At 36.7% G+C, this 141,015-nt stretch overlaps 14 protein-coding genes and 4 long non-coding RNA genes across 39 annotated transcripts; 11 read left to right on the top strand and 7 right to left on the bottom strand.

Annotated features, from left to right (window-relative positions):
• Positions 1-15,936: 15,936 nt before the first annotated feature.
• On the bottom strand, positions 15,937-17,666 carry LOC112292720 (thioredoxin H-type). Its single transcript, XM_024541493.3, has 4 exons — positions 17,551-17,666; positions 16,570-16,664; positions 16,329-16,451; positions 15,937-16,205 (listed from the first exon to the last, which is right to left on the bottom strand). The coding sequence occupies exons 2-4, from the start codon at positions 16,651-16,653 to the stop codon at positions 16,059-16,061; spliced, it is 354 nt and encodes a 117-aa protein (XP_024397261.1). The 5' UTR covers positions 16,654-16,664; positions 17,551-17,666; the 3' UTR covers positions 15,937-16,058.
• Positions 17,667-51,491: 33,825 nt separating this feature from the next.
• LOC112294872 (scarecrow-like protein 30) lies at positions 51,492-56,317 on the top strand. Of its 4 annotated transcripts, none has more exons than XM_090245176.1 (6): positions 51,492-51,705; positions 52,367-53,906; positions 54,287-54,413; positions 54,631-54,910; positions 55,091-55,368; positions 55,637-56,317. In XM_090245176.1, exons 2-6 carry the CDS (start codon positions 52,696-52,698, stop codon positions 56,063-56,065), a joined length of 2,325 nt encoding a protein of 774 aa, XP_090101302.1. In that variant the 5' UTR covers positions 51,492-51,705; positions 52,367-52,695; the 3' UTR covers positions 56,066-56,317. The 4 variants fall into 4 exon arrangements, with proteins under 4 accessions (XP_090101302.1, XP_090101312.1, XP_090101304.1 ...); XM_090245186.1 differs by having other exon boundaries at positions 51,495-51,705; positions 52,448-53,906; XM_090245178.1 differs by having other exon boundaries at positions 51,496-51,967.
• Positions 56,318-56,429: 112 nt separating this feature from the next.
• LOC112294885 (peroxisomal membrane protein 11A) lies at positions 56,430-58,059 on the bottom strand. Its single transcript, XM_024545862.3, has 3 exons — positions 57,769-58,059; positions 57,252-57,578; positions 56,430-56,976 (listed from the first exon to the last, which is right to left on the bottom strand). Exons 1-3 carry the CDS (start codon positions 58,036-58,038, stop codon positions 56,590-56,592), a joined length of 984 nt encoding a protein of 327 aa, XP_024401630.3. The 5' UTR covers positions 58,039-58,059; the 3' UTR covers positions 56,430-56,589.
• A 2,769-nt stretch (positions 58,060-60,828) lies between these two features.
• LOC112278916 (zinc finger CCCH domain-containing protein 40) lies at positions 60,829-63,670 on the top strand. Its single transcript, XM_024512830.3, has 4 exons — positions 60,829-61,107; positions 61,429-61,698; positions 61,933-62,156; positions 62,460-63,670. Exons 1-4 carry the CDS (start codon positions 61,003-61,005, stop codon positions 63,283-63,285), a joined length of 1,425 nt encoding a protein of 474 aa, XP_024368598.1. The 5' UTR covers positions 60,829-61,002; the 3' UTR covers positions 63,286-63,670.
• Positions 63,671-65,881: 2,211 nt separating this feature from the next.
• Positions 65,882-68,179, top strand: LOC149989718 (uncharacterized). Its single transcript, XR_016498931.1, has 2 exons — positions 65,882-66,342; positions 66,544-68,179. It is a non-coding gene; the product is annotated as an uncharacterized LOC149989718 (long non-coding RNA).
• On the bottom strand, positions 66,385-70,666 carry LOC112278758 (hexokinase-8). Of its 3 annotated transcripts, XR_016498928.1 has the most exons (10): positions 70,085-70,666; positions 69,385-69,532; positions 69,070-69,252; positions 68,709-68,783; positions 68,285-68,443; positions 67,919-68,017; positions 67,698-67,828; positions 67,438-67,519; positions 66,770-67,334; positions 66,385-66,555 (listed from the first exon to the last, which is right to left on the bottom strand). XR_016498928.1 is itself a non-coding variant. In XM_024512482.3 (9 exons), exons 1-9 carry the CDS (start codon positions 70,414-70,416, stop codon positions 66,975-66,977), a joined length of 1,518 nt encoding a protein of 505 aa, XP_024368250.1. In that variant the 5' UTR covers positions 70,417-70,666; the 3' UTR covers positions 66,385-66,974. The 3 variants fall into 3 exon arrangements, 2 of the variants coding, with proteins under 2 accessions (XP_024368250.1, XP_024368249.1); XM_024512482.3 differs by having other exon boundaries at positions 66,385-67,334; positions 68,285-68,361; positions 68,678-68,783; XM_024512481.3 differs by having other exon boundaries at positions 66,385-67,334.
• Positions 70,667-71,085: 419 nt separating this feature from the next.
• LOC112278759 (uncharacterized) lies at positions 71,086-75,018 on the top strand. Of its 7 annotated transcripts, none has more exons than XM_073532353.2 (9): positions 71,086-71,283; positions 71,884-71,933; positions 72,366-72,622; positions 72,770-72,935; positions 73,176-73,464; positions 73,543-73,763; positions 73,857-74,017; positions 74,252-74,452; positions 74,689-75,018. In XM_073532353.2, coding segments are annotated over exons 3-9 (1,146 nt in total). In that variant the 5' UTR covers positions 71,086-71,283; positions 71,884-71,933; positions 72,366-72,515; the 3' UTR covers positions 74,690-75,018. The 7 variants fall into 7 exon arrangements, 6 of the variants coding, with proteins under 6 accessions (XP_073388454.1, XP_090101284.1, XP_024368255.1 ...); XM_090245158.1 differs by having other exon boundaries at positions 72,714-72,935; positions 73,034-73,464; XR_016498930.1 differs by lacking the exon at positions 71,884-71,933 and having other exon boundaries at positions 71,111-71,283; positions 72,714-72,935; positions 73,034-73,464; positions 73,857-74,051.
• A 6,979-nt stretch (positions 75,019-81,997) lies between these two features.
• On the top strand, positions 81,998-83,232 carry LOC112279023 (uncharacterized). Its single transcript, XR_002968865.3, has 2 exons — positions 81,998-82,341; positions 82,647-83,232. It is a non-coding gene; the product is annotated as an uncharacterized LOC112279023 (long non-coding RNA).
• Positions 82,980-83,463, bottom strand: LOC149989717 (uncharacterized). Its single transcript, XR_016498943.1, has 2 exons — positions 83,326-83,463; positions 82,980-83,136 (listed from the first exon to the last, which is right to left on the bottom strand). It is a non-coding gene; the product is annotated as an uncharacterized LOC149989717 (long non-coding RNA).
• A 58-nt stretch (positions 83,464-83,521) lies between these two features.
• On the bottom strand, positions 83,522-88,814 carry LOC112279022 (NEDD8-activating enzyme E1 regulatory subunit AXR1). 4 transcript variants are annotated; one of them, XM_024513054.3, is made up of 15 exons: positions 88,693-88,814; positions 88,371-88,523; positions 87,861-88,033; positions 87,485-87,648; positions 87,055-87,165; positions 86,732-86,811; positions 86,252-86,393; positions 85,955-86,051; positions 85,692-85,780; positions 85,339-85,412; positions 85,017-85,179; positions 84,791-84,876; positions 84,527-84,607; positions 84,083-84,263; positions 83,522-83,951 (listed from the first exon to the last, which is right to left on the bottom strand). In XM_024513054.3, the coding sequence occupies exons 2-15, from the start codon at positions 88,406-88,408 to the stop codon at positions 83,868-83,870; spliced, it is 1,563 nt and encodes a 520-aa protein (XP_024368822.1). In that variant the 5' UTR covers positions 88,409-88,523; positions 88,693-88,814; the 3' UTR covers positions 83,522-83,867. The 4 variants fall into 4 exon arrangements, with proteins under 4 accessions (XP_024368822.1, XP_024368825.1, XP_024368826.1 ...); XM_024513057.2 differs by having other exon boundaries at positions 88,371-88,435; positions 88,693-88,801; XM_024513058.3 differs by having other exon boundaries at positions 88,371-88,483; positions 88,693-88,800.
• A 3,355-nt stretch (positions 88,815-92,169) lies between these two features.
• LOC112279032 (la-related protein 6A) lies at positions 92,170-97,136 on the bottom strand. Its single transcript, XM_024513073.3, has 10 exons — positions 96,785-97,136; positions 95,279-95,743; positions 94,680-94,761; positions 94,425-94,519; positions 94,116-94,187; positions 93,654-93,830; positions 93,396-93,443; positions 93,104-93,172; positions 92,693-92,884; positions 92,170-92,510 (listed from the first exon to the last, which is right to left on the bottom strand). Exons 1-10 carry the CDS (start codon positions 97,064-97,066, stop codon positions 92,244-92,246), a joined length of 1,749 nt encoding a protein of 582 aa, XP_024368841.1. The 5' UTR covers positions 97,067-97,136; the 3' UTR covers positions 92,170-92,243.
• Positions 97,137-97,328: 192 nt separating this feature from the next.
• On the top strand, positions 97,329-98,180 carry LOC149989716 (uncharacterized). Of its 2 annotated transcripts, none has more exons than XR_016498939.1 (3): positions 97,329-97,423; positions 97,803-97,884; positions 97,969-98,180. It is a non-coding gene; the product is annotated as an uncharacterized LOC149989716 (long non-coding RNA). The 2 variants fall into 2 exon arrangements; XR_016498941.1 differs by lacking the exon at positions 97,329-97,423 and adding an exon at positions 97,504-97,644.
• A 3,881-nt stretch (positions 98,181-102,061) lies between these two features.
• LOC112276483 (ubiquinol oxidase 4, chloroplastic/chromoplastic) lies at positions 102,062-103,889 on the bottom strand. Its single transcript, XM_090245154.1, has 2 exons — positions 103,728-103,889; positions 102,062-103,322 (listed from the first exon to the last, which is right to left on the bottom strand). The coding sequence occupies exon 2, from the start codon at positions 102,925-102,927 to the stop codon at positions 102,367-102,369; it is 561 nt and encodes a 186-aa protein (XP_090101280.1). The 5' UTR covers positions 102,928-103,322; positions 103,728-103,889; the 3' UTR covers positions 102,062-102,366.
• A 2,028-nt stretch (positions 103,890-105,917) lies between these two features.
• LOC112278868 (la-related protein 6A) lies at positions 105,918-110,914 on the top strand. The gene is made up of 10 exons (XM_024512729.3): positions 105,918-106,476; positions 107,416-107,874; positions 108,436-108,517; positions 108,678-108,772; positions 108,889-108,960; positions 109,182-109,358; positions 109,572-109,619; positions 109,909-109,977; positions 110,200-110,391; positions 110,574-110,914. Exons 1-10 carry the CDS (start codon positions 105,934-105,936, stop codon positions 110,838-110,840), a joined length of 2,004 nt encoding a protein of 667 aa, XP_024368497.2. The 5' UTR covers positions 105,918-105,933; the 3' UTR covers positions 110,841-110,914.
• A 7,832-nt stretch (positions 110,915-118,746) lies between these two features.
• Positions 118,747-119,868, top strand: LOC112279029 (uncharacterized). The gene is made up of 2 exons (XM_024513069.3): positions 118,747-118,869; positions 119,057-119,868. Exon 2 carries the CDS (start codon positions 119,061-119,063, stop codon positions 119,412-119,414), a length of 354 nt encoding a protein of 117 aa, XP_024368837.1. The 5' UTR covers positions 118,747-118,869; positions 119,057-119,060; the 3' UTR covers positions 119,415-119,868.
• A 205-nt stretch (positions 119,869-120,073) lies between these two features.
• Positions 120,074-121,212, top strand: LOC112279030 (uncharacterized). Of its 4 annotated transcripts, none has more exons than XM_024513072.3 (3): positions 120,074-120,303; positions 120,523-120,639; positions 120,927-121,212. In XM_024513072.3, the coding sequence occupies exons 1-3, from the start codon at positions 120,211-120,213 to the stop codon at positions 121,023-121,025; spliced, it is 309 nt and encodes a 102-aa protein (XP_024368840.1). In that variant the 5' UTR covers positions 120,074-120,210; the 3' UTR covers positions 121,026-121,212. The 4 variants fall into 4 exon arrangements, with proteins under 4 accessions (XP_024368840.1, XP_024368839.1, XP_024368838.1 ...); XM_024513071.3 differs by having other exon boundaries at positions 120,523-120,666; XM_024513070.3 differs by having other exon boundaries at positions 120,417-120,639; positions 120,927-121,119.
• A 1,851-nt stretch (positions 121,213-123,063) lies between these two features.
• Positions 123,064-126,253, top strand: LOC112278982 (uncharacterized). 3 transcript variants are annotated; one of them, XM_024512965.3, is made up of 4 exons: positions 123,064-123,205; positions 123,510-123,879; positions 124,748-125,677; positions 125,840-126,253. In XM_024512965.3, exons 2-3 carry the CDS (start codon positions 123,758-123,760, stop codon positions 125,526-125,528), a joined length of 903 nt encoding a protein of 300 aa, XP_024368733.1. In that variant the 5' UTR covers positions 123,064-123,205; positions 123,510-123,757; the 3' UTR covers positions 125,529-125,677; positions 125,840-126,253. The 3 variants fall into 3 exon arrangements, with proteins under 3 accessions (XP_024368733.1, XP_090101272.1, XP_024368734.1); XM_090245146.1 differs by having other exon boundaries at positions 123,065-123,205; positions 123,515-123,879; XM_024512966.3 differs by lacking the exon at positions 123,064-123,205 and adding an exon at positions 123,212-123,327.
• A 4,910-nt stretch (positions 126,254-131,163) lies between these two features.
• On the top strand, positions 131,164-135,969 carry LOC112278747 (threonine--tRNA ligase, chloroplastic/mitochondrial 2). Of its 2 annotated transcripts, XM_024512461.3 has the most exons (9): positions 131,164-131,494; positions 132,183-132,483; positions 132,829-132,978; positions 133,122-133,269; positions 133,476-133,729; positions 133,951-134,328; positions 134,541-134,849; positions 135,145-135,345; positions 135,489-135,969. In XM_024512461.3, exons 1-9 carry the CDS (start codon positions 131,385-131,387, stop codon positions 135,747-135,749), a joined length of 2,112 nt encoding a protein of 703 aa, XP_024368229.1. In that variant the 5' UTR covers positions 131,164-131,384; the 3' UTR covers positions 135,750-135,969. The 2 variants fall into 2 exon arrangements, with proteins under 2 accessions (XP_024368229.1, XP_090101261.1); XM_090245135.1 differs by lacking the exon at positions 132,183-132,483.
• Positions 135,970-141,015: the final 5,046 nt, after the last annotated feature.

Raw genomic sequence — 141,015 nt, 5'->3', positions numbered from 1 at the left:
AATAACTTGATATGGCCCATGCCATCGAATTTGAAATTTTCTTAACAATTTTTTAAATTGACTATTATAAAGAAGTACCAAATCATTTGGCATAAAAGCCTTTGGTCTAAGCTTACTATCATAATAAGTCTTCCTTCATTTTTGTGTAGTTTCCATGATCATTAATGCATTGGCTCTAGTTTCATCCAATTTTTTCAATTCTTCTAAATGGTGTCGTAATGAATCTTGATCTCCCAATCTATTATCTATAGAAATTTGTAAACTTTGGACTTCCAATTCAATACGTGATATTGTTTCTTGGCCATAAACCAATTGGAAAGGTGTAGCATTGGTAGTAATTTTATATGCAGTACGATATGCCCATAATGCTACGAACAACTTAGTATCCCAATCTGTTCCCGCTCTTGAAATTATTTTTGTTAAGATTTTACATAAAATTCTATTAGTCTTTTCTATTTCTCCATTGGCTCTAGGATGATACGATGTAGGCTTTCCATATTTTATCTCGTATTTAGTCATAAGTGCTTTGATTGTACTATTTATAAAATGAATTTCTCAATCACTAACCAATTCTCGTGGACAATCGAACCGTGTAATAATATTTTCATACAAAAAGGTTGCTACTGTACTTGCACTTTCGATTTTTGTAGCTATGGCTTCAGCCCATTTTGTTACGTAATCCATTGCTACCAGTATATATCATTTTTGTCCATTTCTCGAGGCTGGTGTAATTATTCCTACAAAATCAATTCTCTATTTTTCAAAAGGCACTTAAGCCAGAATTGGTACCAATGACATTGCTGAAGTTCTAGTAGGTCGACTTGTTCTCTGACATGGATCACAATGACAGATGAATTGGTGAGAATCTGCAAACATTGTTGGCCACCAATAACCAGCTTGTAAAGCTTTGCGAGCTATGCTATCCTCCGTAAAAAGTCCACCACAACTGTCCAAGTGGCAACCTTCCAATATATTACGCACTTCAATCTAATAAATATAGCATCGCAAAACTCTATCCTTATCTTGTTTATATAAAGCTTCACCAATCATCGTATAAGATGCACATTTTAATATTAAACATTATTTAAGCTTTTCATTAAAATTGGGTAACAAGGTTTGAAATATCAAGTATTTAATTATTTCACTATACTCCAGAGTAATTACATCTACCTCAAATAGTTTTGCATTGAATAGTGCATCGTTAATGGATTCATTACCGTATAGATTGGATAACCGAGATAAATGGTCTATACTAAAATATGATTTTCCTGATCTTACCTGAATAGTAAAGTCAAATTCCTGTGATAGTAAAATCCATCGTGTAATATGACCACTCAATTGAGGCTTATTAATCATATATTTTAAAGCATCATGGTCAACGTCAAAAATAAACTTATAACCAAGAAGATAATGTCAAAACTTTTGTACGGAATAAATCATCGTCAATGCTTCTCTTTTGGTTGTTGTATAATTTCTTTCAGCCGCTATCAATTAACGACTTGTATAATAAATAGGATGATCAAAATCTCGGTCATTTTTTTGACTTAGCATAGAACTAATCGTGACATTAGATGCATCCACATAAACTTGGAATGGTTTTGTCCAACAAGGTGCCACTAATCATGGTGCTGAAACTAATTTTTGTTTCAATGTTTTGAATGCAATTGTACATTCCTTTGTCCAAAATGGACAGGTCCCATCGGTTGGTGGTTTCTTCAAGAAATTTATCAAGGACAGACATATAACTATGAATAGATAGATAAATCACCGATAATAACTAACATGGCCGACAAATGCTCGAACACCCATAAAATTATCTGGTTGCTTTAATTCTACTATAATCTTTATTTCATCCGGATCTATAGCAATGCCTGCCATCGAAACTATATGACTCAATAGTTTACCAGAAGATACATCAAATTGATAATTTGATTCTTTTGTAATTTTAACTTGATTATAACCGAAGAATCCATCAAGAAATAAATAACATTCATGTCCAGCGACAACATCTAATATACTATCCGTGAATGGTAAAAGAAAATAATCCTTCTTCATAGCCGCATTTAATTTTTGAAAATCTTGAAAGATATAAACTTTTTTATTTTTTTTCGGTACCATAATAATTGGTGAAACCCATTCACTAAAAGGAACTAGATAGAAAAATCCAACCTCCAAGAGTTTATCTAGCTCTTCTTTTACTATAAGTGAGTATTTGGGATTAAGTCGATGTTGTCTTTTATGTATTAGTGTAGCGTTCTCCTCCAATATAATTTGATGCTCACCAACTTGAGCTGAAATTCCTTTCAAATCCACATACAATCATGCAAAAGCTATTTTATGCATTAAAAAGTAATCCACCCAAATTTCTTTCTCATTATCTTTTATACTATTATAAATCTGAATGATTTGGGGAGCCTCCCTTGTACCTAAATTAATTGATTGACATCGTGGAATTTTAGGAGTGTCTAGAATAATGTTCTATTCAATTCCAAAATCTTTCATAAAATCTGATAAATTAGAACTTTCCAACTTCAGTTCCATAGCACTAATGTGATTAACATCCTGTCTATTCATCCAATATGCAATCATATGATCAGAATCGTCAATAACATCTGGAGGAACTAAGTACTCTTCCAGTCCTTTGTACTGGTATTTTATTCTAGTGTGTTCAACAACTTGCCTTGTATCAGCATAAATTGGGTCAAGTGTACCAATTTCTTCTTCTGTAGACTGATCTTTATAATCCGATGTGAATTCTGAAATGGCAACTTGAATTTCTCCGTGATATTGGACAAGATACATTTGAAGCACAATTTTATTATTACCTATTCTAATTGTCAATGTACCACGGCCACGGTCATTTTGAACTTTAGCTTGATACAACCATGGTCGTCCCAATAAAATTGAATATGATAATATAGAGCTTTGTCATCAAAAAATAATATAATCAATTTTGTAAGCAATCCCCGTAATTACTGTATCAATACTTCGTAAAATATCCATAGGTTTAACTTGACTTGAGTCAGCCATTCTCAAAACGACTGTAATAGGCAATAGGTGATCCAAATCCAACTCCTCTATTGTAGCGACATTCATAAGATTTATACTAGATCTTCCATCTACTGGCACTCTTGATAATAACACTTCATGAATTGACACATGAATCGTTGGTGCACTCAGATCAGGATTCAAACTTACTTCTTGGTTTTCTTATTTTGAGATTTGCAACGAATTAATAAGGAATTCAAGATAGTTCGGCACTTAGGTGCTACCACCAATAGTTGCTTCATAGAAATCGTAGACTTTATGGTGTCCAAATCTTTTAGAATATTATATGATTCTGTATTAGTGGTAATTTTGAATGTCCATTTCTTCTTCCCAGTCCTAGATACCGACACAGATAAATTGGTTTTCTCTATATTAAAAATTGGTAAAGCTACTAGAATTGAATTTGATGGAGTTTGTAGAATCGGTTCTTTCAACGGATAAGATTGTTCTCTCAATTGGGTTGATATTAGTTCCTTAGAATTCACGCCTCTAAGAGGAACTTTCAATAGAAAGGACGTTTTCTGAAACTGTGTAGAGAATGAAACAGCTTCACATGGAACCGAAGCCTCTGTAATTGGTACCTCATTAGGGTGCACAACTGATTTAGGTCTTATACTAAGTAAGGGGCCTATTTCAGAGCCTAGATTGGATGTCCCTGTAATTGGGTCCAATTGGCCCTTTGCTTCAAGATCACCCAAATGTTCAATTAGTCCTTTCTTCTTTTGCTAACTTCTTGTATGGACAACTTGGACTACTTCTACCAAATGAACTGGTGATTCTTGTATCTCGTAATTTTTTTCTTCTACAATTTGCACAATTGATTGTATCTTCTGATCATGATTATTAGAGTTAAATGGAACATTGCATTGATAATGAAAATAACTCGATTGCTTACAATTTCCACATAATAGAGCATATTCATCTATAAACCTTAGATTAGTGCATTCACTAGCATAATGACCAATTTACTGGCACTGGTAGCAACGTAGTGGTTTTTGACCCATACTGTTAAATACACTTAAAGTCTCCACTCGAGTATATCTACTAGGCCGATTCCAGGTAGCCATAGTAAATGATCCTAGCTGACCAGTTGCTACTGGTCGAGAATTGGACTGCTCAATTAGTATAGTTTGGAGATTACCCCCTTGATTATTTCCATTGTCCTACATCTCTGTTCCATAAACCAAATTATAATTAATATTTTAAAAATTTTTAAAGCCATGATTAGATTAATTTGAGCGATTACTATTCTAACTACCCATATTTCAAGTCTGTAATTGATTAACATCCCATTGAGTTGGCTGTATCGTCTAGTTATTGAACTGTTGTTGCCTTTGTAAATGCTAGCAGTTTTGGGTAGGGTACTACCCTCTACAAAATATACATTGAACACCCATTTATCTGGGTGATGGACATTCCATATCAAAATGACCTTGTTCCTTATAATTATTATACCATAGATTAGGTCTCGTATTAGAAGGCTTATGTCATTTCTCCTTGTCTTTAGCCAAATTCACGGCCAATTCTTCCATCTTCTTTCTTAGATTTAATAACAAGGCTTCATTTAGATCTTTAACAGTCGCATTTTTGAATAACTCGAGTTGTTGATAGGTTGGCAATGTAGAATAAGGTGTCATTATTATTGGTGCTATTGCTTAGAGTGGTGTAGCATTAATTGATTTTTACAACATAACATTCTTCATGTTGGAGTCAGCCATTTGTGGATAATTACCTATCGACACATTTTCCGATTGTATTTGTTGGCTTCTTGAACTTGGAATCATCGTGATCTCCACTGTTAACAATTGGTCATAATGATATTCTTTCCACACCTTTGCTCGTGCTAATGATGCCTCTACCATAGGTGGTCGAGCCTCTTTTATAAACATTTTTAATTCTGGTGGATGTAAACCATTTATTAATATCGACAATATAAATGTATCTAGCATTTGATTATTTATCCATTTACAAAGTATATCCGTGACCCGGCCATAATAGGATTCCATTGATTCCTCCATAAACATCTTGCTATTCATAAAACTTTCTCTAAGCCGATCTTCAAATCCAATTGGTCTAAAATGGGTTATGAAGGCATTCCTCAAGGCCTCCCAATTGGGAAATCTATCCATTGGTTGCCAAATATACTATTCAAAAGCTGTATCTTTTAAAGTTGCTGGCAACCATCTCAACCAAATGTCTTTAGTTCTACCATTATTAGCGACGCAGGCTGTCAAGAATTGAGATATATGGTGATTGGGATCAGAGCCCGACCAACCACTAAAAGTAGGTAATAGTGCCATACTTGTAGTTCGGTCTCCTATTACTCCTATTTGTACTACAATTGGTACTTTTGGCACTCCTGCGGCCATTGGTATTATCACTGATTTCTTTGCTATTTGAATTTAAATTTTTCTTCTTTTGATTTTACTTGGACCTACAATTCTTTTTTGTCGTTCTCGTAGGAGATTTCTTATGCATAATTGCTCTTGTCTTGCTTTCGCTTGTCGATTAATTCTTTGATAATCCTCTCATTCATGATTACCATTCATAATATTTTATTTTTCTTTACAAAATCAATACTGCCTTGAATTATAACTCACATATTTGTAATCCTAAAACTGGTTCTTCTCATATTGTCATTCAACATATAATTCCATCTTCCATACAATCAATTTCTAACATTTTATATTGTTATCATTTCCCTGGCAACGGTGCCAAAATGTTGTTCTTATTGTGTTCAAGCTTCAATATACCAAAGCAATTGAACTAATAGAAGTAGATTTGAACACGAAAAAAGACTAGTTATATGAATTGGATCTGTTAGTGTCACAATTGATTGTACTTTGGCTATCTGAAATCAATTATCAAACTACAAAACACCAAGGCTTACTACTTCCATCTTAATTCAACCCATAATCCATTCTTCGACTATCAATTCAATAATATTTTCATATTCTTATTTGTTCATCTCCCACTTACTTTCTTTGTGGTTTATATATATTCAATTACTGATCTCCAACTTATCTATTGTATTCAATTTCTCAATTCATCACATAGAATTCAATATCTTGACTTACGACTCTCATAGTTTGGCACTTCAGACTAACTTCTCAGTATTCAAAAACTATCTATTACTCGTCAACAATAAAGAAACAAAAAGAAGTAGCACCAAGCTTGCCCTGGCTTATGACTATCACAATCTGGCCCCAATCTCCCTTTTCTCAACCTCTTTATGCAACCAAAAAGATGATCCATCAGTCAGCAGATTCCAAAGGTTATGACCCTTTGAATTCTTAACCATTTATTCCACTAATAACCTACTTTTATCAACTAAACTGCCTAACCATCAGTCTAATTCTCAAGGTTATCAATAACCAACCAATAACTTACCACAAAGTTTATTTGCCTATTCTACTGTAAGCTTTAATCAATTCAAAGAAACCTTAAAATAATTACAAAAAAAATATTAAAAAATCTTAAAGAAATATTAGAATGGTCACAAATATATCTCAAATAAATCTTAATCTAATCTTAATTTAATCTTATTTAAAATCCTATTGGATTGCAATCAAACTTTAGGCCAAAAACTAACTATAACTTAAATTCTAAATCAAATCCTAACCAAATCATAAATCCTAAATCAAACCTTAATCAAATCCTAATCCTAAATCAAATCCTAACCAAATTCTAAGTCCTAAATCAAATCCTAGTAATTCCTATAATAAATTTAAACCTCAATAACTAATAAATGAACCATTGATTTTAGTTCAAAATTTATACACTTCTTAATAATTAAGTTAAAACAAATAAAAAAATTAAAAAATATTAAAATTACCAAATAGATGATAACCTCAAAAACGTGCTCAAATATTAGCTAGACTCCTTCTCCGACCTTCATGCCAATCTCCCAGAGCCAATATCTCTTTTTTTCATTATTCAATTGATTTTAAAATTTTCATATATATATATATATATATATATATATATATATGAAAATAAGTCTACTATCTTCACTCATAAATTTCACTCCAATCCAATTAGTAGATTGCAAGAAATCTTAAAAACCCTCACTCAACCTAAAATTCTACTTTCTGATACCTTGACCCACTTAAACCTCAATAACCCTCAATTCAACAATTAGATAAAGCTAAAATTCACAATACATATTAAACACAACTATAACCATTAATTCACAAAATTTTACTTGTAGATCTATTACAAAACTCTTGAAATCGTCCAAAACGTCAATTCTATTTTATTTTATAAAATTCAAGTCATCCAGAAATAAACTTGATTTTATAAAGCTCTTACAAAGTCATTACAAATCCAAATCATCCAAAATCAATGCTCATAAAAACCCTATCTACTTTGTTATTAAATTCTACTCTCTAATCTACAAAAGAATCCTAAAATTATCGTCAAGGCTTGGTTTTGTGCCTTGGGGTCTGATATTGATCCTTGTTCATAACTGGCCCTCTTTGAGCATCAATATCTAGTTTTTTTAAGTAATTTTTGCTATAACTTACTCTTAACTTCCTTCTAAAGATGCCTATATTATTTATTTTTCTAATCTACTTTGATTTGCCTTATTTATGGTCCTACAAAGTAAATAGAAGTTACTTTTTGAAAAAGGCAATATTATAACTAAAAGTTTTATTACCTTCCTATCTTTTATCCATATTTTTTTAATTTATCTTTTATTTTTTTTCTTCTATAAAAAGATCCATATTATCATCTTTCACCATATAATCGTGTTATAACATAACAACATATCCTTCAAGCATGTCATGATTTTCCAGCAGCAAGACATTTTAGATACAACAAGACTTTAGAGCTTATGTCTAGAGATTTTTAGTGGCTGCAAATGTGGATGGTGATAAAAGACTTTATACAATCATGTGATACTTGTTCAAGATCCAAAACTTCTTGCCATAATTCTTATGGACTGCTTCAATGATTATCTATTCCAAAACAACCATGGTCTTTAGTTTCTATGGATTTTATTATAGATCTTCCAGTCTCAAGTTCACATAATCCACATTCGTAATTATAGATCACTTCACCAAAATGGCACATTTTGTATCATGTATAAAATCTATTTTAGGTAAAGAAATGGCTAAGTATTTTATTGACAATATCTATTGCTATCATAGATTGCTAAAGGATATTATATTGAATAGGGGGATTCAATTTGTTTCAAGATTTTAGAGAACCTTATTCAAGATTCTAAAAGTAGATATAAAGCTTTTTTCAACTTTTCATCTTCAAATTGATGGACAAATGGAATGGATGAATTAAATTTTGAAACAATATTTGAAGTGTACTATCAACTATCATCAAGATGATTGAACAACTCTTTTGCCATTGGTAAAGTTTGCATATAATAATTCAGTACATTCTTCTATTCAACAAATACTTTTTTTTGCTAATTATGGTAATCATCTATAACTTGAAAGTTTTGACTTTTTAAAAGTGGATAATCATGTGATAGAAGATTTAACAAATCATTTGTCAAAGCTACATGCAACAATGAAGATACAATTAAAAGAAGCTCAAGGGCAACAAAAGACCAACACGGATGCCTATTGCAAAAAGCAACCACAATTCAACATAGGTGACAAGGTATGGTTACTTCATCACAATAAAAAGACTACTTCTCCTTGTGATAAGTTAGACTATTGTAGGTTGGAATATTTTTCTATTTATAAATAAATTAATCTTATTGCTTATCGATTACATCTACCGAAGCATATGAAGATCCACCGTGTATTTCACATGTCCTTTCCTGAACCATGTAAGATAGTGAATATTTTGAAAAGAAGACAAATGCCACCTCTTCATATAGAAGTAGAAAATAATCAAAAGTTTGAGGTGGAAGAAGTCTTAGATTCAAGGCAGCGCCGATAAAGGTTGGAATATCTTATTCATTGGCGCAGATATGATATTAGTGAATGCATGTAGGAGCCATCAAAGAATCTTGCAAATACAAGAAAGAAAGTTGAAACTTTTCATTAACCAAATCCATCAAAATCAAGATAAAGAATAGCAAATCTTTGATATAAAAAAAATAAGATGAAAGAAAAATAACATTCAATCTTCTAGCTTTCTTTGTAGCATCTGTGTATTTGTGATGCAAAGGAGATGGAGAACCAACAACCAGCAGATTCAACTCAAGATCTTTCATTTGCTGATTTATTAGATAAGACATTGTAATTGTGACAACCTGAAGATGATGGAATCGAGATGAAGATCCTCAAGAATGACATGTCCTTCTTTGAATAGATGGTGAGATACAATGTATTTGGTATCATAACCTTAGGAGAGACTCTTGGTATTTGGTGATTTTATTAGAGGTAAAAACAACTCTTGACAATGTTTCAAATATTTTATTTGAAAGAAGTTATAAAGGCCTCAACAATGACAAAATAATAGGGCGGTCTTTTTGCTCTAATATAGGACACTATTGATGGCTTAAAGGGCCTATCAACCATCTTCAAAGAGAGCAAAGATTGGAGTATGTGGCAAATACAATTTGCAACATCTTGGACTTCCTCGACATATGAAGACTGCTCCTTGTGGAACTTGTCCTTAGAAGAAAGGGTAATGCCATGGCGATATATATTTACTTCAATAATTTCTTATATGATTAGGTAGAAGTATATAAATATAGATTAATTTCATAAAGACTTTAGGCTTTATTCTTATTTCCATATATACTTTTAAATCCTAATCCTAAATCAAATCCTAATCCTAGTTAAACCTTAATCAAAGGACTTTTAGGCTTCATTCTTACCTCCATATATACTTACCGCCATGTAGCTCTTAGTTAAGAGTATATTTGGAGGTAAGAATGAAGCCTTCTTCACTCTTCTCAATGTTGTTCTAGTCTTTAGTCTCATTTTAAGACTTTCTAGTCTTCTTGTTTTTGACAATAGCCATTCTAGTTAATATTACATTACCTTTTGAGTGACTTTCTAGTTCTTTTTAATGACACAAGAGTGTATTGAGGATTCTCTTTCTTTTAGATTCATATTCCTAAGACAGGGTCTTTGTTAAGAGCCATTATTATATATATAATATTATGGATGATTTCATAGAGTCACTGTGCATCTTTAAGCTTGCATTTAAATTTGCTAGTAAAACTATTATTCTAATTTTTTTTTAAATACATGTTTATTGAATCAAGATTATAAATAAAAACTAATAGATTAAATTTTTAAATACAAAGAATTTATTTAGCATGTGGCTCATCTAATAGTACATAGTTTTTTTTTAAGTATTTTTTTTAAGGCTTAAATTCTAACAATAGATGTATCTTGAGTATTCAAAAAAATATAAATTTCAATCACATTGTTATATCAAGATTCAAGATCATATTTTTATCATCTCATATTTTGATATTAAAATTCATCATTATGTATTTGTATATGTATCTCCTTGTTATATTTTTTTAATAAAATATGCTATTTTATAATGCATTTATATTCAAAACTTTTCAATGGTTGTAATTACTTCCATAATTTTTTATTTCTTTTATATATGTTTTTTAATTAGATTTTAATTATTTCTAATTTTAATATATATCTACTATCAATCATCTTTTTATTTTAATAAATACTTTTTAGAGCCATATTTGCACATAGAATCTACAAAAAGAAACTACATTGTTGTAGCAACTTTATATTCTAGTAAATGGTAACATCTCCAACTTCTACTTGTTATAAATAATTTTTTCGTAAAATGTTTTAAAACCTTCAAACATTGAAGTCTATAAGGTGTAGCCTAGATTATTTATTTATCTATTTTCCACCCCTCTTACACTTCTAAAAGAGAGCCTTAAGTGCAACATATAGAGTTGCCTCCATACTCATAATTGTTAAGTTAGAGGGGTGGATATAGACTAATCAAACTCACAACATTTTAGGGCATGATGACCCAACTATATTGCATCAATCTATATTCATGAGCACAATGTAAGGAATTGAGTGAAGTTGGACTAAATTAATCATGAGAAGTCAAGCAAAATGTGGCATTAATAATATAGTAGTCTTGGTCAAGTTTTAAAATTATTGATTATCTATAAATACTTGTAAAATTATATCTATATTTTTAAAGTTTTTAAAATATTTCTCAAGAAGATATCATCAAATTACCTACTTGTACTTATTCTATATAGTTTTATTTTATTTCAATAATTTTTAGTATTAATATATATGTCCATAATATTATTTCTTCTTTTTAGAGATAAATTCCACAAAGAGCAATGATCACATGTTAAGAAATTTTTAGATGCGGCAAATTATATTTGCTACATAATTTGATATTTGTTCTTTTTAGAGATGATTAATAGGCCATTTTAAATGTTATTAGTATCTATACTAAGGCAAAAGACCATCCTATTATTTTATCATTGTTAAGGCTATCACAACTTCTTCCATATAAATAATTTAAAATATCATTAAGAATGGTTTTTACTTCCAATAATATCACCAAATATCAAAAATTTCTTCTAAAGTCATGATACCAATAAAATTATATCTTGCCATTTATATAAAGAAGAATATGTTTTTTTTAAGAATCTTTATTTCTATTAAATTATCTTTCTCGTTTTGAAAATTTTAATGGCTTATGTAATAACTTAACAAACACTATTTCTTAAATTAAATTTTTTGATTATTGATTGTCTATCTTTTTATACCACAAACACAAAGAAACCAAAAATAAGGATAGAAGAGAACATGCAATCTTTAGTGAACATGTTTTGTTCATCATTAAAAAAAATTAAATATTTATTTTAATTTTAAAAGATATTGTTAATAATAAGCATCTACATTATTTATAATATTTACAAAGATCTTAGATGGCTACCATGTATATTCATTAATATCATATCTATACTAATGTACAAGATCTTTGAACTTTTTTAGCACTACTATGAATCTAAGACATCTTCCACTTCAAATTCTTGATTATTATCTACTTCTATATTGAAAGATAATATTTGTCTTTTTTTCAATATATTCACTACCTTGTATGGTTAAAAAAGATATACATGGAATATATAATGGATCTTTATAGATTCATATAGGTATAATCTATATATAGTTGGATTAATTTGTTCACAAATTAAAAAATGATAGAAGTCTATAGTAATCAAATTTGTCACAAGGACAAATAGTCTTAATATTATAAAATAATTAAACATTGTTACTAATATAGAATTGATAATTTTTCTTATAATAGATATTTCTATTGAAAATATATATATTTTTTAGCTATATTTAATTGTGTCTTTATTATCACATGTGGATCTAATAAACTATTTGTCAAATCTTTAATTATAGGATTGTAAGTTTTTAAAAAGTTAAAAACATCAAATTATGGATAATAACCATAATTAACATATAAAGGTGATTGTTGAATAGAAGAATATACTTTGCTGTTATATAAAAAAATTACAAAAATAAAAAAAATTATCTAATGATCTTGATGATAATTAATTATATATCTCAAATATTACTCTAATACTTAATTCACTTATTTCCTTTGTCTATTAGTTTGAAGATAGAAGGCCAATGATAATTTTATATCTATCTTAAATTTTTTTTAAATAATTCTTTAAAATCTAGACACACATTCAATTGATTTTATCTAATATAATATCTTTTAGCAATCTATGGTAGCAATAAATATTATCAAAAAAAACCAAATTATTTTTTTAATTTTAGTAATTTTTTAACATAAAAAAATATGTCATCTTAGTGAAGCAATCCACTATCAAAAATATAAAATCGTAAGAACTTAAAATTAGAACCTCTATAATAAAATTCATAAAAATACATGACCATGGTTGTTTTAATATATGTAGTGGTTAAAAAAGTATATAAAGTCAATAACAAGGAATTTTTTATCTTCAAAAAATATTATATGATTGTACAAAGTCTTTAATTGCCTTCTATATTTAAGTGTAAAAAAAATCTTTTAGTATTAACTCCACGGTCTTGTTGTATCTAAAATATTCTATAATTGAAAAATTGTGGCAAGCTTGAAGAACACATAGTAATGCTTTATATTTTAGAACATAAAAATATTTCTCAAAATGAAGAAGATTTTGCTTGAATTCAAACTTCAAAATATTGTGAGATTTAAAAGAATTATTCTTAATATTATGTATAAGTAGATCTAATGATATGTTCAATTGGACTTTACTAAGAGATGTTAAATTAACAATTAATATTGATTTGAAGATAAAAATTGGTTTAGTTTCAAAAAAAAATATTATTATTGATTAAAAGTTGCATTACCTTATTTTGGTACAAAAAAAGAATGTCTGGAAAGTAGACATTTTTTATTTATATTTTTTTGTATGCTTGGAATAAATTAAAATATTATTTAAATTAAAAAAAATAACAAAATAATCTAAATATTCTTATAGAATATTATTTATTATATCTTAAAAAAAACTAATCCATTTGTGATTCCAAAAGGCTTAAAGTTGGAATAATATAGAATTAAATAAAAACAACTAATCCATTTGTAATTCCAAAAGGCTTGAAGTTGGAATAATATAGAATTAAGTAAAAGATATAAATAGAAGATATAAATTAATCATAATAATTATAGTCAAAAATAAAAAAAAATAGAGATTCTTTAATTAATATTTAATTAGAAAAAAAAAGAATTTAATAATAAAAATGATTTTTGTATATATTAACTAACAAGATTATATAGAATTTTTCTAAGAGTAACAAACCTTATAGGTTAAGTGCCTAATTTTTCAAATACTTCTATATTAGCTTTCTAGAAGTATAAAATTTTTAAAAAACTTTTTTAAAGTCACATTCCATATTTAGAAGAATTCATAGATTTAATATAGATATAAAAAAAATATTTAATTTTTCTACAAAAACATGTTATCTACCTAGTATATTGTAATTTCTTCTACTTACTTATATTTTTTTTAGTAATATATGCATTAGCTACATCATGTATAATGTTTTATAATTATTGTAATATTAATTTTAAGATATCAAATATTACATACTTTTAGTATATAATAATTTTTGACTTAATAAAATTTACCAACAATATATTTATATAATAATATTAATTGATATGTTACAAAAATCAAAGATAAATTCACATTAAAAATGAAATTATAACAAACATAATTTTTTATCAAAACCCTCATAACATCATACTACTTTTAACAAGTAAAAGAATAAAATTAAATTAAAAGGCTTTTCAAAACAATACAACCAAAGAGTTAGCATCATGCTGTATATTTTACTTCAAAAATGTTCTTACAATATGTATCATAGCATGCAAAAACAAACTCAAATTTCTAAAATATAATAGATGGAAAATATAAAGGTAGCCAAATAATCGTTTTGATAATACCAAATAATCGTTGTGACTCAAATCCCAACTATACTGTCCCAACTGCACTTTATTAAAAAAAACAAATCAAAACAAAAAATCAAAACAAACAGTAATAAAAAAAACAGAAAAGAATAATGATCCTGCTTTGTATTCATCATCCAGATGCCTTTGTCTTCTTCATACAGATGCATTTGCCTTTCCATGTTGATATCGAGGTTGCCTTGTGCACTTCTCAGCCCCACTAGCACTGCTGCCCTTCTCTTCCTTCTTCATCCCCTGCCTCGCCCACACCATGCTGACCCACATTGCACCTGACTCTCAACCTGGGCTGTAGGTATTAAAAAAAACAAAACAAAACAAATACAAAAACAAACAAACAAACATGGCTTGACATGGCTGTGGTGGATCAAAGCCTTGCTTGTTCTCGACTCGGGACTGCCACCCCCCTCTCGCTCCACCATCAGCAGCAGCAGATATTTCTTTTCGGTTGAAGATTCTTCCGAGAGGTGCCCAGTTCGACGCAACCGCATCCACGCACTCCGTGTGTGGACTAGAATATTCCACTCATGGTGCTGACCCCCAAAAGGCACACATCCGTCGCTCGATCCCTCTACTCCCTGTCGGGCTGTCAGTGCTTACAAAAGCAGAAACCTGATTCCTGATTAACCGCAAGTGGCCAACTGTCTGCACGTCTGCAGTTCAAAGTGTGAGAAGCGGAGAGATTGTGTTAGAGATGAGTAATGCTGTGGCATCTGCGACGTTTCCCGCGCAAGCGCGTGACCACGCTCAAGAAGGCGCGGATCAGGCAAGGAGAGTGAACTTCCGTGTTGAACGTTCCTCTCTGTTGCAGAAGTCAATTCCCATTTCACCCACAGATAGTTTTACTGCGCTGTATCCGTTGGAGCTTCGACAAGAGGTATGTATTTCCTCATTGATAATGTGACATCACAGAAATTACAGATGGCACTTGCTTAAAATTCAGTTACGATGTTATGAGACACGTAGTTGACGGTTGTGAATTTAACCATTCACACTGCGGTCCTAATCTGTTGTGGGAAAAGGAGACTATGAGAACTTAGTAAGTGACAGAGGTAGCTGTAATTGTATTATTACACTGGTAAATAAGGTTACAGATGAATAAAGAGTACACCAATCTTTTTTAAATTTAAAATTGTTGATCAAGTCTGTACTACATTACGCAAAAATAATGGCAGTAGCGCATGATGACAGGTGATTAACAATTAGGCAGACGTTCGTAAATTTATAACCATGCATAAAATGAACCCTTCGCAAGGTTATTGTCCTGAACAAACAATTCTGAACGGTCTCTGATCAATCTAGAAGATATTCATGAAGCATCTCCACACGGGCATTTCCAGAGAGCGCCATTGCCCCAGCGGCTGGAGGTAGTACCCATCATACGGAAGTTCAAAACACCCACGAAACACGAGGAAGCAGATTGGGAGAAGTAAGAAGACGTGCACTTTGCTTCCGAAACCAGTCATATATACAAACTTGGCCAAATAGTGAGTATTTGATAAGAGACCCAATTGAAATCTCAAGCGCACATCAACGGCCTATTCATGTTCACAGGACATTGTATACAGCAACTCGCACTACCGCTATCCTCAGACTGTGCTGGGGAGGCTAGCGAATTGTTGACACTTCTTCTCGAGCTCATCCTTGTTTGCACCAACTACCTTGTGAATACTCTTTCCGTCTTTGATAAATATGAATGTGGGCATAGCGCGCACTTCCCACTGAGATGTCACGTCCTGCACAATCAAGAAATATGGACCTGTAAACTCCAAAATACAAAACATTCTCAGCCGGAAAGGACTGAAAGATTTAGATAGACCTATGATTACAATATCTAAGGTTGTTAAGTAAATATTTACCTTAACTTCGTCGACGTCCACCTTCAAAAATATGATGTTTTCATACTTCTTGCTAAGTTCAACGAAAATAGGTGCCATCAGCCGGCAAGGTCCGCACCAAGTGGCGGTAAAATCGACGAGAACCTGGAAAATAATGACAATGATATCCGTCAGTCAACTTGAGATGAATCGCCTAACCAATAGAAGAGAGTTGAGAGTTAGGAACAAAACTGATACAAAAGTGAACAAACAGAATACTCACTATCTTTCCAGTGCTCGTGGCCTCTGCCAACTTGGCGTCCCAGGCTGCCGAGTTGTTAATAACATGAACCTTTCCATGATCCATACTGAAAGAATCTGCAAACGGTGAAGAACTGTCAGAATCTAATCCGGAGAATGACACGATGCAGAAACTTCGTCCGAGACACCTCCCAAAACAGATGCGGAAAACTGCGTGGCAATATCATCAGAATAGATTGCAAAGCTAACGGATACAGTGAATCTGCTTTGGATTCTTGGAATGCAGCAACCTTCATCCAACAGAGTAGTCTTTTCAAGTATACTGCGCATCGAAACCTAGTCTTCCCGCATGGAACACAAAAAAAACTGGTTCTGATCAAATCCCACTGAACCGACCAGACGAAAAGTAGACAACTCGGACAACATGTGTCTCAAATCTACAACAAAAATCCAAAGCGTCGGTCGCCATCAAGGTGGCATTACCAACTGAAGAAGTCATCTCGCTCAAGTTTGAAATTCAAAAAACGGCAGATTCACATCTCCTACACTGACAATCCTTACAAGCGAACGGACGATGAATCCGCCGGCAGCACCGCGTTGCAGTCATCAACAAATACAGAAACAAGAACGCGACGAACCAAGGTACTGCTCAACGTCTCCGAAAGCTCCTAGATTATTCGAATACATCCAAACCTCAAATAAAAATCGACACATGCTGCACCACCTGAACGCTCCCAGAGCATGTACCGACAACTTGTACTCTAAATCCTCTCCAGTGGAGAAAAAGAAAGATCCAACAAGACAGCCACTACATCGACCTAATTCACTTCATTACCTAGGTCACACCACAGTTAAAGCTCAACAATGTATCTCACCATACTCGTCCGAGAAACTAGAGTAAAACATATATAGATATATATATATATATATATATATACATATATATGTGTGTGTGTGGGTGTGTGTGTCAGTACAGCACCACAACGGCAATGCATGTGATTACCTTAGGTACAGAGTTGGAGCGAGAAACGAAGCCGCGGAGGGAGAAGACAAGATTGAGAAAGAGCGAGAGAGGGCGATGCGACTCTAGAGCGAGGGAAGAGGAGGGTGACGATGAGCACGAGCACATATAAAACGCAAGCTGAAGAGCAAGGAGCTTATATGGGGTTCGGGTGGTGACCGTGTGACCGACATCACGCGGTCGAAGGCTGCCAAATAAAAACGGAGTGTAGATCGTTTGTCTCCAGGATCTACGAATCCTTGAATCAGGTACCGTCTGTGTCCGGTTTCCCAGAAGCTCTGTTCACACGGGGTGCGAGGTTGACGCGATTCGGTGATGTGGGCTTCCGTGGAGCTTTCGTTAGGCACGGCTGCACGTTCCCAGAATGTTCCCAGGATGTTCCCCTCCGACAACTTGTGCTCTGGCCTTTTTTAAGGGATATTCTAAGCAAGGGGGGTGTGAGTCAAGGAATTCCCCCAATAAAAATTTATTTGATTGGTCATGTCGGCTTGGAACAAGGAAGTCAAAAATGAATGGAAAGTCTTAAATAGGATACTATACAAAAATAATAAAAATAAAAATAAAACAAAGTGATTGTAAGATTGGCTTGTTATCATTACAATCCCCAAAAACAAATTGAGCATGGAATGGGTGAATTTATTCAAGAATGTATTTTTTAAGTTGATGAAAATAAGGTTTCTGATGGATTTCCCTTCCCATCTGTTCATTTTTCATGTTTTTGTGCTGGCACGTCTTCAATTCAGACACATGATATGATTAACTAAAATATGTGTAATATGTTTTGTTCCACTTCAAATACGTATATATATATATATATATATATATATAAGTCTCTGTTTGTTGAAGGCTAGTGTAATTCACATAATAAAAGTGTAATTAATATGATATCAACCAGTATTTTAAAGTTACTTGTGATTGATAATCAATACCTTAGTTAAAACTGGAAAGATACACTCACCAATAGTAACTTATTTCAATAAGATAAAAAAAACGACCTCAATCAAATTTTTAAAAATATTTCATTGTAGTTGATGAAATCATATTCAATGCTGTGTTTTCTAAAAACTTGAATTTGATAAGAACATTAGTGTTTGTTTATTCAATTTATGTTTCTAAAGGTCACTACTAGACATTTAGTTTAGTTAGTAGTGGACTAGCCTTCAATTACCTTCTGTGTACAAATTTTGTATGTTTCAGTCAACTATGTTTTTGTGTTTTGCAAAACTAGGAAAAATGAAAAAGAAAAATATTGTAATGCAGAAGGTCTACAATGATATTAATAGTATTATTATATAGTTATTTGATATATAAATTAACTCTACATTGTTTATGCTAAATCTACCAAATCAAAACACAATATAGAATTCCATTTTATATAGTACAATATAATATAATATTTTTCCCGAAATTTTTGAAAGTACCTTTGAGTAAATACACATTTTTCAAGTATTTACATATACACACCTACTTGAAGTGATCACAATGCAAATCTATATTTATTGCAATTAAATGTTTAAAATACCTTCTTTAATTTTCCCATGAACACTTTTTTGTTTTAAATTTAACTGGAAATTTAGATGTCATAATAAATTTAATAAATACTTGAAAAATCACAACTCACCCCTCAAGTGATGCACCAATACTGAGTTGATACGTGCATTCAAATACATGAGAAAATTAACTACCCACTACATAAATTGAAGTGCTTTAAAATACTATACCAAATTCTTTTTGACACATTACAATTATTAATATTCAAGAATTATAATGGGTACAATCATGATTGTTGTAGTTCCATACAATTCCCAGATTATTTTTATTTTATTTTTTAAAACTTGTTTCTTCTAAATTTTAAATATAGATATTCTATATTCTGTTGATATTCAGTCTTCCTCAAGAAGCATAAAAGTTTGTGAACGATGATTGTATTTGTGTAATAAAAGTGTTTTTTTATATTCACATCAATAAGATTTGGTTGGTCTATTCCTTAGATTTATTCATACAAGTAAATTGAGAAAGCAATGCAATATTGCAAATCTCAGTAATGTCACTATTAAAAAAATGATAATCACCCATTGATACTGTTTTTACACATATCACATAGATATGAAATTAGTATCCATTTAACATCCCAGTTTTGTAGGTCATCATTCACCAAATTGCAGGATTTTCATAACACAATAAGGTAGCCTGCACAACCTTAAATACCAGATTTCATTTATGTTTTAGTTTTGGATATATTTATTTATCCATTTGCAATACTTATTTTTGACTTGATTATTCTTTTTACGTGCCAGTGTTTTAGCTGTATTTTAACATATCGGTATTTCAATATATTGTTAACGGATTAATTGATTTAAATGACAAAAATCTAGTGTACAACTCAGTACAACAAGGAGAAAGGTCTTTTCATATTTGAAGAAAAAAAATGTTTTTTGAAAATAATCATAAGTAGATTGGCATTCAATCCAAATCTGCATTACACACCTCAGTAATACCCCTCTGGATAAGTGCAAATGAACTTTTAGTTCTATTCCAACCCTAGATCACCAAGTTAGAAGAAGATTCATCATCACCCTGCCTGAAATACAAAGCCACCATGTGATTTCACTATGAATGAAGCTTACTTCCACCATGATCCATGATTCATCAAATCTGCTCATAGTGCAAGTGTTACCAGAGCAGTACTAATCCCCAACTCATAAACAAGAAGATTGCAGTTTTCAACAAGGGTTTCACCACACCTTAGAAGCAGCAGTGCATCAAATATAAACCCAGTGGGAGAACTTCATTAACCACATCACTGATGCAGCTCCATGAGTTGAAAGTGTTTCAGCTTGAGCCAGAAAACAAAGAGTTGGGTATAATCATGTGAAGATTAAAATCTCTGTGACAGAGCTGGTAGTGTTTAAAGTGAGTTTTCAGTAGTGTTCCAAGCCAACATGAACAGAATGAGCGAATGAAGGTTGCGCATATATATATATATATATGCACAAGAGCTCAGCTTTCGTGGTCCTTCGAATTTGTATTTAGCATAATAGTGTAACCAACAGTGTCCATCGTAATTGCTAAGCTTCGTAATATCGTCAAACTCTCACACAAGCCTGTGGGGTGTTCCATGCCACTGGTGTTGCAAGCAAATTCTTCTTTGCCATCTCATTGAAAAGTTTTAAAGCTGCTTCACATCGACCGGCGTCAGCTCTCACCTTCCTCATCGGCGTTTAAGTTTTCTCGTGAGAAAGATGACCTACCTGTTATCTCTTTTGAAGATCTTCTCAGCCATTTCATATGAGCCTGCCTTCTCATACACGTCGATGATATGGCAATGCACTGCTTCTTGTAGGACAATGTATCTCACGGTCCTCACAGGTGGAAATTGAAATGATAAATTGAGGCAGCGACAAAGTGAACAAAAAAAATAAATTCGCGCATTGGAATCTGCACAAATGAGGTGGAGGTACTAGGCCTCGCCATTGTGTAGCTCGTAAAACCCCATGCAGAGTCTCTGGCTCTTCCCAACTTGCATACCCTTCAAGCATGCAATCAGCTCTCACCTCATCAGGCTCCACGTCTGCGTTGAGCATCTCCCAAACCCATACATTCTCGAAAGGATGGTGCACGCGATCGTACAAAGGCTGTACAAATCTGGAGCTTCATCCATTAAAAAAGACTGCCAAACCCGACGCCATTCGCGCTGCTCTTTAAGAATTACACACTTATATCACGGCATTCGAGCTCCTTGACAGACGGTTTTATAACTTGCATCGCAATCGAACATAGCATTAGTTTCAAATGAGAGCACGTAGCATCTGACATGGACAGGAGAATACTATGCCAGTTTTAATGGTAGTAGCTGTGAATCAACATAAAAATTGCAGCTTCCTTCAACATGTGCTCCCTCGCTCCTGGTGTTGTTTTCGAGAGTCCATCCACCAGGTGCATATCGACGGCATCTGATTCAATGCAGTATGACAACTGGCACACATAGCTCCTTTCGCATTATGACGATTTTGTTGCCGCTTTCATCGCTATTATTATTTCAACCTTTCTGCAAACTCTGCTTTGTCTGAAGTTTACTCAAGTTCTAAGAGATCCTCCTTCAATTTCGGCGTGCTTTGCAACAGCAAATCTAGATGCGATCAGTCTCCGAAACAGCCTGTCTTTCAACAAGCCAAAATCCCTGGCACCCAGTGACGAACGGGCGAAGGCTGGGAATGGCAAGGCGTGCTCCGGAGTGAGAGCAGCACCCCTGCATAGAGGAACTCCAGCACCTACGGCACCAGAATGCAGAAACAAAACAAAGTTAAAACACTATCTTAATCCGGAATACTGTATTCTAAGTATTAGCCCTAACCCAAATCCAGTAGCAAGTAACTACTGCACCTCCACGTCACAATCTCCCCAAATTGATGTTTCAGTCACAACCCCACTAGAAATAGCCAACACCCACATGCAAACACTACCAATCTCACAACATTGATGTTATTGATATTATTGTTATTATTATTATTATTCTTACCATTTGATACCTACAGCATTTACTTGTTGCTTAAATATGTGATATAATATAATATAATATAAATAATAATATGATGCCACTTTTGTGCAATTGGTCTCAAATCCAAAAGCAATGTTAAATAAAAATAATGTTACTATATTTTTAATACAGCTTTTCTTTTTTGTTTAATAATTATTCTAAATTTATTATATTGATTGATTATTACTTCCTTCATGACTTATTCTTTACATGCAATCCTAATGACTAGTTGTATGAAATGGTGCATGCATTAATAAAATATTGATAAAAAAAATATAAATGATAATAACAATAACAATAATAAAATAATATATTAATATAGTAAAAAAGATCTTAAATAGTTATTGTTAAAAAATATAAATAATAGAGCTTATAATTTTTATATAAAATTTTAAACATAGCATAATATTTTATTTTTGAAATAATTTATTTTAATTAATTAAATAATTGAGATGACATAATTATTTTGTATTTTTTAATGACATCTTAATTCTTAAAACATTTCTTCCAATTTTGAATTTTTTTTATTTGGTAGTTTATTTTATTCTTTCTTATAATGTACGTTGGAACAAATACCATCAATTGCATTTACTTGCATAAGAAAAAGAATGATAGTTAATAATTCAATATCATTCAAGATCATAAATCACATTTTATTACTTTGATTTAATTATTGTGAGTGTTTTTTTGGTACAAGTGTAGTACAAGCTCATAATAATCTGTCACGGATATATATATATATATATATATATATATATATAATAATAAATACATATATGATTAGATAGAAGTAGGTAAAAGTAGATAAAAATAAATTAATTTCATAATACCTTGTAGAGAAGCTTCTTAAAAGCTGCATAAATATTGCTTTAACTTAACATATGTTTGTAGTTGATTGATAGGTTAGAAACTTGGTCAATAAGTATCAAGGATATGAATTGAAAGATGATGCATAAATCAATGAAATTCATGTCAAAGAAAAAGTAAAAAAAACAGAAATAAATATATATATATATTAAAAAGAAACGAGAACGGCTTATTGCCAAAAGATTAAAAAACTTGAAACTCTTGGAGTTCGACCATAAGCAAGAAAAGAGTTGACAAAAGTGAAGAAGGCTTCACTCTTGCCACTATATATACTATCTAATTAGAGGCTATGTGGCAATGTTCTATAGGACCTCTAATATGTGTTGACTTTGTAGGATACATGCGTTAGCTTATAAGGCAAGTTTTCTACGTGTGGGCCACATAATTAGCTTGTTTTTCAAGCTATCAATATGTGTGGCACATGGTTAACTTGTTGAGTAAGTTTTTAACCTAAAAGTCAACAATGGACACTTATAAAGTCTAAGTAGCGTCTATGAAGCTCCTAAGAAGTTTCTTTAGAAGATATTATAGAATTAACTTATTTTTACCTATTTCTATCTACTTCTACTTGCTTATATAGGTAATTATTGGCTTATTTGTGTATGTCCATGACATTATCTTCCCTTCTAGACGCGAGTTCTATAAGGAGCGGTCATTATATGTTGAAGAAATCTATGGTGCAACAAATTATATTTGCCACATACTTAGATCTTTGTTCTCTTTAAAGATGGTTGATAGGGCCTCTCAACCATCAATAGTGTCTCATACCAAGGCGAGAAGACCACCTTATTATTTGATTATTGTTGAGGCCTTCATAACTTCTTTCAAATAAAACATTTGAAATACCATCAGTAGTTGTTTCTACCTCTAATAAAATTACTAAACATCATGAGTTACTTCCAAAGTCGTGATACCAAACTCGTTGTATTTTACTATCTATTTGAAGAAAAATATGTCGTTCCTGAGGATCTTCATGTCAATTGCGTCATCTTGAAGGTTGTGAAAATTTTAATGTCTCATCTGACAAGTCAACAAATGAAGGTTCTTCAATTGAATCCACTAGTTGTTGGTTTTCCATCTCTATTGCATTACAAATATAAAGAAGCTACAAACAAGGATTGAAAGTAGAATGTTATCTTGTCTAGATCTTGTTTCTTTTTTAGGGAAGATCTTCATCTTGATTTTGATGGATGTCATCAATGAAAAGCCTCCACCTTCTTTGCTGCTTTTACAAGATTCTTTGCTGGCTCCCATGTGCATTCACTAATATTATATCCGCGCTAATGAACAAGATATTCTAACTTATTTTGGCGTCGCCTTGAATCTAAGATTTCTTCTATTTCAAGTTCTTCATTATTATTCACTTCTATAGAAGTAAGTGACACTTGTCTTTTTTTTGGTATGTCCACTATCTTGTATGGTTCAAGAAAAGACACGTGGAATACTGGATGGATTTTCATTGACTTTGGTAGGTATAAATAATATGCAACTGGATTGATTTATACAAAAATAGAAAATAGTCTAAGCCTACAATAGTCCAACTTGTCGCAAAGATGAGTAGTCTTGATATTGTGACAAAATAACCATACCTTGTTATCCACATAGAATGGTGGTTGTTCCTTTTGATAGATATCCGCATTGTTCTTTTATTGTTCTTGAGCTTTTTTTTAATTATGGCTTCATTGTTGCATGTAGCTCTGATAAATAATTTGCGAAATCTTCTATCGTAAAATTATCAACTTTAAAAAGATAAAAGTATAAAGTTGTGGATGTTAACCATAATTCACAAAAAAAGATGTTTGTTTTGTAGAAGAATGTATTGTATTACTATAAGCAAACTCTGCCAATGGAAAAAGAGTTGTTCAATCATCTTATTGGTAGTAGATGGTACAACTTAAATATTGCTCCAAAACTTGATTAACATGCTCTGTTTGTCCATTAGTTTGAGAATGGAATATCGAAGATAGTTTTATATTTATTTTTAGAATCTTAAAAAGAGTTTGCCAAAATCTTGATATAAATTGAGTTTTCATATCCTATATAATATCCTTGGATAATCCATGATAGCGATAGATGTTGTCAAGAAAAAGTTTAGCTGTTTCTTCACTTATAATAGATTTTTTATATGGTATAAAATGTGCCATTTTGGTAAAACAATCTACTATCACGAATATAGAGTCATAAGAACCTAAGATTAGAAGATCCATGATGAAATCTATAGAAACAAAAGACTATGGTTGTTTTGGAATGGATAATGGTTAAAGAAGTCCATAAGGTTGATAACAAGGAGTTTTTGAACTTGAACAAACATTACGTGACTGAGAAAAGTCTTTCACATCCTCCTATATTTGAGGCCACCAAAAATCTCTAGATATAAGTTCCAAAGTCTTGTTGTATCCAAAATGTCATGCTGCTAGAAAGTCATGACGTGCTTGAAGAATATATAATCATGCTTCTCTTTTTGGAACATATAATCAACCTTCAAAATAAAGTAGGTTATTTTTGAACTCAAACTTAGAAGTATTTTAGAACTTAGAAGAAGGATTCTTGATATTGTGAACAAGACGATTAGAGGACATACTTGATTGGATTTGTTTCACAAGGCTTGAATCAATAGTCAATGTTGATTTCATTACTCAAAGATGAAAATGGTTTGGCTTCAAGAGCATCATTCTTTGTTGATCAAAAGATGCATCTCTTTCTTTTGATATAAGATAAGAACATTTAGAAAGGACGTTTGACAAACCTTGTCATTTTGTCGATCAATACATGATCTTGAAATCAAATCTTCATAGAGACATGCTCCAACAGACTTGGCAACAATTCAAAATATGTACCGACATGAAGTACTTGAGATTATTATGGCCCATATATATAGTGACTGGATTAGAAGCGCCTTCCAGATGATAGCACCATTCTTAAAATGAATCCATGATTGCAAGAAGCTCTTTGTCATGAATTTCATAATTAATCTTGGCTGCTAAAAAGTTTTTGGAATGAAAAGCTATTGGATGAAGTTTATCATGTGTTCCCATTTGTGATAATACAACATCCAAAGCAAAGTCTGATGGATCTATTTTCATAAAAAATGCCTTAGAAAAATCAACACAATACAAGATTGGTGTAGAAATAAAGGTTGACTTCAAAGCTTCAAAAGATGCTTGAGCTTCTTTGCTCCACTCAAGTTTGTCTTTGCAAGTTAAACGTGTAAGTGAAGTTGTAACTCGAGAGAAGTCTTTAATAAAGATCCAATAATATTTGGCAAAGTCCAAAAAGTATTAGACATCTCTTACCATTTTTGAAATCTTCCAATGCATAATAGTTTGAACTTTCTTAAGATCCATCACAAGTCCATCATTTGAAATGATATATCATAAGAAGTCGACTTGAGTAGTATAGAATACACTCTTTTCTATCTTGGGATAGAGTCCCACATCTCTTAATTTTTGTAACATACAAAGAACTTAAAGTTCACGTTCATCTATGTTCTTAAAATAGATTAAAATGTCATTTAGATAACAAATAATAAAATCGTCTAAAAACTCTTAAAAAACATCATTCATTAGATATTGAAAAGTTGTTGGTACATTTGTAAGTTTAAAAGGCATGATGTTGTATTCAAAATGTCCATATCTAATTCGAAATGTAATCTTTCATTCATCTCTTTCTTTAATACGAACTAGATTGTATGTTCTCCATAGATCTATTTTTATATAGATCTTAGTTTAATTCAATTGATCAAGAAGTCCAAATATCAAAGGTAGAGGATATCTATTCTTGATGGTGATCTTGTTGAGTCCTCAATAATCAACAAACATCTATAATGATCTATCTTTCTTCTTCACAAATAAGATTGGAGTTCTTATTGGCGATTTGGAATGGTGTATGAAATTCTTGGCCAGTTTTTCTTCAATACATTCCTATAATTCAGCCAATTTATTTTATGATAAACTTAAGATTGGTCCAAATAGCAGTTGTTTTCTTTCTTGAAGGTCAATTAAGCAGTCATAGGGATGATGTTCTAGAAGAGTATTCACATTCTTCTTCTCAAATATATCTAAAAACTCTTGATATTGGCTTGGAATGCCACTTGAAGTCTTTGCATTATTAGAAATAGGTGTGGCGTAAATGACATAAGGTGATTCTTTTTTTATAGCATGCAAGAAAGCTCTTGCACCTATAAATATATGTTTTATTAAACTAAATTTATGACTTTCTATTAGATTAATTTTACTCTCAGCTATACTTTTAAAAAAGTTAAGAATACGAGAAATCCAATCTATATAAATATTTTACTTTTTTAACCTTGATAAACCTAAAATGATTAGATTAAATAGAGATTTAATTATATTAAAGATTATACAAGTACTATGACTATTTATTGCTACATCTATAGGAAATGTTTTATGAATAACATCTCTAGAAGACAACGGACGACCATCTATGACTTATATATGAACAAGTATAGTTTTTTGTACTAACAATATTTTATGACTTTTAATAAATTCTACGTCTAAGAAACAAGCTAAGGCTCTTGAATCTATCAGGGCACAGGTTTTATAATTATCAGGTTCTAAGTACACATCTATTATAAAACATGGAAAAGATTCTGAGAAGAAGATAGGACCTTCATTAGAAATTGTACAAGATTCTAATCCCTTAGTTCCTATTGTAGCTGGACAAATTTATTTTCTGATACATTGTCTTCTTTAATAGTTGTGCTCTTCATTTTGTAGTTTTATTGCTTCTTTGGATAATATTGAGCAGTATGTTTAGGTTCTCCATAATATAAGCATAATTCTTCTTGACAATGACGAGTCTTTTCTTGCTTGGTAAGAGGTTTAAAACATACCACATCAATTTGCATATCCTCTACTTTTGAATGTATGTATTGAGGAGATGTTGGTATTGCCATCAAATTATAGTAAAGTTGAGGCCCACTTGTGTGACTCTCAGATCAAAATTCAAAAAGTCAAGTGTCACACTTCACAACAAAGTCAATTGCTTGACTCAATATTTGAGGATCAAGTAAGTTGAATATCAATTTCTTTACTTCATATTATAATCTATAGAGAAATCGGTTAATAAGTGCAACATCATCCCACTTGGTATCAATTACAAGTTATCAAAATTGTGAAGCATGTAATGTTACAAATCAATTGCTTTATCGCAAAATATAAATCTTGTTGGTCATAATACAAGTTGCATCATATTTTCCAAATATAGACCAAAATTCTACCAAAAATATCTCTAGATTATCTAATATTGGATCTCATAGTTCAAGAAAAGATGAAAACCATGATAGTGTTGAACCTGAAAGAAGTGTACTAATGAATTTAACTTATGCCACTAGAGTTGGATAGCTTTAAGGTTGAAGTTCAATCACACTTGATTGATTTGGATCTTACACCATCAAACTTCTCGGGCAGGGCAACTTTTGGTTCTCTAACACTTGAAAGATGTTCTACTATGAGTGGAGGAATATAATTTGGTGCAGATGTTGAAGCAATTCTAATCATCTCCATAACTTCTCTTCTTGCCATTCTTGTTGATCCTTGTGGTCATAAGCTAAGTTGATGCATCACAAGCATCAACTCCCTCAATTATTCTTGCATTCGTGCCATTGTACTCTTCATTTCAACAAGCTCTGCTATAATAACAATTAGAAAAAAAAAATCTAATATCACTCAAGATAAGTAGAAAAAAGGACTTGAAAACAAAGAAAATATTAAGAACAATATAAGCTTAGAAGAGGGTAATCCACAACTTCTAATATGCTTATATCTTATCATGAGAAAGGGATAATCTACTCTTAATCAAGACAAGATAAAGCTCTGATATTATAAGTGTACTTTTGTCAATTTATCAAGGACATGAAATGAAAGATGATGCATAAACCAATAAAATTCGTGTAAAAAAAATAGTAACAAAATAGAAATAAAGAAATATATATATTAAAAAGAAACTAGAATGGCTTATTACCAAAAGACAAGAAAAATTGAGACTCTTGAATCTAAACCAGAAGCAAGAAAAGAGTTGACAAAAGTGAAGAAAACTTCACTCTTGCCTCTATATATACTATCTAACTAGGGGCTATGTGGCAATGTTCTATAGAACCTCTAATATGTGTTGACTTTGTAAGACACATGCGTTAGCTTACAAGTCAAGTTTTTTACATGTGGGCCATATAATTAGCTTGTTCTTTAAGCTATCAACATGTGTGAAACATGGTTAACTTGCTGACCAAGTTTCTAACCTAAAAGTCAACAATAGACATCTTTAAAATAAAAGCAATGTATATAAAGCTTCTAGGAAGCTTTTTTAAAAGATATTATAGAATTAACTTATTTTTACCTACTTCTATCTACTTCTACCTACTTATATTAGTAATTATTGGCTTACATGTGTATGTCCATGAAAACAAGTTAACCACGTGTTTGTAGTTTATGGAACAAGCTTATTATGTTGCACACATATAAAAAACTTGCCTTTCAAATTAAGATATGTGTCTTGTAAAGTCAACACGTTTTAGAGGTCATGTAAGATATTGCTACATAGCCCCTAATTAAGAGTATATATGGAGGCTTAAAAGTTAATTTCTTTACTCTTCTCAATGCCTTTCTAGTCTTCTTAATTTTGGCAATAACCATTCTAATTCAATATCATATCATCTTTGAATAACTTTCTAGTTCTTTTCAGTGACATAAGACTACATTGAGGATTTTTTTCTTCAAGATTCATATCCTTGATAGTTTGACAAGAATATTAACTTACTATTTTTTTCTTGCTTTAGAAGTGAGTAGATTACTCCACTTCTATTGTTGTATTTTGAAGGTTGCGAACTACTCATCTTAAAATAAAAAAATGTATTTTTTAACATTGATTTTTTTTCAAAGAAAGTGGATTATTCTTCTTTATAGAAATTCTCATTTAGTGTTAGAGGTTATAGATTATCATCCTCTAATTCAACTTTTTGAATTTATTTGAATTATATATGGAAGAAAATATTATGTATGTTACTCTCAACAAAAGTAAAAATAGATTTGTAACTATTACAGATCTTCATGAGCTTCTTAAGACTTTAAAAGTAAAAATTTCATATATTTTCAATATGAATCATGGATGTACTATTCCTATGCATACGGAAGAAGTTTAAAGTTTATGAGAAGAAGTTGTATAATTGAAGGAAGTAAGTAGATTGACGTCACAACCAAATTTAAGGTGTTTTATTTATATAAGTTTGATAGGGAGAAAGATTAGTACATGTGAGAAGTTTGATGGAACAAGATCAAAATTTCAAGGATTTTTACAACAAATCAAGTTCTATCTAAGGATTTGGGATTCTTTTATGATTTGAATTCATTTTTAGAAGTGTTTATGGTTACGTTGGAAGAAATTAATTGAGAAAGAGTAACAAAGACGAAGTTCTTATCTTTACAATAAGGATCACAATCAGCTAGTATATATGCTACTAAATTCCAAAACCTTACTTGCGACATGGATTGGCATGACAAAGCACTTATCAATCAATTTTGATATGGATTGAAGGATAATGTCAAAGATTTGTTACTCACAATTTCAAAGACAAAATCTTTGGAAAAATTTATTACTCAAGCCATTGCATGCTACAATCGATTATTTAAAAGACATCAAGAATAAAGATTTGGTTGGAGAAGAGCAAGTCAAATAATGATGGTGTCGTGTTGTAAGACGAGTATACCGAGAAAATATAAAGAAAGGGGACTTTTATTAATGTTTAGTTACCTCAAATATTGGGAGCAATGACCAACTCCAGTGCAAAAAGTGAGTGGCCAGGTTCAGTCACCCCGTTACAATCAGTCGGGGCATACTGAAATGCTCCGTTCGATTCCAATAACGGAAGTCAGCAAGAAGAGAAAGGACCAATTCACACTACGGGTGAACCTGGTTCGAAGAGCCAATTGGATCCAATTTCATGAATCCAATCCGGGTCCTCTTACCTAATATGAGACTTGAATTGGCTGAGCAACCCAATGCAGTCTAATTATGGAAAAATCCAAATCTTACTACGGGCCTCAGCTAATCTGACGTGAAGGACCAATTTGATCCAATTACGGGGACATCCGGGTCTTACTACTAGACTCTTAGCCAATATGAGACCTGAATTGGTCGAGCGACTCAATGTGGTCCCGATTACAGGGTTTCGATTCTGTTTCAGGTTGCCCTATTCTCTGTGCCGTTTCAGGGATCGTTGTTTTTTGTAAAAGGATCTCTTAAAGGTAAAAATGGGAGAGAAAGCTCTGACGGCGAGAGCCAATTTTGGATCTAAGCTCTGACGGTGGGAGCCAATTCCGGATCCAAGACGGAAGATTGAAGAAATTCAGAGGATAAGGTTAGGAGAGAGAATAAGTTTTGGGGGAGTTTTTGAAGAATCAGAGAGCTAGCTTCATGCTTCGGGCAGGGAAAAAAGATAGAGAATTGGGTTTTTTTTCTTCATAGGGTTTTGGGAAGACTGAGGCAATTGTTGCTATAGTCAGTGTTGTAATGGTGAATCGGGATTTTTAATGAAGTGGGTTTGATTACTCTTGACTATTTGTGAAATCGAGTTACGTCTGTCATGAAGAGTTAAAAGGGTGTCTATAGAATTGAGTATGCAGAGTGAATGAAATTTATTGGGTTAATCTAACAAGACAGTCAGTGGATACAAGATCGTGAGTATAAAGCGGTATCAAAGATTAGCAGTTTGGGTTGTTCGGGGTTCTCTGTAACGTCTAAAGACCTACCGACTGGGGCAAAAAGGACTTCGACAAGCAGTCGAAGAGCATCCGTATAGATTTACGGTGTATTCTTGTAGTTGTTTGTATTCCAATAGTCAATAACCGATAAACTGCTTGAATATTGGTGAATCTCCATACTACCTTCTACAGCCAGACGCCCGGCGCGTTCTCGAGCAGGAAAGCACGTAATACGACAAAAGTGGTGAACCTGACGTGAAAGCTTGGGGTGGAAGGTATTGGATTTCGGTTGATTTTATCTTTATTTTATGAAAAACGAAAATAAAAATTTTGAAGGATTTTTGGGAGGAGTTTCTAGTGGGGATTCTTCTTAAGGACAAGGTATGTACATGGATCCGTCTATTGCTAGTATGTTTCAAGCCTTCTCATTATCAATGTAGCAATAGCAAAGCAATGATCAAAAGAAAGCTTTGGCAACCAAAGCATTGCAAGCAGTGGTCAATAAAATTTATGAATTTGATGGAAGGAATATTTCAAGGTATTGAAGATGTTATGTTCGTGAAATGGAATTAAATCAGGTTTTTGAGAAGAAAATGGTTGAATTATTTGGACTTCCACGATACCGGAGATAAGAGACCACATTACATCGATTACGGATCGTTATGGGAATTCATGGGAGGTTTTTTCACATGCATTAAAAGACGAATATTTCTTGGAAGATGTTGATCGCGTTACTAAGAAGCTGTTTCTGGAATGGATTGAACGGCCCAATAAGAATTTGCAAGCAACAGAGCTACTAAGGGAATTTGAGAGGCTATACTCTCAATTATCAAAGGTAGAAAAATTGACATTGGAGCCAAACAAAGTTGATCTATTTCTTCAAGCTGCTAATGGAGAATTGCAAGGGAAATTAGAACCCCTTCTTGAAGACAAAGAAGAAGATGAAGGATTAACAACGAAGTGGAAGAACGTTGAAGATGCGGTGGGGTTGCTTACAAAAGGAGGAAGGATAGGAGCAATATTCCAAAAACAGTACAACCACCCAAAGCTCCAGTACGTACAACACCACCAACAATGCCTACAGTTCAACCTTCGATATCCTTATCAAAGAAAGCAGATATGGGGATGGAAGAAATTATACGAGGAATGCGAGATCTTCAAATCAAATTGGCAAGACTTGAAGAGAATACTTCTATAAACAATTCGAAGAATGTTTTAAAACAAAGATATGTACAAAGATGCATTTGGTGTGATGATGCTTCACACTCTAGAAAAGATTGCAATGAATTTAATAATATGATACGGCAAGGAATTATTTGCTGGAAAGATAGGAAGATAGCATTGAAAGATAGGGATGATTTTCTTCAAACCGATTTTGGCAAGAGAGGAATAAGAGCATTGATTCAAGATTACTTAAAAGAGCATGAAACAGCAGCACCAGAAAGTACAAGTTATGGTGGTAGAGTAGATGATGAAATTGGTGGAAGTACGGAAACTAGTGAGTTTTGGGCTTCTGCCGTTTCTACAATGCAAGAAGGGAAATTACCTCGAGAAGCGTTATTGAGGACTGCAGCTACAATACGAGGTAGAACAGGTTGGGAGGATCTTGTTGAGTCTCATTTAGTTCATGCATATATTGCTAAGAGCCAACATGAAGCTTTGATGGAAGAAAAGAGACGAGGAAATTTTGATGATACTAGAGAAGGAAATTCTTCTAAGAGGCAAACTCGAGGAGACAAGGCTCGGGAGGCAGCTTCACAAGAATTGCCTATAAAGGATAGCTCAGCATCATTAGAAGAAAAAAACAAAGGAGACAAAAGATAAGGGCAAATCAATTGCTTATAAGCTACTTTCTGACATTGAAGCGGCAACAAATTTGAAAGGGGTGTTGGAAGAACGTATATTAAACGCTAAGGTGGAATTCATATTGAAAGTAGTTTTGGAGATTGCAAAGAAGGAGTTTCATGATGTTATCATTGACAGCATTAAGCGAAAGAGGCAATTAATGGGCGAAACTGGAATGAGTCATGCTATTGATGCAAGAATATATAAAGATGAAGAAGAGGTTGATATTGGTTACAAGCAACCAACAAATGAAAAGAATGGGTATAATCAACGAGTACGTTTCGAAGATTCTAGTGACAAGGAAATAGAAACTTTGAGCCATTATACTCGAAAGCATTGGACAAGGGCAACTACTGAGGTATTGGTGAAAGTAGGAGATATAGAAGAACCAATAGTTGCTTTAGTCGACCATGGTTCTGAAATAAATCTCATGTCTAATGATCTTTATAAGAAGCAAAAATGGCCAATTGATATGGAACATGGATGGGCAATTCAAGCAGCTAATAATACACGGGGCGAATTATATGGAGCTTGTACAGATGTCAAAACTTGATTTGGGGATGTTGCGACGGAGCACCGTTTCTTTGTTCAAGATACAACGTTTTATTCGTTGATTTTAGGACAACCTTATATTATGGCAACACGGATGGAAACAACAGTACTTGACGATGGTTCTGCTTATGCAAGGTACGTAGCGAAGATGGGAGGAAAGCTGTACAATTTCTAACAGTACCTCGTAACCATGAACGGAATCGAGATAGGTTGAGGGAAAAACCATTGCCAAAGATTGTTGAAGGATTTAAGTATTTTGAGAGGTACCACTATAAAGCGAGATTATGGAGGTACAAAAGAGGAGATACTCTTGCGAGATGAAGGTGCCTTTGATGCGAGTTTTATTGGTATATTGGAGAATGGAAATATTATGTATAAGAAAGTTGATGATTTTAAAAGAAAAGAAAAAAAAAGATTATATGATATTGAAGGACAATTACACAAGTTAGGTACATTGTAAGATGATGAGAGAATTTTAGGTGTTTATGAAGAAAATGGAGTGGAAGATGCATTGGAATTGATTACATCTATTGGGTTAGGAGATAATGATAAGATTGTTGAGATTCATTCAAGAGAGGTTTTTACCATACTTGAATCGTTTCAAGCACGAGAAGTCATTGTAGAGACGAGATATAAAACGGCAGATAAGAAGGTAAAGCCTGTTGCCGGACCATTACCAGAAGATTTTAAAGAACAAATGGGAGAAGCATCAAAAGAAGCAAGTTTAAGAGATCCAATGAGAATTGGACATCAGTTTACTAAAGAGACTTTTGAAGAATTGAAGATTGGTTCTGATGGTTCTTTATTACCGGAGGAAATTACTTGCTTCAAAAAGATGTTGGCTAAACAAGGTAGATCGTTTGCTTTCGAATCTCATGAAATTGGATGTATGGATTCAAATATTATAACACCTATGGTTATCTTCACTGTACCGCATGTACCTTAGAATCTAAGATCGATTCCAGTACTGAAGGCACATTTATCTAAATTAGTTGAGCTATTAAAAGAAAAGATAAAGATGAAAATATTGGAACCCTCGTTTGCGCCGAATTCTAGTTGATGGTTTATGGTACCTAAGAAGAATAGGTCACTACGGTTTATTCAAGATTTGCAACCAATGAATGCAGTAACTGTCAAGAATGCAGGAATTGGACCTATTGTGGATGAATTTGCTGAGGCGATTGCTGGAAGGGTGATCTATTCAATGGGTGACTTGTATTCAGGTTATGATCAATTTCAACTTGCCAAAGGAAGTAGAGATATGACAACAATGAGGACACCACTTGGATTGGTTAGAATGTGCACTCTTCCTCAAGGCGCGACCAACTCAGTTGCGCATATGATGAATGGGATGAATAAGGTATTGAGAGATTTTATCCCGAAAAAGACTATGCCTTTTCTGGGTGATGTTCCTATAAAAGGGTGCAGATAAGGAGACAAGGATGAAACTTTAGATACGAGGGGATGTCACAAATATGTTGTTGATCATATACAAGATTGTGAAAAGATTTTAACTCGGCTTGGAGAAGTTCACCTTACATAATCAGGTATGATGTCCATATTTGGAATACGAGAGGTTGTAATTGTTGGACATTTATGTGGATCTTACGGAAGAAAACCAGATTCGACTAAAGTTGATGCAATTGGAAGGATGAAAGAGGATTGTGATTCTTCAACAGATGTTCGCAAGTTTTTAGGTGCATGTATATTTTATCGAATCTGGATCCCTCATTATGCTCACAAAGCGGATCCATTATATGAATTGTTATGCAAAGGCTACCGATTTAAATAGAAAGAAAGACATATTCAGGCAATGCAAAGATTGAAGAAATTATTGATGTCACCTCCAATATTGAGGAAGGTTGATTATAAGTGCAATAGACTAGTGATTCTTACTGTGGACACTAGTCCAATTGCCATTGGATGGGTTGTGGATCAAGATGATTCAAATGGGAATAGATTTGCAATTTGATTTGGAGCTAAAGTTTTAAATATTCGTCAGCGTGCATATTCGCAAGTCAAAAGAGAACTTTGGGGAGTCGTTTCCGCTATGAAAGCTGAAAAGGATTATTTGATTGGGGCAGTAGTAGTAATTGAAATAGATTGCTTGCCATTGCTTAGAATGATTACTAACTGTTCGACGCCAGATATTGCAATGTTGAAATGGATTGCTTATATTAAGTCAGTAAATCTAGAATTTAAGCATATTACTGGGAAAGACAATTTAGTAGCAGACATGCTATCTCGAGCAAGATACGAGAGGGAGGACGAAATGGTTGAAGACATTGATGACATCGGATTGAAATTCTATTCAATATCAAATCTCAACAGAGAAGACAAGCTATTTCTTGAAGAATCTTATGAAGGAGAATTATTGGATATTCGTCATTACTTGAATACCTTGACTAAGCAGGGAAATTGGTCTATAGAAAAATTCAAACAAATAAGAAAAAAAGCATATGGATTTTTACTTCGAGATGGATTCATATGGAAGAGACCGAAGAAAAGAATTGGGATGCCACAACGAGTGATAGGCAAAAGGAAAGAAAAACTAAAATTATTAAAGGAGTTTCATGATAGTTTATGGACAGGGCATAGAGGAATCTGGGCTACTTTTGCTAAACTCAAGGAACAATATTGGTGGAAAAATATGTATCGAGATGTGCTCTCATTTGTAGAGTCATGTGAAATCTGTCAATCGTATTCTAATATCCGACATCGAGATGGTCTTCATCCTACGTATCCTTTGGCTATTCATTTTAAATGGGTTATTGATTTGGTTATTATGCCAGTTGGGTTATGGTAGATGAGATATTTGGTTTTAGCTCGTGAAGATTTATCAAATCAAGTAGAAGGAAGAGCATTGAGGACAAAATCTACAGAGGGGATTTGTAGGTTTTTGCTTGAAGATGTCATTTGCCGCTACGGATGCGTAGGAAAAATCACTACAGATCGAGGAGAATTAAATGCACAAGAGGCTCATAAATTCTTTGAAAGATGTGGAGTTAAACTATCACTGACTACTGCTTATAATCTGGAAGGGAATGCAAAAAGCGAACGTGGTCACCCACCGATTGTGAAAGCATTAGTTAAAGCTTGTAATGGGAAAGTTAAAGAGTGGCCACGGCTTTTGTCATTTGCATTATGGGATGATCGAACAACTCATAGTTCGGTGACAAGATATATGCCAGTAGAACTTATGATAAGTCGAAAACCAATTATGCCGATTGAAGAAAAGGTACTTACTTGGAGTATGCTACCATGGGAAGATGGATTGACAAGAGAAGAACTTCTGGCTATTAGGATTCGACAATTGGAGGAAAGAACGGAAGATGTCCAGATAGCATTGGGAAGGTTAAAAAGAGCAAGGTTACAAAACAAGGCGTGATTCGATAAGCAACATCGATTGAGACCAAAAGCGATCGGGGAAGGTGACTGGGTAGTTGTTTATGATAATAGTCTGGATAATCAACATAGTACTTTGCGGAAATTTTCAAAACGTTGGTTTGGACCATATGTAATAACAATTGTTCATGATAATGCGACGTACTCATTACGGGAGTTAGATGGTACAAAATTGAAAATACTAATTGCAAGGAAGCGAATAAAAATATTTAAACAAAGACACGCGGAGATGAATATGGAAGACCTTGATGAAGGTATAGAGATTCCGCAGCAAGAAGATGAAAGTGATTTGGATAATGAAGATGACGAAGATAAACTAGACAAAGACGTAGAGGGTATATTCTGAATCAAATGGCAATTGAATAAATTGGTGCATACCGGAGGATGCACAGGTTCAGAGGGGGTGGATATCGTGTTGTAACACGAGTATACCATGAAAATATAAAGAAAGGGGACTTTTATTAATGTTTAGTTACCTCAAATATTGGGAGGAACGACCAACTCCAGTGCAAATACTGAGTGGCCAGGTTCAGTTACCCCGTTACAGTCAGCCGGGGCATACTGAAATGCTCCGTTCGATTCCAATAACGGAAGTCAGCAAGAAGAGAAAGGACCAATTCACACTTCGGGTGAGCCTGGTTCGAAGAACCAATTGGATCCAATTTCATGAATTCAATCCGGATCCTCTTACCTAATATGAGACCTGAATTGGCCGGGCAACCCAATGCAGTCTAATTACGGAAAAATCCAAGTCTTACTACGGGCCTCAGCCAATCTGACGCGAAGGACCAATTTGATCCAATTACGGGGACATCCGGGTCTTATTACTAGACTCTTAGCCAATATGAGACCTGAATTGGTCGGGCGACTCTATGTGGTCCCGATTACGGGATTTCGATTCTATTTCAGGCTGTCCTGTTCTCTGTGCCGTTTCAGGGATTGTTGTTTTTTGTAAAAGGATCTCTTAAAGGTAAAAATGGGAGAGAAAGCTCTGACGGCGAGAGCCAATTTTGGATCCAAGCTCTGACGGTGGGAGCCAATTCCAGATCCAAGACGAAAGATTGAAGAAATTCAGAGGATAAGGTTAGGAGAGAGAATAAGTTTTGGGGGAGTTTTTGAAGAATCAGAGAGCTAGCTTCTTGCTTCGGGCCGGGAAAAAAGACAAAGAATTGGGTTTTTTTTTTTTCATAGGGTTTTGAGAAGATTGAGGCAATCGTTGCTGAAGTCAGTGTTGTAATGGTGAATCGGGATTTTTAATGAAATGAGTTTGATTACTCTTGACTATTTGTGAAATCGAGTTACGTCTGTCATGAAGAGTTAAAAGGGTGTCTATAGAATTGAGTATGCGGAGTGAATGAAATTTATTGGATTAATCTAACAAGACAGTCAGTGGATACAAGATCGTGAGTATAAAGCGGTATCGAAGATTAGCAGTTTGGGTTGTTCAGGGTTCTCTGTAACGTCTAGAGACCTACCGACTGGGACAAAAAGGACTTCGACAAGCAGGCGAAGGGCATCCGTATAGATTTACGGTGTATTCTTGTAGTTGTTTGTATTCCAATAGTCAATAACCGATAAACTGCTTGAATATTGGTGAATCTTCATACTACCTTCTATAGCCAGACGCCCGACACGTTTTCGAGCAGGAAAGCACGTAATACGACAACGGAAGCTCATAAGTTTTTAGAAACTTATCCATTAAGGCTAGAACCAATGCAAATTGATATAATATGTTTTAAATCTCTCATAGAATAGGAAAAATCTCAACAACATTAAAAGGGTTTATGCTTATATTGTAGAGAAACTAAACACATTATTCAACATTATCCAAAGAAACAATGTACTCACAAAATAAGAAGCATGGTTGCAAAAGAAGATAATGTATTGAAAAACGAGTTTTTTCAACTACAATATGAACTTTGTCGCTAGAATCTTGCATAACTCGTAGTGAAGGTCATATTTTCTCTTCGGATCCCTCATCTTGTTTTACAATAAAAATTTACTTAGATTAGAAAAATCACAAAGTCTTAGCTTTGTTAGATTCAAGAGCCCCACCTTGTTTTATAGACAAGGATTTAATCAAAAAATAAAAAATATAGTTAAATAAAAAAAATTAAACTTGTACATGTAGAAGTCATAGATGATCATTTCTTATTTTTTGAAAATATTATGCATGAGACTATTTTTTTAGATGTGGCAATTAAAGATCATAATAGCATAGTAATATTTAATGTAATAAGCTCTCTGTCAAGTTTGATTATTTAAGATTATTTTGATAAGAAGAGTATAATCCTCAAATAGATTGGATTTTTTATAACCTTATTTTTTCTAGTAGTTTAATCCAAAATCTCCTTAGTCAAGTAGAAATACTTAAGTTTAGTACATCCAAACACTTATCAATAGGCACGAGAGCTTTTATGCATGCTATAAAAGAAGGGTTATCTTTTACTTTATATGTCATGTCCATTTCTGATGGCAATAAGATATTAAGTGGTATTTTTAATCAATGTCAAGATTTTCATGACATTTTTTAAAAGAAAAATACATATATTCTTCTAAAATATTATCTTTATGAAAGAGTCCAACCACCATTTGGACCAATCTATAACCTATTACAAAATGAGTTGGTTGTACTTAAGGAATACATTGATGAGAATTTGGCTAAGAATTTCATACGTCATTCTAAATTCTAATTATAGCTCCTATCTTATTTGTGAAGAAAAAAAACAGATCTCTACAGATGTGAATGGACTATTGAATACTCAACAAGATCACCATTAAGAATATATATCTTCTATATTTGATTTTAAGACTTTTTGATCAATTAAATCAAACAAAGATTTATACAAAAATAGATCTATGAGCATATAATCTGGTATACATTAAAAAAAGAGATAAATAGAAAATTATATTTCAAATTAGATATGGATATTTTGATTATAATATCATACTTTTTGGACTCATGAATGCACCAATTTCTTTTCAATATCTAATAAATGATATCTTTAATGAGTTTTTTGATGATTTTTTTGTTTATTATTTGGACATCTTAATCTACTCTACAAACACAAAAGAGCATGAAGTTCATGTTTGTCATGTATTACAAAAACTTAAAGATGCAAGATTATATGCCGAGTTAGAAAAGGGTATATTCTATATTATTCAAGTTGACTTCCTAAGATACCTTATTTTCAACTTTTGGCTAATGATAGATCCGAAAAAGATCCAAACTATCATGGATTGGAAGATTCTAAGAATAGTAAAAGATGTAAAATGTTTTTTAGGATTTGTTAATTATTATTGGATCTTCATCAAGAATTTTTCTCAAATTGTAGCTCTACTTATACATTTGACTTGTAAAGACAAACTTGAGTGGAATAAAGAAGCCAAAGTATTTTTTGATGCTTTTAAAAAGAAATTTATTTTTATACCAATCTTATATCATGTTGACTTTTTCAAGGCATTTTTTTTATTAAAACAGATGCATCAACTTTTCCTTAGATGCAATATTATCACAAATGGGAGCAAATGACAAACTCCATTCAATAGCTTTTCATTTCAAAAAAAATTCAAAAACCAAGACTAATTATGAGATCTATCAAAAAGAGCTCTTATTAATCTTAGATTCATTTCAAAAATAGTGTCATTATTTAGAAGGGGCATCAAATCTAGTCACCATATATACAGATCACAAGAAACTTAAGTAATTCATATTGGTACATATTTTGAATCATTGTCAAGCTCATTGGAGCATATTTTTATCAAGATTTGATTTGAAGATCATTAATCAATTTAGAAAACAATAAGGTTTGTTAGATGTTTTTTCTAGATGTTCTTATTTTGCACCAAAAAAAAAAAAAGATGTATATTTTAATCAACAAAGAATGATTCTCTTGAAGCTAAAATATTTTCACCTTTAAACAATGAAATCAATGCTAATTATTGATTCAATTTTTTTCAAGTAAATTCAATCAAGTATGTCTTTTGATCCTTTTGTCTATGATATCAAGAATAATTCTTTTAAGTCTCATGATACTTCCAAGTTTGAGTTCAAAAACAACCTATTCTATTTTAAGGGACGATTATATATTTTAGAAGCTGGAGTACAATTACATATTCTTCAAACTTGTTATGACTTCCTAGTAGTCTGACATTTTAAATATAACAAGACTTTGAAATTAATATTGAGAGATTTTTGATGGCCTCAAATGTGAAAGGCAGTAAAAGATTTTGTATAATCATGTGATATTTGTTCAAGATCCAAAACTCCTCGCCATTGACCTTATGGACTTCTTCAGCCATTACCTATTCTAGAACAACCATGGTCTTTTATTTCTATAGATTTTATTATAAACCTTTCAATCTCAAGTTCGTTTGATTTTATATTTATGGTAGTAGATTATTTTACTAAGATGACATATTTTGTACTATATACAAAATTGATCATAACTAAAAAAACAGCTAATTTTTTTCTTAACAATATTTATCACTATCAAGGATTGCCTAAAGATATTATATTGGATAGATGGATTCAATTTATATCAAGATTTTAAAGCTAGATATAAAGCTTTTTTTAGCTTTTAATTCTCAAATTGATGGACAAAAGGCATAGATGAATCAAGTTTTAGAGCAATATTTGAGGTGTACCATCAACTATCATTAAGATGATTACACAACTCTTTTATTATTGGCAAAATTTGAGTACAATAATTTGATACATTCTTCTGTTTAATAAATACCTTTTTTTGCCAATTATGATTATCATCCACAAATTGATACTTTTGACTTTTCAAAAGTTGATAATCCTATAGTGGAAGATTTGACAAATTATTTGTCAAAGCTATATGCAAGAATGAAGGTGCAATTAAAAAAAACTCAAGAACAACAAAAGATTAATGTATATGTCTATTACAAAAAATAACCACAATTCAACATAAGTGACAAGGTAAAATTATTTTGTCATAATATCAAGACTACTCGTCCTTAAGATAAGTTGGACTATTGTAGGTTTGGGCTTTTTTTTTATTAATAAATAAGTCAATCCTGTTGCTTATCAATTATATCTATTGGAGTGTATAAAGATCCTTTTCATATTTCATGTATCTCTTCTTGAGCTACATGAGACACTAAATATCTCAAATAGAAGACAAATACCACCTCCTTCTATAGAAGTTGATAATAATCAAGAGTTCAAGGTGGAAGAAGTCTTAGATTTAAGGCAGTACCCAAATAGGTTGGAATATCTTATTCATTGGCATGGATATGATATTACTGAATGTACATGGGAGACAACAAAGAATATTGTAAATGCAACAAAGAGAGTTGAAGCTTTTCATTGATGACATCGATCAAAATTAAAATAAAAAATAGAAAATCTTTGTTATAAAAGAAACAAGATTAAAGGAAGATAATAGTCTACATTCTATCCTTTTTTTATAGCTTTTATATATTTGTGATATTAAAGAGATGGAAAATCAACAACCAACAGATTCAACTCAAGAACTTTCATTTGTTAACTTATTAGACAAGAAATTATGATTGCTACAACCTTTAAGATGATGTAATCAAGATGAAGATCCTCAAGAATGACATGTCCTTCTTGGAATAGATAACGAGGTACAACGTGTTTGGTATCACGACCTTGGAAGAGACTCTTGATGTTTGATGATTTTATCAGAGGTAGAAACAATTCTTGACAATGTTTCAAATATTTTATTTGAAGGAAGTTATGAAGGCCTCAACAATGATCAAATAATAGGGTCATCTTTTTGCCCTGGTATGGGCCACTATCGATGGATGAAAGGACCTATCAACCATCTTCAAAGAAAACAAAGATCAAAGTATGTGACAAATATAATTTACCACATCTTGGATTTCTTCAACAGATGAAGACCACTCTTCATGGAACTCTACATTAAAAAAGAAGATGATGTCATAGATATACATATATACTCTAATAAATACCTATATGATTAGATAGAAGTAGGTAAAAATAGATAAAAGTAAGTTAATCTTTTAACACCTTTTAGAGAAGCTTCCTAGAAGCTGCATAAATATTGCTTTGACTTAACATGTATTTATAGTTGATTAGTAGGCCAAAAACTTGGTCAATAAGTTAACCACGTCTTAGTAGCTTATGGAACAAGCTAAGTATGTGATACACATAAATAAAAGTTGCTTTATAAGTTAAGATATGTATCTTGTAAAGTCAATATATAAGATATTACCACATAGTATCAAGGACAAGAACTCGATGAAAAAACAATTCAGACAAGTGAGCCTTTACTCAAAGAGAGGTAACAAAATATATATAAACAAGTATATATATTGAAAGAGGAACTTGAATGGCTATTGCCAAAAGACAAGAAAACTAGAGACCCTTGAAACTAGACTAGAAGCAAAAAAGGAGTTGACAAGAGTGAAGAAGCCTTCACTCTTGTCTCTATATATACTCTCTAACTAGGGGCTACGTGGTGATGTTCTATAGGACCTCCAATATGTGTTGACTTTGTAGGGCACATGCCTTGACTTACAAGGCAAGTTTTTCTACGTGAAGGCCACATAGTTAGCTTGATCTTCAAGCTAATAACATGTGTGGCACATGGCCAACTTGTTGATGACGTTTCTAATCCAAAAAGTCAATTAAAAACACCTATGAAGTCAAAGCAGCGTCTAGGAAGTTCCTAGGAAGCTTTCATATTAAATATTATAGAATTAACTTACTTCTACCTATTTCTATATGTAATTATTAGCTTACATGATTATGGCCATGACATTACCCCCCCTTCTAGGAACGAGTTCTACGAGGAGCAGTCATCATATGTTGAGAAAATCTATAATGCGACGAATTATATTCGCCACATACTCTGATCTTTGTTCTCTTCGAAGATGATTGATAGGGCCTCTCAACCATTGGTAGTGTCCCATACCAGGGCGAAAAGACCACCCAGTTATTTGATCATTGTTGAGGCCTTCGTAACTTCTTTCGAATAGAATATTTAGAACACCATCAAGAGTTGTTCCTACCTCTAACAAATCACCAAACATCGAGAGTCCCTTCCCAAATTGTGATACCAAATTCGTTGTATCTCACCATCTATTCGAGGAAGAACATGTAGTTCTTGAAGATCTTCATCTCGATTGCGTCGTCTTGAAGGTTGTGACAATCATAATGTCTCGTCTGACAGGTCAGCAAATAAAGGCTCTTGAGTTAAATCCGCTGGTTGTTGGTTCTCCATCTCCTGAGCACCACTACTACAACGAAGCTACGAACAAGAATTGAAAGTAGAATGTTATCTTGCCTAAATGTTGTTTCTTTTATAAAGAAGGTTTTCATCTTCATTTTGATGGATGTCGTCGATGAAAAGCCTCCACTGCCTTTGCTGTATTTACAAGATTCTTTATTGGCTCCCATGTGCATTCACTAATACCATATCCGCGCCAATGGATAAGATATTCTAATTTATTTCGGCGCCGCCTTGAATCTAAGACTTCTTCTACTTCAAACTCTTCATTATTGTCCACTTCTATAGAATGAGGTGGAGTTTGTCGTCTTCTTGGTATGTCCACTGTCTTGTATGGTTCAAGAAGAGATACATGGAATACTGGATGGATTTTCATTGACTCTGGTAGATCTAAACGATATGCAACTGGATTGATTTGTGCAGAAATAGAAAATGGTCCCAGCCTTCGATAGTCCAACTTGTCACAAGGACGAGTGGTCTTGATATTGCGACGAAGTAGCCATACCTTATCACCCGAGACGAATGATGGTTATTCCTTTCAATAGACATCTGCATTGGCCTTTTGTTGTTCTTAAGCCTCTTTTAACTACACCTTCATCGTTGCATGTAGCTCTGATAAATGAATTGCCAAATCTTTCGCAGTAGGATTATCAACTTTTGAAAAGTCAAAAGTATCAAGTCGTGGATGATAACCATAATTAGCAAAGAAAGGTGTTTGTTTTGTAGAAGAGTGTACCGTATTATTGTAAGCAAACTCTGCCAATGGCAAAAGAGTTGTCCAATCATCTTGTTGGTAATTAATGGTACATCTTAAATATTGCTCCAAAACTTGATTAACACGCTCTGTTTGTCCATCAGTTTGAGGATGGAATACCGAGGATAGTTTTATATCCACTTTAAGAATCTTCAAAAGAGTCCGCCAAAATCTTGATACAAATTGAGTTCCCCTATCTGATATAATATCCTTGGATAATCCATGATAGCGATAGATATTGTCAAGAAAGAGCTTAGCTGTTTCTTCACCTGTGATAGATTTTGTACATGGTACAAAATGTGCCATCTTGGTAAAACGATCTACTATCACGAATATAGAGTCATAAGAACCTGAGATTGGACGATCCGTGATGAAGTCCATAGAAACAGAAGACCATGGTTGTTCTGGAATGGATAATGGCTGAAGAAGTCCAAAAGGTCGATGATGAGGAGTTTTCGATCTTGAGCAAACATCACATGATTGTACAAAATCTTTAACTGCCTTCCACATTTGAGGCCACCAAAAATCTCTAGATATCAGCTCCAAAGACTTATTATATTCGAAATGTCCTGCTGTTGGGAAGTCGTGACGAGCTTGAAGAATACGTAAACGTGCTTCTCCTTCTGGAATATATAGGCGTCCTTCGAAATAGAGTAGGTTGTTCTTGAATTCAAATTTAGATGGATCATGAGATTTAGAAGAATTGTTCTTGAATTCAAATTTAGATGGATCATAAGATTTAGAAGAATTGTTCTTGATATCATGAACAAGAGGGTCTGAAGACATACTTAACTGGACTTGCTTAAGGAAAGTTAAATCAACAGTCAATGTTGATTTTATTGCTCGAAGATGAAATTGCTCCAGCTTCAAGAGAACTGTTCTTTGTTGCTCAAAAGGTGCATCTCCTTCTTTTGATGCAAGATAAGAACGTCTAGACAAGGCATCAGATAAACCTTGTTGTTTTCCTAGCCGATAAGTGATGATGAACTCAAATCTTGATAAAGACATGCTCCAACGAGCTTGGCAACGATTTAATATGCGAGCTGACATAAAATATTCGAGGTTCTTGTGATCCGTATACACGGTGACTGGACTAGAAGCACCTTCTAGATAAGGACACCATTCTTAAAAAGAATCCACAATTGCAAGAAGTTCTTTGTCGTGGATCTCATAATTGATTTCTGCTGCTGAGAATTTTCTTGAATGAAAGGCTACTGGATGAAGTTTGTCATCTGTTCCCATTTCTGATAAAACTGCACCCAGAGCAAAGTCCGATGCATCTATTTCCATAAAGAATGCTTTGGAAAAATCAACACGATACAAGATTGGTGTAGAAACAAACGCTATCTTAAAAGATTCAAAAGCAACTTTCGCTTCTTGATTCCATTGGAGTTTGTCTTTACAAGTCAAACATGGAAGTGGTGTTGCAACTCGAGAGAAGTCTTTGATGAAGATCTAATAGTAGTTGGCAAATCCCAAAAAACATTGGACATCTCTTACCGTTTTAGAGATCTTCCAGTCTATAATTGTTTGAACTTTTTTAGAATCCATCATAAGTCCATCATTTGAAATGATGTAACCTAAGAAATCGACTTGAGTAGTGTGGAACACACACTTTTTAATGTTGGCATAGAGTCTTGCATCTCTTAATTTTTGTAACACACGATGAACATGAAGTTCATATTCTTCTAAATTCTTAGAATAGATCAAGATGTCGTCTAGATAACAGACTATAAAATCGTCCAAAAACTCTTGAAAAACATCATTTATTAGATGTTGAAAAGCTGCTGGTGCATTTGTAAGTCCAAAAGGTATGACGTTGTATTCAAAATGTCCATACCTAGTTCGAAACGTAGTCTCCCATTCATCTCCTTCTTTGATGCGTACTAGATTGTATGCTCCCCGAAGATCTATTTTTGTATAGATCTTAGCTTGATTCAGTTGATCAAGAAGTCCAGATATTAAAGGTGGTCGATACCTATTTTTGATGGTAATCTTGTTGAGTCCTCAATAATCAACACACATCCGCAATGATCCATCTTTTTTCTTCACAAATAGAATTGGAGCTCCTGTTGGAGATTTAAAATGGCGTATGAAATTCTTGGCTAGATTTTCTTCAATATACTCCTTGAGTTCAACCAACTCATTTTGTGATAAATTGTAGATTGGTCCGAATGGCGGTTGTGCTCCTTCTTGAAGGTCAATTGAGCAATCAGAGGGACGATGTTCCAGAGTGTATCCGCATTCTTCTTTTCAAATACATCTTGAAATTCTTGATATTGGCTTGGAATGCCACTTGAAGTCTTTTCACCAGTAGAAACGGGTGTAGCATAAATAATGTATGGTGATTCTTTTATAGCAGCATGCAAGAAAGCTTTTGTACCTATAAATACGGGTTTAATTGAACTAGACTTATGACTCTCTACTTGATTAACTACATTGTTAGTTATACTTTTAGAGAAAGTAAGAGTTCGGGAAATCTAGTCTATTTGAGGGTTGTATTTTTCTAACCACGATAAACCTAAAATAATTGGATTAGAGGGAGATCTAATAATATTAATTACTACAAAACTATTATGACCATTGATTATTACTTCTATAGGAAGGGTTTCGTGAGTAATATCTCCAGAAGACAATGGACGACCATCTATGACTTCTACATGAACAGGTTTGGTTTTCTTTACTAAAGATATGCTATGTCTTTTAGTAAATTCTTCATCTAAGAAGGATTCTGAATCTAAGAAGGCAGAGACTTTGTAATGTTTAGGTCCTAAAATAACATTTAATATAAAACAAGGAGAGGGCTCTGAGGAGAGAATATGACCTTTACTAGAAGTTGTGCAAGGTTCCAGCCGCACGATCCCTATTGTAGCTGGACAAACTCGTTTTCCGACATATTATCTTCTTTCACAGCCATACTCCTCATTTTGTGATTGCATCATTTCTTTGGACAATGTTGAGCAGTGTGCTTTGGTTCTCCACAATATAAACATAATCCTTCTTGACGACGACGAGTCTTTTCTTGCTCAGTAAGAGGTTTGAAACGTACTGCATCAATTTGCATATCCTCTACTTCCGAATGTATGTATTGAAGAGGTGTTGATGTTGCCATTGAATTATAGTAACGTTGAGGTCCACTTGTACGGTTCTCAGATCAAAATTCAAAAAGGTGATTATCGCACTTCACAACAAAGTCAATTGCTTGACTCAATGTTTGAGGATCAGGTAAGTTGAGCATTAATTTTTTTACCTCATATTGTAATCCATAGAGAAATTGGCTAATAAGTGCAGCATCATCCCACTTGATATCAGTTGCAAGTTGTCGAAATTGTGAAGCATATAACGTTACTGATCGATCGCCTTATCGTAAAATACGGATCTTATTGGTTGCAACACGAATTGCATCATGTTCTCCATACATGGATCGAAACTCTGCCAAAAAAGCCTCTAGATTATCCAATATTGGATCTGGTCGTTCAAGAAAAGATGAAAACCATGATAGTGCCGAACCTGAAAGAAGCGTACCAATGAATCTAACTTGTGATCCTGGAGTTGGATAGCTTTGGGGTTGAAGTTCAATCACAAGTTGCACTTGATTGATAAATCCTCGAAACTTGGATCTGGTGCCATCAAACTTCTCGGGTAGGGTAATTCTTGGTTCTCTAATATTTGAAGGGCGTTCTACCATAGGAGAAAGGACATGGTTTGGTGCAGATGTTGAAGCAGCTCCAACCATTTCTATATCTTCACTTTCTGCCAATCTTGTTGCTCCTTGTGGTCATAAATTGAGTTGATGCATCGCAAGCATTAACTCCCTCAATTGCTCTTGCATTTGTGCCATTGCACTCTTCATTTCAAGAAGTTCTGCCATGATAATACTTAGAAGAGAGAAGATGTCTAATATCGCTCAAGACAAATAGAAGAGAGGACTTGCGGACAAAGAAAATACTAAAGACAATATCAATTTAGAAGAGGGTAATCCGCAACTTCTAATACGCTTATACCTTATCAAGAAAAAGGGGTAATCCACTTTTAATCAAGATTAGACAAAACTCTGATATTGTAGGTGTACTCTTGTCAATCTGTCAAGGACAAGAACTCGATGAAAAAACAATTCAGACAAGTGAGCCTTCACTCAAAGAGAGGTAACAAAATATATATAAACAAGTATATATATTGAAAGAGGAACTGGAATGGCTATTGCCAAAAGACAAGAAAACTAGAGACCCTTGAAACTAGACTAGAAGCAAAAAAGGAGTTGACAAGAGTGAAGAAGCCTTCACTCTTGTCTCTATATATACTCTCTAACTAGGGGCTACGTGGCGACGTTCTGTAGGACCTCCAATATGTGTTGACTTTGTAAGGCACATGCCTTGACTTACAAGGCAAGTTTTTCTATGTGTGAGCCACATAGTTAGCTTGATCTTCAAGCTAATAACATGTGTGACACATGGCCAACTTGTTGACCATGTTTCTAATCCAAAAAGTCAATTAAAGACACCTATGAAGTCAAAGCAGCGTCTAGGAAGTTCCTAAGAAGCTTCCATATTAAATATTATAGAATTAACTTACTTTTACCTATTTTTACTTACTTCTACCTATTTTTATATATAATTATTAGCTTACATGATTATGGCCGTGACACATAGCTCCTAGTTAAGAGTATATATGAAGGCAAGAATGAAGTCTTCTTCACTCTTGTCAATGCCTTTCTAGTCTTTAGTCTTCTTTCAAAACTTTCTAGTCTTCTTGTTTTTAGCAATAGTCATTCTAATTCAATATTATATCATCTTTAAATAATTTTCTAGTTCTTTTCAATGATACAAGAGTATATCAAGGATTTCTTTCTTTGAGATTCATGTCCTTGATTTAATCTCACTTTTATAATTATCAAACAAAAAATTTATAGTTAAAAAAAAAAATCTAAAGTAAGATATCAAACCACAATGTACAATTGTTTTTTAACTATCCTTCAATACTCTAGTTTTCATCACATTTTTTAATCTATAATTGAAACAAATATTTCTTTTATCGATAATAATAATAGGCTTCAAAATCAGCAATTAATTCAATAAAGTCATTTTCAAGAATCTTTGAAAATGGAGACAAATGTGCTATGAATGCTATCAATTGTGAAACTTTTGCTTACAAAAATTTATATTTTTCTTCCAATAGATTAATTTGGACAAAAGTACTAGACAAAAGTACTGGACTCTTGGAACTTTTTTTTTTTTTTTTTCCTATTGTACTTAACAAGGTACTTAGGATTAGACATCCATTGCTAAGTCAACAAGTATTCAATTTTGCTTGTCCCAAGTGTGTATATACATATATATATCCACAAGGAAAAAGAGAAAAATAAATAAATAAATAAAACAAAAAACTCGCAACAACTACATGCAAGAGAAGATGATGATTTGTGTGCCTTTATACTAACAAAGGAACGATGCGAGATGAGTCAAAAAAGCCAAGCACCGAGAAGCATATCAATGTGCACAGCGATGCGACGCCGAGTATGGAGAAACTTACACACACACACACACACACACACACAGAATGAGAGAGAATGAGAGAATTCCGACTACTTTCCACCGAATGATTCTACGAGCACACAAAACCGGAGATGGATGAGTCCGGGCATAGGTTTTGAAGAGGGGCGGGGGAATGGAGGGGAGGAGGAACTGGATGTGCACCTGGCACATACCATGAAATACGTGGTACCCACGTACAATACGAGACGAGGAGTATCGGATTTGTTCGAGCTGGCTTCTGGAAAGATCTGCGCATGAATGAATGACCGCGAGGATCTTCGTTTGGGGACTTTTGTATTTTAACAAACCCTGGCTTTCTCCGCTGCAGATCTACCCAGAGTGGCCAATTGAATGGAATGGGCGGTGGTGGGTCCGCGAGGATAGAAGTGTTGCTGCTGCCTTATGGTAGATGTGGAAATCCGTTGATTTGGTGCATACAAGGGATCGAGGTTTGGGCGCGCAAGGGGGATGCATAGTTGCCATTTGTGCCCTCTCTTCTCGTGTCCTGAGCTAGCTCTCAAGCTTCTTCTTTTTGTTTTTGTTTTTCCTGTCTTTTTGCCTTTTAGCGCTGCAGTTGTTGGCAGAGTTGTCGCTGCTGTGCAATGCTGCCAGGGTTTGTGATGGGGTAACGTCATTTGCAGCGGGCATGGAGCAAATCGGACGGGTTGGGAAGGAGCGTGTTTGTCAGGTTGGTGCCGGTTGTGTGTGTGTGGGAGATGGTGCTGACTAGGGGAGAGGAGCAGTCACGAAAAGTGGGAATTGGGTTCTTTCTTGCCTTTGGGGTTCGTAACGAGTGGCTTCTTGAAATTTGGATGAGGAAGAAGAAAGAAGATCAGTGCAGTATTGGACTAGAGGCGCACGTCGGAGTATGGAGATGGGGTGGTCTAGTAGTCTTTGTATACAAGAAGACATTTCTTCTGCGAACTATGGTAGTTTGGACGGGTTTGAAAGTAAGAGCGCTTTTCTAGACTTTCTGTCCAAGGGCGTACAGGCTTAATTGACTTGTAGATTTTGGACGTTTACGTACCAATTTCTGCCTAGATAAGTGAGCCAGGGTTGATGGAATCAGGTGATAGGTGTTAGGTCCTTATATCGAATGATGATTAAATTTGGGCTAAGGTGATGCGAGTGAAAGTGTAGAAGGAGTCTAGAAGCTTCAAAAATCTACTATACCTTGAACGTTGTGCGTATTTCTATCTGGGGGTGAAAATCACGCGCATGTAAACATGCACCATGAAACGCACACAGCTTGACCTGTAATATTGTGAAGGTGACGAGTATATGTCGTAAGTTCTTCTGTTTGGGTTCTCATGTCTAGGGGTTTGTGTCTCTATTGTTAATGGTTGCAGAATGCTGTTTTTGGAAGGAGAGAAATCAAGTTACTTAAAGTCATTCGGTATTGTTCGGTGCTGTGGGTTTGAATATTGAAGAGAACGTATTGGATCAGGGGTTTAAACCAAATCAGAATCATAGAGCACAGGACAAAAGCAGCTGAGGAAGTGGAAGAGATACGGGCTGTTGTAAGGGGGTGTTGGGAGACAAGCTAAGCAAGAAGCAAGAGCTGAATTAGGGAAAAGAAGACCATAAGCTCAATGCAAGAGCGTACCTTTATTTGTAAGCACAGGGAAACGCTAAAGGTCGAGTATATTCCGAACCCTTTCACGTGGTAATTACGGCAATGGCTGGAAGTAAGCATGAGAGATCGGGGGATTCCCCTGTAGGAACAGGAGAGGTGTCTCCACTTGCTGCACAACTTCAGCAAGCATGGCTTCAAACGCAGATGCCCAAAGCTCAGAAGCGGAGTTTTACCTCGGTTGCAAATGCGCAGAACCAACTTCCTCGGTTGTCACCGCCAGGTCCTGGGTCTGAGATGTCCGCATCCTCGAAACCACCATCATCCTCTGTACTGAAGTCCTTGTCGACTCTTTTTCCCGAGCTTGCAAACGTTCAAGAGAAGAAGGAGGCAAAGATCTCTTCTGTTTTTGAAGAAGGAGAGCAACCAATTCCAATTCACCCAGAATTACGCCAGAAGAAAGCTGAATGCTTAGAGGTGATGTTTGGTCAAGACGTTGTTGAGCAGACGCAAGCTCAGGGGCTCAGGGACTACGACCGTCATGCATCTACAGAACGGTCATTGTCTGATAGTCTGATTCAGCAATCTGACGACTCGTTGGATTTCTCTGACCTTGGGCCGCTTTCTGTTTCCAATAGTTTCTCGAGACCTAGTGCACAGCCTGGACGAGGAACTTTTGAGGACGATCTTTCCTACATCTGTAGCGCTTACGGTAGTAGACCTTCGGCATCAGAATATGAGACTTCGGCGGAGGTGGAACAAGAGAAAACGCCACTGTTTGAATATCTTACAGACATACTCATGGATGAAAACGTAGAGGAAAAGAAATGCATGTTCATTGAAATGAGCGCTTATCAGGCCATGGCGAAAGAACTTGGAGACCTTATCTCATACGATCCTCCTCCTATGCCAATACCTGAAACTAGAAGATCGGATCCTCACTTTGAAGAAGATGTCAGATTCGTCGACAGCTGGATTGATGAGATTCTAAGTGGTCCTCTTCCTGCGGATCGTACGGATAGCCCTGGTGCAGAAGCTAAGCTTGACATCAAACACGGAAGCAGTCCTGAAGAACTCTACTCTCACACAGACGCAGATCGTGGCAGCTCTGTCTGGAATGATACGGCGTCTGATACAGCATCATACCTACATCCAGACTCCACCTTATCTCCCGTGGACTTTGGGAACTCCCATGCTCTTGAAAATGGTAGTGGAGGCAGTTTACAAGTTGGTACTCGTCACCTAAGTAGCATATCTTCGTCAAATGGCAATGGGGTTCATGCACCGCCGGTGGACTTGACTGATCTCCTCATCAGGTATGATTCATTGTGTTCCTGTTATGTCGCATTTTGCTCTTGATTTTTTTGGTCTTTCTGCACCAATTATGACCACCTGTGAGGTTTGACAGAGCACTCTATGTGAATTCCTCTCAGGAGCTTTTCATCTATGATGTTAAAAGAGAATTGCACCAACTTTTTATGCTTTGGCGATTGAATTTTCAACTTCTCCAATTGTACTTTTACTGCGCGGGACATTTGGCACTGCATGCATTATAATTGGGAACCTACTTTTCTACATGCGTGTGGAGCTTGAGCAAGCTGCAATTATATAAATGGGTTTTTAGCTCGCCACAGCTTTCCCTCATTCTTGAGTCATGTGATTACTGAAACTTTTTCTGCCAATCTGTTGCTATCAGATGCGCGCAAGCAGTGGAACAAGCGGACTATCGGCATGCCAATGAGTTGATTCACGAACTGCGTCATCACTCGTCCGCGTATGGAAATGGGTCCCAGCGCATGGCCCATTACTTCATGGAAGCTCTGGTTGTTTAACTTGGCTGTCTACTTCTATTGCCGAGAATGTGCTTGGCGTGATCCCAATCTAATGTGACCTCTTAGATATCTGGTGAAGTAATGAATATTTGACGTGGCACCTTGCAGGTCATTCAGAAGCTTTTTTATTTCGTTTGTATTTGTATTTGTGCAAGGTACTCTTCTTATTAAATGCTTACTTCAGGGATGGTGGTCATGTGCCCTTCAGGTTGCTAAAATATCTGGAACTGGCGGACAGCTTTACTCAGCTCTATCCAACTACCGTCCTTCCGAGGCCCAAATGCTGAAGGCGCAAATGTTGTTCTGCGAGCATTGTCCTTTCATTCAAGTGCCACATATTTATGCTAATCATGCAATTATGGTGGCCTTCAAGGGTGCCCCACGAGTTCATATTATTGACTACGGCATCCTTTATGGAATTCAGTGGCCGTGCCTTATTCATCAGCTTTCACAACGTCCTGAGGGACCACCACACCTTCGTATTACAGGTATGGCGTGTTTCTTGTCGGTTTGTAATCTACAGGAATGCAATTTATGAATCCTTTTTGTTGTGCATGCCAAAAACTTTAATGCTTGGTTCCCTCACTACTTCCACTTGATGTTGATGTTGATGTTGATGTTTTATTTTTATTTTTATTTATTTATTTTTGTTTCCTAAAATTATTCAGGCATCGATAGGCCTCAACCAGGATTCAGGCCCTCAGCGAGAATTCAAGATACTGGGCGGCGTCTGGCTAAGCTTGCGAAGCAAATGGGAGTGCCGTTTGAGTTTCATGCAATAGCTGAGAAATGGGAGGCAATTACCCCTGCTCATCTCTTACTGCGAGATGATGAAGTCCTCGCAGTGAATTCTATGTTCAGGTTCCGTCATTTATTGGATGAGTCCGTCACAGCCGCAAGCCCTCGCAATCTTGTGCTGAGCAGAATAAGAAGCTTGAATCCAAAGGTATTTTCCTATACCCAGTCATACTTAGAAATATTACAAATCAAACATTATCGTAGATTTTATATTCCTCTCACATGCAATTATTTTGTTGTAATTCGTTTTATGTTATGTTTCATGCGTCTACCGTTCTGTTTTCCCAAATTGGAGTCTGGAAGAAATATGATAGATCCTTTTATGGATAGTCGGTGAGCTCACCCTCAGTCCTCCTTCAGTTCCTGCATGTCTTTCGAGAACGAAAATCTCACTTGGGTGCAACTTGTTTATGTAGATCTTCGTCCAAGGAGTCCTCAACGCTGGCTACAACGCACCCTTTTTTATGTCCCGCTTCCGAGAGGCACTGGCTTACTTCTCAACAATATTCGACTCTATGGAGTGTTCGTTTCCTGCAGAGCACCCGGACAGGCAAATCATAGATCACGAGATTGTAGGCAGAGAGATTTTGAACGTGGTGGCTTGTGAAGGCCCGGAGAGGGTGGAGCGCTCGGAAACGTACAGACAGTGGCAGGCACGGACCATGCGAGCTGGCTTCCAGCAGAAGCCCAACTCTCCGGACGTCATGGCTAAGATTAGGATGGCAATGAGGTCATATCACAGAGACTACGGTATTGGGGAAGACGGTGCCTGGTTCTTGCTCGGATGGAAGGAGCGCATCACACATGCCATGACTGTCTGGGAGCCTCTCCCCGACAGCCCTTGATTGTCGCCACATATTTCCTTGTGGTCACTTCTCTGCACTAGGAAGTAATCACAGTACCATGTTCCTTCTCATTGGGCAAGTAGAGTGATAATTGTGTTGTGATTAGATAGATGGCCCTGAACAACGCCTTATCTCATTAATCTTGAGCAATGCCTTACAAACTGCTGTGCTCACCTTCGCCTGCAGCTCTGTACTATATCCAGCTAAGAGGCAGGACGTCATTTTCAATAATATGTACAGACCTTGATTTAATGAGTTTTTTTTTGTTTTTTTGTTTCTTTTTTATAAAATCTCCTCATAGTTGCTTGTTAATTTATTCGCATTCCCTCAAATCTTTTTGAAACGCCTTGATGTAGTCATGACATTTCATAAACGGTCACTTTCAAATAGGTTATGTCCGGTTCATCCGGCTAGAGTAATACCATTATCAAACATCCAACACCACGAATAGCCCGTGGTTGATTCGGACACTTGACGCAGTGGTCAAGTGTTGGCACTAACTATTCCAGCTCCACCCTATTTCTTCAGCAATTTTTCCAATTCTTTTGAGCGGAAATGAGAGCTGAAAGCAAACCTGCAAATGCTAGCAGAAACGGGTTGTCTAAGACTCCTTTGGTTTCTCGAATGTCTGTCAACGCTAATAAACTGTCAGCTAGGTCCTGAATGATAGACAGGGTCTTCATCAGACGTTTGCCTTGCAATGCTTGGAGCTCTTTGATCTCAGATACAGGACTTATCCCACCTTCTGCCTTTTTTCGCATGCCCTGCAGCAGCTTTGCTTCCTGTTCGAGATATATCGATACCTGGATACTCTTCAGTGCAACACTGCCAAAGTATCCTATGAACTCCGCCCACGCACTTATTTTGGTGAGTCGCTTTGAGTGACGTTTATCAATCAGCCCTGCTTTAACCTGTCCATAGCATCATCATTGTCATCTATAAAATAAATAAATAAATAACTTGATGAAGCTCGATCTTCAAATTGCGCATTGAAGCTCAAAATGAGTTGATGCGAATATAAACTTCGAATGTGATGCGAATACACACAAGCTTCCATACCGTTCACGAAGTTCCAAAATACTGAAGCCACATGTACTCAAATACATGCGTGTAAATTTATGATTCAATTTAACAATTTACACGTGTGTTTTCCAGTGAGTTAAAAGCAATCTACAGAAACACTCACCAGCCAGACAAATTGCTCCACGAAGTAGTAAAACCCCTCCCCTCCAGTTGCGACGAGCTCCAGAAAACCATCCCTAGTGTTGAAGTTCGTCTTCTTCAGAACATTCACATCCTGTATAAACTTCCCCAACCGAAAGGCCTTCCGGCTACTGCCTACACTAGCATCAAAATCTTTCAACCTTCCATACACCTCCGGATCCTTGGGCGCGATCGGCGACGCCAGCAACAATTTCGTGGAGTACCGAAGGATTTTCAAAGCTTTATCGACACCATCCCTGCGAGCGAGGTAAGCTTCGAGGTGCTCCAAGACAGGCCGCCCGTCCTGAGGCTTCGCCATGGCCGATCAAATTGCAACGATCCCAAATTTACACACGCACGAATTCTCCACTCTTACCAAGAACACAACTCTCACACGTCTCCTCAAAACCTAAAACCTCGAGCCCCAGCGCACTCAACTCCACCATCAGCGAGCACTCACAACACAAATTCCCTGATGACACACGAGAAATTGATCTTACCAGTCGTGAACACATTAAACGTAGCAGGAGAACACAGACTCCTACTCCTCCTGGACCCTCCTCATCTCGCACCGCGATCGGCAGTGATATCAAAATCCCCGACAAAGTGGAGTGAAGATTGAGCAAATGAGTTAGAGGGCAGCAGCATGCGTGCAATGACGCGAATAGTGACACAAGTGATAGGTTGGTTGGCGATGCTAAATTTGAGTTGCGAAACGGTGGCGAGCAGGGCTCGGACCCCGCCGCGGCCCGCTCGTGGCGCCATTCCATGGAGTTGCGGCGTCGCTCGCCAAAGCCTGCCACCTCCTCGGCGTCCCCGCATTGGATGAATAAATGGATGAGTTTATGGATGAATATATTAGTGGACGAATAAGTATCACCATCCATAGAGGCTCATCCACGACGTTGTCATCCATCCACTGGCACTAGGGCTCTACTCCCCAACGCTTTCAGCAAGCATTTTGGGTTCCAACATAAATTGCTTAAATGAAAATTTATTAGAGGATGCTAAAGTAAGGATCAAAAAATAAAATAAAAATAAAAATAAATGCATCTCATCGATGCCAAAAAGTGCATTTCTATTCATTGGGTTTGAAATTAAATCAAAATAAGAAATATAATTTGTCTTTTACATTTCTGTATTAGTATGGCACGCTAGATTTTGTTTCTTTTGTTTTTTGTTTTTTGTTTTTCCTTAAACACCTGAGGTTTGCAAACATCTACTTGTGTGCTTGAAACCTTTTCTTTGGTCTTGGAACACTCAATTATATGAAGTCATTTGTTTGGATGCATAATTTATTTATTTATTCTTTGTGTTTATTCCTACTATTTTATCTATCTATATATATATATATATATATATATAGATATATTTGCTTGAATTCTCTTTTTTCTAAGTGTAGAATAAATACTTTTTATTATAAAATTAAAATTTTATTAATTTTAATATTACATAAATTTGGATAAGACATTATAATACATTGTCAAAATATAAAATTTGATTGATTAGAAATATTTCCTATTATTTTTATCATTTTTTATTTATGGATTTTTCCATACAGATAATTTTTATTTTAAAAAATAAAACATCAAATTATATATATATATATATATATATATATAAAGTAGCAAAAAGTGTTTAATTTAAATTTATTGTTTGATTTTTGTTTTTATTTTATAGATACAATATCTACAAGAAGAGCTTTGTATGGCTTGTCCAATCATTCAAGGGCCCTTTATGTCTGCTTTTCATTGAATTTAAGAGTATCAAAGACATTGTGTTGTTGCTTATAGGCACTGTAGATGTGAAAGTGGCATAGAACTAGTTATTCTCTAATGTTTTAGATTTTTCTAATCACGTTTAAACTATATCAATAGCATAATATAATTATGTATATTTCTTGTATTGGAAGTTCTATTTCTCAAAAGATCTACAAAATATTTGCATTAAATCCTTTCTATTTGAATATTACAAAAGTTTAAAATTGCCTACAAAGTTTACTATTGTTGTAATTATTTTCTATTAAAATAACATAAATTTTCTGTAAAATAATATTGAATGGTTATATATTTAAAACGTATTATAAAGGTTTGGTTCTTCAGGTACGCATCAAAAGAGTAAGTTTGTTTATAATGACCTTATTGTCAAACAAAATAATTCTCTGAAAGTAGATATAGTATTGATATAAATAAATAAATATATATATATATATGTATATATATTATATAATTTTTTTTATAAATATTTGGATGATGAAAAGAATTTAAATTTAAATTGGCGTTGGTTTTTCATTTAATATTCGAAGTAATATTTTATGCTCAATACAAGTTGTACGAAATTGCTCTTGCATAAAAATCAAATATACATATTGATATAGATTAGAATCACACAAAAAAACAAGTATGACATAGAATCACAATGTTTATTTCATATATCTTATATATTTTTTAAGATCTTAATTTAATTTAATAGAATATACCCTAATCAGAATATGATATTTGGTTTTAAAGTTTCAAATGTAATACTTGATGTTTAGTACTTAGCAAATCACTCTGATACACCATGAGATTTTTTAAAACTTGCCTTTAGAAATTGTTGCAACATCTTTGTATGGTTATATTATTCAAAATCAATATGATTAGTCAATTTATTTTAATTTTTAGATTTTAGGATAACTAAATGATTATTTTAGACTATCAATTTTGTATGTATATTTATTAAATAATTAGGTGTATACATAAGAAACATACCTTAAAGATGAGGCAATTTGGGCTCAAAAGTTTTCTATAGTATTTAGATGTAGTTTATTCTAATCAATTATTGATATTTTTGACTTTTGATTATTCATTTGCATTTACCAAAATAAAAAATTCTTACTATCATGGCCTTTGGTGAAGATGAATTTTTAGCATTTATATTTTTAAATTAATAACCTATTTATATATTAGTATGTGTTAATATGTGCATAGAATACTTACACTAAAGATGATATTACTTGTAATTTTGCTTATAATATACTTTTTGAATATTTTTATAATTTGCATGGTTGTATTATAAGCACTTTACAATAGTTTTTGAGTACTTATAATGCAACTATGCACCAGGTTATTATTGAACATTCCTATACTAGGATAAGTCTGACACATATATAAATACTTTGGGGTGTGGTTGTTGATGTAGTATGGTTGGATTTCTTTCATTAGATATTCCAATATTGCAACAAAAAACTACATAAATAAATAAATAAAATAAATAAATATTTTATCTTTCACGCAGTTTTAAGGACACGCAACAATCAAAAGTTTCTTGGTTAAGAACATTCTACCCATGCAAGCATTGAGAATTATAGGTTTGATTTAATCAAAAACGTTAATTCCCTTCTTCCATTGAACGATCGTAAATAAGTGCCGTGACGTCCACGTAGGATTGTGGCTGACGCGGACTTCCACGTAAGAAAGATAGGTTCGTGCGGGGGTTCCCCGCCCTCAGAAACTACGCGCAGACCATCGTCGTCGCTGCAAAAGGGATCCATCGTCGAGGACGCCTTTGAAGGAAGGAAGGCCATGCGCTTTTGGCCACAGCACAGCTGAGCGGAGTTGCGTCGAGTCGAGGCGAGGGTTTGTAGAAGAAGCCTTTCGCAGTTGCCACTATAGTTTTGTTTTCAGCAGGGAGTTGAGGAATACCCGGCGAAGAGCGAGAAGACGAGAGGAGTGGGGGAGCTTCACAGCCGTGCCATGGCGCATAGGTTGCTCCGCGACGTCGAAGCTGATGGATGGGAGCGCTCGGATTTCCCCATCATTTGCGAGTCGTGTTTGGGCGACAACCCTTACGTGCGCATGGTGTGTTTTCTGCCTGCTTTGGTTTTGTGGGTCTGTTTGCTTTTGGAATCAGTAGGGATATTTTTAGGGTTTTTGGTTGTGTAGCGTATTGTCTGGCGTGGTTGTTCGTGATTTTCTGTTAACATATGCACGTGCATATAAAATGAGTGAAGGAGGAGTTTACACCTAGTTGTAATTACATGATAGTTTAGCGGCATGAAGGCTGATGCGGATGCTGGAATACTGGCGAGGTCTTTAGGGTTTATGGCTCAGGGTCCTGTTTTTTTGCGTTTTATGTTTGGGTATTCTTCTATAATAATTGTGTACTTGGTTTTATCGCAGACGAAGGCTAATTTCGACAAGGAGTGCAAAATCTGTACACGCCCGTTCACTGTTTTTCGGTGGAGACCAGGGCGGGACGCACGATACAAGAAGACCGAAGTGTGTCAGACTTGTAGCAAGCTGAAGAATGTATGTCAGGTCTGCTTACTTGATCTTGAGTACGGGCTGCCTGTCCAAGTGAGGGATACTGCTCTTGGTATAAATACAAGCGAATCGATACCCAAAAGTGATGTAAATAGGGAGTTTTTCGCAGAGGAACAGGACCGGAAGGTAATGTTACGACCTGTTATCTACCTACATACTTTTTTTCCTGCTTCTCCATTCATTTTAACGTATGTCCCTTTTTCTTCAATCGTTGTACATTTGTAGTTTTTCTTACGGGGTATGGAAGCCTATAGCATAGTTTCAAAGATCTGATTTGTAGGCTTCACGTAGTGTTAAAGTAGGAATGAATTCTATCGTGATGGCTGTGTATGTTATTTACGCATCTCTTGACTCCTGCAGGCCAAAGCTGGTTTGGATTATGAATCTTCGTTCGGAAAAGCACGTCCGAATGATACCATCTTGAAGTTGCAAAGGACCACACCTTACTACAAGAGAAACCGTGCCCATATCTGTAGTTTTTACGTCAGAGGAGAATGTACACGAGGAGCCGAGTGCCCATACCGACACGAAATGCCCGTCACAGGCGAACTCTCTCAGCAGAATATTAAAGATCGTTACTATGGGTATGTTGCATTCTGCGTTCACATTTGGAAACTGTGTACCTTAAAAATAGCTTTTAAGTAGCTCGAATGCATTTCGTTCTCAGGAATACCTGTTTTTTTGAAGAGAGAATTCGTGTGCTAAGGTTTGAAGGTTTTTACTCCCGTTTGTGAAGAAGTCGGGATGGTTTGTTCAAGGAGTTTTGAATGAAGTAAGCTGTGTTTTGGGATGGTTCAGCATTCAATCGAGAGAACGACATAGTCGTGCTTGAGTTCACTTGTTCATGGTGAAGTGCGTTTGACTTACGGTTTCCATTTGCTGTGCAGTGTGAATGATCCAGTTGCTGCTAAGTTACTCAAGAAGGCTGGGGAAATGCCCTCTTTGATGGCCCCGGAGGATATGAGCATCAAGACACTTTATGTAGGAGGTCTGGTCGACAGAGTCACCGAGGAGGATCTTAAAGATCAGTTTTATGGCTATGGAGAAATTGAATCGATCCGAATGGTTCCTCAACGAGCTTGTGCATTTGTTACCTACACTACCCGTGAGGGAGCTGAGAAAGCAGCTGATCATCTGGCTAACAAACTAGTTATTAATGGCTTAAGGTTGAAGCTCATGTGGGGCAGGCCACAAGTTGCGAAGGCTGATATGGAGGCTGCAGGTGAAAAGGACGATGCTGTGAAGTCTAATCTGGGTGGTGGGGTCCTTTCACATGGTGGCATGCTTCCTCGAGCTCTCATTTCTCAGCAACAGCAAGTCCCGCCACCACCTGGCCACGAGCTTAACTCAAATTACTTTAACCTACCCCCGCCTCCTTTGTCTACAGACCGACCCTTTTATCCATCCATGGATCCGCAGCGAATGGGGGCCGTCATGAAACAAGACACAAGTGGTGCAGAGCAAGGAGAGGGTTCAAGTTCAGAGCAGCGCCCTCAGCCTGGACAATATGGGGGTCAGCCTATGGGTCCTCCTCCCTATGGTTATTCACAACAAGTGCCTCCAAATTTTCAACATCAGCATTTCAGGGGTCCACCTCCCTATCCACAGGGTGGACCACCTCCACATTCCTACCAGGGATATCCGCCCCACTTCCAGGGTGGACCTCTACCCCCTCACTTTCAGGGTGGACCTCCTTTCCGCCCACCTTATTAAGACTCGGAACACGCAAGTAGTTTCTTAGATACTGATTAGTGTGTAGGCTGTTGATCCTTAAAACTCTGTTTCAATTATTTTGTTTTAGGTTATTTTGATTCTTGTGGATTTGAACCTCCTCTCGTAATCGTACTGTGCTCAAGTTTTGAGGCAGTGAAACACAAGGTTTAGGTGAGAATTGTGTTCAGTATAAGCTGAGACTAATGCAGCTGATGTTAGAGTGAGAATTGCATCGGTATCAAATCGCATGTGGTCTTGTAGCCGAAAGCTGAGCACTGGATTGCAACATGTTATGGCTCTTTCAGCCACTTCGAGATGTACAAAAGTCCTTTGAGATTTCGAAAACGCATCCTTCGAAATATGAACTCAAAAAATATCCTTCTTAGCTGTTCTCATACTTCCAAGTTCATGCTCTGTCACTCTATGTCCTTAATTTGTTTGGTTTCTGTTGATTAGAGACATCATGCACGGTTTTACGCAAGCCATGGGGGATTTTGTTACGTCTTGGAGCATTAGCTACTTGATGTTACCAATTGGTGAGACCCTGTCATAATCCTCGATTTCAGAGCTGCAAGGCGAAAGATCTTGTAGAGCCTGGAAGGCTACTGGTGAAGTTTCTGCTAAGTTGTGATTATGTTGTAGATTTATCTACATGATATTATACGTAATCTACTGTTTTCTGCTCTATCTATAAGCATAACTATCTCCCAACGTGATTACACTGTGCTACATCGGCAATTTAGTATCTTCCTGTGGATTATTACGTCTTTAGTTTCTTTTAATCAAGAAAGCTGTCATAGTGTAGCTGTCTTCGTGTTTATTGTTCAAAAATGCAGTTTACAAAGAAATGCAGGATATATGTTTGACTCGTTAACGACATATAATCTCGTTAGACATATAATCTCTTTGGGTTGCACCAATGTTTTGAGGGCAAAAAGATGATGCATCACTCGCATCAGCTTGTTCTACATGCTTCCTTTAACACTGTCCAGAATGCTTTTTAGGACCTCTAATTTATGTAGATGTTACTGAATGTTCTATATAACACGCTCGTGCTCATGTACCGGATGAGATGCGTACACCCAAACTAGGATCGGATGTTGGACAATGTCACTGACTACACTAGTTCGTTTGGTTCCTCTTGTGATGTCATGAAAAGTAAAAATGACTCCTAGATTTGTTTCTCCACTATTGGATCTGCAACCAATAATAACCAACCACATTCATCATGATTACCATATTCTTCATAAATGATGGGTATATTGAATTAAAACATGGGTCTATTTTAACATTTCTCTATACATACATACATAATACATACGTATATAAAGAAATATTAAAATAACTTGTCTAACCCAACACCATTACCCCCCATCCCTGTCCGGACCCCTGCCTCTTCCCAACTCCCGACTTCATAGTTTGGCTTACTGCTGCCTCCCGGTTCGAGAGTTGGGACCCCACACGCGTCCCAAGTAGATGGGTCTACTAGTTGTGATTGTGCAGCCCACGAAGGAGAAGCTTGTACTGGTGTCGCATGTTCTCTTTTAAAAGTCTAGCATATAAAAGCGGCAGCTTGAGGTGTACACGAATTCTGTACAAGTTACTTCAAGATGTGCTGCAGGCGCAGCGAGTTCGAGCTTCTTTCCATGAACAGAATACAATTCATATTTTTTTGGTTTGTTTGTTTGTTTGTTTGTTTGCTTGTGGCGATCATTTTACTGCTAAGGCAAGGTGAAACCTTGTAAAGTGATTGTCCGTCTCCACAGATGAAGTCGATGCTGCCTGTTGCATCCCACAACCATTAAATCGTTGGTTCAAATTTTCATGAGACGAAGCAAAATAAATATTTTCAGTAGTTTGAGACGTCGTAATGATTTGTTTCAATATGCTGAATGAGAGTGATTTCGAACATTCTCAGGTGTGCAGAGTTCAAAGAAAAATGCGAGAAAAAGGTCGCTCACCAATCAGTTTAAATTCTCCATGTGCACACGGTATCAATCTGCACAACAGTACAACATTCAAGAAACGCCTTCACATTCACAAAACAAACAAAAAAAATCGATAAAATTTATTAAAAATATATTCCCATTCCAATCCTCCTCTGCGCTGAGCCCTTTGCACTCTGGACGGAGCAGTGTATCGGGCAGTGTTTCAGGCAGATGAGAAGGTCGGGCACAAAGGACAGACTGCCTCATGGGGGATGATGACGGAGTGTGGGAGTACAATGAGATAGGATTAAATGAATTTAACAAAGTTGGAGTGTGGCATTAACAAATCCCTACATATATATACATATATATATATATATATACATTATCAATTAAATTTCTCTATAGGTAAAATTAGAATGATTATAATTAAGCATATATATATATATATATATATATATTCAAAATGAAAGTGAAGAGTAATGCCATTCCAACTGGACAGAAAAGAGCAAGTCCACCAACGGAACCCACTCCTCGTTTCACCACAATTTGGATGAATAAATGGATGGAGAGAGACAGTTCATTCATCCACAACTATCTTATCAGGACTATCATGAAACGGGTATCGAGCCAATCTGTGCAGCACTGTGCTGTTGTTGTTGTTTCATGTGGCTTTGCTCCGAACCTCGCACTGGAGCCTTCTCGGCCCTCATCGCCACCTCCTCTGTATGTCATCTCTTGCCCTGGACCGGCTTCCTGTTGCTGGTACTACACAAGGTAGGGCCGATTGAGCCTAGATCGACGTAGCAAGGTATTTGTCACCCTCGATCCAAACACACGGGTGTAGGAATTAGATAAGTTTGAGATGCGGCGGAATTTTTGAATTACGACCAGTGCCTGAGATGGTTGATTCTGTGTGGTGATGTGGAAATGCGTCTCCGTACATGATGTTCTTGTTAGAAACGCTTATAGCTAGGAGAGACGGTAGCTCAAGGAGAGGTGTGGAGAGCATCCTCTCTTGCTACTTTGTGTGCGCAAGTAGCTTCCTCAATGACCCTGACGTTTGGTTGTTGAGGCTTCGGCGTGGACTTGCGTCGTTTGTGCCGGGAGATTTCCCGGTAGTTTACTGGTGAGCCATCAGTCTTCTGTGTGTAGTGGATGTGTCGATAGATTTTGTTTTTGTTTTTGACTTTTCCTCCATCGTTTAAAAGTATATTTTACAAATGTTCGCGAACAAATCTAGATAGTAATTATTTGGATTAGGTTGCTAGAAAGAGTTGACGATGCCTTGTTCTACGGGTTTACATGTGTCCATCAATTGTCTATGCAGACCTCTTCTGATCTGTGTAGCACAACCAAGACACGTCTCAGAGAGATACAATTTACTTACCTAGCTGGACAGGTAGAAGCACTCAACGCCCCGTCTACAGCCATGCTACGCCTCCAGTGTAAAGTCCAAACCCCTCTACACGTTACTCTGATCTTATCCAGCAGGTGCGACATATGACTAGTGTAGGTGCTGGAAGATATCAATGCTTGCCGAGGTAGAGGATTACCTCTATCGTCTTCACCGCGATGCAACCGCCACAAGAGCCGATCAAAAAGGAATTCCAAAGGGAAAATTGTTGATTTCCTGGTCAGTTCAGCTCCTTATTCCCAGATATGATGAAGTCTAAGTAGAAATTGCTGGCTTTTCGGGAACACATTCGCGGTATTCACACCACTCTACAGAGGTAGCCAGATGACGAGTCGTCTGCCTCGCTACTCGGTTTGTCTGTGTCGAGAGTGAGATGCGGCAAGCAATGCCGCTCCAATTCCTGAACCGTCATTTTGTAGTCTTAAAAACACCTCGTAGGGTCCGTTTGTGCCGACCAACTCTTGGAGAGCGTCCTCCATGTATTTCCGGTACGGGTGGTGGTGTTCATAAAGACCTCCATCCATTGCCACCACCGTCGTCTTCTTCTGTCGAGATAAGGCGAAGCCATTCTTGTTTGGTCCAGCTCTACCAATTTTTTTCAGTATCCCGTAGAGTCCTGCAGCAGCCAACCTTCCACCCCGCTGGCCAACCATGTCGCATAAGCTGTGCACAATCCTCCGCTGTTCGAGAGTGGTGTCATGGATCTGTAAGAATTGATTACAACTGGTTAGCTCGAGAACTTTTCTTGACATCAATGCGTCTCAATTCAAGAAAAACTAATTGAGAATGGGACGCAAGGTGCCCCACCCTGAGAACTTCGTGAAGAACAGTCGCTACTGTTTGGAGCTCCGATGAAATGTCAGCATGGATTTTAGAAACATGTTTGGTTCTGCAGATAGAGTACGGTATTAAATGAATCTATGCCAATGGAGCATGCAATTGAGTGGTAAAGAGAAAAACAGGTGAATCATTCCACTGAACAATGAAAGGAAATAGCGCTCATGACAAAATTTCGAGTTTCCAATCACGACTGGGACATCGCAACTTGCAGAAATGAGAAGAATTACTCAAGAGACTGTTGTTCTCTGAGTTTTTCGGGGACAGTGTCCCCAAACAACGTTGCCTCTTCAGCAAGCCTCAGCAGCATGTGTCGTACGATTTCGCCAAGGTACATGCCTGACACCATTTTTTCAAACCACTGCACAACCCACATATTTTGAGAGAATTATTGCAGAAGTGAGATCAATTCAGAGGCTTAGATGCAAGGTCCATGCATCAGGATTGTTACCTGGTCTCCGGGGTTTACACTTTCTTTGTCGACCTCATCATCAGCAAATGTGCGCGGCAGCCAAGGTGATCGAAAATTTCCCCACTCTAAGTTGATGACCTGCGGATCATGACTTTATTGTCACCATGATAATAGAACTCAACATTGAGTTTTAATATCTTCAACTCAGTAGGTCTGAGAACGCCTCTTGCATGTAATTACTGTACGCGCCATTCTACAATAATTTATGCTCTGAGATTTCCAGTTTGATTCTTTGAAAAACTTGTTTAAAATGTATACAGATCCTTTTGAAATTATTGCACTTCGAGAGACTCGGAAGGAGGTAGCAAGAACAAGAACAAGAATAATAATGTGCCAAATCAGTACCATCTCCCCTGATTTGGGAAGTGCCTCTTTCCATTTCTTCACAGCATCAGCTCGTTCCACGTAACAAGCATTTGTCCCTGTGCCAAGTATGCAACCGATCATTGTCTCTTCCTGAAAGTTATACCTACCTCCGGCTAATGTACCGACAGTATCGTTCACCTGCATCAATGAACATCGATGAGCTTTCATGTACTGACGAACCTTTTTCAACAAGACAGTGCATGAGGTATATCCTTTTCCAGCACATGTCACTTTGCCCTCATTACATGCAGTCACTGCGTTACCTGAATCCTCCAACTTCTTAGTTTCGTTCTTTCGTCAGGCACACATGACAAAACCTAATTATAGTGTAAGTCACACCCACTGTGCGAAAGTGATTGAAACTCAAGTTACCTGGTGGAAGTATCAGGAATACGGATCGTACCAAGGCAGAAATTTCAACATCGTGACCACTGCGACTAATCGCATCCTGGAACTGCTTCACAATGTCTTTGCCTATCTGCCAGCAAGAAGTCCCATTTGGAAAATAAAACATCTCTAGTCAAAGGCTTGGGATCAAGAAATGGTTGGCCAGCGGCTAAAACTACGCGTGCACAACCATCTTGCGTGATGCAGTCTCACAGATGGAAGTTGTATCAATGGTGAGCTCCAAACTGAACTTATTCTCTTAAATACGGAGTACATGGTGTAGGTGGTAATAGAAGTCAGCAAAATGGATACATCTTTGTTCAGAATTTTGCTTGAAATGCATGAATAAGTTGCGCTCAACATATGAACACACATACCGCATCATCGATTTTAAAGCCTTTGGTCCATTGAATGACATTGCCAGATTTTACTGATGTTTGACGAACGGGAAAAGAAAACGCAAACCCGGCTTCCCTGTGCTTGTTGGACTTTGAATCAAGCAGAATGTCCTCCGTGTCGACAAATGTGGCAAGCGTATTGGCAATGAAGTCGAAAAGATCCTGCGGGACCAAAGGGTAAAATCATAACCTGGAACTCCTTGTACACTGAAAACCTAACTCACTGTGGTGGAGCACATGCCTTGATTGGTTTCCAGAAGCGAAATTGATGGGACTGAGGAAAAGAAACCTTACCTTGCCAGTGCCCACCATAAGTTCGCGAGGTATGGCAATCTCCTTGGACTCTTGGCTCAGAACTTGGCCTTTCCCGCCCAAATGTAATCGCAATACCCGAAAATTTGTGCCACCAAGGTCTACAGCGTAAAACAGCCCTTCCTCATCCCTGTAAGAATTAGAAGAGGAGTAAGTCTCATGCAGACAAGTACGAACGTTAACCACGGAAAAATGCATTATAAAAATATGAAAAAATATTCTTATATCCACACGTCACTGAACAAGAAAACAATAGAACCAAAAAACTGAGCTTCAAACTACCAAGTACTACAAGAAATACGTCGACAGCATTTAATCTCGGTGTTTCCCACAACAAACGTCTCCACGGAAAAGGGTTTCCATGCTAATTCAAGGCCTAGGATCCCTAATCAAATGGCATGGGTTCATTGGGATTTCCGATTCAAAAAACACAGACTCATAACCAACACTTTTCCAATGCGCATGCAGGTTCCGGATCCACTATTCTCGAAGAAAATGAACCCTTGGTCCACACCTCGACACAGTAACAATTCTCATACCAAAAGATTTTTCCAAAACTGAGATCAAAAGCAAGAATTTCTCCCCGCCAATTGCAAATTAATCGCCCTGCCAAGACCATCGATTTACCGAGGTCCTCAAGATACCAACAGGAAACGAGGTAAAAGAATGATATTACACGCACCCAGTGGGCAAATTCTCGACGTACGATGGCAGCATCTTGAGCTGATCGCTGCCCCCTTCCTCCTCCAGCCCAGCGCACATTTCTCCCACCAGAGCATCCGCCACTTGGCGCAGCAGCGGGAGCGGAGTCGCAGCGGCCAGCCGCAACCCGTGCACCAACCGATCTGCATTGTGCACTCGCACCACCCTGTTCGCATTCGGCGTCGCCCCAGCGACTTTGGGCAGCCCCCACCATGGAGACCTCACGCATTGCACCCTCGCGCTCAGCAGGCCATGCATCGTCACCCCCGCCCCTCGCGAAAAGAGCGAAACGCGCTCCACCGTCATCGACATCGCTCCGGTTGCTTCTTCCCTTAATCGCAGCAGCTTCTGATTCTGCTTCTTCTTCTTCTTTCCTGCCCTGCTGGGTATTCGACGTGATCGCAAGGAGCATTCCGCGAGTGCTGGCCGCAGTGCGCCTTCTTTTACGGTCGCATGCCCAACCGTATGCTTCTAAAGTATGTTCGGAATTCGCTTACTCAGTAGATTCACAAAGGATTACTTCATTGTCAATGTTTATAAGAATACTAATCAAACTTATCACAACCCTTCATCAATATTCACAGTATGCAACTAGACATGAGTATTACTTCATTGATCTTTTACATTCCACATGTTTATTTTTTATTGAATTTTTTTAACATTGCTAGTAAAGAATGAGCAACACAAAACATTCCACACATATATTGCCACATATTACAAAAGAATTCAATCTTCCTTTGCAATAAACCATTCATTTATATTGAATTACAACCTAAATATATGGAAACACTTTCATAAATACAATCGCATGACGTACATCAATGAAAGATTCAGGCTGTCGTAAGGCGATTCCCCTCGGTTGCTGACATGGAAGCCAAGCCAGCTCAGCCATTGCTTAGCCGAGCTGGCAGTCTACGTGGATATGAGTCCCTTGCCCTAAAATTGGCGGGGTGTGCTGCGAAACGGAGAGGAGCAGGCAGCGTTTCGGAAGAGCTTCGAAGGCTTCACATGAAATGCCTGCTTTGATGCAACGTTCCTCTTCGATTCCTACCGTCGTAGCGTGCGGGCTTTCTAGTCCTCGGCCACTGTTCCTGTACTCCGCAGGTCAGGCTACAGATTGCTGGAAAAAATTTCCCCCCCTCGAGAAGGCGAACAAGACACGGACTCCTGAATTTCATGGTTAGTGCATCGCCTCATGCTGCTGCACTTAATATTCTAGGCATTAAGGTCAGGATTGATTAGTGAGTTTGTCCGCTCTCCACTCATCACAGCACTTGCTGTACATTTGATGGGATTCACGAGCGTTGGGCCCTAAATCAGGTCGAAAACTTCTTGTGGATTGGCTGGGTTTCGCAGCTTCGTCGCCCTGTCGTCGTTTTCTTCTCTTGATCTGTTTGCGCGCAGAGTTCTAGAAGTGGAATGAGTTGTGACGTGCTGGGTGTTATTCGAAAACATTATTCAAGGAAAAAATATTCACAAATGCAAATCCCGTTCTCATGTGCTTGCTGTGATTTTCTTTATTCTCAATTCCTTATGCGCGTATTGTAGCTTGAGGTGCCCCTTTAAAATTAACCTATGCTGTTACTGAGGAATGATTTAATCGTCAACGTTTCGTCACTGCTCATTTTCGTCCATTCAGTCAAATGAAATCAACCTTTCCCCTGGGCTTGTGGATTCGTTTGTTCAATTCCGTTTCCAATCGAGGTTTCTGAGATTTTGGTCACTTGTGTGTGTGGTTGCTTCAAACATTTCCTTATAAATCCATTGATTGAAATGAAGAAGCTCGACGTTCGTGATTCAAGAGGAACAGCTCATCACGATTGTGTCAGGTGTGCATGGGAGAGAACGGGGACATAATGTTTTCTCTGGAAGTTAAACGTGCGATGCCTAGTTATTGCCAACACAATAGCGCGGCACTTGTGATTGCAAGATTCTTATCAATGCATTACAGAAACTACGTACCATACATTTTTCAATAATTCTTGTGGTTTTAACAAATCTTTAACATCCTTCGCGCATACATTACAAATTCCATATTTGACTTCTCTGGAATCAGCTCCCTTCTCATTTATACTATCCCCACTCTCATCAGAACTGACCCCAAGTTCATCATCGCTTTGGTATGAACTGGATACTAGCTATTCCAAACACCTATAAATCGTATTCCCTGTCTTTCGTAACCTTCTGTTGGAACTTCGCAAAATATCCTTTCTACCCATGGAATTTATATTCAACTTAACGACGAACTTTTCCCTGCACAGTGCTGACGGAATCGCTGAGAAGGTCCAATCAGAGGAGACCAAATATCCCTGCAAAACCTCAGTTGAAAAGAACTGGCAGCACAGAGAGTGTTTTTCAAACCACAGTGACTCTGCACTAATTGTCTGCAAGCTTTCCGCTCCTTACCATGGATGGCAGCCTCTTGTGAGATGAAAGACAAGCTTAGGGTCAACTCCTCGGCTTCTCAAGTTGTAGTCTCAACATTCTCCTACCCTTGGAGCGTTAAGCCCAGTTTTAGGTAGGTTGACCAATTTCTTCACGTCTTTCACTTCTTCCATTTGTTGCATGCAATTACGGGTCATTGCTAATGTTTGATCGGCGTTTTGCAGTTTTGTATCATATTTTTTTCCAATCAGAGGCAATAAACGTCTTTCCTATCTGACAGCCGCGAGCATTTTATTATTCCTCCTGTGGATTACACTGGCACAAATAGCGCATTCGAGGGCATCCTTCGTTTATCTGACGGTATTTCTCGCTACTCAGAACATCGCCGCTGCCATGCTGGACGTGGTCGTGAACGTCGTAGTTGCCGGAGCAGCAAGGGCAAGAAGGTCAGCAGTTTTCTCCATGATGAAGCTCTCTTGTTGCTGCAGCTATAAAGACTTACCTACTGATTCTCACAATTGATTTTTACTCTTTGGATTGCCAGGATTGACTTTGACTTGCAACCGATCTCGTGGTTTTCTATGATATTTGGCGGAATTGTTGGTAGAATTTGCGGTGAATTAGAGTTACCGGTTTTCAATGTCGAAGGCATTTTCCTTTTCTTGTCAGTGTTCCCATTGTTGCAGCTCTTGGCGTGTGACCTGTTAGACGTCAAGACGCGAAACCACGTGGCTACGGCGATTGACGAAGGCAGCTACAATCTATTGGAATTCGATTACTGGATGATAAGCACTGATATCCTGGAGGAGTCCCACGTTGAGATGGATTGCTATGGTATTCTTAATGGTGTAAGCGAAGAGGAGGAGTACTCGGACACAATTATATTGCAGGCAGTAGACAAAGAGAGGCACATCTCTGATTATGATGGGGTTGCCACGGTTCTAAGGTTGCCTTGGAGGATTGACCACGGCGAAGGTAAGTCTAACCGTCGACTTAGTGTTGATTATCTTCATTAGTAGCGATGTGCTGCATATCTTAAATCTGAATCTGAAGGGTTTGTAGGGAAAGTTGAAAAGTCATTCGCACCACCAACGGAAGAAGTTAAACGTCAACACGATGGTGAGGATGATGGAGACTGGATAGAGATAGGACTAAATGGGCTGGAGAAAGGTTCAGAACTCGCTGAGAATATTGGGGGCTCAGATATAAAAGAAGACATGCACAAAAGTTTCATCTCGGATGCGGATGATCCTATCGAAGACCTTCATCTTCAGGTGATTCTCTGTTTAAATCTCTACGTGAAGCAAATAATTGAACTAATAATTTAGCAAATGCATAATCAGTCACGATATGGGAGCAATTGTTAGGTGAAGGAGCTTCCGAGAAATTCAGAGCAGTTAAATGAAAAACCGCGTTCAAGTAGTGGACGGCCTAAAGTTTTCAAAAGTGAGCAAGTTGTGCAAAGAGGGCTATGGCAAGAGCTGAGGTCAACAGTTGCAGATATTCTGAAGCAACCCGTCCTTATGCAGTAAGAGTATTGCAAGCATCCAGTATAATCACATGTACAAATAATCATCTTACAGCATCCTTTTCGTGATAATTACCCTATATAACAACTTAGCAATAGATTTCTCTTGGTCACCTTCCTCTGTAGCGTTGTTACGAAGAAAGGCTCTCTTCAAATTGTGAAATGCATGAGTCTAATGTCGTGCTACTAAAATTGGCACTAATATTACGTGATGGCATATTTGTGCAATTGCAGATCCATCTTGTGGTTTCTTGTCACTCAACTTGTGATTCACAATTCATCGTTCACCATGCTTTGCTGTCAGACTGATAGTATGCAAGCAGAATCCTCATTCCTGAGAGCTTCTCCCATGATCATCTGGAGTATTCTCATTATGACCACTTTCCTGTTCAACCAGTATTTGAAGCATCTCCCTCTTCGGAGGATTAAGCCCTGGTACGCTCCTCTCTTTGTACACAATTTTTATTATCTTTTGGACCCTTAAAACTCTAGCTGTCTACTTTTTTATCTACCAACAACTGTAATGGGCTGCTAAAAGAGTAGAGCATTCACCATTCCTCTTCGCTGATCCTCCATGCTCAAGCCTGACCAACTCAATCCATAACTTCAAGTCACTGATGAGCTTTTTCAAACCTCTGATCACCGTTGTTGCATCGTCGTAATGCTTGCAGAACGACGTCATTCGTACTGCATGAGAAGATGCACTTATGCTAGCCTGGAAGTAGCCTGGAAGTAGGTAATCCTTCGCAATGTGGTGAGCTTCAACCATTGCAGCCCATCATCAGGAGTTTGTGCAACTCCATATAGGCTGTATGACCACTTGATAGTAGATGATTTTCAACTCTGACCGGGCCAAGTAGGGTGCTGCATGTCCTTCAAATGCTTGTCGGCTGGATTGGCTAGTCGAAAAATGATGTTCAATCAGCAACTGGGTTTTTAACTCCCTGTAAACTGCGTTGTAAATCAAGCTTCACAACTTCATGTGAAAGTCGTTATTCAAATCTTTTACTCCTTAGAAGGTTTGAATGGAGTATTTGAATAACATCTTGGTTTTTGTAATTCAAGGATACGACCCTTCAGAAATGTAAATTAGAAACACTGTTATGCAATTGCTAAGAAGCCCACAAGAAACCGATTTTGCATTGTCAGCCACTCAAGTATGTAGCAGTTGACACCATACATCATACCTGTATTCCTCCGAATAAGGTCAAACTATGTTTTCAATGCTTGCACTGGGGTCACTAATTTTGTGACATTGTAGGTGCTAGGGAACAGTACCTCAAATTTATGTCCATAACCTTAACTGGATTTGGCTTCTAATTCGCAATATTAATTTCAATCCATTTTTCTGAAAAAATATGCTTCATGATGAAGCATCATTTGGGACAAACAATATTTAGGCAATTTTACGTAAATCAATCGTTTTTGCATGATTGAAATCACTTAAATGATTGGAATTATAATTATAGAAAACATAAAAATAAAATAAAGTAAAATGATGCAAATAAAGTAATAATAATGTAACTTTGGTTACATTTTAATTTTTTAGTTTTTGACACAAAGACATGGTAAACCCAATGCATTATATTTATCAGATGATTTTAGTTTTTTTCTTTTCTTTTTTATAAATTTTGACATTATATTATAACTCACATCGACATATCCACATTATAAAATTGTGTACTAAAGGACAGTGATAAATTTTACTCAATTCTCAAATTTAAAACTAAAAAGTTACTTTGTGAATTTATAATTTTTAGCAGTGAAATTTATTCATATTTGTATAATAACGACAAGTACATAGAATTCATATAATAATGACAGTACCACTAATAATGACAATACCAATAATGACAATAAAACTTTGATTAATTAAACTACAAAGATAAGGAAGAGCCCATATGCTTTCAATCCACCTCGTTGCCAACTTATCAAATCCTCCTAAAATCATGAAAATTGTTTTGCTACTTCTTACTAAGATACATCATCTAGAGAATTCTATCATGACGCTCACTTGACGCCCCCAATAAATTCATATATCCTCTCTTGCATAATTTAGTTGAGGTGGTACCTGATTTTTGACAAGAGGCGCCAAAAGCTTTGTATGGATTGTTAGGGGAAATAGGGAAAACACTGACCTCCTCGTGTTCGTGGGAAGTGGTGGGACTACATTGGGTGGATTTGGAAATTTTGATTGCAGCGTTCTCTGCGACTAATTTTCCATCAATCAGCGATCTTTTCAAAAGCACCGCTCGAAAACCGCGGGTGAGGCCTGTACGTCCTCGGTGCGTTACGATTTTCCAGCTACTTTGTCTGAAAATGAGGAAATGACGCATTCCTCTGTCAGTGTCCTAGAGCGTCTGGAATCAGAAACATGATCACTGAAAGTCGTGTGTGCAAAATTCTGCGCAACTGGATTTAATATCTCCAAATGAGTGGACTAAGATGTATTTAGTGAACTCCAATGTCACCACCCGTAATACTCGAAATAATAACTAGGTAAGACTGCAACCAGATTTTTATTGACAAGGCCACGAGAAGATCTGCAAAAACCTTATCTATTTATGAAGAGACCACTGCTATCGAAGGGGAATTTTTTTTTTTTATTAACTTGCTGTTCCTTCGAATTGTTCTATCCATGAATTAGCGGATCTGGGACTGCCGGGTCGAAACCATCACGCCCCTTGTTTGCTTTAGACAATCCTGCGCTCGGATAAACTTCATATTTTAGTGGTGCGTAATTTTGCGGTACACAAAGAGATGATTTCACCTTCAACATATCTGCAAATTTATCACGGCTCCGGGGGTAGATTACCGAGGCCTTACTTTCTCTAGTATCAAAATTTTATGATCCGTTTTAACGGATTTATCACCGCCATAGATGATCACGTTCAAAAAGTGTAAGTGGTAGAGAATTCGAAATTTCAGTAAAGATCACACTGACACTGCGGAACAGAGTCACATATCACCAAAAGAATTCCAAGTGACTGAAAATAATAAAGGGATGCAGGACAATTTGTGAAAAAACCTTGAGATACACGATGGGGAGTTGCTTGCACGCTCAAAACCAAAAGAATCAAAGATGCAGACAACGACCAGTAACTGCAGGGCCTACAACCAGTGCAACTCGAGTACCATTATGATGCTGAAAACAGAGACTCGAAAGTTCTATGTTCACGTGAAGCAATGAGCTAGAAACAAAACCAACCACATCCATCTCCATTGAGACAGCCGCGCTACCCAGCGATAAGTCATAGATTGTCCTCTCAATTACACTCCAGCATCACAAATTAATTCCCTCCACCAACAGCTCCACTCCGAAGAGCACGAAAATTTCTAACATTATCCGTGAACATATCATTATCTCACAACCTGGGCCGAAAGACAAAAGGAGAACTACAAAGATATCACCAACAAATCTAAAAATTCCTAACGTTTCGATCGTTCGCAAGTCCGACCTGTAGTGACACTGCCACATGGCTAGCGGACGTTCTATTAATAACATTTCAAGTCCGAGAAAAAAATGCAACATCAGTATCAGTAGCATCCTGTGGTTCAGAAGCGTAAACAAATTTCTCATTCGGAAGATTCTGCACTAACCTGAGCGAAACATAACAGCCGACTCAAAAGCGGCTATAAAAACGCGCGAAACCAGTTTCTCTCGATAATAGGATCCACTCAACTGTTCACAATCTACTGGAAGCTAAATATGTGCTCTGTTCCATCTAATTTAGGCGGAATCCCTGGTGTGCAATGAGCTTGGTCTGCGGCATCGTCGTCGTGGAGGCAAGATCTTCGTTGCGTGCTCAGCGCATACTCTCGCCAGCCTCAGCTTCTAAAACCAGGATTTCGCGAGTGGAATCAGTGCAACATGATGAGGATGCGGTGTCACCACAATGGCAGCCAAATGCACATCCCTTCCTTCTTCTGTTTCAACAACGGAGTTTCTGTTGGTTCGGCCTCCTTGACGATCTCTCTAGGCTCTGAAGAGAAACCACTTCCACGACGAGACAAACACACACCTCGCTTGTTGAGGCACTTTATCTTCCCATTCTGCAACGGCCTTTCACAAAACCACATGGCAACAAGTTCCTTTGCAACAGGTCAGTGATGCGCCACTCGAAAACATTTGAGACTTGCAGTTGAGCCAATCTTGCTTTAAGCTTCTTAGCACCAATAATATTGAGTTAATATTATATGATTTTTTATTACAGTGTGAGACAAAAACTTAACGAGATAGTGATTTTATTTTTCAACAAATTATTAAAAAAAACCTTAAGTATTGTGTGTTATTTCATTTACCATTTCCCATGGTTTTATATTAATTTTGACAACATTTAAATTCTTAAACAAACATATTTTTCTAAAGATTTTTTAGTTTTTGTAATGATTAGATAATAAATAAAAGGTTAGAAAATTAATGTATAAATGAAACTATACTAAAAATAACTACAAATAAAATATATACAGTTATTGGAGAAGTTTATATATATATATATATATATATATATGCATACTATTGTGCATATTTTAAGGTGCATAATTTAAAGGAGGTTTTGTAAAAAGATAATTAGGGTTTTTTTATTTATGCATCAAAATTATTTGTAATTAGCAATCAACATCAAATAAAGTTATCAAATCTTCTTTAATATGTTTTGTATATTTTTTGATATAAAAAATAAAATATTTATATTTTACTTTTGAAAATTATAATTAATAACTAACACATTAATTTTATTTCAATATAAAATAATTAATGTTTGATAATTTAAAATATATATATGTTACAATATTTTGATATTTTATTGACTAATTAATCAATAAATAATTGATAAATATTCAAATGTTATATGTTAAATAAAAAAGTGAAAACAATTGTCACATAACATGATTTAAATTGATATATATATATATATATATATATATATATATCAAAATATTAAACTATAATAAACATAATTACTAATCAAAATATAAATAGAATATAATGTATTCAGAAATTCTCATATATATGTATATTTATATAAAATAAAAATAAATTTATCCTTTATTTCTTTTGTAAACTAATTATATATATATATATATATATATATATATATATATTTTAATGCTACTTAAAATTACTAATGAACATATTATAATTTACTAAAGAACTATTAGCATTTAATAACCTTGCTTAATATATACTTATGAGATATATGAATGTTATTTTAATTATCTATATATATATATATATATATATATACACAAATATCTAATAAATAAAATAAAAAATAATATGTTATTTCGAATAATTAAAAAAATGAATAAATAGAATTTTATATTAAAAAATATAATTTGCCCATAGATTTTATAATATTATATAGTATTTTACATTTTTATTTTTTATTGTCAAATTTACAAACCACTAAAAATCCAAGCTTAAAAAAAATTCTTCATTCAAATCAATGTATTAATAAAAATCATGAAAAAGTTTTAAATTTGGTATGTATAATATAATTATTTGTATAATACATGCTTAAACTCATAAATCACTATTCTTATTATTGTTATGATATATGGTTATTATGTTAAAAATTGAAATTTTTAATTAAATTCATTGTGCAATGGCTAAAAAATAGATCTCTACGGCTCATATAAAATAGTAACATTTGATTGTTGGATTGAATGTAACACTGTCAAGTGAAAGAACTAAATTTTCTATAAAATAAAAGCAAAAAATCTATTATATAAAATAGCTCAGGGATGATAAACCAAAAGAGACAAAAACCATCTTTGATTGGTTGTATATTTCATTATATTGATCAAAAGTGAAGCAATAACTTAGCTTTTAATCAATTGCATATCAAAATTTTGCATATTATTGCTATATATTGCAGAGAGTAGCACTACAAGATCACTTTGTGTGGAGCTTGCAAGCACCATAATATGTAATGGCACAGAGTTTTATGCCATATGAAGCTTCAAGTTTACAACACAAAATTTGTAATGTTTTTTTGTTGCCAACAATATGAGTTTTAGCTAGTAAAATAAAATAAAAATATTATAAATTCTACTAGCATATGTCACTACAATCAAAATTTGGATTGGCTTAGTAACAATCAATGAAATCTAGCTAGCATGTGATTAGCTCAAAGAGCGGAGGCACTTGATAGAAGTTTGTTGCCTTCAATCATATCACCTTCACCTACCTATAGTGCTTTCCCTATATAATACCAGTCCCGCCTCAGCCTCTTCTTCTTCCTTTCTTATTACTATGTATTATAAAAATCTTCTTATTCAATCGATTAGCTCTTCTATTGTGGGCCTTTGGATTACAATTGCAACTTAGATGAAATTCTCAATCACTCATTGGATTTCTATGAACGGAGAGAGAAAACATAAGAAACCACAAGAGTAAGCAGGTTGGAGGGATGCAAGTTGGGAATTCAAAGCTATTCCTCAATAGGCTCATTCAGATCCTAAATTTAAATACATGAGTATTAAATTTTTTTCAAGGGCTGCCTCTAAATTCTACTTTTTAGTGATCACACTTACTTCAAATAATTCTTTTTTGTTATTGTATACAATAGCATATAGTGTACATGATACTTTTGTTTTGTAGAAGAATTCTTGCAACTCATAATATTTTTATGTAGTATTTGAATTTTTAATTAAATATTAAATATATAAATATATATATATATATATATTACATAAAACTAGATTTAAAAATTATAAGTATAATTATTTAGATGATTTTAAAATATATATATTATATATATATTATTTCAATAAAAAAATATTTTAAAATAAATGGATTTTAGTTTTATGATAACAAAATAGTTCAAATTTAAGATAATAATCTTTAAAATTTAGTAATGTATAAAATATCTTAGTTTTGAGTTTAATATATATATTTTATGACAAAGCTTTTTAGAAGCTTCATAGATTCATATTTGACTTTATACATGTTTATAGTTGATTGATAAGTTGGAAACTTGACCAAATAAGCCATGTATTACACATATAGATAGCTTGTGATACAAGCTAACAATGTGGCGTGCATATAGGAAACTTACCTTGCAAGTTGCAAATTGTGTTGCAAATTGGATATGTGTTGGAGGTCTTGTAGAACATTGCCACATAACTCCTAATTAGATAATATATGTAGAGCCAAGAGTGAAGCCTTTTTCACTCTTATCAACACCTTTCTAATCTTTAATCTTATTTTAAGACCTTTTTTCTTCTTGTCTTTGAGAATAGCCACTCTTATTTCATATTATAACAGATTTGAGTGCTTTTTCAATCTTTTTGAGTGACACAAGAATTTATTGATCTTTTAGTTCTTTAAAATTCATATCCTTGACATAATATTAGTCTTTTTAAGTATTTTAGTTTTTATAATTTATAATATTAATATAATTTATTTTTAAAAATAATTAAATAATTAACTATTTAAATTTAAAAAATTAAATATATTTTTCATTTTTAGCACTATAATTACGCTAAATGCACCTTTATACTTTTATTAAAATATTGTGTTCATTAAATAATGTACAATAAAATTGAATTAAAATTATATTTTTTAGAAAATCACTTAAAAATAAATAAATAAATGATATTTTATTTTTAAATTTTAATTTTTTTTTTATATTTTACAAAATTCAGCATCCATGTCAATGTGGATGAGTGCGGGCCCAATGAGGAATTGATTCTGAGTTCCCAACCTACCACTCTCCATATTGCCCCGCCTCCAACCTGCCCGCCCCCTGGTTCCCCTATGTTCCCTCCCTCCGTTCCCAGAAAACCGATTGGCGGTTGAGATTGCATCTGAGCGGCAGCTGCGATCCGACGGCCCACGATGGCGGAGCCAGTCGATTGAATATGGAGGTTTCTGCAACACGATTCTGCGAGGCTCCTCCTCCTCGCGATTCCGTGTCGCCTTGCGGCTCTTCAAAAGGCGCACCTTCTCCCGAGCTCAGAGCATTTGGTCCTCACCACGGTAGCCATGACCTCCAAGAGGTGCTTGGTGCACAAAATGGCTCCACCTTACGAGTTGTAGTGTGGTGTCAGTGGGCGCAATCAGTGCCGATGTAGTACCTTCAGTCTGAATCGAGAGGTTCGATTCCGTTGCCTGGGCTGGTGGTTTGCCTGCCTGCCTGGCTGAGGTCCAATGGCCGTGAATGTGGTCGGGGTATGGTCCATGCCTCAACTTAGCTTCCGGTTGCGGCAAGTCGCGAAGGGGAAGCAATGGCAGATTTTTCAGCAGTTCATTTTGTTTTTTGTCTTAATTATCTGGTTCGCGATGGTGACGATCTCTTCGCTCTTCACTCCGTCTACAGGTATTTGGAGTTATGCCCTGTGTCGGGTTTGTTATAGATGAGAATGGAGTACAGAATGATGTCGAACTCAAAGTGGACGTTAGATTGTTGAAATTTGTTGCGCCTCTTTTCTACTGTGAGAGTGTATGAGAGAAGACCGAAGCTGGAGAACCACGCGGAAGTGGATGATGCTCAGCGTAGTAGGTACTCAGAGGATTAGGTTACTTTAAATACAATAACTCTGGTGTTTTTGTTTGCTTGCTGATGCAGTATTCAGATTATGTGGGAAAAGCCTTCAATGACATTCGTTTTTTCTTTTCTCCCAGGTACTGAAATTGGTTCCAGCACCGCTGGTACGAAAATGAAGCCTCTTCCATTGCTCCACGCGAGGAAACTTGCATGGATCCTATGATAGTGAATCTGTGGAGGCGATTTCCCATCCAGACATATATTTAACTACATGCAACATAAGCCAGCTACAAAGCTTTTCCCCACTTGGTATTTCACTCCTTTATTTTGTCTCGTTCCTGTTCTTGCCGATGACCTTGCGACTCTTTAATTCAGAATTAGGTGACAGTAGCGACGACACTGCGAAGCCAGCTAATCATGGGCAGTGGATGGTAGTGCTATAGCTGAGATGAGGGACGAACAAGCGCATTTGAAGAATGAGTCCACCCTGGCCCATGACTAAAGATCGCCATGCGCAGAGAGTAGACTAGGGTTTAGATAATCAATTTATCGACCTCGCCATAACAGCGAAGTGTTGCAGAAGATAGAAGAGCCACTCCAGCAACGTGTTTTGCTTGCGGATAAATGCTGCAGGAAAATTACATTCATTGTAAAAAATTTGGAACTGCCATTTTTAAATGCAGGGTAGTCAGACATTGGATCTCTATCCTCAAAGTACCAACACCTCTCTGTATGAGTTGCAAATTTTCCTTGTCCTCTTTCAAATGACACTTCGACAGCTTACATATCCCACACCTGAAAGTCATGATTACTTACAAGATAATAGCGCTACAATCTGACTTTCTTGAATTCGAAAGTGCAGAATAGCAGTCCACTCATTACCTCTGCTTCACCATGTCACAGCATTTATCTGCACATGTCACAGCATTTATCTGCACATCTTTGTTTACCACTGACACCAACGTTCACTACCGCATCTTACCAAAATAAACATTCCCATTTACACTGTTCATAACGAATAATACGAGCAGAGAAATATAAATTCAGTCTACAGTTGAATCCACGCCTACAGAGTCATCTTCATTCCATTTGTTGACACAATTGTCCCTCTAGCACGAATGCTCTTGGTACCATATTCCTAAATCCTGTCCACATGGCGTCCACCAGCGTACTGTTGCTACGCAATATGTGTTGATTGAATGCCAAATTACTCTCTTATCCAGAGGTCACAAACGCTTGAGCAAAACTACACTATCCGTAGCACAACCTAACCAGAACTACAGCAATTGCAATAGCACCTCCATGTCTCTAGACAACTTGTCGGTAATCGCAGCAGGGGACGTAAATGCAAGTACTGCTTAAACGTTCAGCACTAAGGAGGTGGCGCTCATGGCGTTATAGATTAACGTTCCTTGTATAGGAGTGAACTGTCTGGTCAACAACTGCAAACAGAAACAGTGTTCAGAACCATGGAAATCGTGTAATACACTCGACAGAGTACGAATCGACACATACGACGATGCTATCATCGTGAAAACCAACAAATTTGTGGGAATGAGGTACAGTTTGACACCTTGATGCATTCTTGAGAAGCAATCCCGCCCACGATTGATGCTACACAGTGTATTTCGCTTGCTCCGAATCGGCAGACTTCACTAACTACGTCTTCAGGGAGACTAGCTCCACCTCCTCCCATGTCATTCAATAATCCTACTGCTAATGACTTCAACCTCGATACATCCTCCTCAATTTCTCTAATGCACGCGAACATTCCCACATCAAAAAATAAATAAAAAGAAAAAAGAAAAGAAAAGAAAAGAGAAGAAAAAAGCGACAAATAATTTGAAGACTCAACAGTTTAGGATGAGCACGTTATGTGCGCAATTCAAGTAATATTCACCGTAGACCAATTCACAAAAACTACAGTACCTGATCACGCAGAAATCTCATCTATAACAAGAGTCAAGTTGCATCAATCAAAAACGACCATGAGATCTAAAATGCAGTAAAAGCATACCCGTCAAAGGCACCCGGAAATCTGTTGTAAGTTGCAGCGAAGTGGTCCACTGCCCGAAGTAGAATATACAAAGCTGGATGACTGCACAAAAATTGCTCGAAAAAAAACCTTACATCCTTACTGAGAGATTGCTTATAACTCAATATAATTTTCCATGCAAGAAACATCTCAGGATCAACGCTTAAGATTCCATTCGATCATTAAAAAACCTGACATTTGAAATACTGGGTGGCAGATTGGGAACAATGAAATAGCTCTCTTTACCTGCTTTCTTCAGCTGCAAGAAGTCTCTGAAGTTCAGACCCTGACCGTGAGCTATACTCATCGCTTAACATTTTACATCTCAATACCTGGATAAGATTTGACAATGTTAAGAGCTGCCTCAACAATGTTGAAGACGCTGATGTAATCGGCAATTAACATACTGTAACAAACCATCTCCAAACCCATTATCCAAATCAACGACCGAAGCAATCGATGAGGCCCATACCCTTAGATTTCGAGAATTTTTGCAAAACAGTTTTATTGTACTTCTGGGGATTGGAGAAGAGTCCCGGCCTATTCGCTTCAATATACGGGCCACATATCCTTCCACAGCTGTTACATCAGCCTCAGCTCGTGCTTGATAAATTTTTTGTAATTTAATATAGTAGCTGCAACATCAAGAAAGACAATGCCTTCAGTAGACAACTTTTGACTGTGAAAGTTTCCATCACTTCGCTTACTAAATATTACAAGGTGCGATTCCTATCATATGTGATGAGGAAATGTGATAGATGCGAAGGAACTTATATGAGATTTTAAAGCATTACTCTGTAAAGGAATGCATATCTGGAATTGCACCATCTAGAGGAGGTTCTCCTTGACCTTCATTTGCCATGAATTGCTGGAAAAAACTCCAGAACCAATTATCAGAATAGTTTTAAAAAAGATACGAAAGCACACACTCAAAATATTGAAAAGAACAGGATCAAGGTTCAAGGTTCAAGGTTCCATGGAATAAGTTTATCCACATAATAAGTAGGATCTTCAATGTACAATTACAGCTGCATAAGATGTACCGTTTAACAGTCTAAAATTCCATAATAGAAATTTCAATTGATATAAAAGGATTGGGTCCTAATGTAATCAGAAAACCAATGCAAGAAAGAAGTAACAAACGAACCTTGAGGGCAGCAACCATGATCCAGAAGTCAGAAGACGAAGCTTCGACTTCGGCTGCCTTATCTTCCAAAACAGCTCGAAGTTGCGAACCTGTCACGTATCAAGAACTGAAAATTTAACACTGACAAAATCATAACAGAATCGAAACAAAGACATAACCTTGTAAACACCCGATGGGTATATATACATATATCTGTATGTAGATACACAATGAGAAACAGCACTTATCATCTTGTGTAAGGAATCTGAACGCAGGAAGCTTACTGATCCCAGGAGGAAATAACATGATGTATGCACTTTTCAAGGCTTCGGTATAATTATCCTCTTCCTCCACAACCCTCCTCCTGGCGGTGATCGCTTCCTATATTTTTGGCCAAGACCACAGAGAGATCTTCAGAAGCAGAAGTTCTGAAAGCGTCTGAAATCAACAAAACGTACACTCTATCACGGATTATCGTGTGGTTATATGCCTCCACATTACAGGTGCCTTCTAAAGTTTGAAACAGCTTTCAGTTTCAAATGCTATCGGTGATGACATCTGTTGATGATATGATCCATTACCTTGAACAACCTCACATTAGCTGGCAACTTGCCACCATGTGCCTTTTTCCAATCTTCTGCAATTTTGATCAGGAGTATTGCAAATGGAATGTGCTTGTGAATATTATTATCTGGAGTATCAATATCAAATTCGTCAACATAGCTGCACAACAAAAGGTGATGAGGAAGGTCAGCCTAGCAGGAACTACAGGTATTATATTATTTAATCAAATCGAAAATAGTGAAAACGTAAGAAACTCTTGAAAAAACTTTTCTGCAACAAAATCAGTAAAGAAAAGAAAGAACGTAGAATGGTCTTTCATATCATGGCAACCGCAGAAGAATAGATATACATACACAATTATCATGCCCCTAAAATTACGGCACATACGTCTGCCAATCTAGGTGCTGCACAAGCAGAATATAAACACGCACTTCCAGCATGAGTAAGCATCTCCTTCGATCAGAGAATCATCTGAAGTAATTTTGACGATTTTATACCTTTGAAGTTCAGGCCAAGGTATGTGAAGCCGAAGATCCTCCACTCTGTTATCTGGCTTAGACTCAATTATAACATGCTCCTGTGAAAGAGTGGACATAAAGTGGGATTATACTCCTGCGAACATAGTCTCAATCTGAACCCTGAATAGATAAACATTCTGACGTTTTGAATACAGCTTAGGTTAACACGTAACTCCAAACACCTTTCACACCCCGATATTCTTGGTACATTTACTTTAGAATAACCAAAACTGAGGCATACAATGACTCAGACAAGGAAGTATGCGAGCTGAAGTGGAAGAATTACCGACAGGTCTACGTACCCTCACACTAATTCGAACAAGTCCCGCCAAGCCATACGAACGAGCAATCACAAGCATGACATTGTGTTGTCGACATATCTCCTCGAGTTTCAGTAAATGTGTCTCAGTCATCTGGCCAAGTCCCAATACAATAACTTCACAAATAAATGATATGATTACTTCAAAAACGATCTCATCGTTTCCAAAACCAAATGAGGTAAAAGTTATATAACTTGGGATTTTGAAAACATCTAATCCCTGCACATCAGAAAGCTATGTGATCCACTTAATTCACATTATCTCGATGAATGGTAAGGTGAGCTACATCATCAATTACACCATATTAGGAATCCTGGATGACGAACCATTTGGATACCGACCATGCAACAACAACTTTCAAAAGAACGTCTAACAATGAACATAAACATTTACAGGATAAGTAAACAGTTACCTGGGTTGCAATGACAAGAGTAAACTGTGCGAAAAATGTCGGGTTGGATTTCAATAACGCTTCTGGAGACTCTTCAACAAACTTAGCAACGACTGATTCATTGAGTTCCTGAAGCAACGCACAGACACTCTTTGCTTTGGATTGCCCCATACTTTCCCAGTCAACTGTAAAATGCATCAACAGACATCCTGAAGGTTAGTACAAACAATCTCCAAAGCTTCGTTTACCAGCCAAAGTGATGGTGTAAAAAAACTTTGCTACAAAAATATAGAACCCTCGATCCCACAACGAAACAGAAGAGGCTAAAAGGATATCCCACAGTCATCATGCCACAAAGCTGAATTAGGGAAGAGCAGGAATGTGAAAGGAAACTCACCTAGGTAATTATTGCCCAAGTCCGAGACAGAGACTTCGGATGCATCCACAATTGTGAACGATCCTATGCCTCCAAGAACTAAATTCTTTAGAGCCTCTGAGCCCGTAGGTCCACAATTGAGAACACAGACGCGTGCTCGTTCCAGCGCAGTCTGTCCATGCTCGCCCCATATCCTGCACAAAGCAGCACCAAGCCACCTTGTTTTTAATTTCACTCAAATTACGTCACATATTACATACTCTCTTCTCAGTAACGAATAACATCGCTATGATCCGAAATGTAACTTCACAGTTTGCAGCAATGATATTACTCACATCAACAGCCGCACAGCAATCCAAATGAACTACAGCTAAAAAATACAACCTCTACTTGACATGACGTTAAAAGACACAATTTAACGCCCAAATTCACCAAGAATTGAAGTTTGCGAGTTGCTTCACACCACCGTAAGCGATCACATCCACAACAGAAAAGCGCAACACCGCACAACAGAATTCCGTCACTCCATACCTGAGCTGACGATCATACTTGTTGTTACGCTGCGCCATCGCCACCACCTTCCGCCAAATTTCAAGCTAAACCAAGCAGCACCTCAGAACCGAAACCCTCAATTTCTGAAAGAACTACTCTGCCAAGCGATCAGCTGCTCAAAATTTTCGCGCACTATCAATCCAACCATAAAATTACTTATACACTTGCAAACGCACAAATTACTTATACAACAATCACGCACAAATCACCTGCATATCTTTCGCAAATCACCCATACCTTGACTCCAGACGAAAACACACAATCGTTCTCTAGGGAGCGAAAATGCGATGTGGTGCCATACCTTAAAATTGTCAGAAACTGGCGAAATTTAACGCCAGTACTGAGTCTCCGTTCATGAAACAGGGAAGAGCAGGGCACGCTTGATAGAATTCGAATGCCGGCCCTTTTCTACCGCTTCAAACCCACAGCGTCAGAGTCCCGCTCTCGTATGGATGAGATGCATCTATGTTCGTTCCTTTCGACAACTGTACATTCATCGGATGAATGAGATACAACCTCACAGCCCCAAGATGGAACTCATGTGGGAGTATGTACTGCAGACTCATTCAATAAATTAGGAATCCTTCAGGCTTTGGCAAACATAGAAACTCCTTCTAATTTAATACTTGTATCAGAAAACATAGTTAACATCACTTAAAATATACTTCCCGTCTACAGATATGATCCAAGTACAAATGTTCATGATTGAAATTTCGTAATTTTTTTATTCTCAAAACACATTTTTACTTATTTACAGGTTTACTGATTTTTTGGAGTATTTTTATTTATAAGTATTTAGGCTAGACAGATTTTTAATTCATATTCTATGGTTCTGAAAAAAAAAAATTCTAATGGTTGCTCTTGTCAAATTACCCAACAAGTTATTTTTGGAATATTCCACCATTTCAGACAAAAGTTATTGACATTTATATTATTTATTGATACTTGACTGCTCTTATATTATGGGACCAATGCAATTTGTGATAAGTACATTGTTACTATTGATTTTTTAAATTTTATAAAATTATGTTTTTAAATTTTGGTAATGACAAAAAAATAATAATAACAAAAATGTCTAACATATTGGTTGGCCATTGCTACAAGCTTTTCATTACCTAAATAATATTTTCTAAATTATACAATCTAAAAACCTACATTAGAATATAATATTCAAAAAATTTCTTTTTGAGGTTTTTAGTATCATTTTTTTTCTTTTCTATATTAAAATACCATTAAATAGAATGTAAATTAAATTAGTCAATTGTCAATAAAATATCAATATGCCTCAATTTTGGAAGCCTTTTTAGGTGTAAAATTCTTAGAATTAATCTATATACATATTATCATGATTACTTTGTCATATGTGTGTGTATATATATATATATATATATATACACACTAGTGGAAACCCATGTTGTTGTCACAGACTCAAAATATTGTTAGTTCACATTCAAAACTCCAACAAATAGAATATGCCAAAGAGGGTATTCAAATTGACCACCTTCACAATGCCATTGTTGAAGTCATTGTTATTATCAAACAAGCATTTGCACCCCTCTTCAAACTACAAATCCACATATATTATTTACTTTTCATCAACTTGCTACATGTTATTAAAGGGACATACTTATAATCACTCTTGCAAATTAAGGTCAATACAGAAAGTTGTTGTAAAAATGAGGAATATGAACTAGAGGTGAAAGTTTTTCAAGTTCTACAGAAGCGGTTAAGATGGATTACTTTTTCGAGACCATCGAGGTTGTGGCTTGTGGTCAATATGAATGCACCATACACCTTTTCATCCTAAAAACCACCACATTATAAAAATTAACATAATAAATTATCCTACAAGATTACAAACTAGAGTTAACATAGCTCATGTCAACTTCATTCTCCCAACTTCAAATCATGGAATCAAAAATAGATAAAATTATTGAAAAATGGTGATTAAAATTTTACAAGATAGGATGATAAAGATCTAAGAACATTTTATCAACTTTAGTTGTTTTTGCATCAAGTTAGCCATGTCCAACCAACAATTCAATACTTCTACTTACATAACTATTCACTCATTCTCAGATGATTGCAAACATGGTAGAGGTAGAAAGAAGAATGTTTTGTCCTACCCAGATGTTCTTTACCCCATTGGATGAAGCAATTTTGATGATGATTTGCAATAATAAACACTTAATCAATAACATGTTCATGCCTAGTCTAATTCAATGCTTAGTTCCACATTAACAAATCTATAGAGTTGTATCAAAACAAACAAAATAAAAGAAATAGCTCCTCCAATCAATGGTCTCAACTCCAAAATAAAATATCTTTAATGAATAAATGAATCACCAACCTAAATAGCTTCTTTTGACCAATAACAGCCATTACCAAATAAGACAATATTGAAGCCTATACAACATAAAAAATAGACAATGCAAATGTTCTATTCAATGCAATAAATAATACAAATGCTCTAATTACAAAATGCAATCCGAAATGGTCACCAAGCCTTATATTCTTGTGTTGCTCCTCCATCTCTTCCTCCCCATTTTATTTTTATACTCTCCTCACATTGCCCTCCTTGAATTAACAATACAAATTTGCTAGTGGCAAACAAAATTCTTGTGAGGCGAAACTCCAACCGATTATGCTTTGAGCTTGCATTGTTCTCAATACCATGCAATTGTGCATAGTCTTTTGATACAATCACTGTTAGCTTGGTTTTGTTAAGGCCTTGTAAATTCGAATTTTGATTTACTTTTGATGAAAACAATAATGCATGCACCCAATTAGAGAGAGTTTTTGTCTCCTCTTATTTATCTCTTATATTTGTCTATCATGAATTGTTTTGTATGAAAGATAAATAAAGAGAGAGAATCATATTTCAGTGCTTCACATTTCATTTTCGTCAAACATTGACACCATAATTTAGAATAACTTCTTTCAACTACCTTCAAAGGGTGACTTTTATAAATTTCATGGTCAATGTCTACATAATTATGTTCATTGCAAATATTTCAATAATGGACTTCTAGATCAATTATTACGATTATAGTCGGCGCAGTTTTTCTGCCACACAGTAATCGTACTACAAAAACTTATGTAATAGAGCTTCATGATTCACCAGATTACTGAAAAACTCCGCTAATCAAGTGCCGCAGTCTCAACTACATACGATTCACAAATAGTTCCGCTTGGAGTGCAGATATCAAAGCAAATATCTAAGAAACTTGTTGTTTAGCTCTGTTCTCACACAACTTTTGTTTTACTATTATTTACAATTCTAAAATTATTTCAGAACAGAAATACGATTTGGTTGCAAAAGACGTTGGTCTAGGACCTGACATCCACTTCATGTTTGGATCTTACTAATTCTTTGATGCACCATGCAAGAGATTCCTTTTCAAACATTTCACATTCAGTGTCATTCACCAGGACGACATAACCTCCATTCACCCATGCAAAGTTGAACACACACTTCACACATTACCAACATCAACACAAACCGATCCTACAAAATCCCAACCTAAACTACCCGGCATGCAATTCTTTGGTCATAACGTAGCCAGTTTTCGCTGAAACTATCCTAGTCTGCGTATGTCGACTTCATTCCGTTCTAGAAATTTCAAGTCTGCTCGTCCGTACAACTACATTGCACACACGCACACAACCCCCCCCCCCAAACCCACTCTCTCATCCCTGCACATCGAACACTCAATCCCATCCCATCCCATCCCATGCATTCAGACATCCCACACTGCATCGCATACACTACACCCACTTCACCATAATCACATCATATTCCCTCGGAGCCACACTGCTCCACTTTCCAATACCTACATCCACATTCACCACCTACACTGCTACGCCACGCTCTTCACAGCTGCTCATCGCGCTCACCATCCTGCCCCTGCCTATCGCGAACCCTCGTGTCCCATCCGGCATGCGAGGTCCTGGCGGCGGCTTTCCTATCATCTCGCTCACCACATGTAAACCGTCCCGAGGTGGTGTCCCCACGTGCGTGTTGTAAAACTGCTGACCGCGACCCCGACCACCTCCACCCGTTCTCCCACCTCGGCCTCGACCTCTTCCCTTCTTGTTCACATGATCTCCGCCCTCACCCTGCAACCATGCACACCAACACACCTATCTCCTCAACATCCTCTCACGTTTTCCCCTCCCACCCATTCTCCCACTATCCCCGCACACCAACACACTGCCTCCCGCAACTACCAAACCACCACCCGCCACGAAAGGACAAACGCCCACTCTAATCCGCACATCGCGTAGCTCACACAACTCACCATAACCTCGTCGCCACGATCTGCGTGATGGTTGTGGCATGTTGATTCCCCACCAGCCTTGTCGCGAGATCTGTCGGCGTCCTTCTCTGCCTTGTCACCGTCTTCATCATCCATCACGAGATCGATGCCGTCCATACTTGGTTTGCGCGTCCTCTGATGAGGGGCCTGCTGGTAATTTTGTTTGTTCTGAAACTGTGCACACGCACACATCTCCCATCAGGACCTTCAGCGTGCAATACTCAAAAGCTTGTCGACCGGGGAATAGATATATTCGACGCACAGTCGAACTTGGAAAGCACCGCAATTATCCAAAATGTAAGGTATACATGACTGTATCATGTACTGCTACAGTGGCAACACAAAGACTCCCATTGTACTTAGTTGAGCTATAGGAAATTTGAACGCAATTACCTGACGTTTCAGCAGCAAACGAACACGTAGTCCACTTCTCCAGTTTCTCTCATCTGTCAGCTCAGTCACCTGGGCAGAAGAAGTTACCTTGTAAGCATTCGCGCCCGACTGCAAGCGCTTTGACCCCTCGCAAACTTAGTACAGGAATCTGATTCAGTTCATGATACTTACGAGTCCGTTTGTGGAGAGTTTTGTTCAAAAGCCAAGACGGTTTTCTAGAGTTTCATGAATATATGTTAAACGAAAAGCACGTATGCGAGGATTAGAAAACTTTTAGCATATCAATACTTACAGCTTTCTCAGCAAGCTCCACGGTCTCGTATTCCACCAATGCGTGCAACTGTAACAGAAGTTAATCATCTGTCATGTACCTACTCACGTCCAAGAGCGGCCTAGATTTTAAACAAATCTAACTACAACGCCCATGGTCTCTCCTGTTATGATGTTCTCTATTCATGTAACATTTACATCAAATTAGTGCATGCGAACATTTCAATAACAAGAGCAAGGTTCAAATTGCAATCGGTGTTAGTACATAGTAAGCCCTCACCTTATTGCTAACTAGCATGTCACTCTTCGTATGCCTCCCTCCAGCTCCATGGGTCCCAATGGCAGCATCTGGTGAACAGATCCGAACCAACTTGACAGTGCCCACTTTACCAAACAACTGTTCCATGCTTTCAATGGAGTGCTCCTCAGGCAAGTTCTCAGCTACGACAGTGCGTGCCTGCTCAAATACGCCAAAACAGATTATCAGAAAACCCAGCAGTGAAACGAAGTTATCACTGAAAAAAAAAAAAAAAAAAAAAAAAAAAAAAAAACCCAAGGGGGGTGAGAGAAGTTGACGAGAAATAATTTCGGATGTGAAAAATGATAGTCTGCCACGCTACCATGATAAGTGTGACATCACATACTGCCGACAACCTCGAGGTATAAAAACTAGGTGAATAAATTACGAGATAATGAGTAAGTTAGAGAATCGATAAAATAAATAAATAAATAAAACTCATACCTGCACTTCCTCTGAATCAACATCTGGAAGTGGGAGAGCTCGCCGGACCTTTTTCCCATCCTCGCTTAGAACCTGATTCAACCAGCATGTTTACCATGTGAATGAAATGTTGGCGAAGTTTCTAATTTCTTCGAAACAGAAGGCGCAATGACGCAAATTCATAAACGCAACCATGAAATAATATAAAACTGTGATTCACATAGTTAATATCCAACTGAAGTCCTTCCGATAGCACACCTCGTTAAATATTGTTAACAAACAAACAATGAAGATTATGTTTCAAAACTATTAGGACAATCATGCACTCACCAACCGAGTCGACTTTCGCAACGCAGCTGCCACAACTCCGTGATTCTTCATCAGGTTCTTGATCTTCCTGAATGACGCCACCACAGGAATTGGGACTGTGACCACCAACCAATTCTTAGTATCACTAGAAATCTCATCCCCCAGGGACGGCAAAGGCTAAAAACGACAAAAGAATTCTCTCTGAAGAGGCAAAAATACATCCATAAAGACGCTGTGATTAACACTACAAGTAACAAACCGATAAGAATCACATACCAAAGCCCTCTGCATCCTTCTTCACAAACTTCATGAGGTAGGTGTCTGTTGAGAGGTTCGCATCACTAAAGTAGTACTCCACCTGGCACGCAATGCAAGATGCGTTAATATTTCCCATGAATGTATTAGCATTCTCTGTTTATAATCGTTGAACGCATGCAAGAAGAAAATCATCACGATCACTGAAGCATGTATTCAACACAACGAATAACATCAGTAATCTAGTACTCTACTCTACCACATGGGACGAGGTATACGATAATCCAACTAATTACATATTATGAATGATTCCGACAGTCGAAATAAAAAGGCTACCGCAAAAGAACCACGGAGGTTGAGGAATAAGACTCATATTCCTTTCTGTCAATCAAAAACAACTCATTCAACGCGAGTTGTCACGTGTAGAGGTTGTCCAAGTGGAAACTTCTACAGCAAAGATAATGCGTGTAAGATTCTACTTCGAAGGCCACAACTAAAACCACTAAATTATCCACAAGGTCATACTAGAGCTTCAAGGAGAAAATGCGCATTGTTCGCAAGCTCTACTTTACAAATGAACCTCCCGACAAAAGTAATTCAAAAGTTCGAAACAAACATACTTGCTTCAATATTTTATCCTTCAGCTCCTCCGTGACGATTGGTTTAACAGGCTGTGACACAGAGGTTGAAGCTGCCTGAGTCTGGTCGCACTCCTCACTATGCTCCACTGCCACCGTAACATCGGAGCAACCTGTGCCATCTTTTGCGAGAACCCGATCAACACTAGGTCGAGACTCTGCGACATGTTCCTCAACCTTGGCAACGGCAACCGCCGGCACGGCATGGATAACGCCAGACGGTGGAGTTACAAGCACTGGAATCACAGACGATGGAGAAAGAACCAAAGACGGGGCACTCAACCCTAATTCTTGAGCACGCCTTGGTGCCGGTAAAGACGTAGAAAAAGCTATCTGCAGTCCCTTCGGAACAAATTCAGGAGCTCCTGCATTCAGCTTCGACCCCGATAAAGATCGACTGAGAAGAGGAACCTTCCGGTCATTCTTGCCACGTCTATAATCTAAGATCTGGTATTCACATCGAGTGGTCAGTACAAAAGATATATATAGATAGACAGATAGATAAATGCGTAGCAAAGAACAAAAAAATAGACGTTTCTTCGATGCAACACTCAGAATGGCTAGTGAGCACGTAGGGCACAACTGTGAAGGCATGTATAGTGCTCTGTCACCATGGGAACCGAGGAGTGTAAACAAAGACTAGGACACGAGAGCGTCGCAAGAAATAGCAAACACCTGAAACAAACCTCAAATTGGCTCAGCACAAATTGGCTCAAAATCAAATGCTCAAAAGATCTACTGTTGCAAATTAAAATTCAATGCACAGAATGACTACGCATTTTCTTGCTAACTGTCAAAGTCGCGATGAAAAGTTACGCAATCAAACCAGTTGTAACGGACAAGCAGTAGACAGAATGAAAATGAGAACTAGGAAAGGCTACAAGAGAGATGGAAATACTCACAAGGTATGCAACCATGAGGAACAGACCAAACAAGGGAAAGAAATTTAAAATTAAATTATTAAAAAAAAAAAAAAAAAAAAAAAAAAAAAAACCAAGAAGCCAAGACTCAGGACAACCAGAATTCCCTACCCAGAGGCATTTCACGCAGTCCCATCACCAGCAACTTGTCCAAAACCTGCTTTTCCGATTCAATCTGATACTTTGCCAAAGCTATTCTGCCTGACATCAGCGAAAACTCTCGAATCACTCATCTCCCAAACACATTCCCCGTAAACCTATGCCACGCATACGATCTCTTCAGGATCGAAACTGCCATCGCCAATCCCAACCACGACGGCACTCTATTCCATCGTCAAATCCACCTCACACCCACTACAACCAGGGCCTACATCACAGGCACCGCTGATCACGACCTATTCCAACCGAAATCGCAGATCTCGCCACCGCAATTCCAACCTGAGGCTCCACACTGCTCTCTCAACAACAGACAATCCTCACATCACACACCTCATACTCACAATCTACACTCAAACCCCGTACATCGAAGCCCATCACACAATCAAAACCACCAGCAACCAAGCCACACCTGAGGAGGTAAGCCGCCGTAGGCAGAAGCCGTCGAATGCGTGCGGCGGAATTTGACCACATCAATGGGCGGGGTACCCATGCCAGAGGCAATCATGGAATAAGCGGAGAGAGGCGCGCCATCCCTGCGGTCCTGGTGAAGCTGATTCTGCTCCTTCATCGTCGTCGTCGACGACGCAGGTGCCTTCACCACAGGAATGGGTGCAGCATCGGCATGTTCAACGGGGGAGCGAGGACGGGGCTGGGCTGGCGCAGCAGCTGCAGTAGCAACGGGAGGCGCCATGAGCGGAGCCCGTCTAGAGCTGCTGCACCTCCATCGCCATTGCCTCCCTGCAGCAGAGGCCCCGACCTCAAACGAAGGGCCTGGACACCAGGCGTGCTCCTCTCTGTTTTGTACCCTTCAACGCCCTACTCTCTCCATGGCTCCCAATGACACATACCACGCTTCCTACCGTTTGCGGCATGGGCCGCGAGGATGCTGGGAACGCGAACGCCCCTCATCCGCGCACAAGGGTTCCCCAACGCTCCCAAGTCAACTCAACTGATCTTGCATAGATCCCATCCTCCCTTCCTCCAAGAGACTCCAAACCCACACGCGTACGTCGGTAATCGAAGACCCCCTGATGGACTGGGAGATGCGGTGTGGCTCTTGTGCTACGGTTACGATTGTCCATTGTTCCGTTATTGTGTGCCGTGTCTTGGGACGCGGTTTGTCTGTAGTGCCAATTGAAAGATGCCCCTCGCCGATCTACTCTTTTGCAGATTTGGAGTTTGAAATGTTTTCGTGACTCTCGTTTGGCATTTGTGATGGCGACATGAACCCTTTGAGCTGCTGTCGCTCTGTCGCGATAAATATTCATGGTTTGTCGTCAGCGTCTTACCGACGTGAGAGACCATGTGAGGTTTCTGTTTAAATTGTCAATCATATCGAATAGGCTGTCGCGCACACACTCCTGCTGCAACCTTCCATAACTCTGCAGATTGATTGGATTCTTAGCACACGATGACTTTTTTGTCAGGTACTGCATAATCCCGCTGGCGTCAACGTGGTGTTTATTGCGGTGTGGCATTCATCGTGTGGCTGCGTCTGTGGAAACTCAGGTACGATACATTCGGAAAGATGTTGTGGCTGTTCGTAATTGAAGAATATTGTTAAGTATTGAAGAACGTTATTTAATACTGCAGAGCGGCATTTACAATCGAGGAACAATCTTTTGTGATCGAAGGACGTTGTTTACAGTTGCATGCCTTATGGAGGAATATTAAATCGATATTAGTTCTGTGTAACACTATTTGAAAGCATAAATATGAAATAGGCTAGCGATGTTGAAGAACAGTTCCGATGTTTTTTACCAGCTGTGTTAATAATTCATTGAATTCACCGAAAAGTTTAAATCTTGAAATTGCTCTCCCCGTCTCACTCCTTACACGGGGAATCATGTATAGTTTTTGGTGACACCATTTTAATTATTTTCACTTTTAATTGTCAATATGTATATGTTTGTGTATTGCGAGAGAGAAAGAGAATTTAATCATAGTCCTGTGAAGAGTTAAATGAAGATTAATCATAATAATAATAAATAATAATTTTTTTACTAGTATTATCATAGCATAATTGAGTGCTTTTAAAATTTTATAATTACAAATAACATCATTATTAGACTTACATGTTTTACTTTAAAAAAGTATACATTTATAATAATGCAATTAAAAAATTCATCAGGTGTTGTAGAATATTGTGATATTTTCACATTGTAAATTTAGGAGAATGTTAAATAGACCCAAGTTTTTATTAAATTTACCTATCTATGATAAAGAATATGATAATCTTTATAAATGTGATTGATAAAACATATGATAAAACATATTTTTATATTAATTTTAATTGATATATAAATTAGAATATTCCTAAATCCACCACAAGTTATTCTTATTAAATTTTAAATCTTTCTTATTAATATTATTATATATATATATATATATATATATATATATATATGAAACAAGTGGCATGCTGTGGTTGCAATAGCAATAATTGTAGTGACATAAAAAATAACCAAAAACTAATCTAATATATATATATATATCATGTTTTATAATAGTCATGAATTTATTAGCATTAAAGTTAATAAATTAAGCAATAGTTAAATAGAGATAGTGCTTATTAGATTGTTCTATCTATTAACAACTTGAGTAGCATCACTGTAGCACTATTGTATATATTTTCATCTATATGCCAATTCCATGATGCAGTACAAAATATGGAAGAACTAGGAAAGTCCTTTAATAATATTTGTATTGCTTTTTCAATAGAGCAACAAAAAAATAACTTTAAGAAAATTCATAATTAATTACAATATATATATATATATATATATATATATATATATAATCAATTATTTGGTAGCTTTTTTATAAATTTTTTGGATAATAAACAGATTTTTCAGACATGTATTGATCTGTACAACACTTTTAGTGAATAATAAGAAAACCTTACATATAATTCATATCATCTTATTAAAATAAAGATTAAAAATCTTGCAAGATGGTAGAAAAAAACTAAAAGTACAAAGTATATAATTAAATTACCAAATTACAATATTTATGATAAAATTTTAAAAATAAATAAATAACATATATAATTTTATATTACATTATTTTTATAGAAATATCTTTTTAGACCATTACATCATAATTATATTTAAAAGTTTTTGAATTGTTACAAAAATTGTTAACAATATCATTTGATACCACTCTCCAAATTTACAAGCTCCAATTTTTATAAGAATTTTAAAAATTATATATATATATTATAAATTAAATTTCTATTTAACTATCTATATTTTTTTATTTTTTATTTTTTTACCTATCTCTAAATAACCAAAAAATAACTTCTTTTCTCATTATTCACCAACTTTGCCATCAAAGTCTTGAAAAAAAAATACTAAAAAATATACATGTCAAACTCAAATGTTCTTACTATAAATGTATAATTCCAAAGAAGTGAATTACTCCCTAGAGATCTAGTAGTGTAAACAATTGTTAAGGTCAAATTATTGCACCAATTCTAATATATTTGTCTAAAATATTGATAAATATATTTGTTACGATTTTGTGATAATAAGATTATTTATCCAATCTCTTGTTGTTTGAACAATTGGCAATAATAATGTTTGTAGCAAAGACATATAAAATAAAATTATTACATTGTGTAAAGGACTTACCTCTATAAATTCATTAATTAGTAAGCTTTTTTTCTAACTTATTATTTTTAACTAATGCAAGAGACATAAAAAGTGTTGTCAAAGTGAATTTAGATACAATAAGCTTAGCTCATTATTTTCTAAAGTTTAAAAATTTAATAAAATAATGATATAAAGAAGCTCTATGTCATTTATTAAGAATAATGTATGCAAAAGCTCTTTGTAACATGGAAAAATTTACAAAATTTGTTAGCAAACTAGCATTATTGAACTACGACAAAGTAGAATTAAAAGTCAAATTTTTATTTAAAATAGATTAGAAAAATAAATTGAAAATTAATAAACATATTATTGATTTTTCAAAAAAAAACAAAAAAAACAAAAACACTATATCTACAATCATATGTAAGAATAATATAGTGAATTCAATTCACAAAATTATTTGTAAGCTTTAGGATCTTTTCTTCAAAGAAAAATTAATTTTCTTTATATAAAATTTATTATTTCATTCATTGATTTTAAATATATTATCAATTAAACTATAGTTCAATAATTGTAGAAATAGAGCCCAAGACTTTAAGATCCACCATTAAAGCTTATTCCTTTCTTTTCTTTTATTCAAAAATTATGTTCTTTCTTCATCATATTTCTTTATGTTGTTTTTTTTTTTTTTATGTTTTTTATATTGATATCTTCTCATTGACTTCGTAAACATTTGTTAAAATTTCAACCATCCAATCTCTATATTTGATGTTCCATAATAAAAAAATAAAAAAAAATAAAATAATAAAATAATAGCATAACAACCTCCAAAACTATACTTATGGACAATTTTCGTCACAGTGATATTTACATAGAGGGTTCTTCATGCACCTAGTGCATGACGAATAATAGGAAAAGAATTAAAGTCCTTTACATATTTGTTTCAGATTTTCTGAAATATTACAAAAATTGGAGATCATAGTACATGAAACAATAGAGATCATTATAATACATGAAATTTCAAGCACAAATCCCAACACTCGTAGAGATTCTATTGTTCTTGTATATTATTGCATGTCAAGTGTATAGTATCATTTTGAGACAAAGAATCTTCCCCTGAGCTTGTCACATGTGGATTCAAAAGCAACCCAAGTTAACAGGCATAGAGAAGAATTTCACAGCTAACCAAAATTTTGATGAACACCATTCATTCATAACACATCCTCCCTGAAGTGTGGAGGTTGATTCTCCTCACACAAGCTGTTCAATCATCCAGAGCTTCACCTTTGCACATCTAGGGACCAGATTAGAAGATCCTGAGACCAACTTGCAATGTATCACTGAATGGAAGGAGACTTCTGTTCCAATCTGAGCTTGTTTTAAAAGTCACCATGAGAATCAAGTCAGCATGACACTTAGATGACGTCGCCCAAGTCACTGCCCATGTGATGCAAAGTAAAAACATGCAGATGGGAAGTCTGAGTGAGCACACAGAGTGCGGCAAATCTGCCCAAATAACACTCTTGATCCAGGTAACGTTCCCCTGTCGAACCACTTATCGGCTGCGAAGGTGTTGTCACAATCGTACCTGGACTACTTCTCCACATTCAACAAATTAAATCCATACCTGTTCTGCTTGCATTGCAAATCGATCCAAGTAATACTGCTTCGAAGCAGTAGCAGCCAATTCGTATATACATTTATTAGATTACGTTAACTGATAGACCGCTCCTCCAGTCACTTTGCTTCGTCTCTGACAACTCCGTCTTAATTAACTTACCATCATGTGAACTATGCGATGTCAAGTGAAACACCAATCAAAGGATTCTGATCCTTGTGCAAGGTTGTAGCACATCGAGAATTAGACGAGTTTTCAACAAGTAAATTGATTACATACTGGACTATAACCTCTCGTCCACTTAAGCAAAGATTGAGAGCTATATAGTCTGAGAACCAAGTCGGTACTCACGGATATGACTGGTGAATCAGGATAATATCATGTATGAAATGGGGTTCACACATCCAAAAAACACAAAAGCAGCCCAATTGATAATTCTGTAGCAGTTCACGAACATGAGACCAACAAGCACAGATGCGTGAACATTAAATTCAGATTAGAAGGGCTAATTCCTAAGACCAGCACATAGAACACCACAATTTATAAACAAAGCACTCAACACTTGGTTGAAGGTGCGAATCAGACAAAGCCTCGCAACCTTACGCAGCACGAGGCCTACAAGAATTTTTTTGTACACTGCCACTACTCGGGAAGTCGATCAAGATTCACTTCAATACCATTTCTTCGTGCTCGTTCAACGAATGAGCTCGAGGTCAATGCGCACTCAATAGTATCTGCGCACTCTGCAGGTGGTAAATCTCTGGCAACCCCCAACAAATTCTATTTCGCTTCTTCAGTAGCTGATGACGCACCAGTCGGCAAGGTAACTGGAGCATGCATTGCACTATGAGGGGAACGTAAATTTCCTCGCGTCTGACAAGCTAACATTGTCTTACAGTGCTCTGCTTCATCTTCTCGAATGTTGCAAAATACATCATACAGGTTTTCGACCTTTGGCTGCCTCGTATTTGGAGGGCAGGCAGTCTGAAATTCATCGAACAAGTACAGATCACCAGAAGTATAGTACTTCACTGCGACCTCAGGAGCTGGCAAATTCTTCAACTCCTCCGCATTTAAGTTAATAAATTCGTCGTATGTGTGAAAAGCATGCTTCTTAACACATTCCGAAAAATGGTATGCCATTCGAGGACTCAGTAAATACATAACTACCGTCATGAAGTAATAACCGACAGCGATATGCTGCGCCAAAAAGCGATCCACCCATCGCTCGTCTCCACCTAATGCCTCCATGGTCAAGAGATGATGGAGCTCATTCCAGCTCTCCGCAAAGTGAACCTTGAGGTAGTCTGCGCGTCTCCACCAACCAAAGCTTTCATACATGTTTAGAACTGAGACAAACGCAAAGTAAGGAATTCTGGCAATAGTCTCCAAAACGTAGAAACGCGCATAATCCCTGTTCTTGTAGAAGACATCTAAAACTTTAATTACAGCGTCAGTGGCGAGCTGATTAAAAGCCTGCTCTCCTTTGATAACCCTTTTCTCCAATCCTTTCGCAGAATCTACAACATTACTTGGCCTAGCCTTCTTAACATCCTCGAATTCCCCCACCTTCTCCACCGCTACTTCCCCTTGAACCCTCTCCTCTACCAGAGCTCCACGAGAAAGTTTCTTGTCTGTACGATGCACAACCAGGGGCAAACTCGAACATTGAAAGTTGCTCGAAATGCAGCAAGTTCTTTTAATCCACAACAGCTACAATCCTTTCCTGCCACATTCTACCCGAATTCGATCAACCTCGAGAGTGCGTAAGACCAACCCCTCGCCCCTAAACAACCCACTTGTCAGGCTGCTGGTCATCTTTACAAAACGACACCCAAAACTTTCATATTCCACAGCATCAGGTGTGTAATTTGAAAGGGTTTCACAATGAGACGCTACACCACAAGACAAAACCTCTGTGGCAGCCTCAGAAACTCCTGACGAGAAACAAAAGCCTGGCAAACAAGGGAGACCCTAAAGGACCGAAACGCGAAACCAGGACCTAATGGACGAGAGCCAAAGGGATCTCACGACTCGCGCATCGAAGAAGAAACACACTTCAAGCTTCCAAAAGCAATGCCTCGAGGTAAGTATCTGCATCTGCTGATTTCCAGGCGGTCCGGATTGCAGTATACCCTCACCGAATTCACTTGGAATCAGCGACTGTAGAAGGCGCGGTGAGGCGGTGCCGATCCCAGCAGACGAGGAACGGGGATCGTTCCGCATCAGCTCCGTCCGAAGCTGCCACCATCGCCATTGTCACGGAACAACTCTGCCCCACAAGCACACCTGAGCATGGCTTTTGCCTTTTTCCTTTGAGGTTAGACATCCTCGACGACAGAATAAAAGTGCGGTTTAAAAGCAAAAAGTTGTGAAGTCCCTGGCACTTGGGGAACGCATCCCATATGTTGAGACATTTTGACATTCTTCCTCACAATGGAGTCACATCAATTCAATTACTAAGGATGAGATGGATAGTAGGTACAAATGTATGTATTTGTAGAAGTATACAATATAAGTTTTGTAACATAATTTTTGGCGTTTGTACCTTAAATGTGAAGTGTAAGTTGGTGACTTCAATTAAAATTTTGTGTTGAATAAGTGTTCAATTTGGTACATGTGGATTTTAAAATACACTGATCTAAAATCTATTGTTACTATTATCTTGATTGATTCTTATTTACTTGATTCTTGATTGATTACTGTTCATTAAAATTAAAATTAATTTTTATAAAATTTGTAAGAAAAAAATGTATAACTATTAATAATAATATTTGATTGGAATGTAAAAAACTAAAGAAATATATCAAGTAAGTGCTGAATTGTAGTGGCATTAGCAACACAATATATTTTATTTATTTATTTTTAAAATGTAATTTTAAAATGTATATATTTTTTGATATTTTATTAGTTTAAAACATATTGATTTTTATTGTCCAATTTTTTTAATTTGAGAAACACGTTAAATCTTTTAAAAAATTCAATGTAAATTATAAACAAAAGAGTATCAACAATACAAAATAATATCAAAAAGAGATTTACATTGAAGTTTAACAAAACTATTATTTTTTTAAAGATGTACTAATTCAATAAAATGATATGTGTGTATATATATATATATATATATTATTAAATAAATATATTTTTGAAAAATATATATTCATTTAAAATTTTCACTAATTAAATATCTCTTTTTATTAATATATATATATATATACACCATTAAATTAATTTATAAATAGTTATGTATATTTTATGTATGTATGTATACATGCATGCATATGTACATGTATATATAAAGTATTGTTGATGCTACAATAGTTTTTGTTGCTTTCACTTCAACCCACTATCCACCACATGCAATCTACATCTTTTGTCAATGCTAAATAAGAAAGTACTATCTTCATATATATATATATATATATATATACAAATATTAGCATTAAAAAGTTCTTAATAAATTTTATTTATAGTTAGAATGAAATTTATTTTCTATATAGTTTGATATATATATATTTCTATATAGTTCAATATATATATATTTCTATATAGATCAATATATTTCTATATATATTTTCTATATAGTTCAATATATATATATATATATATATATATATATATATTGAAAAAATTAATAGGTTATTAATTAGAATTAAAAAAAAAAAAAAAAAAAAACTAAAGAAATATGTTGACTAGGTGACAAGTTGTGGTGCTAGTAACAAAAATTGTGGTGACACTAGCATAAATTAAATAAATAAATTTATCTGTATAAAAAATACTAATGTCAAATATTTTAGACTTTAACTAATAATGCAAATATCTTTAAAAATAAAAGTTTAAAATCATATAATTTTGAAATTATTAATTTATACTTCAAATTTCATAAAATTTATTTATTTGAAGATTGGGCTTGATAAAAAGAATTCTTATAAAAAAATCTCGTGAGCAATAGAAAAAGCATAAATCTTTAATAAAGAAAAGAATAAAAAATAAAATAAAAGAAGAAAAGTATAGCATAAGGACGCTGATGCCAAATCCTACAGTTAATCCAAAATGCCAAGCTTAGAAGTAACTTTAAAATCGAATTTCAAAGACTGAAGTTCTCTTTTGTATTCAAGAAACTTATGTTTGTTGTACAAAATATTTCACAAAAGAGAAAACTAAAAAAGAAAACAAAATTCCAAACTAATCATTCAAGCTCAAACGGTGTCCATTCATTCACGAATCAAAATCAAACAAGATTCTAAAAAAAATTATGGTTATATGAAAAGGTTACATACATTTATAATGATATAGATTTTGAAGACAAATATTTTCTTGTGAGCAAGAGAATGTTTGCTTAAAACAATGGGCGTTAGATGGAACCATGCTCCCGAAAGGAACTCGCCAAGAACGGCGTGCGATAGGAGGGGAACGCAGTGCACGACGGTCGTCGTCCCGTCTCGCATAACAGGGGGGGGGAGCAGCGGCCGCATCAAGCAGCGGGGATTTGAGCACCGGCGAGAAGGCGGAGCTGAGGTCCTTCGTCGCAGAGTGGGAGCTTCGCAGCGCCCATGGACGCCATGGCCATGGGAGAGCAGCGCAACTAGACGGGCTCCGCTCATGGCGCCCCCTGCTGCTGCTGCTGCTGCCGCCACGGCCCAGCACCGTCCTCGCTCCACTGTCGGAGCTGCCGACGCCGCACCTATGGTGATGGCCACGGCACCGGTGTCCATGTCGACGACGACCAAGGAGCAGAACCACCAGCAGCACCAACACCACCGCCGGGCTGCTGGTGTCCCTCTCTTGTCCCATGCCATGGTTGCCTCTGGCACGGGCACTCCGCCCATCGATGTGGTCCGATATCGCCGCACGTATTCGACATCTTCCGCTCGCGGCATTCCTCCTCAGGTGTGCCATGGTTGCTTTTGTTTGATCCCGTTGTGAGTTTCGATGTACAGGGGTTTGGGTGAAGATGGCGGACATGAGGTGTGCGATGTGAGGATTTTTATGTCGTTGAGCGGGCAGATGATCGGTGCGGAGCTTCGGGTTAGAACCCTGGTGGCGAGATCTGCGAGTTCGGTGCGAGTGTGGCATGATCAGCGGTGTTTTTGATTTGGACCTGGATTTTAGTGGTTGTGAATTGTGAGGTGACGGTGAAGGGGATTGCATTCGTGGTTGGGATTGGCGATGCTAGCTCCGATCTTGCAGCGATCGTATGCTTGACTTAGGTTTGTGGAGAATATTCGGTTGAAATGAGTGATTGTATCGGTATGAGGTAGAGTAGAATTGGTACACTTAGAGTTTACTTTGAAAGAGGGAATTTATTGTCTGTGTTTCACGTCGTCGGCCCGAATCGGAGTAATTTAGGGTTTCTGGCCATTTTTCTATTGTCACCTGTTTTCGTCTTCCCTCCCTTTATTCCACCAGTTACCTTGTAATGAGAGTTTCTGCATAAGTGGGTTATCCAACCATCGTGTCATGATCTGAGCTTGTTCCCTTGCATGGAGCCCATCCATATGTTGTCCTTTCCTCCCATTTGTTTTGTTATTTCGATATTTTTTTAATTGTCGACGAGTACTGTTCAATGATCGTATGTTTTTTTCGATGCTGGTAAATTGCGATACCATTATGTGCTTTGAGTTCCACTTGGGTCTACCAGCGTATGATCTCGAGCAGAGTGTGTCTTAATTTCAGATCAGATAAGGACTGATTACTGAATGGTTGTTCTATGATTGTGTACTTTTTATTTATTTATTTTTCGTTTTGAAGTTCCTTTTTTATTTAGTTTAATTGGTGTTTTAGTAAAATTTGTTTGCTTCTTTTCTGACTAATATATTTGTATGTCAGGCCTTCGATGGCAGAAGTGAGAGGAAGGTACATCTTCTCAGTCGGTCTCTATCGGGGTCCAAGCTGAATGCAGGAGCACCTGAATTTGTTCCTAAGGGACTGCAGATAGCCTTCTCCACGTCTTTACCGGTGTCAGAACTGCCTCAAGAGTTAGGGCTGAGTCCTATGTCTTTGATTCAAGCTCCATCTTCTGTGATTCCCGTGATAATAGCTCCGCCGTCCGAGACGGACTCTTCCTCGTCAAAATTTGTGCCGGACGTTGTGGTTCCTACTGTCGAGTACCAGATTTCAGAGTCTCCACCTAGCAGTGATGAAGCTGTTGCAAAAGGTGGTCCTAATGTCTTCCTGTTAGAGGAGAATGGTGGGGAGAGCGAGCAGGTTCAGGCAATTCCAGCTACTTCTGTGCAGCCTGCAAAGGCCGTGCTTACGGAGGGGCTGAAGGCCAAGATTGTGAAGCAGGTGTGATTACTTCTGCCGGTTTTAATGCTCTCTTGGATATGGTTGAAATGTGGTTTGTTGCGAGGGCTATGAATGAGCTTTCTAGTGAAGCTTCATATTGTCATTAGAACTGTGGAGATTAGTTTCACAGTTTGGAACTTCAATTTTCAACGTATTTTCTTATCGGTTAGCAGACTCTCCTAATGCATTTTCTGAATCTTTTCATGTATGTTATATTTTCTCACCCGCAGAGGCTTCTATAGTTAAACTTTTAAAATGTAGAATGATGTTCTACTACACTTAAATGAAAAGAAGATGTTAAGCGTTTGGATGAACTTCTCTAAAATTAATGGATTTATTTTGAAAACACAGGCGTTAATTATCCTGGGTGGAACGGTGCTTTATACTTCTAAGATTATTGGGTCATGGTTATTCGTATTTGCTGCTCAACTATCTGTAATGTAAATCGGGGTTAGAAACCTGTTTGAGGATCACATGTAGGTGAGATTTCAATGTAAGTGGTTGAGTGGGAGATGCCTATATTTTCATGTGTAAAATTAACGAAGCTTGCATGGTGTGCAGGTAGAATTCTACTTCAGCGACGCGAACCTCCCAACAGATAATTACTTGATGAAGTTTGTGAAGAAGGATCCCGAAGGGTTTGGTACGTGCGAATAAATGGTCTTTTTTCTGCAGTGTTGATTATTGTGTTAAATCGGTTGTTTGTTGGCCTCTGCTTTGTGCAAGTTTTGTCTTGCATAGCCTTCCGCCCCCTGCACAATGGGAGATCCAGTCGTACTGAGAAATTAGTTGGGTGATTGCAGTCCCGATTCCTGTGGTGGCGTTGTTCAGGAAGATCAAGAACTTGGTGAAGAATCACTCAGTCGTGGCAGCTGCGTTGCGAAGTTCGACACAGTTGGTGAGTTGATTGTGTGCATTCAATGTCAAGGCTATTTGTTTGTTCCGCTGTAAATCATATTGATTAAGATTTGGACCAATTCTTTGCTTGCGCTATAAACATGGTTCTCAAAATAGGTGGTAAGCGAGGATGGGAAAAAAGTCCGGCGAGCGCATCCACTCCCAGAAGTTGATCTCGAGGAAATTCAGGTCTCTTTATTCTGCCGTTTTATTGGGACACACCTTAAGATCCACGAATTGGCTACTGTTTTGAATTGTTGTTGGATTTTACCATTATTTACTCTCTCAACAGCTCCAGCTGTGATTTTAATTATAATGCATTCATCGAACTATTGTGTCACTGGTGTCTGAACATTTTTTCCCTTCAAACACCCTGTGTTGTGACAACTCAATGTGTCGTTATTGAGCAGGCACGTACTGTTGTAGCTGAAAATTTGCCAGAGAACCCTTCTATTGAGACCATTGAACCGTTGTTTCGGAAAGTCGGAACAGTGAAGATGGTTCGAATTTGTTCTCCAGAGGCTGCCAATGGAGCCAATTCAACTGCAGCAAAGCATCCAAAGACCGACATGTTGATTAGTAACAAGGTGAACAGGAATTGTGGCAGTGATAATGTGTTCACGGTAGTTTTGTTGTTCAAGGGGTGTACTAGATGTTGTCATAGGTATGTGAAAGTCAGCAATACCCTGAATTGGAGACAGCATTTCTGCGACTGCGGCTGCGATTCTGTTCTGCCAAATGCTTTTGCTGTGTAGGTGGTGATTTAATAGGGTGAGGTTCGTGATTTTTTGTTCCTGCAGTTGCACGCGCTTGTAGAGTTTGAAACCGTGGAGCTTGCTGAAAAAGCTGTGAGCAATTTGACTTTACAATACTATCCGCACGATTTTATTCCTGCTGCTCATGGCTTGTGTAGCTTGTGATCGACTACAACTTGCAACGAACAACTTTATTATTCGCACCTTGCATTGTTAGGTGTTGCTAGGATGTAATGCGATTTGATGCATTCGTTTTGAACCAGACTCTGTTTCATGCAAATATAGATGTCAATACCAGCTGGATGTCAACTAGGACTTCTGCTAGTTCCACTGTATTCACTATCCATTTTAATTTTTAAATTCACTGTCGCGGTGTATACAGGTAGCAGAGCTGACAGATCAGCGGAACTGGAGAAGCGGTCTACGTGTGCGCTTGCTCTTGCGACGTCAGGTATGCACCTCTCCTTTCGCAAACTTTCCTCCTATTTGTAGTTTTATGTCTAAATAGATCCGTTTGAAATGATTGTAATAAAAATTAACCTCAAATTCTGAACCTTGCGCAACTCAAACTTCGCGTACCACCTTCTTGACAATTGCATAAACCCTGTCAATTTCCTTCATGTAACATAATGCATGCTGAAGGTCCTGATGGGAGAGGTGTGCGTGTGCACAGTTTCAGAACAAACAAAATTACCAGCAGGCCCCTCATCAGAGGACGCGCAAACCAAGTATGGACGGCATCGATCTCGTGATGGATGATGAAGACGGTGACAAGGCAGAGAAGGACGCCGACAGATCTCGCGACAAGGCTGGTGGGGAATCAACATGCCACAACCATCACGCAGATCGTGGCGACGAGGTTATGGTGAGTTGTGTGAGCTACGCGATGTGCGGATTAGAGTGGGCGTTTGTCCTTTCGTGGCGGGTGGTGGTTTGGTAGTTGCGGGAGGCAGTGTGTTGGTGTGCGGGGATAGTGGGAGAATGGGTGGGAGGGGAAAACGTGAGAGGATGTTGAGGAGATAGGTGTGTTGGTGTGCATGGTTGCAGGGTGAGGGCGGAGATCATGTGAACAAGAAGGGAAGAGGTCGAGGCCGAGGTGGGAGAACGGGTGGAGGTGGTCGGGGTCGCGGTCAGCAGTTTTACAACACGCACGTGGGGACACCACCTCGGGACGGTTTACATGTGGTGAGCGAGATGATAGGAAAGCCGCCGCCAGGACCTCGCATGCCGGATGGGACACGAGGGTTCGCGATAGGCAGGGGCAGGATGGTGAGCGCGATGAGCAGCTGTGAAGAGCGTGGCGTAGCAGTGTAGGTGGTGAATGTGGATGTAGGTATTGGAAAGTGGAGCAGTGTGGCTCCGAGGGAATATGATGTGATTATGGTGAAGTGGGTGTAGTGTATGCGATGCAGTGTGGGATGCCTGAATGCATGGGATGAGTGGATTAATTGTGGAAAAGTGTTTGGGGTTAAACGGATGTGTTGGGTAGTAGTGGGTTTGAGTAAGGTGCGTGATGTTGGTTTTTTGAGGGAATGAGTGGCTAGTCATGAAATGAGGCATGGGTTTGCAAGTGGGTAATACGAAGTATGTCGTGGACGAGCGTGGATGTTGTGGTAAGGGGGAGCATAAGCGGGAGTAAGGTTTGTTGATGAAGTTGGTGTCGCAGAGATGGTTGTGGCGGGGGCTTGTCGGTTTGGTCGTCTGTGTGCAGATTTCGGTATAGTGTTTTTGGGTGAATGGGTTGGTGAATGATCGAAATGGGCGAAACATGGTGATGGGAATGGTAAGTTTCGGGGGCAAGTTATGAGAATTTTCTGAGAATGTTGCATGGCAGAAGACGTGTTCTACGCAGAGAACGTGGGAAGGAAGTGTAATTAGGAGCATGGTTGTTTGGGCATTGTGAGGTGTTGGGTCGCGATGCACACGGGAGCCGAGTTTGATGTGTTGGTGGAATGGAAATCGATAAGTGGGGTGTGAGGTGCAATGCGGTAGTGTGTAGCAGCATGGGGTGGAGAGGAAGTGAGGACGGAGAATTTAGATCGGGTAGATGGTAGTGGTGAGCTATCGGAGTTGTGTGGATGGGGAGGGAACTGGGAGAGTGGGCAAGCAGAGAGATGAGCGGAGCGAGGTCTATGAGAGAGGGGAATAGAAGCAGAGAAGTTTGAGGGATGGAAGATGTGAGAAGCTAGGATTGATGGTTTTGCAATGCCGGAAGTAGATTGAGGGTAAGAAGCAATTGTTGAAAGCCGAGGGATGAGTTTCAATGCAAGTATGGTAGAATCCGGATTTCAGGGGTGATGCGAAAACATGTGATGTTGGAAGTATAGTTCGAACGATGTTGGCGACATGAGTCCTGGAAAGTAGTACCTCCGCAGATTGATTTAGTTACAGGAGGGACGTGGGCAAATGATGGTTGGTTGATAGCCTGGTTGACGCGGCGTATAGATCTGCAGCTGGGACTGCGGAGTATCGAGGTCAGAGCTGCAGAGTGTGCGGTAGTGAGTGTTGGATGTGTAGGGATGAGAGAATGGGCTTGGGGTGAATTAGTCGTAAAGAAGAGGCTTGAAAAGCCCACTGCACATTGATGTAAACATTGCACTCAATTAGGATGGTTTTAGCGAAAATGGGCTACGTCATGACGGAAGTTGTGCATTCTATAGGTGGTTTGGGTTGGGGTGTGGAAAGTTCGGTTTATGGTAATGCTGGCAATGTTCTCAAGTGTGTGTCCAAATTTGTAGTGGATGGAGGCAATGTCGTCATTGTGAATGACACGCAAGATGGAATGATTGAAAAGGAATCCGTTGCATGATGCAGCAATTAACTAATAAGACGCAAGCATGAAATAGAGTTTAGGTACTAAGGAGGGGTTTGCCCATTGTGCTAACAAATCGTAATTCTGCTTCGAAACTGTACTATTTTAGTTTATGAAATATTCTTAGTCCATCCTAAAATATAGATTTGTAGTGGCATAATCTGTAGATTTAATGTTTGTTTTGGTGTTTTTTTATGAAGTTTTTGTCAATGTGGATGGCCAAAAATTGTCATTTTATACTTCTGAAAACACAGAAATGAAATGGCTTCTACAGCACTGATCACTCCCAGCAGCTGTCGGTTATAGGACTCAATATAAAGTTTATTCCTAATAAGAGCCTAGAACACTCATCTTACTAAATTTTGGAAATTATAATTTTGAATAAAGGATTATTCGAAATTGAATTTTCCTACCCTGGAAAGATAATTTACGAACTTATCTGAAGACGTGATTATATTGTAAAGTTTTTCTGATTAGCAATGATTTCTGTATGCTTTTGAACTATGTATGTCATGCTCATCATGGTACATGATGTTAATATCCTAGTGATTCTTTGCAATTAATACCAAAATGGGGATTTTTTAGTCATGTCATGTAATCCTTCGATTAAACACAAACCAAACAAAGTGTGCTTTACATTGCTATTTTGTTGCAATGTATAAAATTTGTGTTCTATCTTCTCATGTAAGAGAATGTTGCCTATTGATACATGTATTATTTTTGAATTTGATAAGATGAGGGAACATAAAGTCATGGTTGTGTTTTGTTAATCTTTCTGAATAGTGCTGCAGTTTTTCTAAAACAACCATACCTTACTGTGCATTTTGATACCCAGAGATGATGATGAGTATTTGATAATTTATTATATGCAAATTATATGTAGTAAATAATCAAAGTTGTCAAACACTGACATGAAAGCAAAGGATTACATGTTTTAACATACTTTCACAGCCACATAATCACTGCATTAAATTTGGTGACCAGTTCCATCCAAGGCTTTATGTTGAAAATTACATGTAAGTTATATTAAATGATGCAAAATTCCCAGTAATTTTCTCCTATTGATTGGTGAAATCAATAGCTAATTGAAGAAGAATTATCCAATCTACATAATGTACATTAAGAAGTCTCTCAGGTTTTCTGACGTAGATTTCATCCACGATAAGAATACATTTATTGTAAAACACATGTGCCTTAATTCATTCAAGGCCAAACATTCCTTGAAAACATGTGGGTTGATATTTGTGGTGTACACAAGTAAACGAATATTCAACAGTAAATAACATACAATTGAAACGAATATATATATATATATATATATATGAATCAAACACTCTTATCATTTGGATTGAAAGCATAAAAAACAGAGAAGTGGGTCAGCAGAATATGGCCACACCACAGCCAACAATGGCACCTTGCAGCACAAGCAATGGAAAAAAAACCAAATACAAAATCAATAAAAAGTCCCACACCACCTCATTTACTTTTTTAACAGAGCCAAGTGAAAAAAAGGAAAGAGAGGAGGAAAGCCTCAAGCACAATGTAGACAAATGTACATAGGCAACAAAAGTGGATGAACCAATGCAGACATGCCATGGAAGGTTGAAGAAGAAGACAAAGATGATGAGGAATAAGGAAAAAGCAGAAAAAATATGCAGAATGGGCTGCTGCTGCTGCTGCTGCAGAAGCTCCATTTGTCTCCACCTTTGTGTGGGCCACCACTCTGACCACCACACTAGACAGCCCTGCCTGACTAGGTCCAGTGAGTGAGTAAGAGAGTTTGTATGTGTGTGTGTAAGTGTGTGTGTGGTGGTAGGGGTAGGTCCAGAACCTTCTACTGCACATGGGCACAGCTATGGGGTGGGTGGAGTAGGAATGGTCATGAGACCCAATCCCGCCCTCCCCCTTTACCCAAGTCTTACCACCATAGCCATCACCACAACTGGAGTCAGCAGCACAAGGATGCCAAGGCAAAGTAGACATGAATATGGAAACAAAAAGGTGCAAAAAGAAAGAAAAGCAAAAGTGGCAGACACCTAAAGCAGCACATGTGTGTGAGGGCCCTTGGTTGAGGTGTGGTGGCCTTCCATGTGCTGCTTGTTCCTAACCTGGCCCAACAGCCTCCCTTACAAAACTGCACATGCAAGACCACCTCCACCAAGCATAAGCTAACCCAACACCCACAAACAAGAAGAAGCAGAAGAAAAAATGGACAAATTGTGGGCCCTCTCATGCCCTAATTTTTGCTCAACTACCCAACAGATAAGCAACTGTCTGTATGCATGTGTGTGTGTGTGAGAGTGTGGTGGGTGGTAGTCTGCAGTGGGTCAGTGTAGGTGAGTCATCCCATGCATTGCAATTTCATTAAAAGGGCTGTAGGGCCTCCAGTGCCACCAAGTGGGATGCTGCCCCACCCTTGTCACCTGGGAGCTCCATGGTTGTTATTATTACTACAACTGCTTGTTGTTGTTTTTGTTAATAACTGTAAGCTCTGTTGTTGTAGCAGCAGTACCTGTGGTTGATGGTTTTTTCTTCCATACAGAGACACAAAAAAAACAAAACACAAAATGCACACAAGAAGTTGAAGGATCTATCACTGCTACTTTGTTTCTAGGGTTTTGGGGGGGGGGTTAGGGTTTCTGTTCATTTCTTCTGCCATTCTCTGCACCCCTGGCATTTTCAAAAATATCACACATGAGCAGTGGATCTATTGGTGATGCTCCTCCAGACCCCAACAAACCCACTGTCATTAAGTGTGTGTGTGTGTGTTTTTTTTTTTTTTTTTTAATTCTAAAAATGTCGTTTTAATATCTCCCTACTGGGTCCTTGTACCTACAGAAGGTGAACCTACTGCAACCAAATTGGGCTTCCAATGCTGCATGAGAATAATGTAATAACTGTTTGAGGATGGAGTAGATTTACTGTGTTTTGGTGTTGTGAAGTGTTAAGCATGTGATGATGCTCCCACTGGAGACAAAATATCCAAGTCTCACTCTCAATTGAAATTGTGATAAATGTTAGAATGATACTTGATCTGATGTTTTATGAACTGAATCTTTGAACAATCTCCATGTGTCTTTTAATAAGCCATTTGAAAATCCACCCAAGTATCGACTTGTCAAAACAATCCATGAATAATATTCAGAATCTTGTGTTTACTGTTTAAATCTTGATTGTTCTCTTTGTCATATTTTTGAAATAACACCATCAAAAGAATCACACATATGCTGTAAGATTATATTTATACTTTTTTTTTACACATACATTATACAATTCAACTACATTATCATGTAAAGCACTAAAAAATAAATGATAAAAATTGAAAATAGAAAAAAGAAAAAAAGGGTGTGATTTTCTAACAGATAATCTACAATTCAACAAAATTGTAAATCAGGCTCACAAGTTAGAAAATCAACATGCTTTTTTTCCAAAGCTATACATTATTTTGTTTTTTATTTTTATTTTTGTGATTGAATTAAAATTATGTAAAGTGTGATTTCTGTAAAACATAACCCAAAATAATAAGAACAATATTGCTCATTTTTCTGGTCTAATACCACAGTATTGTGGTAATACTATTAAGTGCAGGGTGTTCCTTTAAGCGACATTTATACTCCCGAATATGGATCCAAATTCCAAAGCAATAGTTCACCAAGGATGGAATTCAATAATTCACCATATTTTTAGTCGAAACATTCCTTTGGGCCACTTTGATACCCCCAAGGATACTCAAGGGGACCTTTCAATGGGGCCTAAGTGATGGATGAAAGGTATACCATTCATCCAATATCCAAAACGAACAGAATCCCCCCTCAGCTCCCCTGCCAGTCATTTCCTGGAAACAGACTCAGTCCAACGGCCCCAGTCATCCATCCTTTGGATGAATGAATAACGGGCTCACGATTCGATTCAGAAGGTGCACTTTCTGGAACGAAGGAAGGAAGGAACGAACGAACGAAAGTACGCCCTCCCTCGAGGTGGGCTATTCATTCATCCACCGTATACGTTCATTCATATTGACGAGTAGTAACCATAGTAGGCCACTCTTTTCCCTTTCGGATGCCTCTGAATGCTTCTAGAAACTTTTAAAGTATACGGACGTGGAGTGTTGTTTGAGGTCACCCTAAAACAATAATAGAGTGTGGGGTTTTTCTGCGCACATGGGGTTTGGATTCAGCTCAACTCCATTGGTTCTTTTATTCATTCTAGTGAATGAATAAACCAATCTCATGTGGAGGTTAAGTAAAATGACTTAATTTACACAATTTTATATTGAATGTGTACATTTAACCCATCCCCACAGATATTCTACAGGTTTTACATTTTTATACTCTTGAATACAGTTTTCTTTAACAACAATATGCAAAAGGATGTTGGCTCTTGGCCATGGACTTCATACAAAAGAAGTCACAGTATTTGATTAATTTTATAGAATCTAACCTGGTTTTTGTAACTTAGTCTCTTTTATCCTTTTGTATATTTCTCGTTTGCAAACATTTTGATTTTATTTGCCACGACAGAGGCATTGTTTCTGGAAATAGAATGTGCATACTTGTTTTTGAAACTGTGGAGACATAAATTAATTGGTGAAATCATCCATTCCATCTTAATTTGAAACTATTTTGAAAAAATCAAAATCAAAACCAAAATAAATCGAATGTATTTATTATATTAGTTGTGCATATATATATTTTCAATGTATTTTTAATGTAATATTTATTATTTGCTAGTTTCTCACAATGTATCCTTCTCAATGAGCATGCTAGCTTCTGAAATGGTTAAGTTGTTCAGTTTTAACTTAAATTTCAAAGAACTTACAGTCAAATATGAGAAGACTAGTACACTGGACAAAATGAAATGTACTGTTGAATTCTACTTAAAAAAGTAATGTCAAGGATTAATGAACACAATTGGGATGTAAATGTATACCATAATGTGTGTAGTAATTGGTTAGAACACTAGACTGTTATTATTAATTTTTAAAATAAAATATTAGATTCAATCCAACTTATTCCCTTGAAACAATACTAGAATACAGAGTCAAATTTGTTTTTTGTTTTTTACAAAATTTATAAAGAATGTGGAGTTGGTACAATGATTTTTTTTATAGTAAAACTATTCCGCTATTATATATTAGACTTCAAAAAACATAAAAATGTAATACATTCTGATATGGTATTGTCATGTTATTGATTTGTTTGTTCATTTCTGGATGTTACAGATGTGAAGAAGATTCACCAAGAATGATTTGTCGAAATTGATATGATTTGTACTACATTATCAAAGTATTTTGCAGGTGATGTGATTTTCCTGATTGCAAGCATCAAATGATCTTTCAAATTACAACTGATCAAATCTCAACAAACTGAAAAATGCTTATGTTAATATACAATCACATGTGCAATTATCACAAAATAAATAAATAAATTTGATGGTTTCAACAAGGCTAGAGACAAAATCCCAGATACTTTGAGCAATGATGTAACATGAATATTGACTTATTTAACAATGCTTTCTCAATTGAATCCAAGATTCGTACAACAAATGAATACACACTAATGAAGGTAAATACAATGATTTTCTCAAGTTCTTGATCTCATTTGATTGTGAACACTAGAAGATGTTAGGCAAATAATAAAATAGTGTTCATTTACAACCATTGGAAATGATGCTCTTCAATGGTGCCCATCAGCATGAACCCCCCATTAAAACCAAGCATACAAAGAACATGGACCCAAAGATTGGATATTCTATACCACAACCCATCAAACCATGCTCATTAACCAAATAGTTTATTGCTCTCAAGGCAAAGTGATTTTTATTCATTTATTTGTTTTCCTTCTAGAATCATAAAGGAAAAAGTTAAACCCAGAAAAAAGTCCCGTGAGACCGAAGTCAAGAATGGACGTGTGGAGGACGGATGGATATACATATGGATGAATTCATGGATGGATGTGTCAGGAATAACGAACTGGAAGACGGTGGAGGGAGGGGTTGAGGGGGCGTCACGGCACCTGCAGGAGTTGTCGGTTTCAGATACCGTCGAAGCCACGGAATGGCGGAGTTGTAACTGGCGTCTCCGGTAAAATCCATCAACCTCGCCGCCGAGAATGACTGTCTAGGTGCCTGCCAGGACAAACGCTGCTCCCGGTTCATCCGGTTCCCATGGTTTGCCGGGTTCGGCTCCCACCAGGTGTCGGCATCTCAGCACACTGCACCGCATAAGGGCCCGATGAGGTATGATTGGACCAGCCTCGGCCCCCGCCCCATCCCGTTTCGTCCCGACCCAGCCCGTCCCCGGCCCGTTATTTCCGTCTACCCCCTCCTTCCCCGCTCTACCTCTCTCTGTCCCGGCACTTCAGCATATGACCCCGCTTCGCTTACATTGTCATTGCCAAATCATGCTTCTCGCCTTTGTCGTGTATTCTTCTCTTCACCTGCACCTGTTCTGTATTTTTTGTCGTGAAGGAGTTGATCGTTAGTGTCTCGTTTTAGATCCCAGTTTGTTTGGGCTGGAGCGGTTGTTGAGGAGTAAGTTTTCTTCTTCTTCTTCTTCTTCTTCTTCTTGTTGTCTCGTTTCCGCCGTTGGGGTTTTTTGGGGTGGTCGGAGTTTCGTCGGAGTTGGATTGCGTGGTGTAATTGGAGAACGGCGTGTTGAATGCGTTTATGAGGAGTTTGGAGGAGTTTGGACAGGGTTGATCGGCGGTGTTTGTTGCAGTGGAATGGGTAGGGGTGCGACAGGAATGGGATCGTGGTGTGAAACTGCGCCGCCTCAGATGATCACTGTCGAGCGGTGCTCTCCTAGGCAGAAGACGATGGAGACTATCTTGGAGAGGATGGCTGCGTTGGGTGCGATGGTGGAGACCGCTCCACCCCGAGTTATTGTTGTTGAGAAGAGCTTGTCCAAGAAGCGGGGCTCATTGGACACAATAGCCGAGGAGAGCATATCCATGGCCGTGGATTTGGCTAACGGGGCCGCGGTGGCTGTGAGACCTTTCACCCGGAAGGTGGAGAATTCGTCGAGCATTGGGTCTCTCCCTCAAAGAATTACGCCAGGTTTTGTTGCTTGCAACTAAATCGAGCAGTTCCAGAAAATCAGTTGATCGGAAGTCGAGTTTTTGAGATAGTGATCAACGTGTTCGGTTTGAAGCCGACGGCGCGCGTATTTGGTGGTAATGTCTCGTCGCTGCTTCATCTTTCATGCGCTCAACAGCTCGTCAGCCTAGCGCCTGGAGGACTGGACGCTACCTCATGCGATGCCATGGAAATCCGGAGGAATATTTGCAAGTGAAGCGTCCTTGCATGTCCGTTAGAGTAAGACTCATAAGAAGTAGAAGTTGGCTGCGGTGGTCTTCTTGGCTGTAGAAGCCGGCTGCGGTAGATTAGTGTTATTGAGAAGGGTACTCACCCTTGCGACGGGTGACCCTGAGGTGTACTATAGAGAGCCTGGTGATTTTTAAATCACCTTGTACTTCATGAGAGCTGCTCTCTCTCTTTAATCAAAACAAAATTTGTGCTTATTTTTACTCCTTTGCTTTTGTCCCACCGTATTTATGTGTGCAGCATGTTTCACCATGCCAAATGATTTAAGCTACCCTATCAGTTCATGCTGTGGGCGTTGCTTTCGTTCCCATTGGGAATTTTCCTTTGCTTGCTGTCGTGCAGGTAGTTGGCAGCTTTTTTTGTGTGGACGCTAATCAAATCGCTATGTTGGGCAGCAGTGGGTGGTCCCTAACCTGCCGATGGATGCCCTACACATACCGGATTCTCTTACAAGGGATGATGGTCCCGCCTCTCAACGATGCTGACAATGGCATCTAAGCTACAGCATGCTGGCTCGTGATTCACCCAAGGGTCTAATTCACCCTCTTGATGCCTTTATATCGGATTGTTGGTCATGCAGGATTGTCTGGTTCATCGGTAGAAGTTTGTACGGATGGAAAATTTCGTCTACATTGGAGTAAGGTGTGTTGGCGTGCATTTTGGATTGAATAATGCAGGGGTTTGTTGTCTTGAAGGATAGCCATGTTGTGGCACTAATGCACCTTCTAATGTTTAGGACAAATGCTTCTGCGTAGGCATTAAGCAAGGAATTCTTCAAGCATGTGAGTGGAGGCTTACGAGTCGCTGCATTTCAAAACGTTCCGTGGAAGAATGATCTGTTCGTACTGGTTGGGTTTTCAGGAAAGAGCTTCTGGACTGCTTTCTCGTATAGTTTGGAAGAACTCCGAAAGTGTAATCGAAGTCTACGTCTTTGTTCACTCTTCGGGCCTGGTTCAGAGTGGAACTTTTCTTTGCACAGTTGAGGCTTCACCGTCACGATTGCAGGTTTCTAGTTGTAAGATTGTCAAAGTTTGTTGGACGGCAACTGGTTTCCTGTCTAAAAATGAATGTTTTTTTGTAATCCACCTCTGCAACTTTTTTCAAACAGTGTGATGTAGATACTCGATGATGAATACCATCCTCTACATTCTCCTTGAATAACAGCCTCGTAGTTCTTGTTGCCCGTGAAGTAACTATGGTTACTTTTGATATCCATGACGTGACTTAACACTGAAGAATGTTCTGTCGGGCTTTTGGAAATGCAGTTGGTGGTCAGAACACTACAAGATGAAGGCGTGACTTTTCCAGATACTGCTGCAGACCTTGTTTATCCTGTGGTTTTATTTGCTGAGGTTGCCAGCTAATGTGCAGAAGTAGTCAAGTTGCTGGTGATGCATCTAGCTGAATATAAACTTTTACAGCTTTGTTCTTAAACCTTTTGCTTCTTAGTTTTGCTAAGCACTTGTCATGCCGATTGAGATATCTGGGGGTGGAGATTGGTGTGAAATGCCTGGTTTTTTTCTTCCAGCTAAAAATCACAAATGTTTTCCACCTCCTGTTCTTTAAGCTCCACCTTGCTAGTAAATGTTTTTGCTAATCAAATTGTTTGGTAGCATGGTCCTTGGCTATGGCTTGCTTTGACCCACATCACTGAGACTCTCGGCATGTGCATGACATGTTATCTTATACCAGATATGATCGTTGGTGAAATTCATGGCTTCTATTGGTTCTTTTCCTGTAGGTAGTTTCTTGTAGTTGTAGAATATCTTTGGCTTGCTATTGGGGTCTTGAAGACATGTATAAATTTTAAAGATATGTATAAATTTTAATGGTAATGTCTGTGTAAAATGTTCAGATTTTATACATCACCTTTAAATTTTGTATTACAATAACCATCTAAATAATCAACATGATGTAGAAATTGAAACACGGTTGTGGAGAAAAAGATCCTCATGTCAAGAACTAGTTGCTTCAACTTGAAGGTTTAGCAACCATCGACTTTTGAAAAAGGAAAGATATCAAGTGTTTGGTAATTGTAGATGCATGATTTTTCTACATATTGATATGTCGAAAGGATTTTGATGAAGATGTGAATTTCAGTGTGCATTGACAAAAAAATCAATAGCATATTATATATATATATATATATATATATATATATATTTTCACACACACACATAAAATGTGTATTACCACTGAACTGAATAGTTCTTTTTATCTGTAAATATTAAATGTTTTTATCTGTAGTTTTTTAACAAATATATTTGGTGTCAAGTACTTGATTCTACATATATTTTGTGGAAACATTTTTTTTTACTTGTAGAATTGATCTAAGAAGTAATGTTGATTTTTAATGAAGTTCCAACATAAGCTTTATAAATGCACTAATTTGCTTTTGCATTATTTGAAATAGTTATGATTAAAAATATATCAATAGTTACATTTTTATTAATATTCTATTTTAACAATTAATCAGTGTATGCCTTATTAGATGTTTTAATTTCAATTCTAATTACTTTAATTTATTTATGCATTTGAAATGCCATGTTGTTTTTTTGGTTTTGATTTTTTGCTGTAATGATTTAATATTCAACACAATTTGAACTCTAATATTGAAATCTAGAAAGTAAATGTCATCATTTTGTTAATCTAAAAAAAAATGAAGAAAAGAACAAAGTTGATTCTTTCCCATGTGAATTTAGAAGGCGTGATTGGTGCACTACTCAAGTGACTCACTCCATCAACTCTTCCAGATTTGGCTGATAAAGATAATACAATTATTCTAATACAATCTGTGCATTTCATTACTAAAAACCAAAGTTTCTCTCCACTTAGAACTCGTTCGGATCTGCTTTTGAGTCATTTTAACACCTTGCCTTGTGTGACAAAAGTCCGTTAAAAAAACACTCTATGACCAAAAAGCACAATTATAATGAATTAAAAATTGAATTGCATGGTAGGAGAAGAAGAAGCTTATGTAAACAATCACACATTTTCACAAATACATATTTCTTATAGTTTCTGCACACTTGGAACACAACTCATACACAAAACATTGAAGGTGCAATGTCTAGGTGAAAGAATAGTGTACACAATAACCCAATTTTATCCAGATTATGAGAATGTAGGACTGTGACCAGCGAGGAAGAGGAAAGAGTATTAAACGGCGAAAGTATGGCAACAGGAAGAAGAAGAAGATGAAGATGAAGTAGAAGCAGAAACGAACCAGGGAGTGGAAGACACGACGATGGCATGCGCAGCTTGCAAGCCCTAAACAAAAGCAACAGCAACTGGAGAAGGAGCAGCACACATCGGCGCAATCCCTGACTCCATCGCCATCGCCATTGCCATTCCATGCATCTTCACCGCCACGGCGTTCGAGGCGGAGGTGGAGCCCTTGGTCGCCATCGTTGCATCCCTCCCTTCGCTTTCCTCGCACCTGTCACGAATTACCGGCGTTGGTTTCGTGAGCGCTCGTCTCTGGATGCTTCCGGTTCGCGAATTGGTGTTGTTGTCTGTGTGCCGGGATTTAACGTTGGCACAGGTAAGCGGAGCCTTAACCCTGGTGCAATCGCCCGTTGCCGAATGTCTTGATTGCATTCCACTCTCGCCTAGAGACCTACAGTGAGCGGGTTCCCTTCCTTTGTTGCTTCGCTGCTTCTTAAGGTCTCGTGTTCTTAGCATTTTTGTTCGTGTGTGGCTCTTAATTCCTTGGTGGAGTCGTCGTCATTGTGTTTTTATTCACTTATTTTTGTTTTTGTTTGTGAAAGTGTTGGATAAAACCCTACTGTTCTGAGTTGATTGTTGTGCAATGTGGTTTCATGACGTGACTGTGCTTCTGCTTTTAGATTAGGTTCGTTTGAGGGTTTGGATGCTTTCGGGAGTTGAAGAGGTGGACCCTGGCTGCGATTGGCAAGAAGACATCTGTTGTGGCAACAATTTGGAATTAGGAGGTCTCGACCCGGCGCGGCCTCTTCAGCGTGAGAGTTTGAAGTACTGCCGTTACTTTAGGTCAAGCTGTGGCTCGTAGGCTAGAAAGTTCGCAGAGACATATGAGCTGCACATTGGCTTAACTCCGAAGAGGATTGATTTAAAGATGGCGGAGACGCCACTTGGTAACGTGGACATTGATGATATGCTTAGCTACGTGGAGAGCGGGCAGAACAAACCTGGAACCTTGGGATTCTTATCACCTCGCAAACCTGAGCTTCTAAACCCGTAAGAGTACTTGTACTTCGTTTCTCAATTGGCTCCATTATATGGTTCTGGTATGCCTAGCAAATATAGTCTACAGCTGCTTCCAAGGGAAAGTCTAAAATTCAGAATCACAGAATTTCTTAGGGGTAATTTAAACCAACGCCATGACGCGGGAAATCACGACAAGGTTGATTGCTAAGACTTCTTCCTTTACACGCTGTTGCCTTGAGTGCGAAATCATCCAATACAAGGAAACTTGATTGTGTAACTTTATTTTAGTTCACAGATAAGGGTGCCCGAGTATGCTTGATTTTTCTTGTTAACTTCTTACGGCTAAAGCCCTATTGTAACGTCTGATCGTAAATTTATGAAGGATAACGAAAAAATGAAAGATTCTACATGGTGGAGTGTTCCCGGTGCTAACGTGGTTGAAGAGTAGGCGTTTTTTTTTTTTTTTTTTTTTTTTTTTTTTTTTTTTTTTTTTTTTTTTTTTTTTTTTTTTGTTGCTGTTGTTGTAGCTGATGTCAAATAACATCTGCAGAAGGATCTCTTTAACAGTTTTTTCACGGTTGCCTGAGCTGAGTTGGCTGTAGGTTGGTCTGTCTTTCATCCTGTAAATATTAAATGCATATTAGGCTTCCCGCATGAGTGTTATGTGATGTTTATGTTCTCCTCTTTTGTGCCTTTCAACACCCCTTTCTACCTCCAGTGAAACTCTAGAATATGGATCTCGTCGTTGTCCTTCCGCAGAGGAGTTGGAACTCCTTAGCACGTTTGTTAAGGTATTCCTTCGTGTGAAGTTTGACATTGGTTTAGTGAATATTGGTATTGTGTATTTATACCACGATTCCGCATCTGATATTTCCCTATCTCTGATGCAAATTTCTAGAACCAACTCGATTGCACCAGTTGTGCATAATCAGCGTTGTGTGAAGAGGCGTGGACAGACGTCAAACATTGATGCTTCTGGGTTGCAGTCCAAGCTTCCAAAGCGACAAAGCAAGAAAGGGCGGACAACTTATGAATCGGACGATGACGCACAAATCCAAATGAGGTTGGCGCGATTACGTCGTGATGTTCTAGAACAGCAAGAAGATATCGAGGAAGAAGTGGTGAATGAAAATGAACAAACAGATGATGCTCTGGAGCGGCTCCGGAATTTTAGGGAGTCACTTGGCATTCCTGAGCCTCAGCAACGACAACATTCAACTCCTAAGGCCAGAACTGTTCCTAAACGACGGTACAGTACATCTGATAAGCACTCGTCAAGGAAAGATTTTGATACGCAGGTGGAAATGAGCGAGGCTCAGCTGCTGCAACGATTGCAGAAGCTTCGTCAGTCCCTATCGTCGCCAGATCGATCGAAGACTTCCAAATCACAACGTGGTTCAAAGAAAAAGAAGACCCAATTCTTGCCTAGCAGTGTTGCTGACAGACATCCAACTAATTCCAGCTTAAGTGCCGAACTATTTTCTGCGGCATCTGAGAATCCGCAAACGCAAGTTCCAAACATGATGCATTTGCAAGGAGTAAATCCAGGCTTGGCGAAGGAGCTACATCAGCACTGGTCTATGGACCTCAATAATGTCATGCACATGGGATTTGCGATAGAAGGCGGACAGGTGGACCAGTTTGTCGGACATGGCGACCTACATCAATACGCACAGTAATGGATGGAGCTCCCTGTTTCTGTATTTTATATCAACGTTGAACTATACTACTCCAGATTTTCTGTTTGAAAACAAGTTCAGTGCAGCAATCTAAGCTGTAGTGTTTGCTGGGGTTACGACGGTAATCCTATGCAGGTTGTCAGTACTAGGTGAGATGGTCTGACCACGATGTACACTTGTGCGTTTATAAAATAACTTAACGCCCATTCTCATCACAGGATTTATATATTCGTTCAGAGTGTTGTTTCTTATTTAGCTGTTTACAGGGTTGGAAGTGGCCTTGATCTTATTTTACAACTTGTCTTTTGCAGGCGTGCCCAAATTTGAGGTCAGAACTGCGACAGGCATTTTGTTCACATTAGGTGCGAGCCTGTGCTGAAGTTCAAGAGGTTGATTTTGATAGAATTTATAAATCTCCTTAATGCTTTTAGTGACCAGCCGGTTTAGCAACTTGAACTGGTTTCTAATCATCACGGCAAGAGACTTTGTCCACTAGAGTGTAGTATACCAATCGTGAAAAATTGTGTTGGTTGACACCTTGGCTGGGGTTATCATTCTTGTGCACTTTGGTTGCAGCGCTTGATCAGAGCCGTTGATGAGATTTGAGATTCTTAAAATTGAGGGGTTGCAAATCATGTGATGTATTTCAAAATGTTCACTATACTCTTGGATTTATATCTATGTACAATAAACCTTTGACCTCCATGCTTCAGAGAGTTAATTCATTTGCCAGTAATGCCGTGCCACCTATGCGGAAGCAGGGTCAAGGGTTTGGCCCGCATCTTGCATTGTGTCTGATTGCCCGATTGGATCTTGATCGCACGGCTGTGGACTCATCATTTTTTTGTTATTTATTTATTTTTTCCCTACACAAAATGTGGTATAATCAATGTATGGTACTGAATAATGGAACTTATAACTCTTGAAAGATGGATATTAGAGTATAAAAGACAGTGTTGGCCTATGACTGTCTTATGTTCGTTTTCTATTGTATCATGCTTAAATTGTGTTGGATTGCGATACTCTAGAGTTCCATCAAAGCAAATAATACCGTTAGATCTGTATCCAATCATATTTTTTTATATCTATAATTTATCTTACTTTAAAAAAGAAATGTTAACCTGTGGTCAGGATTCATTTTAATTTTTTTATTTGTGACTTTTCATAGAATTTTTCCATATTTGTTCATATGATTTTCTTAGTGTGGTAATTAGTTCAAATCTCAAATTCAAAATTGAATTTATTGTGTTAAATCCAAATTGTCTAGATACACAATTCTTTCAATAATAATCAAATGGTTGATAATCTTTCAAATCTAAGAAGTAAAGGTTTAGCAAGAATAGTATGTATTCATGTAAAGATTTTAGAATAAATCCACTTTTTAGAGCTAGATGTTAACTTAGACAAAAATAAAGTAGACCAAATCTAAGTACATCTTGCTTAAATGTAATCCCAAAATCTATGTAAGTTTTTTTTTTGTAAAGAAGAGCATAGAAGGTAATAAACATCAATGTTAGGGCTAGATTGTCTCCTCTATTTGTTCATTGTGTCACCTTTATGCTAAGCAAGCTAAATAAGTAATGCTCCTTTAAAAATACAAGGATAAACCTAGATACAATAATCTCTCTTTAACTCAATATTTTGTAACTCAATAATATTTGTTGCCTAATATTATTTTCTCCCACCAAGTCTATTCTATGGAGATAACTTAATATTTGTATTATATTTTCTTTGATATAGTTTTAACAATTTATTAAGTTGCAAAAGTTTATCATAGCCAAATATTTGGCATTGTTTGTAGGAAATCACGTGCATGTAATTTGTAATAGAGACCTTTTAGTGTTGTGTACATTGAGAAATATGTAGGCTTTATAATGTCAAAGAACTTGATCAAAGTGTAGAGGGCAAAAAGCTTATTCTTTCAATGTCTTATTAATCCATCAATAAAAAGTTGTAAAGCTTTATTGATGTAACATTGATAGAATTGATTTGTGCATTTAAAAGAAAAAATATATGATTCAATCAAAGAAAGTTTTTCCAAATATTATAAAAGTTCTTGGATCATAGAAGCTAATGAAAAAAACTTTAAATGTCCAAACTTTGTTAATTTTGAACTTATATTTTTATTTGTGCTCCATTTATGATTGGTTATTAATGCCCATTCAAAGTTAACTCTTCATTTTATTAAAGACAAGAGGTTTTTATGTAATAATCTTAAATTACACATATATATATATATATATATATATATATATGTATTAAATATTTGATTGTTTTGGTTATAGTGCATTGATGATCCATTTGGTAAAATGAGACTTAATTGCATTGTTGGGATAAATTACTCTTAATCCTCCATTTTCCTTAGTTTTACATCAAATCACCTAAACAATTGTAAAACTAATTACTTTTTTGTGTATTTTTCTTCAAAAAATTCTTAACCATAGATTTGATTATGTAAATAGTGTTTATGGTGTCAATTTATGTCATAAGAAAAAAAATCAAGGAAGATATAAGAATATTATTGACGATAATAATTCTTCCTATTACATTGAACTTAGTAGAGTTTTAATATTCTAGTATATTTTTTATTTTGTAAATTAGAAATTTGACTATATCTTGTGTATGTTGTATTTATCCAAAAAATATATCCAAGAATTCGGTTTGATTATTAGAGGAGGCCATGCCCTCTTTAAATTCATAGTCTATTATGTAAAAAATTATCTTATTTATTGTATGGCTAGTATAATACCAATTCAAACTAACTTTATTTTAGTCCAAAAGTCAAATAAATTTTTATATAATATTAATTAAGATCCTCATATTAGATTTTTCTATTTTTATAGTAAAATAGAATCATGTGCATATTGAATAAAGATTTTTTGATTGGAATTCTACAAAATATTAATTCTCTTCTAATATTTTTGCTTTCACTTCTTCTTAAATATTCACATTAAACATTTCTCCTACTATGGTAAATAGGCATTAAGCTAGCAAACATCCTTGTCTTGCTCTTATTTTAATTAAAAAATGTGGTAAAAAACCATCTATTTCTATATCTATGTTGACTCTATAAAAATTAATTTGAATGTTTTGGCAAACTTTATTGTTGAAACTTGATTTTTCAATTGCTTGAAGAAGAAGCAAATGAAAAGAAAGAAAAGAAAAGAAAAGAAAAGAAAAAGCCTCATTATAAGCCTTATAAACATATATTTATAGTAATACCAAAGATTGTTTTTCATGTCTTAACTATACTAATAGTTTTTCGGAAAGTCAATACACTATAAAGAATAAAATGCATGAAAAGAAATGTTGTTTGGTCAGGATGGTGTAAGGCGCCTCGGAGATCCATTCTATTCTAGGGTTATCATGTCACCTATATAGTCTCCCATCCTCCACTCGAAATTTCATCTTCCATGTGTGGGCTTCTCCTCGCCGAGAAGTGCGCTCAGTTTTAGGGTTTGCTGTTAGCCGTCTCTTTGGTTTTGACTGTTGCTTCAATATGAACATGTCTCGTCTGTATGGTAAAGGTATTGTCTTTGCTTGCCGTCTGGTTCCAGTGTGTTAAACTCTGATGATGCAGACTGAAGTTCTTGAGGTCATCTATGAAGGCTTTCAAATATACACCAAAAGATCTGATCTGAGGAGATTAATTTGCCTGCCTCTTGGCGTTTTTTTTTTTTTTTTTTTTTTTTTTTTTTTTTCCACAATGGAGTTCTGTTTTCAGAAGCTGTTCTTACAAATGCCTAGTGAGTTGGGTCATTTCATCAATGAATGTGGTTGTTGGCGGGTACTTTCTCAGGCAGCCCGCATCACCTTCAATGTGTAAGCAAGGCGTTCCTGTATCCGGAGAGTAACTGCTTGTTCTTTTCTGGCTCTTGAAGTTAATGATACGAGCTACGTAACACAAGCTTACAGATCATAATACTCGGGTCTCGGGAGTTGTACGCAGTCGTTTTAGGTGCTATGTCCGCATGCAGTGTGGGGAGGGGGGGAGGGTTGTCCTTAGTCATAAGAACCGTTGGGGTGAAACTCGGATCGAGGTTCGGAATCCAAGTTGAAATGACGATAATGCAGTTCATTCCGATCTCTTTTAGCGGATGCATTTTCTTGTAGCCTGGAACACAATCTGTGTGTAACCTCGGCGTTCGTGGATCCGTATGGCAACTGCTTGCTCTCTTCTGGCTCTTTATATTCTGACAATTATACCTTTTGAACAATTTGAAGTATTTTCTGGAAGATTTTTGCGTAGTTCTTGTTGGAAATATTTAAAAGTGTAATTGGTATTTAATTGTTGGAGCAAAGACTTCTTTCTTTCTTTGCGCAACAAAGTTGATACTCCTTTTAATATGTTTTAAAATATTTTCTTCTTTCTTGCAATTTATTTACCATATAAATACGGTTGTTTTTATGGTGAATGGGGCTAATGGCACAACTAAGGATGTGCTGGGGCCAACAACGGGCATGAAGTGGCACTAGTGTATCTACATTTAAGACCAAGTAGGCTCGTATTCTATGACTACTATGTGAAAGGGTTATTAGATCATTTCTAAACCCAGCTACAACTTGGGCGAGGACCAACTTGAAATCTCCCAGGATATGTCTTAAACTTATTCAAGTGAAGATTTTAATAGTGTCTAAATCAAAAGTATTGTCTAAGTTCTAAATAACTTGAGGATCATATAATGGGTAACATCGTCTTTTCTTGATTTAACAATAACTAAATTTGCTGCTATGCATTTTTTTTTATTAGAAAAAACACACACATTAACACTAGCAATTCTGGTTGATGCTGTACTAAACCCTACAAGTGACTGCATTGCTCTCTTTGCACGTTTTGGAGCACTTGCCCTCAATCTTGAATCTATACTCTAAGTGAGGTTATGTTTACTTAAAGAATTTTCATGGCTATTCCTAATGCAACAAATGACTGTCGATTAAGAGTTACAAGTTTGTAAAACATCACCTAGATAGATGCAGTCGTACATCATAGATCATCAAAAGTGATTGAAATACCTCTGAGTATATCAACACGATTGTAAACTCAAATGTATTAGTTGGGAATATAATCCCTTCATACCAACACGTGCAAACTTCATCTGATCACTTAACTGATTTCATTGATTTCACAGGTGACTAATTGAGACCACTGTTATGAAAACAGCAATGTGCAAGCAAACTTGACTCTGAGGATATTATTTCACAAACTCACAATCTTTATTTATAATAATTCCTGATAACGTGATATTCGGTATTGTTCAGTTATTCTACACCCATTGTCGTTACTTTCTTATTTGAATGGTTCATTAATAATTGTTCCAGTACATTTCTATACTGATCTGAGACTCTGAACAACACCCCCCGCAGGTTGGACAATAATCGCTCATTGTTGAGGACATACGAACGGACATCCATGCCGACGACGAATATAAGATGAATGATAAAACCAATGGATGGACGAACGAGCATCCACGTGGACGACGAACGTGTAGTGGATGAGGAAACGAATGGATGGACGTTATCCAGGAGGGAGGAAGGGGAGGGGAGTGTCCGTGTGAATGGGGCCAAGGGGCAATCTTCCCTTCGGGGAGATCAAATCTGGATGGCTCATGGAAAGCAAATCCTGTTGCGGGGCGGGGAAGGTGAAGCGGAGGCGGTGATGGTGGATTCGCAGCCATGGCGAGCACGCACCCCACCTTTTGATCAGCCCCCCATTCCACCATTCATCTGCCGCATTATTCACATCTCTGCCCATTTGCCCACCTCCCTTGTCAAGTCCCCTCAGAGAATGGAAGCAGGAGCTTGAAATTGTGCGAGCACCAAGTCGTGGATTATTGTTTGTTACTTTAGAGAGGAATTATGGGTACTGCAACCGCGATTGCGCCCAAGATGGTGGTGCCGAAGCTCGGGACGCATGGCTGCTCACTTTACTCCCCTGCTGCTGGTCTACCCCCGCTGCTTTTCTCCAGGTTGGTTGGTTGCTTCCTGTTTCCTGATTTTTTTTTTGTCAAAAATGCTCTTGGGTGTGCATCTGTTGGAAGTCCTTTGCAAGTCGCAGCGCGGGTCTGAGTAGTAGGTCGGTGGCGTCGATATTGGACTGGTGCACATTGAAGTTATGCGGCCTTCACTCTCAGTTGGACCGTAATTGGCTTTCCCTGTCGAAGTCATCCTCGAAGCGTTTTGACATTGAAATTGAAATTGAACTTGGGTTTTGTTGGAGTGTGTATGGATTGACTATCATGTTTTGAACGAGTTTATTTATTTATTTGCGTGATTTTAAAAAACCACGCTTATTTTTTTGTTGCAAATTTGATTGGAATGGCTCTCAGACGATCCTCAGACGATCCTCACTTTCTCCTTGCTTTAAGTAGTGCAAAATTTGGATTTTAGCTGAATTTAGGGTTTGATTTTGCAACCTTGACGCGTAATTTGGAGAGCTTGCATTTTCTGGGTTCCTCGTTGTCTTATTTATAACCAGCTGCTGGTTATGGTACTAGGTTTTGTAAAATGAGAGTATGTCAGAAAGCCAATTCCCTGTGTACGTAAGGTTTTGGGTTTACTTCCCTGTTGTGGAGGGAATATATATATATATATATATATATATATATATATATATATATATACAATATTTTAAAATAGTGACTGTTGGATTACCAGGAGGATTTCATCCCACTCTTCCCTATGTGCGTCAAGACGGAACCGCAACCTCTTGGTTGGCTACCTGTCTCTTGCAAACTCGCGTATGCTTCAACACGTCGCCGTGATGTCTCCACTTGGACAGATGCCCAATTGGGTCAAAGGTAGTGAGCGGATGGTAGCGACGGCGTCTCTTGCAGCTGATCAAGAGGTTGTTATCGATCCTAAGTCCCAGGTTGAGATTCCAGAGGACGCAGAAAACAAAATCATTGTTTTACCCACAAACGAGTCATCGGAGAATTTAGTCAAAATCCGCCATACGGTAAGTGAAGGTTACTAGTTAAGCTGGTGTTTTCGAAGAAAAATTTATTTCGAATTTCGCTTCCTATGCCCATTGGCCTGCACTGTTCCTCACGATTTCTCGGGATATGTTGTTCGAGTGCTGAAACCAGCATAACTTGGCTTTAGACTCGTGGTTGATATTTTTTGATGTTGAGAAACCCTCACTAATTCCCCATCGTTCAGAAACTGTATCGTTCAATATTTTGATGAAACTTTAACACGTGAGTGTGTATGCATTGATCTTACACTCTTCATTTTGCGATGTTTAAATGCCCATTTTTCCACTTTCTCACGTTGCTTCGTTGGACTTTTATTGATTTTGCAGACTGCACATGTATTAGCAATGGCTGTACAGAAGCTTTTTCCTGAAGCTCAAGTTACAATTGGTCCGTGGATTGAGAAGGGCTTCTATTATGACTTTGACATGAAAGAAGCTTTTACCGAGAAAGACTTAAAGAAGATCAAGAAAGAAATGGTAAGCTTATTATCCCGCTGCACGTGTCGTTTCAGCTATATGCCGGATTCCAATAGCTGTTACTTTCGGGCCATATCTTATTTGTTGAGGTGTGTCGGTCCTTGGAATTTGAGGAGCAAAAATTATGGCATGTAACTTTGCAGGACCGAATTATTAGTCGCAATTTACCGCTTGTAAGAGAAGAGGTGTCGAGGGAGGAAGCTGAGAGGCGTATCAAGGCCATAAATGAGCCCTACAAACTGGAGATATTGGAGGGTATCAAGTCAGAGCCGATTACGATATACAGAATTGGTTCGTACTTTGATTGAACTACTCTTTGGTTGTGTGTAGCTAACTTCAGTTGACAATAATGGTGGCCAATATGTGATTGGTTTATTTCACCTATTGCTATTCATGTTCCAATCTTTAGGCGTTTTGCGCTTGCATTGCTGAATTCACCAATCTTTAGTGCGGATAGTTTTTTTCTTATGTTTATTCCGTTTTAAACATGCCCGCAGGGGAAGACTGGTGGGACCTCTGTGCTGGGCCCCATGTGGAGCGGACCGGACAATTAAATAAACGAGCTATTGAGCTTGAGTCCGTCGCAGGAGCATATTGGAGGGGCGATGAAAAGAACCAAATGCTGCAGAGGGTGTATGGAACAGCATGGGAAACGGAGGAGCAGCTGAAGGCCTACCAAGTTCAAAAGGAAGAAGCTAAGCGCCGTGATCATCGGCGCCTTGGACAAGACCTAAATCTATTCTCTATCCAGGTAATTGCTGCTGAATCATCTTATGTTGTATCTAATATCTGTGAATGGATTTTGAGATCACTTAGTGCCTTTGTGCACCTTATCTTGATGTTTAGCAACACGTCAAAGTCGTTTGATTGGGTCAATGACTTTGTCTGAACAGTGCTTTTATTATATCATTCTTGTTGGATCTGTCATAGCGTTTTGCTTTGTTAGTGAGTTGTGGTATCACTTTGTTGCAGGAAGATGCTGGAGGAGGTCTTGTCTTTTGGCATCCGAAAGGAGCCATGATTCGTCACATTATTGAAGATTACTGGAAGAAGATGCATTTTGCAAATGGATACGAACTTCTTTACACCCCTCATATTGCCAAGCTTGACTTGTGGAAAACAAGTGGACATTATGATTTCTACAAAGAAAACATGTTTGATCAGATGCAGATAGAGGAGGAACTATACCAAATTAGGCCCATGAATTGTCCATTTCATATCCAAGTTTACAAGGATGCACTTCGATCCTATCGCGAATTGCCCATGAGAGTGGCGGAATTGGGCACAGTTTATCGATATGAACGGTCTGGGACTTTGCACGGCTTGTTCCGAGTTCGTGGTTTTACTCAGGTATGTTCAACTTATGCTTTCAGATTATGATCTGCCACTTCTCAATTCGAAGCTCCTAGGTTGTACGTTCAAAACATGCTTTGTAGTTTATGCAGTTGTGTTTATTGATCATGGAAAAAAAAAAAAAAAAAAAAAAAAAAATCTAGTTTATTCGACCTGTTCCTCTTTTCACTACTTGGCGAAAAGCTTGACCCTGTAATTTTGCTTCTCAGGATGACGGACATATCTTCTGTCTCCCCGATCAAATTAGGGATGAGATCCGAGGAGTGCTTGATTTAACGGAGATGATTCTCAAACAATTTGGTTTTTCGAAATTCGAGATTAACTTATCAACAAGGCCTGAGAAAGCTGTCGGCAGTGATGAGATTTGGGAAAAAGCTACTACTGCTTTGAAGAGTGCGTTGGAGGACAAGGGCTGGGAATATGGCATTGATGAAGGAGGTGGTGCTTTTTACGGTCCTAAAATCGATGTGAAGATAGAGGATGCGATTGGTCGCAAATGGCAGTGCTCTACCATTCAGGTCAGGTTTTTCCAAACACAGAATTTATGCCTTAACGAAGTCATTGCATGCACGATTTGACATTTCTTCTATGTTTTGTGAAGCGTCAAATTTGTTAGATGGGCAGGCAGTTGGTGTAGCTAAAAGCTGTCAAATAGGTGGCGGGTTGTTCGACTTAAAAAAATTAATTAGAGTACGCAAGGTATAGCAAGTAGAAATCCTGATTTAAAAACCCGTTCTTATGTTGCTTAAATGAACGTTTTTATTTTGTTATATACGACATATTAAACGCATGTCATGTGATTTCTCTTTTCAGGTGGATTTTAACCTACCCGAGAGGTTCAATATGGTGTATGTGGACTCTGACACCTCAAGAAAGCAGCCCATTATGATTCATAGAGCTATATTTGGTTCTATCGAGAGATTTTTTGGTATTTTGACTGAGAATTATGCTGGCGACTTCCCATTGTGGCTTGCTCCAGTTCAAGCTCGTTTGCTTCCAGTGACCGATAATGAGGTGAGGTCCTTTTCCTTTTCGTTTAGGTAGATACTGCAAAATCACTTCTTTATCTATTGCAAACACTGTTTATTGTTTCAATTGAAATTGTTGATAAAAACCATCCAGTAAGCTGATGCTCAGTTTGTTTTTGTATTACTTAGGTTGATTACTGCAAAAAGGTGGTAGCTGAGCTTAAAGCGAGGGAAATTAGAGCTGAAGTGATTTTTGGTGAGCGGCTTGGAAAGTTGATTCGTAACGCTGAGACACAAAAAATACCCGTTATGGCTGTTGTTGGGCGTAAGGAAGTTGAGACTGAAACTCTGACTGTCCGAACCAGACATGGTGGAGAGCTTGGTAATGTTACCGTTGCTGATCTAGCGGATAGGATCCAGCTCGCAATCTCTACTCGTGGTGTGTTGTGAGTACCACAATGATATTCAAATCTGTCCCGGAGTTCTTAGAGAAAGAAACAGATTTTCATGTAGACCATTCATTCATTGATTTGGGCTGATAACTATGTCTAGAAGTGTCTCGATGAGAAGGCTGCCGATATGTGCCTCTTGTGTACTTATACAGCTCACAATACCACTTGTGGGCTCAAGTGTAGATTCAATTGAAGTAATACAATCGAATTAGCTGAAATTTATTTGTAGTATTGTATTATTAATTGGAGATTTCAATGTGAAGGATTACATTACTCTGGAAAGCATTCTGTGCGGACTAACATTCAATTTTAATGAACCGTCTCGCATTTCGTTTGGGATTAAAGAGGCGTTGTTTTCGGTAAGGCAGATTTGTAGACATTCCCACTGTGATCAGAGCCATGTGCCTGCCTTGATAGGTTTATATTCCCCTGCAACGGTGTAAATTTGGGTAGGATTGCTGCGTATTCATCGTTTTAGAATTTCCATATAAACGAATAGTGAATAAAAATAGCCTCTGAAGGAGGTATGCTACGTGCTTGCATGAAGAGCATCGAATCGATCAATGCCACCGCAGAGTAAGAAACTGCAATTAGTGTGCACAAGCTGCCTTATCTGAGCAATCATACCTCACACTTTGGTGAAGTAATCAAATGATCGGATGAGGTGTGACTTGTCAGATCAGGGACATAAGTTTTTTTGGCGGTGATCCTCTGTCCAAGGAATCGAATGACCAAGCAGATGACGAGGACAACACTAGGTCTCGAAGTAGCTTCGAAATCGGGGGTGACGCTGTGGTATCTCAGTGAAGGATGCAGATGGTCGGGCCCGATTCAGTTACTGTTCAACGATTTTAACTCCATCCCAGTTAAGCTCTCTCGTCCCTACATCAGCATGTTCACCAGGAGTCAGCAAAATGAACACTCGATGACAACAGATGATGAACATGGTATTTACAGGAAGAGAACCCAACCAATAGTTTTGCGTTGAGAAATTAGGGGGACTTTGGTCCTGGATAGAAATGATATTTCCAAGCAAGAAGACATGCAAATGTATCTTCAAAAGCAGATGAGACGGTGGGCGTTGTTATGGACTAGGACCAGAATGCATACATTGTCAGGGGTGGAACAACCCCACGGGCTGTTTTTGGGTCCCGCCTCTTCCATTGCACTCCTTGTTTGTTTGTTTGTTTGTTTGTTTGTTTTTTTTTTGTCTTTTTTGCTTCTTGTGATAAAGTGGCGAAACAAAGTGGCAAAGCGCTGATCATTGTTACCTTTGATTGATTTGAATATTTACGCGGTAGAGATTATGCGAAGGCCTTTTTCGAATACCTTTTTTTAAAAAAATACAGTAAAATCAAATTGGTGGTGACTATGCAAAGTTGGAAGTGATGCTTAGAACCATATTAGTTATGCGTTGTTAGCAAAGATATGTGGATATTTTAGATTAGTTGTAAGCTTGTAAGTTGTGAATGAGATCCTTCAATTAGACTTTAAAAACCATTTTGTATAAAAAGTAGCAATTATATTTGAGTTACTTTGGACTAATATACAAGGTGAAGAAAATGTTGCTAATGCAAACATAGAATTTTCTAAGTACAGGTTTAACAAATCTTTAATATTATTTATATTTTAATACTTTTATTATAATTTTTTCAGAGAGAATTTTTTTAGAACTACAATTAAAAAAAACCTACACATTTATTGTTGTTTTTATTTTTAAAAACACTATAACTAAGTTATGAGATATCAATTAGAAATATTAACTCTAAAGTATTTAACTTTGGAAAAATTGAATAGAAAGAAAAAAACTCAATTTATAGTTATTTTATTAAAAAATCTTTTCAAACCAATATTAATAAGAAATCAACTATATTACAATTAATGTAGGTAGATAAATGTATAATAACTCTTATTAAATATTCTAACAAGAAAATATAAGTATAGTATAGCTTCTAACAAAGTATTTTTTGCATAGCAAAAATTGAATTGAATTGAATAAACTATAAAGTTTGAAGAATATACAACAATGTAAAAAAATACAAAGATTTATATAGATTGGAGCGTAAGTTAGATATTAAAGATTAAACATTGTCTTATAAATAATAGTGTGTTGAGAATAACAAAAAAAAGAAAAAAAAGAAAAGAAAAAACAAGGTCTTGGACTTATTTCATGGCAAGTGTGATAAATGAAAAAAATCAAAATAAAGTATATAATATGAAAGCAAATGCTAAAATATTGAGTTCATTTTTTTTTTAAAAATGTGCTAACAACCAATAAAATCTATTAAATTATATATATATATATATATATATATATATATATATAGATGGGATATATATTTTAAAGAATAAAGCTTTTATGCTTATCTAAAAATAAAATTTAAAGATTTTTTTAATTTAATTGTTTTTAAATGACTTTATTAATTAATTAGATCCTTTCAAACTATTTTATAAAGAACAAGCATTATAGAGATATAGATAGATTAGAAATATCTCATTTATTTTCTAATAAAGTCTCAAAATTTAGATATCAAAAGGATCTTGAAAGAATATAAAGAAAATTAAAATATTTCAAAAAATATATTAAATAAAGATTGTAATATTTTTTCAAGAATAAAATAGAAGATAAATAGAGATAAATATACAAATTCATATTTGTAGTAGTTTAAAAAAGACCTTCTTGGCCAATCAACTTAAAGATATGTAATAATTAAAAAACTATAGAAATTTATTGCTTATAATTAACTGCTGGATTGAAAGATTTAATTTTTTTCACTATTAGACTCCTTGGGTTATATGATAGAAACTTAACACAATATAAATAATAAATTAATGTTGGTTTTTAAAATATCACTAATTAAAAAAATAAAAAATTATAAGAATAATTATGAGTTTCTAAAGGAAATAAAAATTAAAGTATATAAGAACTAGATAGAATAGAAGTACATTGTTTTAAACAAAATAGAACTTAATTATCCGATATTGTTTGTAAAAATATTTAAATTCGGTTAGTTTTTTATTATATATATATATATATATATATATATATATATACATATCTTTTCACTGAAAGTATATTTAAAAAGAAAAAAAGAGATAGTTATTTTATGGTGGTGTAAATAATAGATTTGCAAAAACTACTAATATATGTGCAATTATTACTTGTGTTTTATTTAAATCTTATCAATTTCTAAATATTATTAAGATTACATAAATCAATGACGTAAAGTATATGTGAAAAAAATTAAAGTATAAATAAAATTACTTAATTATTTTTATTTCAAAAAATACAGAATATTTTTAAAAATTATATTTATATTGTTATTATAAAGGAAAAATCGACTTTATACCATATTCAGTATATCTTGGTTTTATTCCTAATCTTATATTTGACAAGAATAAAAGTTTTATTTAATAGAAAAATTTACAAGTGATTTATTTTCAAACTTGGATTAAATCAAATTCATAAGAAGTATAAGTACTTCAAGTTAAGAAATAGCTTTTTGAAGTTTTTGTACAACCTTAATGTGATTTTTTAACTAAATATTTATTTTATTTTGGTTAAAAAGTATAGCTATATGATTTTTAACTTATTTGGTATTAATTATTATTTTTTAAATATTTAAGATAATAAATTATTTTAATAAATTTATGTAAAATATTCAAAATTGGCATTGGATTATATACTTTAGAATTGGTCTTTAATACCTATATTAATTTTGAAATACTAAAATTATTATTTTCATATTAATCTTATTTTATTATAAATTAAATAAAAAATTAGTAACTTAATCAAAGACATGACTAAGTAAAAAGTTACATACTCATAATTGGAAAAAAGTAAAAAAAATGAATCCTTTGTATATTTTTAAAAATATTTGATGTAATTTTTTTAAAAATGTAAATATTTTAGAATATTACGGTCTTTTAAAGATTCTAGTTTTCTATAAGATTTTAGAAAGATAGCAGGTTGTATAAAAAGAGTGTTAGTTAAGACATTATGTTTTACCACTTTAACTCTTGTATAAATATCTTTATATACAGAATAATATATCTATATCTATATATATATATATATAATATTATTTACAATGCGACATTTGAATAGGGTATTTTTCCCATGCCGACTACTTTGAGCTTCAAAGTAGTAAAAAAGAATTGTTTTTTGTGTTGTTTAAGATTTTGGAATAATTTGCAATAAATAGAGGTTGTGATAAGTATAGTAAGTAGGAGCCATTGTTAAGATCATTGATTTAAACATGAGTGCAAGTAAAGAACCATCAACCATTTTTTTCTTTTATGTTTTTATTACTAATAATGTATTATTTTGATATACAATACCTTTTTCACTTGGACTCATTACCTTTATTATCCTTAGACTACCAAGATGCATTCATAATGTTTTTAGAACTTTCTACATTATTACTTCGATTAAACATATTACATATGTATATATAGCCAACATGCAAATTGAAGAAGCTGGCTTGTCTTGCTCCAATACTTGCCCGAAAATAAGAATATTAGAACCCTAAATGCCATGTTTTTAGTAATGGTAGGTGTACTTTTAGTTGGGTCTAAACAAAGAAATCATGAAATTAGAGTGATTAAAGCATTTACATGAGACGAAAGTTTGTCAGGTTGAACACACCCCAAATAGCAAAGTGCTAGTTCAAAAGGAAAAATTCAGTACATTGATGGTAGTCAATAAGTTGAAGGGAGCCATTTTGACGGGTTACACGTAGAGAGACTGATCGCAAAAGTAAAAGCTTGGAAGCGCAAAGGCTTTCTTCGAATGACCCAATTGTGCAAGTACAGACACAACTGTAGAGAGTTTTACTAAAGACATAGTTGCTAAATAAAAAATCAAACTCAAAGCGTTGCTTGTATTCCGAGTCAGAGCCTCAGAAAATGGATTTGGAGGACTATATTCCCTTCATCAGTTTTTATCTCCTCGTATCTCTTTTTTTTGCAGTTCTTGTTGTTATTGCTGGTCTGGCTGATGCTGCCGCTGCTTTGTTTAGTGCCATCTTTTGGAAGGAGTGGATTGGCTGCGGGTGGATAAAGGTACCACCTGGCTTGAGGTCCATCGTTGCGCGAGACACTTGCGATCCCCAACTGCCTCCGCGACCGCTGATGCCACCCCCCCTTTTAATTGCATCATAACACACGAGCTTGTTGCCCCATTTGCCAGCTCTCGACGTGATGCCAGCAAGATCGGGGCCTTCCGTTTGTGCACCGATGTGCCCTTAACTTCCAGGCTAGAA

The sequence above is a fragment of the Physcomitrium patens genome, chromosome 2 (assembly GCF_059467195.1).
Source record: "Physcomitrium patens ecotype Gransden chromosome 2, ASM5946719v1, whole genome shotgun sequence".
NCBI classification, from domain to species: domain Eukaryota; kingdom Viridiplantae; phylum Streptophyta; class Bryopsida; order Funariales; family Funariaceae; genus Physcomitrium; species Physcomitrium patens.
The sequence above is the reverse complement of the archived record's forward strand: the minus strand, read 5'-3'. Positions and strand labels throughout refer to the sequence as shown.

Excerpts from the sequence above, each read along its gene's own strand:
- LOC112279022 (XM_024513054.3), bottom strand. The coding sequence starts at position 88,408 with ATGGCGCAGCGTAACAACAAGTATGATCGTCAGCTCAG. Across the intron at positions 86,052-86,251 it reads CTAATGTGAGGTTGTTCAAG|GAAGCGATCACCGCCAGGAG; the intron begins GTAATGGATCAT and ends CCAAAAATATAG. Across the intron at positions 84,608-84,790 it reads CTTGCAGCTGAAGAAAGCAG|TCATCCAGCTTTGTATATTC; the intron begins GTAAAGAGAGCT and ends ATTTTTGTGCAG.
- LOC112276483 (XM_090245154.1), bottom strand. The coding sequence starts at position 102,927 with ATGTATGAAAGCTTTGGTTGGTGGAGACGCGCAGACTACCTCAAGGTT.
- LOC112278868 (XM_024512729.3), top strand. The coding sequence starts at position 105,934 with ATGGGCGTTAGATGGAACCATGCTCCCGAAAGGAACTCGCCAAGAACG. Across the intron at positions 108,773-108,888 it reads TGCGAAGTTCGACACAGTTG|GTGGTAAGCGAGGATGGGAA; the intron begins GTGAGTTGATTG and ends TTCTCAAAATAG. Across the intron at positions 110,392-110,573 it reads ATCGTGGCGACGAGGTTATG|GGTGAGGGCGGAGATCATGT; the intron begins GTGAGTTGTGTG and ends GCATGGTTGCAG.
- LOC112279029 (XM_024513069.3), top strand. The coding sequence starts at position 119,061 with ATGGGTAGGGGTGCGACAGGAATGGGATCGTGGTGTGAAACTGCGCCG.
- LOC112278916 (XM_024512830.3), top strand. The coding sequence starts at position 61,003 with ATGGCGCATAGGTTGCTCCGCGACGTCGAAGCTGATGGATGGGAGCGC. Across the intron at positions 61,699-61,932 it reads CAGAGGAACAGGACCGGAAG|GCCAAAGCTGGTTTGGATTA; the intron begins GTAATGTTACGA and ends TGACTCCTGCAG. Across the intron at positions 62,157-62,459 it reads ATTAAAGATCGTTACTATGG|TGTGAATGATCCAGTTGCTG; the intron begins GTATGTTGCATT and ends TTTGCTGTGCAG.
- LOC112279032 (XM_024513073.3), bottom strand. The coding sequence starts at position 97,066 with ATGGCGCCTCCCGTTGCTACTGCAGCTGCTGCGCCAGCCCAGCCCCGT. Across the intron at positions 93,444-93,653 it reads ACATGCTAGTTAGCAATAAG|TTGCACGCATTGGTGGAATA; the intron begins GTGAGGGCTTAC and ends CTTCTGTTACAG. Across the intron at positions 92,511-92,692 it reads ATCGTGGCGACGAGGTTATG|GGTGAGGGCGGAGATCATGT; the intron begins GTGAGTTGTGTG and ends GCATGGTTGCAG.
- LOC112292720 (XM_024541493.3), bottom strand. The coding sequence starts at position 16,653 with ATGGATCATGGAAAGGTTCATGTTATTAACAACTCGGCAGCCTGGGAC. Across the intron at positions 16,452-16,569 it reads CCACGAGCACTGGAAAGATA|GTTCTCGTCGATTTTACCGC; the intron begins GTGAGTATTCTG and ends ATTATTTTCCAG. Across the intron at positions 16,206-16,328 it reads TGGACGTCGACGAAGTTAAG|GACGTGACATCTCAGTGGGA; the intron begins GTAAATATTTAC and ends TTGATTGTGCAG.
- LOC112278758 (XM_024512481.3), bottom strand. The coding sequence starts at position 70,416 with ATGTCGATGACGGTGGAGCGCGTTTCGCTCTTTTCGCGAGGGGCGGGG. Across the intron at positions 68,784-69,069 it reads GCTTTAAAATCGATGATGCG|ATAGGCAAAGACATTGTGAA; the intron begins GTATGTGTGTTC and ends TCTTGCTGGCAG. Across the intron at positions 67,829-67,918 it reads GTGTAAACCCCGGAGACCAG|TGGTTTGAAAAAATGGTGTC; the intron begins GTAACAATCCTG and ends TGGGTTGTGCAG.
- LOC112278759 (XM_090245158.1), top strand. The coding sequence starts at position 72,516 with ATGGCAGCCTCTTGTGAGATGAAAGACAAGCTTAGGGTCAACTCCTCG. Across the intron at positions 72,623-72,713 it reads AGCGTTAAGCCCAGTTTTAG|TTTTGTATCATATTTTTTTC; the intron begins GTAGGTTGACCA and ends GGCGTTTTGCAG. Across the intron at positions 74,018-74,251 it reads AAGCAACCCGTCCTTATGCA|ATCCATCTTGTGGTTTCTTG; the intron begins GTAAGAGTATTG and ends GTGCAATTGCAG.
- LOC112294872 (XM_090245176.1), top strand. The coding sequence starts at position 52,696 with ATGGCTGGAAGTAAGCATGAGAGATCGGGGGATTCCCCTGTAGGAACA. Across the intron at positions 53,907-54,286 it reads TTGACTGATCTCCTCATCAG|ATGCGCGCAAGCAGTGGAAC; the intron begins GTATGATTCATT and ends TGTTGCTATCAG. Across the intron at positions 54,414-54,630 it reads ATTACTTCATGGAAGCTCTG|GTTGCTAAAATATCTGGAAC; the intron begins GTTGTTTAACTT and ends TGTGCCCTTCAG.
- LOC112278747 (XM_024512461.3), top strand. The coding sequence starts at position 131,385 with ATGGGTACTGCAACCGCGATTGCGCCCAAGATGGTGGTGCCGAAGCTC. Across the intron at positions 134,329-134,540 it reads GAGTTCGTGGTTTTACTCAG|GATGACGGACATATCTTCTG; the intron begins GTATGTTCAACT and ends TTTGCTTCTCAG. Across the intron at positions 134,850-135,144 it reads GGCAGTGCTCTACCATTCAG|GTGGATTTTAACCTACCCGA; the intron begins GTCAGGTTTTTC and ends TTCTCTTTTCAG.
- LOC112278982 (XM_024512965.3), top strand. The coding sequence starts at position 123,758 with ATGGCGGAGACGCCACTTGGTAACGTGGACATTGATGATATGCTTAGC. Across the intron at positions 123,880-124,747 it reads AAACCTGAGCTTCTAAACCC|AACCAACTCGATTGCACCAG; the intron begins GTAAGAGTACTT and ends GCAAATTTCTAG.
- LOC112279030 (XM_073532366.2), top strand. The coding sequence starts at position 120,211 with ATGCCTTTATATCGGATTGTTGGTCATGCAGGATTGTCTGGTTCATCG. Across the intron at positions 120,304-120,522 it reads TTCGTCTACATTGGAGTAAG|GAAAGAGCTTCTGGACTGCT; the intron begins GTGTGTTGGCGT and ends TTGGGTTTTCAG.
- LOC112294885 (XM_024545862.3), bottom strand. The coding sequence starts at position 58,038 with ATGGAATGGCGCCACGAGCGGGCCGCGGCGGGGTCCGAGCCCTGCTCG. Across the intron at positions 57,579-57,768 it reads GTTTAATGTGTTCACGACTG|CCTCAGGACGGGCGGCCTGT; the intron begins GTAAGATCAATT and ends GCCATGGCGAAG. Across the intron at positions 56,977-57,251 it reads TGGAGCAATTTGTCTGGCTG|GTTAAAGCAGGGCTGATTGA; the intron begins GTGAGTGTTTCT and ends TGCTATGGACAG.